At 45.7% G+C, this 121,698-nt stretch overlaps 2 protein-coding genes across 2 annotated transcripts; both read left to right on the top strand.

The window, feature by feature from the left end:
* Positions 1–13,000: 13,000 nt before the first annotated feature.
* Positions 13,001–19,059, top strand: TCF15 (transcription factor 15). The gene is made up of 2 exons (XM_025876368.2): positions 13,001–13,583; positions 18,570–19,059. The coding sequence occupies exons 1-2, from the start codon at positions 13,056–13,058 to the stop codon at positions 18,642–18,644; spliced, it is 603 nt and encodes a 200-aa protein (XP_025732153.2). The 5' UTR covers positions 13,001–13,055; the 3' UTR covers positions 18,645–19,059.
* A 44,223-nt stretch (positions 19,060–63,282) lies between these two features.
* Positions 63,283–114,195, top strand: LOC112827614 (casein kinase II subunit alpha). The gene is made up of 12 exons (XM_073880609.1): positions 63,283–63,408; positions 93,097–93,208; positions 97,550–97,651; positions 98,166–98,216; positions 99,534–99,593; positions 101,066–101,149; positions 105,639–105,749; positions 106,707–106,808; positions 108,393–108,493; positions 109,313–109,461; positions 110,650–110,736; positions 112,819–114,195. The coding sequence occupies exons 5-12, from the start codon at positions 99,576–99,578 to the stop codon at positions 112,932–112,934; spliced, it is 768 nt and encodes a 255-aa protein (XP_073736710.1). The 5' UTR covers positions 63,283–63,408; positions 93,097–93,208; positions 97,550–97,651; positions 98,166–98,216; positions 99,534–99,575; the 3' UTR covers positions 112,935–114,195.
* The last annotated feature ends 7,503 nt before the right edge of the window (positions 114,196–121,698 follow it).

Below are 121,698 nucleotides of genomic sequence, written 5' to 3'. Positions count from 1 at the left end.
CAAACAATGAATCATGGAACACTACATCAAAAACTAATGATGTAATGTATGGTGATTAACATAACAATAAAAAATTATTTAAAAAAAAAAGAGTGAGGGATCAACCAAGAGAAACGGGAGAGGGCACCCGAGGCCAAGGAGAATTGGGGTCACTCATATTGGGAGGCAGAAGGATGGACACTTGAGAGGTGGGTTCTGGCACCAACTGTCTGGGTTTGAACCAGGCCCTGCCCCTTCGAGTGGGCGACATTGGGCTGGCCACCTCACCTCGCCGAGTCTCAGTTTACTGTAAAATCAGAGTGATAATAATTGTACCGCCTTCCGGGGAGGAAATGCACACAAGGTGCCTGCTAGATAGAAAAAAGCCTCAAATTGTCAGCTCTGACTAGGAAATTACAGGCGGTGTTCATCTCGCTCAGGATCCCTGGGATCTCAGAGGAGGAAACGGGAAGAGACGTGGCCAACCCCACCAAGTTTAGAAGGGGAGGACCTGAATCATACCCCACTGACCTGCCACAGCCGGACCCCTCCCTGCCTGTGCTCACTCCTCACCCCCCAAGTTCACTTAGGGGAAAGGGTGTCCTGCTTCCTCGGAATCCTTTGAGGCCTCCAGAGGGGATCCCCTGACCTAGAGGTGGAGCCTTGAAGATGGAGCGGTCTCTGCCCCTGATAAGGTCTTTCCCCCCCCCGCCCCCCCGCCTGCATTCTCCATGTCCCGTTCAGCAGGAATTCCTCAGTTCAGCATGGAGTTCCGGTAGATTTTATGGGCCAGCCACAGCAGACAAATGGAGAAGAAAAACATCCCTCTGGAGCTCTGCTCAGCTCTCAAAATCTGATTTCCGCTCAGCCGGAAGGAGGCTGGGCTGCTTTAACCCTCTGTGGGAGGGGACCACGGGGTCTGATTCAAAATCCTAGCTCCCTGCTCTGCCTTCCCCCCACACAGGCTCTTTCCTTCCCCATGGCTCCTACTCTGCCCCCCAACCCTGCCCGGGGCTCAGTCTCCCCTCTCCCTTTACAGAACTGCCCCAAAGGCCCCAGATCCCAGTTTAGGGTCATCCCCAAAGCGTCCGCTTACTGTGAACACACTCTATGCCAGACGTCTTATAAACAGGGGTTCTGGAGCAGTCTGGAGCAGCATGGGAGAGGACATGCATGTGGGACTCAGACAGAAATGGGATCCAGCTTTGTCTCGTTTATGTGGGGCAAAGTCCCTTAACCTGGCTGGGGTTGAGTTTCCACATCTATAAAATGGACTTAATAACAGGACCTGTCTCATAAGGATTGTGGAGAGGAGTTAATGAAAAGAGGCATGTCAAGTGTTCAGCATGTAGCTCTCCATGAATAATACTTGATGTTATTGTTATCACTCCCTCCCTCCATAAACCAGATGGGGTAGGCATCATCACCCACACTTCACAAATGACAAAAACAAGGCTCTTGGGATGCCCCTTTATCTGCTCCGTGCCTCTCACTTCCTCCGGTTATTAACCAGGATTGCAAGTCCTGAATGTATTAAATGATACTGTCAACCCTTATTATTCAAAGACTCCGTATTAACAAATCTACCTACTCGCTGAAATGTATTTGTAACCCCCAAACAAAGACTCCCCAGGGCTCTCATTCTCGCCCTGAGTCTCTGGACACACGTTCCCAGCTGAGGTGGATCCAGCTGTCGTTCTGCCTTCTTGCGTCCACTCTCATACTGTAAATGGGTGTCCATTTCTGTGGTCTATTTAGTGCCACACTTGACACATCCGTGTGCTTTTTGTTGGTGATTTCACTGTCTAAAATGGCCCCGAGCATCGTGCTGAGACGCTGCCTAGTTTTCGTAAGCTCAAGAAAACTGTGATGTGCCTTAGGGTGAAAAGACACGTGTTAGATAAGCTTTGTTCAGGCACGAGTTACACGTTGTCCAGGATTCAGGGTTAGTGAATCAACAGTATAGATTAAATAAGGTGTCCTTCAACAGAAACACACATAAACCAGGGGAGGTGTTGACCAGTTGATGGGGAAAATATTATGACCTGAGGCTCAAAGGATCCTCACCCTGTATTTTCCCCCTAGGAGCTATCATTCAGTTACCTACTAATTCAGTGTTTGCGGTGACTTTACAGAATATAATTACAGCGAATAATCAAAACTCAACTGTACTTTCAGGCTTTGGGTACTTTCAGGTGTGAAGATATTTGGGAGGCACTGCCGTGAGCTACAGTTACAATTAGTATTGCTGTGGGACAAATTACCCCACAACTTGGTGTCTTCACAACCATTTTCTTATGCTTACAGATTCTGGAATTCAGGATTGGTAATAATGGGCACAGCAGGAAAGGCTTCTCTCTGCTTCCTGATGTCTGAGGCTTCAACTGGGAGGATTCGCCAACTGAGGCTGGCATCATATGAAGGCGGCTTTCCTCACGTATCTCTCCCCTGGGACTGGGAGGAGTGGAAGAATAGTACAACCCATCAGCGGCACCTTCGTGCGGCCCCTCCACGTGGCTTGGGCTTCCTCACAGCATGGTGATCTCAGGGCATTTGAACTTGTCACACGGCAACTCTGAGTTCCACGCAAGAGGGGGTTCCAGTGAACCAGGCGGAAGCTGCATCCAGCTTGCATGACCCAGCTTCAGAAGTCCCGGGTCACTTCAAAAGTCACTTCTGCCAAATTCAAATGGTCAAAGTAGCCACAAGCCTGCCCAGACTCAAGGAGAAGAGGACATGGACCCCAGCTCTTGATGGGAAGAGTGGAGGTTATGTTTTTAAACCACTATAGCTATTAACACAGAATTCAGAAAATTAGAGACTCGGGTCCAAATCTTGACCCTGCTGCTCTCCTAGCTGGGCCATCTTGGGCAAGTTTCTTAATTCCTCAGAGCCCTAATGTCCCTTCCTGTAACATGTTCTCAATTATAGCCCCCAGTTTGTAGGATGGGTGAGGATGCAACGAGACAAGGGGTATGGAGCAGTTTGTTCAGTGCCTGGCACACAGTGCACTGTAGATGGTAGTGTTATGGACATTATTCGTTATGAGACCTGGATGTGTTGATTATGTATTTGGCTGCATGTAACAGAAACCCAACATATAGGGGCTTCACCAAATAAGAGGGTTTTTTTTTTTTTCTCAACTTCTCAAGAGATTAGGGACTAGTGTAGCTTCTCAAAGAAATCATCAAGGACTCAGCCACTCTGGATATCCATTCTGCCATCCTTAGCATGTGACTCTTGTCCTCATGGCACCAAGTTGGCTGCTATACCTCCAGGGGTTGCATCTCCATTCCAGGCAGGTGGAGGCTGACGGTAAAGGGCAAACCTTCTCGGGAGACTCTGTAATTTCATTTAGGGCAATAGGCCTTTCCCTAGGAACTTCTCTCTTTATCTCATTGACCAGAATGAGCTGTATGGCTGCCCCAGCTGCAAGGAAGGCTGGGAAGGGAAATATTTATAGCTAGACCCACTGCTTTCCTGGACAAATCAGGGTTCTGTTGATGGAGGGAGGGAAGGGTTGGATATTGTTTAGCAGATAGCAGTGTCTGCATGTCAGCCTAGGAGAGCATCCTGCAAATGCACCTGCTGTGGGAGCATCACCATTGACCTCTGAGGATGGACCAAAACACATCTTCATCATGGGATCTCCATTTAAGGTAGCTGAGACCCCCTAGACTTGATCGAGGAAGCCTTTCCTGACTGCTCTAGGTCTCTGATCTTATTCTTCTCTGAGATCCTATTGTCTGGGCTGAGCTACCAAACCTGGAGTGGGGGTAATATGATCTGCCAGAGTCAGAGTTCTCCGGGGGCCACTCCCCAACCTGTCCCTCCCCCACTATCTAGCTTGCAGAAGGGAGGAGAATTACCAAGGGCACAGTCAGCAGCTGTGTTCAGGATGAGACCCCCTGCCTGCAACACCTGGCCTTGAGGATCTTCAACAGGCCTCCTTGAATTTTCGAAGACTCCTTAAATGGTGGTTTCTGTCAGCATCATCCTGCTCTTTGACATCATCTTGGTGACTGTCACCTGGCACAGGTATGAGGCAAACCTGAGCTGGTAGGGACCGGGGGAAGCTAAATTATTCAGCATCTCCTTCAACCTCATGGTCTTCGAGCATCCAGCCAACATTTCTTTGGAGGAACGGAGCTGAAGGAGGGCACCCATGCTGCATCAAGTTCCCTTCAATTATTGAACAACTCCACTCTGGCCCCAAGCTTGCATCCCCTACTCAACAGAATCAGAGTACGTCAGCTAGCAGGCCCTTTCTCCCTAGAGCAGAGTTTTGTGAGCATTTGGGCTTAAACTACCCTGAAGTGGGACTCTTCCCTCCTCATCCTCACCACAAGCAACTTATCAAAAAATTCTTGTCCACCCCCTAGTTGTGTGACCTTAGGCAAATTCCTTAACCTCTCTGTTCCTTAGTCAACTCCACTGTAAAATGGGAACATTCATAGTATTTTGCCCATGAGACTGTTCTGAAGGTTAAATGAGAAAATGTGGAGCACCTGGGTGGTTCAGCTGGTCAGGTGTCTGACTCTTGATTTTGGCTCAGGTCGTGATCTCAGGGTCTTGAGATCGAGCCCCACGTTGGGCTCTGCACTGGGCATGGAGTCTGCTTGAGATTCTCTCTCCCTCTGCCCCTGCCCCTGTGCCCCTGTGCTGTCTCTCTCTCTTTCCCTCTCTAAAAAAAAAAAAAAAAAAAAAAAAATGGAGAAAAAAAATGCATGCGAGTGCTTAGAAGAATGTGCCTGGCATATAGTAATCCAATAACAATAATAATAATAACAACAAAAATGATAATAATGTTTCAATTTTCATTGCACTTCCCTTCACAGAAGTGCCGGGAAACACATTTTTTTCTCCCCAACATGTTACATTTCCAATGTCATTTTAGTGTCCCTTAGAGAGTAGGGCTCCAGGAAAATGCCTAGAAGTCCCCCTGTTAACCCTGCTCTGCCTCATAACCAGGGCCCCCTACTCACTCCCCCCTCACTCCTAGCAGACATGATCTCAAGAAAGAGGAGGAAACCCACTCACATCGAGGTGCACATCACTGATAACAGCCTGGAGAAATGTCCGCTGAACTGTATTCTCTATTAGGTGTCTGGTGTGGGGTGGGGGTAGGGGGCTGGGTAGGAGGGTCTGTGGTCAAATAAGTCTGGAAAATGCAGATTGGAATGAAGCCTGATGATTTGATTCGCTGCAGGATTTCTCAGAGTCTTTACCATGTGAAAGTGCTATAACTCTCTAGAAGGGGGATGCCAAATGCAGCTTCCCAGACTTTTAAATCAGGGAACACTGGGCACCTTCCAGAACAATAGCTCCCAGGAATTCCCTCTTGAAAATGATGGCCTGGAGGGTCCTTGAGGGACTGAGCTCTAGTGGTGGAATCAAAGAAACCAGCCAGAGGAACTCCATGACCGAGGTCAATGGAGCTTTCTCACTAGCCTGAACAGAACAACAGAACAAAACAAAACCTGGACTCTCTATGTAAGGGCAGTCTAAATGTTTAACACACTCATGCAACAGATATTTCTGAATGCTTATTACATGCCGGGTACTGACCTGGGTCTGGGGGGCAATTGCTATCACGCCAAATTCTGCTTCCTTCACTTAGTGACCACATGACCTTGAGAAAACACCTTATAAAGATGAACTAATGATAACAGTTAGCACGTACACAGCACCCACCGTGTGCCAGGACCGCTCCGCTTCCTCCTCACAGGCGGGCTCTAGGGGGATCCGTTTTACAGAGAAGAAAACTGAGTCAAGGAGAAACTCAGTCAAATGTTCAGGGTCATACAGCTTTGGTAAGCGGCAGAGATAAGCCCAGGCAGTCAGGCTCCACGTGACACTGTACTATCTCCAGAGATAGCACCTATGCGTGGACATTACTAGTTGTTTCCTGGTATCCAGTCTTCCCCTCTTCTCTCCTAATAGAAACCCAGTATTCGGTGGGTGTGCATGTCCCAGCCTCCTTTTCGTAGGGTGTGGGCAAATAACAAGGTCTGGTCAAAGGGACAAAAGCAGCAGTGAGGTTATAACTCCCAGACAAGTGTCCTCAATGGGTGAAGTGTGCCCTTCCTTCTTCTGCTTCTTTCTCCTTTCCGTTGGTCAGAAAGCAGACAGAAGGGCCCCTGCAACCATTTTGGTCCAGGAGAAAACTTAGAGGGTGGAGGCCACATACGATGGAGCCAAAAGATAGACAGAGCCTGGATCCCTGACACCATCCGCTTTAGTTGTCTAAGGTTGCACAACAGAAGACACTAAACTTAGGGGCTTACGATACCAATCATTATTTATTATCTTTATCTGTCTCTGCCTTTCTTTATTATCTTTGTTCTTCTTTACAGTTCCTTTGGGCCGGGAATTCAGGATCCACACCCAAAGAGCTTACTCACATGGCTGGCCAACTGGTGCTGTCTGTAGGATGGGGACCTCTTTAAAAGGTCCTCTCCACAGGACAACTGGAATATCCTCATCACAGGGTGGCTGCCATCCCCAGAGTAGGTGATTCAAGAAATCAAGGCAGAAGTTCAATGCTTTTATCAGCTAGGTTCAGAAGGCACATACTATCACTTCTGCCAGATTCTTTTGGTCACACAAGTCAGAAGTGATTCAGTTGGGGTAGGGTCTACACAAGGGAGTGAGTGAATACAGGGAGACAAGGATCACTGGGGGCCATCTTTGAGGCCAGATACAGAGTGCCAGACCCACAAACGCTTTGAATGTGACAGAGAAATATATTTTCATCTTGCCTGACCGAACTCAAGATGGCGAGTAATATATCTATGAGTTCTTGACACAAAATATGCCCTCAATAAATACTATCATTAGTCTTCTCAAAGTAGACCGATGTATAGGACTTTGTCCTTCTGGTCTGTCCCTCATCTATACACAAGCATATATACATGTGGTACCACCATCTAGGTACAAAGTAGGTGTGGGAGGTTGGGTATCAGCCCTTTCATGCCTTCATGCATTCAACAAGCATTCATTATTGCCCACAGTGTGCCAAGCTCTGGCCTAGGATACTAGGATACATCCTGTGCCCTGGAGAACTCACAGTCTAGTGGAGGAGGCAAGCACACTGAGGGAAAACAACCCATTTCTCTGTCATCAGAGAAATGCAGATTAAAACAAGAAATCAGATAATTTCAAGTGCCAGGGATAATGTGGGGATGATGGACCCTCAAGCCTACTGGGCATGTGGACTGCAGCAGCCATCCTTGAGGGCAGTCAGACAGTGCTTATGCTAACTATGTGTACTCTCTCGGCCCCAGGAATCCTGCCCTTGGGTGTATATCCCAGAGAAACACACAGGAGCCCATGAGAGTCATGCACCAGAGGTCCATCACAGCTTTGCTTAGAGAGGCGGAAGTTGGAGGTAGCCATAGGACCCATCACTAAGGCAGTGGAAAAGGAGGCATGGTAGGTGCACGCATACCATACATACTACGCAGTGGTTAGAAGCAGTGCACTCAAGTTAGATTCAGCGCACAAAGCACAGTGTCGAGTAAATAAAACAACCCAACAAGCAGATCTATAGAAACTACCATTTGCGTTCATTAATAACCTGCTCACACAAATCAGCACCAAATATTTTATGAGGATATAGGCATATTCAAAGACACGCATCAACAATATTAGCGGACCCAGAGTAGCCAACACGATACTGAAGGAGAAGAACAAAGCTGGAGACTGATTCTACCCAACCTCAAGACTTGCGATAAAACTACAGTAATCGACACAGCATTGTAATGACAGCATAATAGACAAAAAATATCAACGGAACAGAATACAGAGCCCAGAAATAGACCCTCATAAATATAGTCAACTGACCTTTGACAAGGAGCAAAGGTAATACAATGGAGCAAAGACAGTCCCTTCAACAAATGTTGCTGGAGCAACCGGATTCTGGACATCCACACGCAAAAACATGAATCTAGACACAGACCTTACACCTTTCACAAAATTTAACTCAAAATGGATCACAGACCTAAATGTAAAACACAAAACAATAAAATACCTAGAGGACAGCATAGGAGAAAACCTAGATGACCCTGGGTGTGGTGATGACTTTTTAGATGCAACCCCAAAGACATGATCCATCAAAGAAATAACTGATAAGCTGGACTTCATTAAAATCAAAAGCTTCTTCTCTGTAGAAGACATTGTCAAGAGAATGACAAGACAAGCCACAGACTGGAAGAAAAGATTTGCAAAAGACACATCCAATTAAGGACTATTATCCAAATATACAAAGAACTCTTAAAATTCAACAATAAGAAAACAAATGCAGTTTAAAAATGGGCCAAAGACCTGACCAGACACCTCACCAAAGAAGATACACAGATGGTAAATGAGCATATAAAAAGACGCTCCACATCATATGTCATCAGGAAAATGCCAATTAAACCAATAAGATACCACTACACACCTATCCGAAGGGCGAAAATCCAGAACATTGACAACACCAAATGCTGATAAGGATATGGAGCAACAGGAAATCTCTCATCTATTGGGGTGGAATGAAAGAATACACAGACACTTTGGAAGATAGTTTGATGGTTTCTTATAATACTAAACATACGCTTATCATACGATCCAGCAATCATGCTCCAAAGGAGTTGAAACTTAGGTTTACACAAAAACCTGCACACAATGCTTATAGCAGCCTTATTCATAATAGCCAAACTTTGGAAGCAACCAAGATGTCTTCAGTAGGTAGATGTACAAATAAGTGTGATACATCCAGACAATGGACTATTATTCAATGCTTTTTAAAAAAGATTTTATTTATTTATTTGGCACACAGAGAGATAGCGAGAGAGGGAACACAAGCAGGAGGAGTGGGAGAGGGAGAAGCAGGCTTCCCGCGGAGCAAGGAGCCCGATGTGGGGCTCGATCCCAGGACCCCGGGATCATGACCTGAGCCGAAGGCAGACGCTTAACGACTGAGCCACCCAGGCGCCCCTAGGCAATGCTTTAAAAATGCATTTTCAAGCCACAAAAAGACATAGAAGAAACTTAAGCGCATATTTCTAACAGAAAGAAGTCAATCTGAAATAGCCATGTACTGTATGATTCCAACCACATGACATTCTGGAAAGGGCAAAACTACGGAGACAATTAAAAGATCAGCAGTTGCAGGGATGGGATGTAGATGAACAGGCAGGGTACAGAGGATTTTTAGGGCAGTGAAAATAGCCAGTATAATACCGTAATGATGGTACGATAATGATGCCATTATAAACGTTCGTCCAAACCCACAGAATATAAAACACCAGGAGTGAATCCTAAAGTCACCTGCGGAATCCGGGTGATAATGATGTGTCAATGTAGGTTCATCAGTTGTACCAGATGTACCACTCTGGTGAGTGGCATTGATAACGGGAAGGCTATCTGTGGTGGGGCAAAGGGAATATGGAAACCTCTGTGTCTTCTCAATTCTGTTTGAAACCCTAATACTGCTCTAAACAAACAAACAAACAAACAAACAAATGAAGTCTTTAAAAAAAAATGTATTAGAGTGGGTGCCCTGTGCCGGGAGGAAAAAGAGAGTGGGGAATGAGGGACAATGGGAGAGAAGTCAAAATACAAAACACAGTGTGATCAACACGCCAGACTGTACCAAGGCGGAAGAGGAGCAACAAAGTGGGCTTCGCCAAGAAGCTGCACCTAATTGTGGCAGATGGGCAGCGCTGTTGGTAAGATCCAAAGGGATGAGCACTCCAGGCAGGGAGGACAGCTAGGGCAAAGGCTCAGAGAGGTACAGAGCTGGTGGCTCGGAGGAACTCCAACTCCAAGTGTTTCAAGGGGACAGATGCCCAAGGTGCCCTGGTCAGGAAGGCAGGGGCCACTGGCTGTTCTCTCAACCTGTAAGACTCTCTTCCTCTTACCTGACGGACTCCTACTCAGCCCTCCCACACCTCTGGGCTGCCAGAGAGGCCATGCGGCTGGGGAAGGAGTGTGACTAACCTGAGCTCCCCTCCTGCCCACGGTGCGACCTCAGGCAAATCACTCCCTGCTCTTAGGACCTCGGGTTCTTCATCTGTAACTGGGAATAATAACAACGCCTACCGTGGAAGGTTGTGATAGAGAGGAAATGAGATGAGCAAAATACAGTGTCCTTGCCCCATGACGCGTATATTCTAGTGGAGGAAGACAACTAATTATGTAGCATGTTCACTGCTGTATTCCCCAGACCCAGAACTGTGCCTGGCACATAGTAGGTGCTCAGTTAATATTTGCAGATGAATGAAGAAAAGCAGTAGCAAATGCTACGGAAAGAAGGAAAGCAGGGTGAGACGGAAAGGGAGAGCCGTGGGGGTGCTGGTGGGGATGAATGCGTAGGGGCAGTGGAGGGGGAAGGCCTCCCTGAGGAGGTGGGATTTAAGGGAAGATCAGAAGGAAATGACGGGGATATCTAGGCAGGTGCATACCAGGCAGAGGTGGGTTCCCCAGGCAGCGTGGCTGAAGCAGAGAGACAGAGGACAGGGGGTGGGAGAAGCTGAGCCCCTCATGTGGGTGGACTGAGAACGTGGCAAGAGCCCCATCCTCACTCCCAGGGATGGGACCGAGAACAGAGTCAAAGCTGCTCAGCCCTTGCAGGCCACGGGTCACTCCTCCACCTGCGGCCAGCCCCTAAGAAATTCAGCACAAACTCCTCTTACATGTTGAGTGCTCAGTAGGTGCCAGGCCCTGGCTTTACCGGCATGCACTCTTGGAACCATCACCAGCCCTGGGAAGGAGTGCTATCATTATCCCCAGTTTTCAGAGCCAGAAACGGAGACTCCACGGGGCAGCTACTCTGGGGCTGGACCCCGGCTCTGGGATGCAGGCGCAAGGCTCTGGGATGCAGGCCCACGGCTGGCTCCTACCACATTGTCCTGGAGTTCTTTGTTTACAGCTTGCCTTCCCCTTGGGAGGCAGAAGGCCCGACTCAGTCTCATTCATGGTTTTATTTTACTCCCAGGCTCCTGTGTGTCAAAGCCTGCCTGAGGAGAGAGCAAATGAATGAGCCTACCACGTAAGCCCTCCCCGGCTTCCGGGCCCAGTTCATGCCCTGCTTGGCTTCTCAACCCGGAGCTGCAATGGGGAGGGGGCCGGACAGAGGAATTTCAAGCTGCCTGAGGACGGAGAGCAGAAGAGAGGGGGAGAAGGGGGGAGAAAGCGAAAGTGAAGGGAGCCAGGAGCCCCTGTGAGGAGGCGTAGACAGGGAAGGAAATCTCCCGGTAATAACTCATCAGCTCAGGAAGCAGCAGTCCGGCCTGGGGCTGCGTGTGGGACTAGCCCTGTGGGGAGGGGCCCGCGCAGGCCCCTTCTCCTCTCCCCCAAAGCCCAGCCTGGCTGGGGTCATGGTCAAATGAGGAGGGGTGGCGGAGCCAGGTGTGGGAACAGAACTTCCCATAGACCCTGGGGCCTGAAGACATCAGGGGCTGCTCTCCCGGCAGCCAAGGGAGACCCTCCAGCTCCCCTCCCCCATTCTGGCCTGGGTGGGGGAAGCCAGGAAAGGAGTGTGGCAGAACTGGGAGGCATCTTCAAGAAAACTGAGGCCCAGAAAGGAAAACAAGCCAAAAACACATCTAGAAACCCTTCACCTTCACTCCCTGTGCCCTCTCTACCACATAGATGCGTTCAGATTGAAGAGAAATTTATTTTCAAAGCCTAGGGATACAGGTTGGGCCAGTCCCCAGGATGGATCTGGGAAGAGGGCACAATGTGGGAACCCCAGCTGCCTTCAACAGCTCAGCAATTCTTCCCAGGGTCCCTGAGAAGGAGAACATGTCAGACTCAACAATCTAAGGTTTCCCGAAGGAAGGAAGGAAGGAAGGAAGGAAGAAGGAAGGAAGGAAGGAGAGGTAGGAAGGAAGGCAAGCAATGGGGAAAGACAGTCACACCTCTCTCCCTCTCTCTGTGGTGGCATTCCGAGGAGGGAGGCGGGGCATGGATTTGGAGCCAGGGTGGAATTGTGGAGAGTACAGGAAAGCAATTTGTGTTTTATTGGTGGTGGAGGTTAGTGGGACAGAGTGATAGTGAAGTCAAACAGGCTGGGGCTAATGCCTCCACTCACCCCTTGTAAGACTGAAGGCTAGAGCTCTCTCATCTGTAAATCGGGGATAGTCCCCCACAACTTCAGCAGGGAGCAGTAAAGATCAGTAAAGTACCCAGCACGGTGGCTGGCACACAGTAGGACCTCAACCAAAATGTCAATTCCATGAGGGCAAAGGGTCTGTCACCTTCCTGTTCTCAGACCTAAAACCATTCCTGACATAACAGGGACCCAAGAAATATTTGTTACATGAATAGATGAATGATTGAAGTACTGGTTTGTGTGTGTTGTTTTTGTTTGCCTTTTTTTTTTTTTAAGTTTGCTGTGAGGATGTGACACTGTGGAATCCTTATTTGGAAAGATTAGTGTTTCTCTAAGTGTTCTCCATGGACACCAACCTAATGCAGATTCCTGGGCCCCGTTCCAGACCTGCTGAATCAGAACGGGAGGAACCCGGGAATCTGTCATGCCAACAGCCCCCTTCCCTAATTCTTACACACAAGAAAGCTGCAGAACCACAGTATCAGAACGTGGCGGCGGGAAAACCCCGAGCTGGTTTCTCTGCAATCCTCTTTCCGAACGAGGAAACTGAAGCCATGAGAGTCTCCCTGCTGGTCTAGACCGAAGATAAAGAGTCCAGATCTGGGGACACACACACACACACACACACGCACACACACACACACACGCACGCACACGCCCCCAGCCACCCAGACCCCCCAGACACTTGCCCCGCTCGCCAGCGCGCACTGGAGCCTTCAGGGCGGGCCCCCTAGCTCCCGGGCTGCTTTCAACCTGGGGAACGGGGGCGGCGGGCGCTTCGCCATTGGCCGGGGCGCGAGGGGCGCCTCCCCATTGGCCAGAGCGGCGGCCTCCGCCCCCACCGGGGCGGCCTCGTGATTGGCCCCTCCCCGGCTATAAGGCTGCGGCCTGCGGGGCCGTGGGAGCGCGCGGGAGCGCACGGCGGGGCGCGGCAGACGCTGGGACGCGGCGCACCGAGGGACGCTGCCGGGCGCCCATGGCGTTCGCGCTGCTGCGCCCCGTCGGCGCGCACGTGCTGTACCCGGACGTGCGGCTGCTGAGCGAGGATGAGGAGAACCGCAGCGAGAGCGACGCGTCCGACCAGTCGTTCGGCTGCTGTGAGGGCCTGGAGGCGGCGCGGCGCGGCCCGGGCCCCGGGGGCGGGCGGCGGGCGGGCGGCGGCGGCGGCGGCGCGGGCCCCGTGGTGGTGGTGCGACAGCGGCAGGCGGCCAACGCGCGGGAGCGGGACCGCACGCAGAGCGTAAACACGGCCTTCACGGCGCTGCGCACGCTCATCCCCACCGAGCCGGTGGACCGCAAGCTGTCCAAGATCGAGACGCTACGCCTGGCGTCCAGCTACATCGCGCACCTGGCCAACGTGCTGCTGCTGGGCGACGCGGCCGACGACGGGCAGCCGTGCTTCCGTGCTGCCGGCAGTGCCAAGAGCGCGGTCCCCGCCGCCCCCGACGGCGGCCGCCAGCCGCGCTCCATCTGCACCTTCTGCCTCAGCAACCAGCGCAAAGGGGTGAGTGCGCGGAGCCCCAGGACTGTAGCCGCGGGTCAGGGGTTGGCGGGGGACGGGGCCTCCTAGGGAAGCAGAAGAAGAGCAGAGACCCCAGTGAAGAGAGGGGAAAGCGACAGGAAGTTCGTCGGTGGCTGCGGCGCTCCAAGCCCAGGATTTGTGTGGAACAGAACCACTCACCCAAAGTCCCCTAAACAGAAGTGGTACGGGAAAGCCCAGAGAACGGAGATTGCTCATTGAAGGACACCCCTTTAAGTGAAGGTGTGCTGGGGAAAGAGCGTGAGAAAATAGTTAGGCCATCATTTTATTAAGTTCATCCCATGCGCGAGGTGCGTTCCTCCTCCTCTTTTACCCTCACAAGAACCCCCAGGCAGGTAGTTATTCTGCCCGTTTTATCACTGATGAGGATCTGAGGCTCGGGGGGTTGTGATCGCATGCCCACATTTGCTCACCTGGGAAGCCACAACGCAGGTTCTGTTGCTTGCTGGTCCGCGTTGCCATGAACTACCCCTACCAGTAAAATAATTGTCCGCCATCCTAAGACTTGGCAGGAGATTGAGAAGAAAAGGAGACACCTATCCCCAACTAAAAGTCTGAGGTAGCCAGCTAATGAGCAGTAGGAGTGAGGAAGGGGGTCTCCCCAAAAGGGATAGAGTGTGGGGGCGAGGTCACTGTTGAGTCAGCTGGATGGAGCTGGAGCTGAGCTCCTGTGGTGTTCCAGATAAGGATGAGAACCAGCCCGGTATGGGGCAGATGGGGTTGAGTAGCTGCCGAGGTTGAAAGGGACGCCTAGGTGGCTCAGTCGTTAAGCGTCTGCCTTCGGCTCAGGTCATGATCCCAGCGTCCTGGGATCGAGCCCCCACATCGGGCTCCCTGCTCCGCGGGAAGTCTGCTTCTCTCCCACTGGCCCTGCTTGTGTTCCCTCTCTTGCTGTCTCTCTTTCTCTGTCAAATAAATAAATCTTTAAAATAAAAAAAAAAAAAAAGGAAAGGGGGCTCTCCTGGTTGGAAGCGGGTTCTTCTCCCGCTTAGGCCCCAAGGAGTCGGCTTCATCCCCCACATTTCTCTCTCTTGTCCTGGCCTTCTCTTACAGTAGGGAAGCTGGTCTGCGTGACACCTTTGGATTCCAGCAGCTAGCATTTACATCTGGAGATACTGAGACCGGGGGAGTCCCTGACTGGCCCACAGTCTTTTGGAAAGTGAAAGGACATGGGGGATTGGAGTCAGGTCTCTAAGTCCCCATTCTTTGGTTCTTACAGCTGCTCTGGGTCCCCTGCTTTACTCTGTCCTGGGGAAGCATCTGCGTCCTGGCCCCAGACCATCGTCTTCTGACTCATCAGACTCCCAGCCTGGCCTCTCACCCCCATGGCTGCTTCAGATTCCCTGAGTCAGTCGTCTTAGGCTCTGTCTGACTTGTACCCTGCTGCTCCCAGCTGTAGGCCCCGGCCCATGTTCCAGGCCACGTGGGGAAGCCAGGTGGGCCTTCATGCATCCAACCTGGGTTGTAAAGGGCTGGCGGGGCCCTCAGTGATAACCCTCTGACTGCCCTTCACCTGTTCCTTCAGTTCAGCCAACCTTATTTACCCAATAGTTGCCTTGTGTTGGCTCTGAGAACATTTCCAGAGAAGCAGGTTGTGGGGCCCCACCCACCACAGTCAGGAACTCCCAGGGCCAGGGTAAGGGGATGGGGATGAAGACAGGGATGCCACAGTCTCATGGTGGGGAGGCAGAGCACCAAGGGACTGTGGGAGCCCAGAGGAAGCCCCCAGCCAGGGGCTGAATTCCTGACACATGCTTAGCAACAGAGGCAGGCAGATGAGTGGATAGGGAAAGGTGTTTTAGGAACGGGTACCCCAAGAGTTGGCATCAGGAAAATGATATAGAGAAGGAAAGGGGAAGACATTGAAGGTGGCAGAGCACAGAGGGGAGGCAGTCTTGATGGGCACTGATTTCCTATGCTAAGCACTCTTCACACATTCTGGTTAAAACCCCTCAGGGGCAATGAGGGAAAGAGGTGCTCTGGTGACCCCCACCTGCTTAGAGATGCTGTCGCTGGTTCAGAGATGCTGCCCGTGATGAAGTGAGGGTTTGAACTCAGGCCTGCCCGATTGGGAAGTGGGAAAGGTTATTGGCGGGGGGAGAGAGGGTGGGGAACTGGGGAGCTATACGTGCAGGCGTGGGGGAGAAGGTGTGTCTGCCATGTGCCCACACCGACAGCAGGGCAGGGTGGGGGGCCTTCTCTGCCGGTTTCAGCCCGTTCCATGGCTCACAGGGACTCACTCGCCTGCATCTGGCTGTTTCCCCACAATCCATCTACAGGACCAAGAACCTAGCCAAATTTGGCTGCAGAAGCCATGCTCACCCCCACAGGCTCCTCTGGGAGTAGGCGAGAGGGGCGATCCTGGCCAGCTCTGGCCCCTTGAAGACTCAACTGAGAGAAAACTGACTCTCTCACGGAGCCACGGCGGGGGCTTCCTTCTGAGCTTTGGGGGCCAGAGAGCTCCAAGGCCCAGACTCTGTTGCTTTACTCTGAGCCACCCCCCCCCACATGGCTGGTCTGAGGACGGGGTCACTAGGGACCACCATGCTCTCTGTAGTATCTTTCTGTCTAAGGAGGGGTTAAGTGTGGTCCTCTGTGGCAGAAATAGCAAGTGGGAGATAGAAGGGGGGTTGTCTCTACCATTTCCCCCTTTGTCACCTGGGGGTGGAGTTGGGTAGGATCATCTTGTAAGGCCCCCTCCCCAGTTGGTGTACACAGCTCAAGAGCGGACATGGCACAGAGGATTGGGGGGGAGCAAGGAGGCCCCATTACCGGATGATGCTGATAATAATCTTGTGAACATCTATTGAACACTTACTACGTGCCTGACACTGTGCTACAGGCTTTACCTAGGTGAGCACGGATAATCCTCACAGTAACTCCACTTTACTGTGTGGGGAGACGGGCTCAGTGGGGTGAAGTCACCTGCCCGAGGTCCGACGGGTAGTCCGTGGCAAAGCAGCGATCGAAGCCCAGATCTGTTTCACTCAAGCCCGACTAATCCTAATCACGGTCCTTCCCAGAGCCCTGGGCGCTGAGTTCCTAGGGGACGGAGAAGCTGGGGCCTAGTCAGGGCCCCGTCTAAGTGCTTTTGGCAGTCTGCAAACCTCTTTCACAGCTGCATTTGCAATAGCCTGCACCCTGGGGTGGCAGTAGACTCATTTTGTCCCCATTTCATAGATGAGGACACTGAAGCTCAGAGAGATGAACAGTCCTAGCATTAGTCTGAGACCGGGGTCTCCCAATGACTGCAGACTTGGCGGAGAGGTGGCTCCCCCTGCCCCTGAGGTCATCCAGTGAAAGAGTGGGAGGCGGATTTTATTATCCCCCAACATTACACCCCCTCCCCCGCACGCCTGTCCCCCCTTCCCAGCCATTCCTGCCAGATTTGTCTGAGAAGCCTAAGCCCCAGGCTCTGCTGGGACTGTGGCCTCAGCCCTCAAAATAGCCCTGCCTGTGAATGAACACGTTGTCCCTGGGCCCGGAGAGCCTCGAGGGAGGTTGGGCTCACATCTGGATGGATCTGCCCCAACCTGGGCCCAGGGCGGAGGGGGCAGGGGGCAGAGCTCCCAGATGCTTGGCTCTTTCTCTAGATGGCTGAGAAAGACGCCTGTCCTATCATCTCCTAGCCGGGCTCGGTGGGGCGAGCGTTGACAGTGGGATTTCAGACACCAGTAGGGTCCTGGAAGCAGGACAGACTGTTGGACAACACAGATTTCTTTTTTTTTTTTAATATTTTATTTATTTGAGAGAGAGAGAGAATGAGAGATAGAAAGCACGAGAGGGAAGAGGGTCAGAGGGAGAAGCAGACTCCCTGCTGAGCAGGGAGCCCGATGTGGGACTCGATCCCAGGACTCCAGGATCATGACCTGAGCCGAAGGCAGTCGCTTAACCAACTGAGCCACCCAGGTGCCCGACAACACAGATTTCTAGCCCAGCTTTTTTACCAACAACATTCCACGGTTGGAGGCCTCAACAGAGGGGTGCTCTAATGTCTGTGACCTCGCTGGGTTACAGTGAGGACAATACCCCCACGTCAGACCTCAGACCACTGGGTAGGGATGGGCCCTGCGGGCTGAGGGATGGGTGGCTTCAGGGGTGCCACCGTGAGCTCATCTTCCAGTGGGCACCACAGATTGAAGCCACAGTAGTCCACACCTGCTCATGTCGGGCTCAGGGCTGCAACTTGGGGCTACGGAGTGGACAACTTTCGCCTACCCCTCTCTCAGCCCCCAGCCTGATGGGGGAACAAAAAGAGACTCTGTCTTCCCCTCCTAAGTTTTCTCCTGGTGATATGTACCCAGAAGTGCTGGGTAATGGCAGGAATAGAGAAACCTTCCCGGGGAGACGGGACCAGAGTGCATATTCCTGGCAGAGAGGACACCCTGAATGAAGGCAGGGAGGCCAGAAAGCCAGAGTCTGCTTTTGAAGGTTGGTGGGTAAGCCACTGGGCATACCGTCAGGCCATGGGGAGGACCACTGTGGGCTTCGTTTGTTTTGCCCTTTAATATAAAATACCATGATTTAAAATGTAGTGGATTTTTTTTTTAAAAAAGCAACAAATTATGTGAAATGAAATTACAAGAAATGAAAAGGGTAAAAAAGTACATAGCATTAAAAAAAAGAAAAAAAGAGCCTCCCTCCCACCCGTCATGCCTCCTCCTCGTGATATCCCTCTCCTCCGGGGAAGCCCGTTAGCAACTTCCCACGTGCCCTTCTCTCTAGACATCTCAGCACACAGGAACGTTCACTCAGTTCTTGCTTTTGTCCTTCAATGCAGCTATCTCTCCATCATTCTCTGTCAGTCCTGGAGAGTCTCTTTGGCCTTCTGAGGTGGAGAACCATATTGTGTGGCTGTGATTTATTTATCAAGTCCCCTATTGCTGGACACAGAGGTTAGTTCCAGTGTGCATGGGGACCTGATCGAACTTTCTTTCTTCCCTCTTGCAGGGTGGCCGTCGTGACCTGGGGGGCAGCTGCTTGAAGGTGAGGGGGGTGGCCCCCCTCCGAGTGCCGCGGAGATGAGCCTAGACCCCTTGGCATTTGTTCCAAGCAGGACCCTGGAGAAGGAGGCCAGAGGCCAGCCACTGGTTAAATAGGGGAGAAGACCCCAGGAGCCCAACCCACACCTCTTTCATGTTGGGAACAGGGGACAATGGTCTGGGCCCATGACCCTGTGGGCAGGCTCCCTGGGACATCTCCACCGCACCCCCAGAGAGCTATGAGGACCCAGCCAGCCAGCCCCAGACCTGGCCAGTCAGAGACAAGGCTGAACTTTTGGAAAAACAAAGACTGTTGGTGACAGAGGATGTGTGCGTATCTGTGAATGAGTGTGGGTGTGTGTGTGTGTATGTGAGAGAGAGAGAGAATTGGTGGGTTTAAAATAAAAAAGTATTTTTAAATAAAAGATGTTCCCAGCTAAAGACCGGGGAGGGGGGCGGTAACTAGGGACATCAGAGGTCAGAGGTGGCCCCTCTCCTAGACTGTGCAGAGGCCCAGATGTCACAGGTGCTGCCCTCTACCCTGGAGGAGGTAGGGCTGGGGGGAGGGCAGGAGGACCCATCTCCAGAAGTCAAGATAACCAGACTTCACAACAGTCTTCTTGAACAGCCCTTAGCTGTCTGATGTGGTTGGTCAAGAAATCTTAATTTTATTTATTTTTGAATAAGGAATATATTTATCCACATGGTTCAAACTTCAAGAGGTACAAGAGGAAATATGGTAAAGCTTCCATTCCTCGTGCCCTCCAGCCGCCAGCTCTCCCTGCAGGCAGCCTCAGTCACCAGATTTTGTGATCTGTCCCATTCCCAGATTTTGTCCCATTCCCTATGAATAACCAAGCAAGGACAGAAACATAGGTATATGCTAACTTTCTCCCACTCTTTACACAAACAGTAGCGCATTGTCCATGCTTCCTGCCCCTTGCAGTCTCTCCCTGACCTAAGTCAATTGTCATCCCAAGTCGGCACACAAAGGTAAAGAGTGGCCTTGTCCCTTTAGTGGCTGTGTGTTCCACTTGATGAATGTTCTCTACCGTAACCCGTCCCTTCTCCGTGTTTTCACAGACAGGGCTGTGTAGGCATGCAGTTCCCAAACGTGCAAGCGAATGCACTAACGGGATGTTCTTACCCCTGTTTTAGCTGAGATGATTTGGAGGAGCAGTGACCCCCCCCCAAAGGCATGTGGCAGGATGATGAGGTGAGGTCTGTCCACCCCCAAAGCCTTCCCTTACCCCGGAGATGCCCCACTGGGGTGCCAGCCTCCCAAGGCCCCAGTTCTTCTCCAGCAGGCCTGCAAGGTGAGGGCTGGTGTCTCCCCATCTCACAGATTCAGCCACATTGGTGACGGGGACAGCTGGGCAGTGCAGCCAAGTGCCCTTGGCTCTCCAGCTGGGACAGTCCCTGTGAGGCCAGCATCAGAGGCTCAGGAGGCTGGGGGGAAGGAAGGCAGGGCAGACAGTGGGGCCAGGTGAGACGACAGAGCCCTTGCCTCTGGGTATACTCATGCCTCTTTGAAAAATGAATTTAACAAACACTTTTAATTAGTGTTTACTGACGGACGCCTGGCCAGAGTCCACGCTTGTATCCACTCTGCTCTGCATTTGACCTTTTGACTGAGCCTGAAGTGGGGCTGCCCGTTTTGCAGATCAACAGATTACTGAGCACACTCTCCATGCCAGGCGCTGCGCCAGACACCACAGTGGGGAGCCAGACCCACCCCCGTCTGCCTCACAGACAAAACCCGAGGCCCCAGGAGAGTAAGGGGGTCAGCCCAGGTTGGAGTGGCCGCGAAACCACCACATTTAACCTCTTTGGTATGAGAAGTGCAGGAAGGAGGGCCCTGAGGGGCTGAGGTCCAGCCTGGGAGAGCTTTCCCTGCACCCTCCACGCCTGTCCCCGGTGTTTCAGGGACACGGGGCTTGCCTATCCTGCCCCCGTGTAGTCGTGCGTCCCCCGGGGGGAGCTAATTAGGAAAGCACATTGTACTCCCTGTGTCTCCCTAGGGCCAGGCAGCCCCTGGCAAAGCCATAGGAAAGGACTGTGACTTGTCAATGGCAGGAAACCCGGGAGTGGGGACAGAGCAGGCCCTTGGGTGCTCGTGGCTGGAGGCCCACTTCTGCCACCAGCTTTGCTGGGTGACCCCAGAGAAATCGCTCAACCTCCACCCCGGGCCTCCCTGGGCCCGTCTCTAACCAGCAAGAATAGCTGGGACAGAATGAGAATTATCTGTGTGCCTTGTTAAATAGTTTCTAATAGACCATTTCTGCTCCGGGTAAGTAATCTCTTCCCCAAAGGCAGCGGCTGCTAGCACTTTCCTGTGTGTCCTTCCAAAAGTGCTCTGTCCTGATTTCTAGTTCTGAAAAAGCATCTATCGGTTTCTCTGCTTCTGTTTTCATTGTAAAACATTTAAACGCTGCAAGACCCTAGAAATAGCACCCATCCCAAAGACAGCCACAGTCGACACTGTAATCCTACAGAGTTTTTGTAAAACGGACACTGAAACAAGCATTTACAGCATACTAAGTTACAGCTTTTCCCCGAAGTATAACTCACGCACAGGACAGCGCACCTGCACAGTGCACAGCTCAATGAGTTCTCACAAGCCGCACACACTCGTGTACCCGGCGTGCAGACCAGGAAGTGCCGTGAGCACGGCCGGGAGTCCCTCTTGCACTCCTCCTCATGCCAGGTTCTTCCTCTCCTAGTTCCTGTGAAATGGATACACTTACAGAGTCCCTAGCTCAGGAGATACAAAAGAGAATAAAGCAACAGTACGTCTCCTTCCTTCCCAGCCGCTCAGTTGCAGATCTCCGAGACAATTACAGTTCATCAGGGTCTTAGGAATTCCTGCAGGAACCGGCTTTGCATATATAGGCAAGCCACATAAGGCATTGTTTTTCCACGCAAGCAGCAGCCTTGCACACACACTGTTCTGCACACACAAAAAAGCCCTCCGTGTACGGAGCCACTTCGGACTTGTTCACAGCTGCTTAGTACTCCATCTCGTGCACTTTGCTGCTTACAGGCTTCCCTGAGCTTCACTCCCGGGTAGCACACAGTTACCATCTGAGCGTTGATGAGCTGCCCGGCCAGCCCAACACATGAGACTTGGGAGAGGCATAGCCACAGACCGGTCCCTCTGGGGGGCATTTGCCCAACATCCCTGCCCCCAACACCTATGCTTCCCACCTTCAGGATGGGCCAGCCCAGCCAGGGTCCCCAAGGCTCCCTAAGCGAGGGCCACCTTGGAGCCAGAGGAGTAACAGGAGCTCAGGGAGGAGAAACCCAGGGCTGAGGGGGTGACCAACTTCAGCCAGACCACCTGGGACCCTGAAGGGGAGGCTTAAATTTCAGGTTGCGCTCTCTACCCAAAACTTCTTAGACACTAGGAGCATCGGCGCAAAAATGATCTCCGAGGCCGCCACTTCACAATGAGGGAACTGAGCCAATCCAGAGGAAGCAGCCTCCCTCAGGTCTCCCAGGGAGTCCCTGGCCTTCCTGGGTCCCTAGGAACCCAGGTATCCCCCCGTGCCACACAGGGCTCTCTTCCCTAATTTTGCAATTGCAGGTGGAAGACTTCAAGACGTTGCCCATGGCAATGAGGGACACCAAATCCCAGAGAAGAACAGCAGTGGGCCACGGTTGCGCAGTTTTGGGATCTGAGCAGGACTGAGAATGTAGCACCCCTTCCTCCAGGCAGGGCTCCTCCACTGCATAAGCTCCCCTCGTTGGTCTAACCGCTTCTATTTTATGAGGCTCCTGTTAGATTAAGAAACACCACAAAACAGAATTCCAAAAATGTGTGGTATATTTAGCAGGTTAACTCTTAAGCACCCACACACGGTCACAAATAAAATGCATTATCGTGAGAACATTAAATAGAGGGTTTACAGGGGCGCCTGGGTGGCTCAGTCAGTGAAGCATCTGCCTACGGCTCAGGTCATGATCTGGGGCCCTAGGATCAAATCCCACATCGGGCTCCCTGCTCAGTGGGGAGTCTGCTTCCCCTCTGCCCCTCCCCCTGCTCATGTCCTCTCTTTCTCGCTCTCTCAAATAAATAAAATCTTTTTAAAAAAATATAAATAAATAGAGGATTTACAAAACTATCAGTTTGGGCGCCTGGATGGCTTAGTGTTAAGCGTCCGCCTTTGGCTCAGGTCATGATCCCAGGGTTCTGGGATCGAGTCCCACGTCGGGCTCCCTGCTCCGCGGGAAGCCTGCTTCTCCCTCTCCTGCTCCCCCTGCTTGTGTTCCCTCTCTCGCTGTGTCTCTCTCTGTCAAATAAATAAAATCTTAAAAAAAAAAACTATCAATTTATGGGACATACATGTAAAGTTGAATGTCTGCATCTCCTGCTGTGGATAGGATATCCAAAGTTGAGACCTGGACAACAAAATGCAGGACATGACCCCGAACTGAAGCCCGTACTGTGGAGGGATATGCTAGAGAAGACAGGTGACAAAATCGGAATAAGAACAATAGATTGGATAAAAGTACTGTAGCAATGTTCCATTTTCCGAATTTGCTAACAGTATGGTTATGTAAGAGGATATCCTTGTGCTTAAGAAATACACCCCGAAGTATCACTGAGGGATAGAGGAACATGACGTAGAGACCACACTCTGGGATGATTCAGGAAAAACGTGTGTGAGCAAGGGAAAGATCCTGCCAATGTGGCAAACAGCTCAAACTTGGTGAGTCCAGGTAAAGGGTATATTGGAGTTCTCTGCACCACTATTCACTTCCCTGGATGTTTGGAAATGATTGCAGAATGAAAAGTTAGAACAAAGTCGACACTTCAGCCCGCGAGGATATGAGGTCTGCCAGATGGTCTCCTGGCCCCCTCTGACTCGCCCTCACTTCAGCTTCTCCAACTGAGGATAGAGAATACCCCTGGTGGACCCAGGTGTCCCTGCCCGTGACTCCCAGGCCCCCATGCCCTTTGGGAGGCTAGGGTGGTCCCAGTGCCCGAGCCTCCTGCCACCATGATTTATGTCCCTGTGAGCCTCAGCAGCTGTAAGCACGGGTCCCGCCCGGCAGCCTGCTGGGGGACCAGGTTTGCTTCTCAGCGTATCTAATCCAGACCAGACTTGGAGAGCCCACGGGCCTGGGATCAGGCTCCCAGGGGGCCAGGGTCAGAGGGCAGGCCAACAGGGCCTGGAAACCGGGGCGGTGCTGAGGGTGAGCTGGCTGGAAAGCAGGAGCCCTGGCCTGGGTTAGCCCAGCGGCTGTTCCTGTGTGACCTGGGCTCGGTATCTTCCCCTCTCTGGGCCTTGGTTTTCCTCATCTCGGCAGTCCGCTCATGGTGGACCAGAAGGGCTTTCTAGATGGGGACAGACTAGCCTTGGAGGAGAGAAAGCTGATAGAATTTAGGAGTTGTCGTTTCTTAATGCCCAGAGCCTCTAAACTTGGAAAAATGCCTAATTTTTTTTGAAAGCCTGCTATGTGTCAGTCCTTGGTCTGTGCGCTTTCCATTAAGTTAATCCATATAGCCTACTCGACAAGTCTGTACTATTATTGCACCATTTTTTTAATAAAGATTTTATTTATTTGTCGGAGACAGAGAAAGCACAAGCAGGGGGAGTGGCACGTAGAGTGAGAGAGAGAAGTAGACTCCGTGCGGAGCAGGGAGCCCGATGCGGGGCTCGATCCCAGGACCCTGGGGTCATGACCTGAGCCGAAGGCAGACGCTTCAGCTCAGACCCGACTGAGCCACCCAGATGTCCCTATTGCCCCATTTGGTAGTTAAGAAACTGAGGTACAGGGAAGTTAAAGAATCTGCTCAAGGTCACAGGGAAGCTGGTAAGCAAATGCATTTGAACCAGGGGTCCGGACTGCCCCACACAGCCTCGTCAGGTGTGCATCTGGTCCCATAGGACCCAAGTGAACCCGGGCTTCCAGAGCAAGACAGAAAAGGGCATCGCACAGCCCAGGTTGCACCCCTGCTTCAGTGTACCCAAAGGAGCCTGGGGCCCAGCCTGCACTGAGGAAGTCAAAGTCGGGGGGGCGGTCCCAGAGCCTGCATCTTCCATGGGCTCCGTGGCATTGCCAATGCTCTCAGACCTGGAGAGGCTCAAACACAGACTCCTGGAGGTTCTCAGTGGAATGGCCTCTGGAGCTGATCTCCTTGGAGCCCTTCAGGTCACCAATGGGGAAACTGAGGCCCAGAGCAGGCAAGGCACATCCCCAATGTCCTAGTGAGTCAGAGATGAGCCAGAACCAGATTCCATGTGTCCCAGTCACTGTTTTCATTGCCTGGTGACACATTCCAGAGCAGAGATAAACATGAGAGGGAGTGACCTTGATGGGGCTCACCAGTCAGAGGCACTGCTCCGAGAGCCTTACACACACGGCCTCACTTAATCTAGGCCCCAGCCTGCCTAGCTAGGTTCTCTCATCATCCTCATTTCACAGTCTAGAAAGCCAAGTCCAAGGCCATCCAGCTAGGTGATGGCATAGCCGTGATGTGAATCCAGGGGGTCTGGCTCCAGCTCCCATGGCCTGAGCCACAAAGAGGAGGTAAAACTCATCAGGAGGCATAGGATAGAATTTAACATCATAGACCAGCTGCAGGTAGGTGGCTTGGCCAGTCAGTCAGTCAGTCAGTCAACAAACATGTGTTGAACTGCTCTCTGGACCACACAAGGCTCTAGGGATGATCAGAGAATAAGACAGATGTGGTACCCGCCCTCGTGGAGGCCACAGTCTATCAAAAAAGCAGACTCTGAGCAAATAAAAATGTGACAGGTGCTTCCAAGGCATGGGGGGGTGTCTGGGAGAGAGTACTGGAAACAGGGGTGATGCTCTGAGGCCAGAGAAGGCTTTGTCGGGTGTGAAAGGCTCTGCAAGGTTGTCTAGCTCACCCTGCACCAGATAAACGATGGGGCACCTGTGGGTCCCAGGGCCCCCCCCTGAAGTAACCCGATAATCCCTGACACATCTCGCTGAGCACCCAGACCAGCTCTGTGAAGTAGCCAAACACAGTGGTGAGCTATGGTGGGCAGAGGAGAACGATGAGAGGTAAGCGCCGGGTGGTCTGAGCCCTGTAACCCATTTACTGCTCCCCGCCCCAGCCAGGCAGGGACTGTTAGCGTCCTCACGGCTCCCCCAGGTCACACAGAGTCCAGAGCCCACCCTCTTCGCCTTCTTCCTTTCCTGCCCAGGCGCTAACTAACAGCTGAGGTTTTGAGGCAGAAAGCAGCTCCCCCTAGGCCACAGAGCCGGCCGGAGTCTCTGCCCGCACCCCCTCGGGCGGCCACCTGCCACCGTCGTGCAGCATCCCCAGTGCAGGGCAGGACGCAGTGCCAGCACAAAGGGGGTGCCCAGCAGATACCTGCCGAAGGACCCAGAGGCATCCCACTGTCTCACTCAGTCTGCACACCACACTGCAAGGTCCATTTTACCATGTCACAGATGGTGCTCATAGAGAAGCAGTGGCTGGCCTGAGGTCCCCCAGCTAGGAGTGCAGTTATGCCTCGAACCCAGATCTGTGGTTCATCCCATCTGCAGAAAACCCACGTGGCCTGGAAGCTCAGAAGATACTGGCAACAAGCCTTGAACCAAAGCAGAGAGCGGGATGGGCTCAGAGCTTAGGGAGGAGGAAAGGCGCCGACCAGCTGGGAACTCCGTGGGAACGTCTCTTGCCCCCCAACCCCACCCCACCCCAGTTGGTCCCCCAGGCAGCAGCCAGGGCAGGGGGAGGATGGGGTCAGGAAGGCGGGCCTTGGATTCCCAAGGAGCACACCCCCTCCCGGCCCCTGTGTGATGGGTAAGGAGCCACTGAGCTGGGCCTGCCTTCTGCTCTCACTACTCACTTGGCTCCTGGAGGCAGCTTCCCCCCACCCTATCCCCCCCTCCCTCTGCCCCTCCATCCCCTTCAGCCCAGGCCCACCGCCCCCCCACCACCACCCCCCAGCCCTGACTCTCAGAAAGCCCTGGAAAGGCTGCTTTCTTTGAGACAGGAAGGTGTCCTCAAGTCTCAGGAAGGAAAAACAGTCAAGCTGAACCCACCAAGACCGTCTCCAAGGGGCCAGGGCTGGCGCCTGGCCAGGGCTGACATCACCTGGGAACTGCCGAGGCCCAGGCCCGCAGCTGCAACACGCCTCCTGGGGGGACGTGCTTTGGCTATTTAAAAAATAATAATAATAATAAAAAAAAAAAAACGTTTCCAGTCTGGTGTTTTTAAATGTGCTTTTTATAGTGGGCCCTGGGGCGTGGGTGTTTTGGTGTCCCCCCTCCCCTTTTTCCTCCCGTCCTGATTTTCACACCACACAACGTAGCCTTTGACCAATTCCAGCTAATTCCCGGGGATTCTGGGCCGGACCTCCTTCCAGTCTCCTACCCCCTCAGATTATCTTTTCTCTATCCAGATATATTTAATTTTAACTAAAATATATATATATATATTGCAATGTTTGCCTGTGGTACCAAATTCAAAAGATGCCTAAGAGCATTGGGTGAAAAGTAAGTGCCTTCCCAATCCCGAGCCACTTCTTCTGTCCCCTGAAGCAGCCCCTCTCTTATTTTATCCAACAAAATCTCCTCTAGTGCGTATTATGTACCAGGCACTCTTTGGAGCAATTATATAATATTAATTCATTTCATCTTCATAAAACCCATATGAGGTAAGGTTTCCATTGGCTATTTTCTTGTGAATGTTGCCAAAGACTCTGTGCATGTAGAAGCAAACCTAGATCTATAATCTTGCCCCCTCCCTTTAAAAAAAAACACAAATAGAAGTTTATTATGCAGCCTGGTCTGCACTTGCTTCATTTACTTAAAAATATATCTTGGACTCATTCCATATTGGTGCATAAAGAGATCCCTCTTTCATCTTTACGGCTATATCATATTCCCTTCTATAGACGGATGTGCGGCAATATAATTAATGGGGCCACTCATGGTGAACATTAAGGACGCTTCCAATATTTTCTCGTATGAATAATGTTGCAACGAATAGCCAAAGTAATTTTTCTAAAAGCATAGCTTGGACCTCATCAGTCCAATATTCAAAAATTCTCCATTTTTCTCCTTTGTACGCACAAAGGCACCTTCAATATAGGATGATTAAGAACCCCTCTGGGACTATGATGAAAGCAATGAACCCGCTCGCCCCCCAAAAACACTCATGGACAACCAAGCTTCGTGTGGGGTTCAGAGACTCCCCAAACCCCCCCCCATGGATGCAATAATGCCAAGACACCTCTTCCGGCTGTGGTGTGCCCAGGGCTTGGGACTGGACCTTGCGGACAGCCAGCTCTGCTGCTTCTGATTCGCAGGGCCGGGAAAAATCTCATCCCTCCCCTGCCCAACCCTGCACCAGTTTCCCACCACCCTTACAACCCAACCCAAAGTTCTCTCTGGTGTGCAGGCTTCCGCCACCCACCCCTGCAGCTCAGCTCCCTCCCTCTCCCAGCTTGCTCTCTCCAGGCACACCAGGCTCCTTTCAGCCCTTGGAACACACTCCAGCCTCATGGCCTTTGCTTGTGCTTCCTTCCACCTGGAATGCTTTCCCCACCATATTCTCGAGGCTTGCTAATTCCCTCCATTTGGATCTCTTCTCAAATGCCTCCTCCTCCAGGAGGCCTGCCTTGACCACGCTAGCTACAGTAGCATGCCTCCACCACTCTTTTTCATTTTTATTGTGGTAAAATATACATAACATAAAAATTTACCATTTTCATCATGTTTAAATGTACAATTCAGTAGTATTAAGTACATTCACAACGTTGTGCATCACCACCAGAAACATTCTGAACTTTCTCATCACCCCGAACAACTCTTTACCAATCTTTATCCCCTTTACTTCTCTTAGTTTTTCTTCACAAGTTATTGCTACCCGACACTATGATATTTGTTTATGTATGCATCATGTTTATTGCCCACCTCCTTCGACTAGAATGGAAGCTACCAAGAGGGCAGGGACTTGGCCCGTGTTGTCCCCTGCTATCTCACCAGCCCTTCAAGAGTGATAGGGACAGGGACGCCTGGGTGGCTCAGTCGGTTGAGCGTCTGCCTTTGGCTCAGATCATAGGTCTGGGATCGGCTCACATCATCCCAGGGTCCTGGGATCGAGTCCCGCATCAGGCTCCCTGCTCCACAGGAGCCTGCTTCTCCCTCTGCCACTCCCCCTGCTTATGCTCTCTCTCTCTCTTTCTCTGACAAATAAATAAAATCTTTTTTTTTATTTTTTTTAAAGATTTTTTATTTATTCATTTGAGAGAGCGAGAATGAGAGAGAGAGAGAGAGAGAGAGAGCACATGAGAGGGGGGAGGGTCAGAGGGAGAAGCAGACTCCCTGCTGAGCAGGGAGCCCGATGTGGGACTCGATCCCGGGACTCCAGGATCATGACCTGAGCCGAAGGCAGTCGCTTAACCAACTGAGCCACCCAGGCGCCCCAAAATCTTTTTTTTTTTTAAAGAGTGGTAGGGACATAGTAAGTACTCAGGAAATGGTTATGGATAAATGAACTGATGAAGGGCACTCCTGTAGAAAAAGAGAATGCAGGAAGAGACTGACTCTGCACAATTCGGGCCACCCTCACTTCCCCCCCCCCCCCCGCCTTGTCTACCCCTTCTTCTTCCTCCAGCCACACTGATTGTGCTGTTCCCTGCGGTGTTCCCCCGCCAAGCCTCTGCCCAAGCTGCTTCCCTCACTGGAAATAATGTTTTTTCTTCATTTAAAAAGCCTCTTCATTGTTCAAAGCCCTGCTCCAATCTCAACTCCACAGGAAAGGATTCCCCAACAGAGCCATCACCCCAACGGCTCTCCCTTTCCAATTTGCCCAGGACGCTGTTTTTGCCTGGAATTGGCCAGGTCTTTTGTGGTTGTAGGTAACAGAACTCAGCCAGCTCAAAGTGGCTAATGGGGAAGGAAGAAAGAAAAAAAAAAAAAAAGGCTTCCAGAACTGAGTTCAGGGCACTGATCTCATGGCTGAATGCAGGTTATCCTAAGATATCATTAGAACGCTCTCTCTCCATCCCTCATCCCTGCTTTCCTCAATGTCAGCTTTATTCCTGGGGACCCTCTCCTCTTGTGATGGCAAAGATGATTCTGGATCAGGACTCGCCCTTTAAGAAACCCCTTTGGAGTGGGCCCTTTCTCTAGCAGTTCCAGCCAAAGGTCCTGGGGAAGGCCCCCATTGGCTTGTCTTGGGTCACTCGGCCCAGCTGGTGCCAGTCCCTGTGGCCAGAGGGATGAAGCATTCTGACTGGCCAGGCCTGGTCATGTGCTCCCCTCTGAAGTGGGTGTGGCTTTGCCCGGCCTGAGCTACAAGAACCAAGAGTGGAGGAGGGGTGGTTTCCCAAAAGAAAATGGGGAAATGGCCGTTCGGCAGGCAAGAGCCTCAGAGGTCGCGAGCAATGCCTCGGTTGGAGCATTTGCCCCACTGCCGCCAGGAACTTGAGTTATTTTTTAGGATGTGTCTTCCCTCAGAATCTGTGAGTTCCTTTGAGGCAAAGTCCAGCCACGAGTGCGTAGTCTAGCGCATGGACGGCACTTGATGAACACGTCCGTGCTTCCCTCCTCTCCTTCAGGATACAGAGGCTTTTGTGCGCTCAGTCTGAGACATGGCCAGCTTGGGAGGACCCTGACTCTGGCCAGTCTAACCCCTGCCCTACCACTCTGGCACATCCGGTCCCCACCACCAGGGGATCAGGAGATCTAGTTCTCGGTGCGTGTCATTGGTGTGACCTTGAGAAAGTCTGGATGGTTCCCCGCCCCCCAATCCCGCTAAGCCTCAGTGGTCCCTTCCACTAAATAGGAGCTGGGAGAGGCATCTGACCTGAGAGGCATATTCTCCTTTTCAGCCCATCATGTCCCTCTTTATAATTTTTTCCATGTCTGGGTACCACCTGTGCTGCCAGTTACATAATATTTTTTTTTCTTTAAATGGATCCTCTTTTAAATACATAAATATATTCATTTCAAAAGGGAACTTTAGATCCCTCCATAAATGGAAAACCAGTATCTTGTGCCATAAATAGAAGGTAACCATAAAAATAAGTACAATGAAAACAAAACAATGTCATTAAATTCTTGCCAGATCCGGCTGCCTGCCGAAGGCTTGGAGGTGGAGGCTTGCTCTCTGTTAAAAAGGGAAGTAAGTGTTAAGAGAGGTGTTAAAAACACACCAGCATTCAACAGAGACTTTCTCCTTAATAACAAGTTGAAGGAAAGCTGGAAAGGGAGGAAGGTTCTTGCTCTGGGCTTTGGTGGCTCTTTAGTGAGTTGTGACTCCAGTGAGCAGCAGCTCAGGTGGGACCTGTCGCTCGGGACCCACTCTCAGGAAGCAGTGGACCTGGCTGTCCCATCCCATGGAGGGGGATACAGTATGTGTTTTCATTTGCATACATTTGCATGAAGAGCCTCTGAAAAAATCAGAAATGAATAAACATGGTGGGAACCAAACAGATAGGAAATACAGTGGAATACAGTGGGAATGAGGCTCTTCACCCTTTTTGTATTTTTGGAAACTTATTAATATTACTTACTCAAATTTGAAACAATGAAAGCAAATATTTATTAGCACCTGTTTTGTAAGCAGACTTGATGCCAGGCATCGTGAGTTCATTCATTCATTCACTTATTTATTTATTTATTTATTTATTTATTTATTTATTTATTATTTTTTGAGAGAGTGAGCAAGAGCGCAAGCAGGGGGAGGGGCTGAAGGAGAGGGAGAAAGAGAATCTCAAGCAGACTCCGTGCTGAGCACAGAGCCTGAGGTGGGGCTCCATCCCACGACCCTGAGATCATGACCTGAACCAAAATCAAGAGTCGGATGCTTAACCGACTGAGCCACCCAGGCACCCCATTTACGCTTTTATAAATCAATCAGTTCAGTGAGCATCGGCACAAACCATGGCTCGAGAGCCCTATGCTAGGCACCGTGGGTTTATTTGTTCATTCAGTCAGCTAATGTTCATCAGGACTCTGTGACTTTGTTCGCTCACGTGACCATGGATCAGTGGTAAGTCCCGCCCTCAAAGAGATCACGGTTTAGAGGGGGAAGCAGGTGTCCTGACAGACAAGCAGACTGCCAAGAGACCAGACGGTAAGCACAACTTGTGCAAGGGTGGGAGACAACAGATTGTCGGGGCTCCACTGCAGAACCTTGCATGTTCTCCTGGGCGGGGTGGGGGAAAGGGAGCCTAAGGCAGGAGCAGGGAGAATGAGGCCAGAGGGGTTATGGGGGCCCCCTCATTAAGGTCCAGCCACCAGGAGAGGAGCTCGGGCATTAGGCAGCAGGAAATGGGAGGAGAGGCTGTCTTTGATGCTGAGATGAATCCCTGCCACCCTAAAAAAATACCAGAATCCATTCTCTCCATTTCCAGTACCATCTTTGCCTTCTGCTTTCTTCTCTTGCCCGAATGGCTACTATAGCCTCCTTGCTTGTCTCGCCCCTCCGTCTTGTCCCAGCCCCTGCCAACATCACTGACCTCATCTTCTACCACGCTCTCCCTCTGTCACTGCACTCCGGCCACTGGCCCCTTCACTGTTCCTCAGATACACCAGTCTTTTCTACCTCAGGACCTTTGTGCCTCCTGTCCTCTCTGCTTAGAATGCCAGCTTCTTATACTTCAGGTTTCATCTTAAATCTCATCTTCCCAGGAAAGCCTTACATGACCTCATTATTTAAAGCAGGGATCAGCAAACAATGGCCCACATTCCAAATCTGGCCCACCACCTGTTGTTTGGAGTAAAGTTTTATTGGAACACAACCATGTGCATTCACATACACATGGTCTATGGTTGCTTTCCCAGTACAATGGCAGAGCAGAGGGCTCTGACAGAGACCGGATGCCCCTCAAAGCCTAAAATATTTACTATTTGCGTCCTTACAGAAAAAGTTTGCTGACCCCTGATCCAAAGCAATCCTTCCCTCTTCCCAAGGGCATCTCTGTTGTGTCGCTCCACTTACTTACTTCACATTGCTTACAACAATCTATAATTACCTTAGTTGTTGTGTGTTTGTGCTCAATTGTTGTTATCCCAAGAAAAGTCAGAGATAACAGCATGTAGAACTCAAACAAAAATTTCCCTGAAAAGAAGTTTTACAAGAAGTTCCAGCTTTTAGAACCATAAATCACCAAATAACAAATACAACAGATTTTTTGAGGGGAAACAAATTGCCAAGGGTCAGTCTGTCCAAAGTAGACAAAAGAGCAATTTTCTCCTCTGATTATTATATCTGCAAAGGTAATCACATATTTTCAGACATAGTTTTGCAGAAGTCAGAAATAAAGTTGTTTTGTTAAGGAGGCCGCAACTTACAGGAAAGGCTCAGGCTTCGGTTATTTGGGGATTTAGAACTAGACAGAGGGGCCCTGGTTGTTCTCAGCCTACAAAGTGCTTGTATAATCTGACTGTTAGACAAAAATGGGAAAGACCCAGTTTGGCTTCCGGCTGCTGTCTGTTCCACAGCCCTCCAGCCCCGCTATTAGAACAGAAGGGAATAGTATAACCCCTGAGGGAGATTCTGGGTGTGTATGGCTTACCTCTGTATTACCAGTACCCAGCACAGGTCTGACTCACATCAGGGAAAATTATAAAAGAGTCTGAAATGGGGGAAAAAAAAAAAAGATTACCGGGTGTCCCATGGAATGCTATGCATTGTCTTCACCTCATTTCGGGTTAACTGATTCTATGGTGCTCCCTGCCTGTCACTGTCTTGGAGCTATGGTATGACAGGACTGACACTAATACAGAGAATTCTTGTCCAAATGTCCAAAGAGGGCTAAATAGATTTTATCTGCTCGAGGTACAATTGACCTGCGTCCCTCCCAGCCCTCTTGGAAGAAAATAGTTTTACATCTTTGGCAAATTAATTTCAACCTCCTTCATTTACGTGTGTGTGTGTGTCTTCTCTTTGGATTCTCCTTTGAACTAGTTCTTAACACTGGTTCCCTCATAAATTAACGATTTAAATCAAAACTTTGAAACATGTTCATATTATATCTGAATAAGAGGCATAATTTTATTCTTTTGTAAAAATGATCTTTAACACATATCATCTCTTTTGTTAAATATTTGTATAATGGACGCTGGGATTATAACTGAGTGTGCTTTCATAGCATTCTGAACTCCCTGTAGCACTAATTTAATAATTATTTGTGTATTATTTGTCTCACCGTAAGCTCCATGAGGGCAAGGACCTTGTCTGAATTGCTCGCCACTGTGTTCCCCAGAGACCAGCATGGTACCTCCCAGCACATAGCAGGTCGTTATACATACATGTATGCTTGTATGTTTATGTGTACACACACACACACAGAATGGGTTGTGTTCTGACTAGGTTAGAAAAGACCTGGACACCTCTTTGAAGCTCCCGATATACAATGGAATCCTTTCTGGAAGAAGGATTCAAATTTCTGGGGCGACTTTAATAAACAAAGGAGGAGAGAAAGAAAGGGAGAGAGAGGGAGGGAGAAAGGAACGAAGGAAAGGAAGAAGGAAACTGGCATTGAAGCTGCACCCCATCCCCCCCCACCCCCAGCTTCAGGCACCACCTGTCCTCACCAATGAGGTAACAGAGGCCAACATGCCGGGCAGACTGCTGAGCATTCTACTGGGGAAGAGTTGTGATTACTGAGCCATCCCTTCCTCTGGCCACACTGCCTCTTCCTTTCCAGACTCCTCTCTGCCCCTTCGCCCAATCCAGCCTTCTTGCAAGTCACCTTCCTGTGTTGTTCCACGGTTGCTGGCTGCCTCTCAGACGCCCAGCCTGACCTTTAGTCCTCTCCACCTTGATCATCACCAGGCAAAAACCCTCTAACCGACTTGTTCTGATGCCATCAGATCATCAAATCTCCATCCAGGATCTGAGAGGTCATCTTCCTTAAGTGTGTGCTAGAAGCTGCCAGAAACATCAGGGTGATTAAAATAGCCCCCTAAGGGCCTAGTGGGAGAGATGATGTCTGTCCCTGTGGAGTCTTCACACAATGGAGGATACTGGTGCCCACACATCTTCTCCTCATCTGTGGCAGAGACCACCAGTTGCCCCTCACGTCCATTCTCCCCTTCTCCTATAGAAATAAGACGTCTGATTTTTGGCTGGGCTTTTAGCCCCACAGAATAAGGACTACATTTCCCAGCTTTCCCCTTGCAACTGTTATAGACATGTGACCAAACTCTAACCAATGGTATGCAAACAGAAGTGCGCATCTTCTAAGTCATGGCTGCTCCTTGCCTTTCCCTGTGCCCACTGGCTGTGTGTAGATATGGGGGAGCCATCTGAGACCATGAGATCAGGGCAATACCCTAGGCATGGCAGAGCTACAAGATAGAAGAAGCCTGGGACCCCATCGCCATTGAGCTAGTCCTGGATTATTTATACCCAGGCCTGAGAGAAATAAAATTCTATTTTCTTTATGCTAGTACTCCTTTGGATTTGTGTTAGAGCAGATGAACCTATATACTCTGTAATCTCATTGTTCATCCATTTTCTTTGCAATAGAATTCAAGCAAGAACAAATACTTATTAAGTGCCGAGTATGTGCCAGGTACTGTTTGAAAGTCTGGGGATAAAGAGAGAATCTCCAATATGATGGAGCATACATTTTAGTAAATGCATAATTGCATCTGAATCACGTTTGATTCTCCTCTTTCTACTGCTCCTCCTCCCTCACCACCCATCTCCCATCCTCAGTGACAAGCATAACCATATCCCATACCCAAAGAATGATGAAAGAGAGGCTGTGAAAAGAAGTGGAAAAGATATGGAACTTGTAGCCACATGGACTATATTTAAGTCCTAGCTTAACCTCTCAGGACTTTTCCCTCATCTGTAAAATGGGAATAAAAGTAATAACTATGTCTTATGGTTTCTGGGGGTGGGAGACAAAATGAGCTAATAAGTGGAAAGCTTATGGTACAGTGTTTAACACATAGCCTGTGCTCAATCAAACGTGACTGCTAGAATAATAATAATAATAATAATAATAATAATAATAATAATAATTACCTGAGTAAAGGTAACAAAGAAATACTGGGGTCTCTTTTCTGATCCAACTTTACCTGAGAAGCTAACATCTAAGCGTTCCTCACCTCACCCCTCCCCATCTCCCTTTCTCCCTCCCAAGGCCATCCTTTTCTTCCCTTTGTCAAATCCATGCCAGTTCTTGGGGCTTCTGCTGTCACCTCTTCCTGAATGGAGGGCTGAGGTCTAAGGAAATCCTCTTCTCCACCCAGACTACAACCAGATCCTGAAACTGCAACTTCTCTCACTGTTCTGAGGTGGGCTTTCCTCACTTACTTGCTGTCCCAGATTGGGAGAGTGGAAATGACTAGTTTAGAAAGCTAAACCTGGTTATAAGTCTCTGCCCATCGCTAACGCTCAGTATGGTTGTGCGTAGTCGCTTCGCCACTTTAGGACTCAATTTTTCCCCCCACAAAACTTACCTAACTTCTACTCATCCTTCAAGACCCAGTTCAACTGCCACCCCCTTTGTGAGTCCTCCCCTCAACCCCTCGGACAGAGTTTGTGAATCTGTCCTCTGTGTCTCTCCCATGGTATGATCAATCCTCTACTATAGCAGCCATCATGTTATGTATGACTACTTCCTGGCCTGTCTTTCTCTACTAGACACGGGGCCCCTTGAGGACAGATTGTAGCTTATCTAGTCTCTATCCCTAGTGCAGATTACCTGGCAGGTGATACAGAAAATGAAACATAAATGGATGTGTGACTGGATGAGTAGATACAGGTGGATGATGAAATGATTAGATGAATTATATGTGGTTATATAGACGCCAGATGCATAGATGATGATAGATGTGGCTAATAAATAGTAGATATTGAGTGAAAGAAGGATGGATGGTAAATGAAAGAGGAAAGGATGAAGAATAAATTGATGAGTTCATGATTGGCTTGTGAATGATAGGTAGATACAAAGAAATGGATGAGGAACATATGTTCGATGGATACTCGATGCATGAGAAACAGTGGGTGGATAAATGATGAATGGAATAATGGGTAGATAGATGAGGAATAAATATATGAATAGATGCATAAATAATGGATGGATGAGGAGCTGATGAATGCATGAGAGATGGTGGATGGCTATTAGTGGCTGGTGAATGGTGGACAGATGAGTGATACATGGTAAGTGGACAGACAGATGGAATAACAATGGCTGGCTGGCTGGTGGAATGGATGGATGGAGGATAAATAGATTGATGAGGGATGGGTATGGAATGGAGGAGAGGTAGATGGATAGTGGGTTGGTGATGAATTTATGATGATGGATAAGAAATAGATGGTGAGTGAAGGATGAATGGACATCTGGCTAGATGGATGGTGAATGAATTGTTGGCATTTGAATGGATGTATGAGAAATAGATAAATGATAGTTGGATAGATTGATGGATGATGTGTGAACAGTTCATGAATAGCTATGTTACCACAGATATTCGTTGAGCCCTGATATTTTGTGAGTCCTTCTAGGCTTGATATTTCATGAGTCCTCTCTCTTGGGAAAAAAAAAGTGAAACTGATATTTGATAAGCTTCCATGAGCCAGGCATCTTCATGGGTGCTTGACTTATGTCATTTCCAGTAATCATTGTGACAACATTGCAAGGCAGGTATTGTTATGCTCGCTTTACTAATGAGGAAAACAAGGCTCAGGGGAGGAAGCTTGGCTCCACCTTGCTTCTGTATCTGTCGTCTTCTCCTTCCAGTGGTACCACATCCCCTGGGCTAACCATTTCACACATCCCTGCACTATTCACGGCTTGCCTCCTCCAACAGCCTCCCCACACCCTGACCCTCAGGGATCCCTCTCTTCCACGCTCTAGACCTCCTACCTCTGCCCTTCTCTACCTATCATTCGGTTCCCACCATGATTCACAATCCTCATCACAACAACCATTTATTGAACATCCACCATGTGCTCGGCACTGATCTTGAAGCTCCACACATATTACCTCATTTTACTTCCATGAGAGCCCTAAAGGTAGGTATCGTTAATCTCATTTTAATGTGACACAGCCAAGACTCAGAGAAGTGCAGTGATTTGCCCAAGGTCACTAGCTAGTTAGTGATGAATATAAACGTGTAACTCTGGTCAGTTCGATGCCAAAGCCTCTGTCTTAAACCTTAATGCTATATTTCCTCTTGGCTACTGTCGTGTGTGACTATCCACGTCTATTTGTGTGTGTGTGTGTGTGTTTGTGTCTTATCTCTCCAGAGATTGGAACAGAGACACTTCATCACACATTTCCTGAAACTCCTTCAGTGTCAGACACAGAGAAGAACCACAGAACCTCATTGCAGAAAGAGCCATCTTGATAAAGAAGATGTGGTATATATACACAATGGAATATTATGCAGCCATCAAAAGGAATGAGATCTTGCCATTTGCAATGACGTGGATGGAACTGGAGGGTGTTATGCTGAGTGAAATAAGTCAATCAGAGAAAGACATGTATCCTATGACCTCACTGAGATGAGGAATTCTTAATCTCAGGAAACAAACTGAGGGTTGCTGGAGTGGTGGGGGGTGGGAGGGATGGGGTGGCTGGGTGATAGACATTGGGGAGGGTATGTGCTATGGTGAACACTGTGAATTGTGCAAGACTGTTGAATCACAGATCTGTACTTCTGAAACAAATAATGCAATATATGTTAAGAAAAAAAAAAGAAGAAGATAGCAGGAGGGGAAGAATGAAGGGGAGTAAGTCAGAGGGGGAGACGAACCATGAGACAGGACGCATTTGGTAAACCTGACGGTGGGGTCTAGAGGGGAGGGGGGTGGGGGGATGGGTTAGCCTGGTGATGGGTATTAAGGAGGGTACATTCTGCATGGAGCACTGGGTGTTATGCACAAACAATGAATCATGGAACACTACATCAAGAACTAATGATGTAATGTATGGTGATTAACATAACAATAAAAATTTTAAAAAACTAATGATGTAATGTATGGTGATTAACATAACAATAAAATTTTTTTTTTAAAAGTTCTAGAAAGTAACATCCCCTCCCAATATTTTGAAAGTCTTCCCTTGGAAGCAGCATTCTTCAAATACCTTGATATTAAAAAGTTAACTACAGAAAAAAAAAAAGAAAGAGCCATCTTGGACGTTCTGAAGTTCAACTCCCTTATGTTCCCAGTGAGATCACCTGGGCTTGGAGAAGTGATAACAACATGCTCAAGGCCACCCAGCGAGTTGGTGGCTGGTCTGGGACCTGACCAGGGCCTTGGTGCTCAGCAAAAATTTATCGATGAACCTCAGACTTCTGGAACTGCTGAACTGGGTTCTAGGAATAACAACAACAACAACAACAATAAAATGTGAAGCAGGTACAACTCTCAGTCCATACCTCCCTTTCCACTGGGTAGTAGAAACTTAATCTTGGTCAGTTCTGGGTATCTTCTTCCACTTTTTCTCTCCTCAGGTCACCTATTCCCCCAATTCCTTCGTGTGTGCAGAAAGGGTGCTGGTCCAGGGGGCCTACACACCCACTCAGACATCTGGGTGTGTGACTTCCTGAGGTCGACTCAGGAGTGAGGCCCTGGGTCTTGCCCTCCAGTTCCTCAAGATTACCCAAGGTCTCTGTGTTCTTTTTACAGGGTCACACACCAGCATCTCCACTCACCTGGCTTCCTCTATCTGACCCTCCGTATTAACTGAGGATACTAATTCGACTATTGTAACACAGGCCAAACTGTGTCCTAAGATTGAAGTTGATTTCTCCATCAGCAGTCCAGGCTGATGTGGAGTCCCATGGCATCAGAGACCCTGGCTCCTTCCACTTTATTGCTCTGACCTCCTTCACATGGAGCTTCCATCTTGTGACCTAAGATGGCTGCTCCAGCTGCTACCACTGCGTCAGATTCTAGTGGCAGGGGTGGGAGAAGAGGAGGGCCAAGAGAAAGTCCCTTTGTTCTTTAAATACATGACACAGAAGTTGCACATGCACACAGCACTGGGCTTACAGACCCTGTCGGAGCCCCGTCATGTGGCCACACCTGCCTACAAAGGAGAATGGGAAATGTAGTCTCCAGCTGTGTGGCCATCTGAAGCACCAGGAGAAAAAGTCAGATCACTGCATCACAACTAAATATCTCTGCTACACTTCCTCCCCCACCCCACCTCCCAGATAAGCTTTATCTCATTTTCTAAACAGGAAAACCAATTTTGACTCATCTATTCTTCTCACCTTTTTAGTTATGAAGTTATGACATAAATTGTATACCCTCAAATTACTCAGGGTTTTGACTAAATGTCCATGACTCTTGCAAACCAAAAGCTTTGGCCTTTGAGACTCAGAAATAAAATGTCTTCCATTTCTGCCTCATTATCCCTTCTCTAAGGCAATGGAGGCTGCTAACAAAATGGTAGTGTACAAAAAAATGCAGGAGATGCTGTCAGAGTTAGACAATGTTTTTCAGCTATGGATACAACTCAGACCGCTCCCTTTCCTGCTCAGTCTTTTGGTAGCTTCCCCTGATCCTAGACTCTTAGTCTTAGCTTAAATGACAACTCTTCAAAGAGGCATTTTTGGCCCACCCTGTTTGTTTCCTTTATACCAGACATCATAATATGTAAGCTATAAATCTATACACTTTATTTGGCTTGTGAATGACATGAGGGAAGGGACCATATCTGTCCTTTCATCTTTGTATCCCCAGTGCCTGGCACAATGCCCAACACAGTAAGATGCTCAGCAAATACAGTCGATTGAATGACGAGACTGTGTACCAGTGTCCCATGGGGTGCAGAAAATTTTCACGTCTTTTCCCAGGTGATTGAAAATAGAGTGGATGTGACTCGACTTACAGTTAGTGGCCTAGAACTATGCTTCTTTGACCCTAGAAGTTAAATTATCAATGCAGGTGGAGCTTTTCCCACTGGATCCCAATGGGGGAGGCATACTGGCGGGCCAGATGTGCTACTACATCTTGGGAAATACCCCCGACCTCCCTCAACTCCCAACCTATGTCAAGACACCCACACCCATCCAGGACTTAAATCAACCTAGGAAAAAAAGGAGGAAGCGGGGAGGAAGCTTGACTCAATTGTGTTCAAATGTGAAATGACTGGGTTTTGTCTAGATTTGATTGACATCTGCATTTTCTGGCATCAGGAAAAATAGGCACTCAGGTGAAGCAAAATTCAGTTATAGGAAATAGGGTGTTGGGGGGGCTGGCTGGCTCAGTCAGTAGAGCATCTGACTCTTGATCTCGGGGTCATGAGTTTGAGCCTCATGTTGGGTGTAGAGATTACTTACTTACTAAATAAATAAATAAATAAATAAACAAACAAAAGTTTAGAAATGGGGTGTTACGTTACTTGCCTAACTGAGTACATGGTTGATAGGTGTGATTTGGCCATATTAGAATGATATTGTTCTGGCATCACAGATGGCTTAACTTATGAAAACTTACATCACAGAGTTAAAGTCATTCCATCTTAGAATCACAAAAGATTAGAATCATAAACTGTGTTCAGAAAGAGCATTAAAGATTGTCTTGGTTTGGACTGCCCTAAAAGCAGAGCCTGAGGCAAGGATTTGGATACCACTAGTCCAGGAAGCCCAGAGGGATCTGAGAGTGAGACAGAGAAGGGAGGAAAGGCAATAGAAGGTGAGCTATCACGCTAGTTTCCAGTATAGGCAACTAGTACCAGATCTCACTGCAGACCTTTGAGCAACCAAGGAAAATTGCCTCCAATGGATATGAGGCTGAGACATTTACCCACCAAGGCCCATTCCCCCAGTGATTGGTGTTTGCCACCGAGAGCATCAAACTCTTCCCATGTCCTGGTTGAGAGAGGTTCCAAGTCTTCAGAGAAACCAAATAACGGGCCCTTGAAATGGGATGCTGTCAGTGTGCTAGGAAGGGCCACTGCCACTATGGCTAAAGTTGGTGGTAGGCTGAGGCAATGAGGTATGGGACACCAATAACAACTAATGATCCAATTGTACCCCAACAAGAATTCCCTTCTAAAGGTCTGGCCTGGGAGTCTACGAGCTACATGAGTCTGGGGGATTCATTTCAACAACACTTTTTAAAATGAAGTTGGAATCTAAAGGCCTGTAGGAGACTCATGCTGTCTTTATTTTGCCATATGCCCCACCACTCCCCATTGTTCACATGCCTTCAGATTTCTGTCACTTGCCTGGTTCCCAGAGGCACTTGACTTGGAGGGCTCTGCATCAGCTACAGGATCCTTAAGATCTTTGTTTCACATCTGCATCTCTAGGTCCCTGACACACAGCCTGGCCCATGATAGGACCTAATAAATTTTGCCAGTAAATGTAGCCTCTGCTTGCATTTTTCTCTGCCTGGGAGCTCACCCCTTTCAAGGCTGCCTGTTGTATTGTCTACTAGCCTCCCCCGCCCCCTCCTGCCAGGCCCCCAGGCATTCCCAGTGGGGACTGGGGGGTGCAACTCCCCCTTGGGGTGAGCAGCAGGTTAATTTCCTCCTGGAGCTTCCCTCAGCAAACAATGAGACAATGGCCAGCCGGAGGTGGCCTGCGTAAGACAGCAGAGGAGGGGAAGTTGTAATCTGTGCGTGAAGCCAGAGGGCGGGCAAAGGGGCGAGAAAAGCAACCCAGCCAGACCGGGCCCTCCACCCAGCTGGCCCCTGGGACTGCTGCAGGCCCCAACCTGAAGGTCACCTGAGTCGCTCTTGAGGAAAACAGCCACAAACCACCATCATCGAGGAGAAAACACGGATGGGTGGGGCTCCGCTTCCCTGTCTAGATGGTCCCAGCTCCTCTCTGCACCACCCCATCTGCCCACCTTCTGGGCTCCACTGGCAGGGAGACATCCCCAGACAGACACCATCTGATTCTGGCTCTGTTCTGGCTGTGTGACCTCAGGGCATGTTACTTAACCTCTCTGTGCCTTTGATTCTTTATCAAGAGGATTCCATCCCTCCATTCATCCATCAGGCATTTACTGGGCACTGTGCTGGATGCTGGGGATACAGCTGGAAAGGAGACATTGTTCCTGCCCTCATGGAACACACAGTCTTAACATGGAGAGAGCCCATAACCAGGTGAGCGCACCAGGACATGACATTCCAACAGTGGTGGGCGTTGCCGGGAGAGGAGGCAGCACCATTAAGACTGTGGAACACTGGGGGCCCCTGGGTGGCTCAGTTGGTTGAGCATCTGACTCTTGGTTTTGGCTCAGGTCATGATCTCCGGGTCATGAGATCAAGCCCTGCGTTGGGCTCCTTGCTCAGCGAGGAGTCTGCTTCAGATTTTCTCTCTCCCTCTCCCTCTGGCCCTGCCCCCCCCAAATAAATAAATAAAATCTATTTAAAAAAAAATAAAAACAAAGACTGTGCAACACTGGACTCCGGCTGGTCTACGGGTCAGGGTGGGCTTCCTCTAGAGAGAGGCAGTTACACTGAGCTGAACAGGGAGTGGACATTTACTAGGCCAAGGGGAAGGTGTGCAGGGAGCCGTGCAAAGGCCCGATGCCAGAACAGACTGGCATTAGGAACCAGGAGGCCTGCACACCTGGAACAGGAGTTTGCTCTTTATCTGGAGAGCAAAAGGGAAGCCACTGCGGGTGTCAGTGGAGGGACATGAGCCCATCGGCTTGCAGCTAATGCATGAAAGTGCTTAGCACTGTGCCTGGCAGGTGGGATCCCTCCTTCTCAACAGTGGGGTCCTGTCCAAGCATCTGCTTTCCCAAACCTCCTCATCACTGTCAGAGTTGGGACTTGCTGTGCCCATCTCACGGATGATGAAACGGAGGCTCGGGGCAGGGGAGAGAGGAAAGTAGACAGAGCACACCAGATGGGTGCCCACCCCCTCTAGGAGGAGTAGCAGTTGGAAGGGCACCTGAGACTGAGAGAAACTCAGGCGGACCCCTGGCCTCCCCTTCCCCCATGCGTCTCAGGGTGGTTCCTTGCCCCTCTCCTCTCACCCCAGAGGCTCCCCTAAATCCAGCTCTATACCCAGAAGAGAAAAAGAGCCACAGATGACTCAGGGACATCCCCATCCCAGGTCATGACCCCATATGTCCCGAAGAGCTGAGCAGCTTCCTTTAAAGCCGCACCCACACGTGGGTTCGAAGCTAGCCTTTGGCTCTGCACTGGCACCTGCCTCCAAGCGAGTGGCTCCACTCTTTGGAGACCCAAGAAAGATCAGCACCCATCGTGGACTTTTGTGGTCCTTCCTCTTAACCATTTAAATCCTAAGAGTTCCACTTTACTGAGGAGGAAACTGAGGCTTGAGGAGGAGAAGCATCTTGCCCACGCTTGCAGAGCCCAGAGGGAGCCGTGGCCGGGTTCCCAGCTGGTCGGCCACCAAGCCCAGGCTCCACATAGGCATCTCCGGTAGGACCCCCAGGTGGGTCATTTCACGGACGGCGTCACTGCTCACTCAGAGCCCGGCGGCTTCCCGTGAATGGAGCCTTAGCCCTTGCCTCTCCCAGCTCCCACCTCAGAGCCTTGGGCACCCACTGGGCAAGGCGTCCTGCTTCACTCCTGCTCTGCTCACATGGGGCCTGGCAGAGGCCCCCCCAAAGCCCTGCACCTGCATCACTCTTCCTCATGGTCATCACCTCCGCCTGAGCACATAGGGGACATTCCTTTGTGTGTGAGCCTGAGGAGAGCAACTCGCACTTGGTCCTTTCTGTTCACCACTGAGCCCCAGTGCTCGGCACAACGGTAAGTGCTCAGGAAACACTGGTCACATAACGAATGACGAATGATGGAAGGACGAAAGATCTCCAGTACCCTGCCCCCCAGCCCCAGTGGCATCCCCCAAACACCTCACTTGCTGGTGCTGGGCTTTCAGGTATGGGAGGGCCCCCACCCAGCCATCGCCTCCCTGGACTGTCCACCAGCCTTGGCGGGTCCTCACCACAGACCCCACTCTCAGAAGCAAGGAAATCAGAGCTCAGCAAAGTCACAGAGCCTCGAGGGTCACAGAGCCCCGATTCCCTGGGGCGGGGGGTGCGTCTCACTCCTAGCAGCCCATCACTGCTATGGGAGCGTCTTTGCTCCGAGGGCGCAGTGGCACGGGACTACTGGGGCCCCAGCTCACCCCCTTGCTCGGGAGAACCCAGCTATGCGGGCTGCAGGGGTGTTGCTCTGTCCCCAGCACCTCCCCTCCTCCCAGTGCTGGAACTCCAGCTCCGCGTGTTCCAGGAAATCCAGGCCACATTTCCCTCCAGGAGCCGCCGCCCAAAGGGACCCTCTGGGGAGAGACAGAGCATTTTTGAGGAAAAGGGGGGTGAGGGTGCGGGGTGTGGGAGAAAGAATCACCAAAAAAAAAAAAAAAAAAAAATAGCGGCTGGGCCAGGAATGTGCCTGGGTGAACGGGAGCCAAGCCTCCTGTCCATCCACAGCTGGGCTGGCCAGGGCAGGGTGCAGGGCGCAGGCAGGGCCGGGTCACTCTCGGGACAGGACACCAGCTGCCAACCTGCTCCTGGCGGGCGGATGGGCTCCCTGCCACCAGTCTGTTTGGGGAAGAGCTGGGCAAGAGCCTGGGCCAGGAGTCAGGACACTGGGCTCGGCCACCCCAGCCCATTCTCCAGCTGGGGCCTCAGTGTCCCCATCTGTGTAATGGCAAGATTTCAAGAAATGCTGACTTGTGGTGACTTTTCATTAAGACACTGGTTGAATGAAGTGAGGGACAGTCACACTTTTTAGTTCTTAGTTTGGGGCCCAGGACTCAGGGATTCTGTGAAGTCGAATGGGAAAAAATTCACAACTTTATATTCACTAGTCTCTGTCTGCAATGCAACCTTTCCTCCAAGTGTGAATGTGGACCACAAGCTATGGCAGGGTTAGAAGTGACCTTGTGACAATAAGGAGGCGAAGACATTTTGGTCTGACAAAGCAGTGGCTGCAGACAGCCTCACAAATGGCTTACTCTCATCGTGACCTGAGGCCAGCATCCACATCTTTCATTTACTGTGCTAATAAAGAAACCCATGTACTACTGTATCCCAGACCCTTGTGACTACTGTGGTAAAAGCGTCTCAGGGTAACTGGGTTCCTTTGTGATCCTATGTACTTTATTTTATGCGCTTAAAAAAAACATGATTATGAAAATTGATCCATTGCCTCCCCAGATACCAAAGCAGTCCATGGTACAAAAAGTGAAAAATCCCTGCCTTATATGAGGCCATTTTTATTTTTAAATGGGGAAGTCCTCTGTATACTGACTTGGAACACTGTCAAAACACAGTGCTGAGTGCAGTGTGAAAAGCAGGATACACCAGTGTCTGCGTCCGAACCAGGCTGGGCATTTGCATTTGCTCGATGGCCCTCAAATGCCTGCAAGGGGCCCCAAACAGGGGTCATGTGTGGTGTCTGAGGGAGACCTGTCACTCAACACTTCGAGTCCTTTTTTTTTTTTTTTCATATCATGTATATTCAGAAAGAGCTCAGATTCTGGAAAGATGGCCGTGGCTCTGGTGGCAACACAGTTTTTGAAAGTTTGAACTATCTCATGGTTAAAAAAAGGAAGAAGAAAGAGGGAGAGAGAGAGCTCGGTAGGCAGACGCCGGTAAACCCCTTCGCAGTCCCAGCTCTGTGGCCCTGGGTGCATCTGAGGGCAGCTGTCCACCCACTCAGGCTCAAGGGGAACTCCCCAGCCCCCAGCTCAGGCCTCAACACCCACTGCTCAGCATCTTCCTTCTGGATGAATCATGTGTTTGTGGACTGCAAGGCAGGGTTATCCCAGCCAGGAAGTGCTGAGAGTCATCAGCATGGAGGCAGCCCCTTAAAGCGGAAAAAACATAGCCCTCAGAGGCTGGAGATAGGGGTTCAAGTCCCAGCCTGGCCACTCAATTCACAGCGTGGGCTCTCAATGATCTCAGACAAAAAGAACCTACCAGGTCTCGATCAGTAGACCTGCAGATGCTTCTGGAATTCCAGGTGGGCTCTTCCAGCCCAGAAGCTCCTCTGCTTGGGGAACATGGGGAACCCTTGGCAGCCACTAAAGGTAGGAGTGAGGATGAATGGGCTGTGTTCTGCCGTGGCTTAGGGTGGGAGATTTTCTCCCCCTCCGCATCCCGGCACTGCCAGCCACCACCGACCCAACTCTGGGTGATGCCTCCTCTCTATGCCCCTTGCCCCTGGCCCTGCAGCTACTTAGGCAGAACCAATAGGCAGGCAGGACAAAAACAGAACACTAGAACTGTTGATTCCCTGGAGCAACGCCAGAAGGTAGGTGTCTTTTTCCCTATTTTACAGATGAGGAAACCGAGGCTCAGAGAGGGGGAGAAGGCCACCTGAGGTCACACCGTCCTTATGTGCTTTTTCCCCCCAGGTCACTTGGTAGGGCTACCTTAGCCCCTGGGGACAGCCCTGTCCTGGCAACCCCAACCTCACACCCAGCCTAGAGGCCCGCTCAGGGGTGCGGCCCGTCTCAATGTGAACAGGACTATTTTTAGTGTCCACAGCAGGGGCTAGGGGCCAAAGTCAGGAGTGACAATGGGGGGAAGGGGGTGGGGCTCCTGGCGGCCGCCCCCGCACCCAGCAGCCGCCCCATTTCCTCGAGGAACCAGGCCGTGCACAATACAAGGAAAGCCTAGTGGGGAGTGGCTGGGGGCTCCCGTGGGGGGGCTAACCTGGCCCATCAGGGCAGCTGGGGGCCCAGAGGAGGCCTCCAGACCAGGGGGAAATGGACCATTAGCCCAGCTGCCCGGTCCCAGGCAGAAGTGATCGTTCATGCTTTACGCTGGCACACGCATCCACTCACACAAATGCACGTCCATGCACACACACACACACACACACACACACACACACACACACAGGGGTCTCTTGTTAACTCCTAAGCAGGGCAGGCCCTCTGCCCAGAGGCAGACAACTGGGTCCTGGGGACTCAACAAGGAAAGATTCCCCCACCCCCCAAGGCCAAGCAGGAATTAATTTGGGGGTTCAGGTGAGAAATGCTGTCATGAGCACCCCAGACACTCTGCCAGGGTCCTGGCCTGTTGGGGAGGTGGGTCCTTGTTGGGGAGGGTCCCAGCCAAAGCCTGGGGCTCCCAGTCAAGAGCAGCTATGTGACAGGAGCAGGTGGTGCCCCCCCAGACGAGCAGGGATGGCTCCTTTCTTGCCTCTGTACAAAAGGGGTTCCTGCTCTTCTGGGCAAGATGAACTGAATTTGATGTCTGAGGTTCACACGTGTTCTGCCGTGGCTTAGGGTAGGAGACTTTCTCCCCCTCCCCATCCCTGCACTGCCAGCCACCACCGACCCAACTCTGGGTGATGCCTCCTCTCCACACCCATGTTTAGGCCACGGCCCCGCCAGCGAAGCCCTCCTCCGTCTCCCCATTCTCCTGCCATTGTTGAGGCTCTGACAGCAAGGACAGTGACATTCTTGTTTGCCATCACATCTGCCAGAACCAAGCACAGTGCCTGACACGTAGGAAGTGCTCAATAAATACCTATGGAGTAAAATCCTTGCCTCCTGCTGGAGGCCTCTCCTCCCCTCACCATGGACAAAGTTATCTCCTGGGAGCTTCTCAACTGCCCAGTGAGGCAGACACACTCATCCCACTGGAGGGAGAAGGAAGCAGACGAGGGAAGGACCCAAGATCGCTGACTGAAGACCACACAGTGAGGAGCAGCCTGGGCGGCACTCCTGTCTAGACCTGGGTCTAGACTGGGTCCCCCAGTCACAAGCCCACATCTGCTCCCTTCCCCTCCCCAGCCACAAGCTCTCAAGTCTGAAACTGGTGTCTCCATGCCATAGCAGTCCAGCGGAAAGATGAAGATGACAGAGGGGTTGTGGAGATGGGTTGTCCTTCACGTGGGGTGGAGCTGCACCCAAGGATCCGGAGGGGAAAGCAGATGGTTTCTGGACCTGCATGAGGGCAGGCTCTGCACAGAATGAAAAGTGACCCACTGGAGATGTTCAAGCACTGGTTGGTGGGACACTACTCAGCAATGAAAAGAAAGGGACGGCGGATCTGTGCAACAATATAGAGGAATCCGAGAGACATCAAGAAGAGGGAAAGAAGCCAGGCACAAAGAGTACGTGCTGTCTGATTCCACTTACGAGAAATTCTAGGAGAGGCAAAACTAAGCCAGAGTGACAGAAACCCGATTAGTGGTGGCTGAGGGCCAGGAGGTGGGATTGATGGGTGAGGGACCCAAGAGAGCTTTTTGGAGGTGATGGAAATGTTCTGCATCTTAATTAGGTGGTGGTTACACAGGATATATATACATTTGTCAAAACTCATGGAAAGATCCACTTAAAATGGATAACCTTGGGCACCTCGGATTTTATGTTAATTACATCCCGATACATTTGATTTAAAAAAAAAATTGGCACCATCCTGTCAACCTTGAGAATTTATGATTGCTTACGAGTCAGACTGCATTCTTTCTGGTCCTAGAGGGCGCCTCCTCCCAGATGGTTCAAAGACCTACCGCTGAGGTTGCCTGTAGGTATCTGTCTGGCTGGTTTCCGGGAGCAGAAGGCGCTGCAAAGCGAAGGCAGGCTGCTGGGTGCTGAGCACCTACTGTGGGCAGCGCTGAGCTCTCCACGTGGGTAACTCACCGTCCCCTAAACACCCAGTGACGGGGGTGCTCTTATCCCCACTTCCCAGAACAGAGAACGCTGAGGAGGAGGGTTCTTGCTCCAGAGTGCTTCGCTGGCAAGTGGGAGTCTGCCCTGTGAGACAGGGTGCTGGAGCCCCTGGTCAGCCTTCCCAGCGGTCCCCTCTTTCCTGGCCTCAAAGTTTCCCCACCCTTTCTATGAAACAAAAGCCCAGCAGAGGCACAGGCACACCCTCCTTAGAAGGCAGTTCAGTGCTATTACCTTGAGGAGCCGGAAGAGGTTTGAGTCCTTCCAGGGAGTTTATGGAGGCATTCCTCCCAACACCCGCAGGCTGCTTGTTCCATTTCCTGGCTGTGTGACCTGGGCCAGGTGCCTCTGCCCGCCTGTGTCTCCGCGTGCTTATCTGTAAAGTGAGGATTAAATATACTGGTTACCCCATGGGGCGCCTGGGTGGCTGGGGTGGTAGCGCATGGGACTCTTGACCTTGGGGTCATGAGTTCAAGCCCCACATTGGATGTGAAGCCTACTAAAAAGAAAAAATACTGGTTACCCTTAATGGGTACGGGGTTTTCGTTCGCTGATTAAAATGTTTTGGAACCAGGGAAGAGGTGGTGGTTGTGTCACAATATGAATGAGCTAAACGCCACGGAAAGGTGCATTTTAAATGGTTAATGTTATGTTATGCGAATTTCACCTCAATAACAAAGAAAAAGGAGGAAAAGGAGATCATGCATTAAGGAAAAGGCTATCTACCTAGAAGGTGTAGTGAGGATTTAAAAAGCAGTAAATGTCAAGCACTTAGAAGAGCGCTTGACCCATCGTAAGCATGCAATACATTTTTATTTCTGTTGCTAGTTAGTGCCTCTGATTGTTGGCCAAGCTGCCACCTTCCATGAGTAGCCAGCCAGCTGCATCAGCCTCCTCCTGGGACCCCTGCTCCAGCCCTTGCCAGCCCCAACTCCTCTTTTCCCCCGTGGCAGCCAGAGGGATGGGGAATCCTATTAAAACCCAAGACACATCAGGCACTCCTCTGCTCAAAGCTCTCCAACATCTCCCCATGTTATGGGAGAAATAGCTGAGGCCCTGCATGCCCTGTCCCCTGACATCCCCTGTCTGCTCTCATCTTCCATCACTCCTTTCACTCAACCAGTCTCCAGCCACACTGGCCTCCTTGCCTTTCACCCTTCCCCCTATGCCGGGCACGCTCCTGCCCCAGGGCCTTTGCACTGGCTATTCCTTTTGCCTACAGTGCTCTTCCCCCAGATTCCCACAGATGCTGCTCCACCTCGTTCGGGTCTTTGTCCAAATGTCAGCTCCTCTGAGAGGCCCTCCCTGACCATCCTCATAGAATGCTCTGCTCCAACCGCTCATCACATCCTCACTCACCGTACAGCCTGATGTGACATTGTACACTGACTGGTTTTCCATGTGTTGTCCACCTCCCCATGAGCTAGGAGCCCTCCTCTCTCTTCACAGGGACTTTGTTTCCTGCTGGGAGCCCAGCCTGGCACACGGTAAGCCTTCCCTAAATCTTTGTCGAATGAATGAGTGAATGCATGAATTCACTCATTTGGCCATTCAGCTGGGCCCGGCATGTGTGAGTCCTGAGGGGCAGGGACCCTGGACTCCCCCAGTGGCCCCAGTACCACCTGGCATGGGAATGATGGGGGCATCTGTGGAGGGGAGACCTCTCCCTGGTTCAGGATCGTGCTACCTGAGGAGTCTGGAGTGGCAGGAGGGCCTGGGACAAGAACCCTGGGCCAAGGGCCTGGCCTGCTCCCACCCCATCCCTAGCTCTCTCCCCTGGGACTCCAGACTCCGCTTCCTCCCCCTGCAGCTGTTCCAGCTTCTTCCTCTCCTCTCCCTCTGGCCTGAGCCTCCTCTGGACTTCATCTTCCCCCTCAGCTGCTCTGGGGGGTGGGAGGAACTCCCTGCATCCTACCCTTCCCCGCCCTCCTGGCCTGGGCCCAAAAGCCTCCCCTTCAGGCTCAGCACCCCACCACCGCCCTCCCCTCCCCTCCAGCCACCTCCAGCGGGCAGGTCTGGGGAACAGGGACCAGGCAGGAGTCCTGGGTCCCTCGACAGGCCTCTCAGCCCCTGCCTTGCTGGGGTGACCCATCTCTCCACTCAGAGGCAGCTGGGGAACTAGGCGCCCTGTGCTCCAGTCTCAGCTGGGCTGCTTGCTAGCTGTGTAGCCTTAGGCAAGTCACTAACCCCTCCGTGTGTCAGAATTGGTCTTAACGCAAGGATGCACCGCAATCCTTTGTAAATTGCAGCAGCTTTGTAAATTGCAAAGTCCTAAAGCACCCTTGGCTGTGTATTTGTGCCGGGTTTCTGGCCCAACGAACCCAGAACTCTGAGGGAGAACCTCACAGTGACCCCTAATCTATCCCAGATGTTATCTACCATCATTATCTTTATCGTTACAGCATCGATAACATCCTCAGGTTTGAGAAAGGCCGTAGTCAAAGTCCATCTCCTTTGAGACAGGGGTAAGGTGCCAGAGAACATTCTAGAATAGCACCCCTCCAGCTAAGCCCACTATCCCCCAGGGAACCTCCCAGTTATGCAAAACAGGGAAGAGTCATTATTATTCCAGTTTACAGATTCAAAAGTTGGAACCCAGAGAGCTTTAGGTGGCCTGACCCCGAAGCCCATACTCCATTGCTGTCCCTGGGTGACAGACCGGGGTCCCTGTCCAGCCCTCCATACCTGTGCCCACCTGAGTACCCCAGGAACTTCTGCTCAGCAACTCCTCTCCCTCATTCTCCCCAGGCATTTGCTTACCCTTCCAGGGTCCTTCTGATTCCATCCAGGCCGGGAGCGGCCAATGCCAGATCCCTTTCCCTCCTGATTCCAGAACAAGAGAGGCATTGAGAGCCTTGGGGGCCCCAGGCCTAGATTAGTTCATAAACATCGTCAACTGCTACCACACGGGATGGGCTCTTATTCCCATCTTAAAGTAAGACTCAGAGCAATTAGGTGAGCAACTCACTCAAGGTCACATAGCTAGGGGGAGTGCAAACCAGAGATGAAACTCAAGTCTGTCTGACCAGAATGCCTTCAAAGAGCTCTGACATTGGGTGACTTCATTCCCAGCCCTACTCCCTCAGTCTCCTCATCTCTAAAATGGAAAGAGCAACACTTCATGAGATTTGTTGAGCTGTGAGAATTATGTTGCAAGTTTATAAAATGCCCAGAACAACAGTGGGCACACAGATGAGGCATCACTGAGGGATTAGGGGCTCTGAGGTCAGGCCGACCTAGGGCTAAGAGCCAATTTTGTCTCTGCTCAGGGAGACATCGCTCTATATCTCTCTGAGCCTCCTGAAACTCTTCTGGAAAATAGGAAGGATCAGCCCCTCTCACAAAGATGGTGCAGGTCCCCAAAGCTTAATTTTTTAAAAGTTAAAACCATGGCTCGCATCCAAATAAAAAAATGAGCACTTGCCCAAATCATATGTAATCCATTAGTATTAACTCATCAGCAGAACGGTGAGGCTGGTTCAAAACCTTTAAGGGAGGCTGAAATGTCGATAGCCCATGGAAGGCAAAACATGGAGATAAGATCGTGAAACTGGTTGGGGCGCCTGGGTGCCACAGCCAGTTAAGCGTCCAACTCATGGTTTCAGCTGGGGTCATGATCTCATGGTCCCGATCTCAGGGTCATGAGATTGAGGCCCGTATCGGGCTCCACACTCAGCGGGGAGTCTGCTTGAGATTCTCTCTCCCTCTCTCTCTGCCCCTCCTGCTCATATTCTCTCTCTCTCTCAAATAAATAAATAAATCTTAAAAAAAGAAAAGCAAAGATTATGAAACTGGTTAATGCAGGACAAAACAACTGTAACCTTTGGAAGGGTCTTTCCTACCGGAGGAAAATGATTTGCAACTTACATCTACAAGGGGAACATACAACTTCCCCAAGTGTGGGCCCTAAAACTTAGTGTGTGACAGGTGAAACCAAGATCTCTTCCCCCGGAGAGTTAGGTACCCCTTGGGCCGGCCTGTTGGACCATGCTCCAGCATGTCAGCTTCCTTGCCCCAGAGGAAAGCCTCCCTAAAGAGGGGACATTCAAGCTCAGGCATGAGGAATGAGAGCAGGCCAGCCAATGGAAAAGTGGCGGGAAAGGCATCCCAGGTAGGAGGTACAGCATGTGCAAAGGCCCTGGTGCAGGAACAGGCTTCAGGGAACAGAGAGAAACAGTGTGACCGTTATTTAGAGAGTAGAAGGAGATGGTGTGCGGGAAGTCAGCAGGACCTGAATCGTGGTGAGGGTGGTGCGGGTAGAGGGAGATCTGGCAAGAGACCTAGACTTAATCTAAATATAATAGGAAGATATGGAATGTTTTGGTCAGACACCTCCATTACCCCCACCCGGTTTCTGCCTCAGAGCTCCAACCAGGGGTTTTCACAGTGTGGTCCCCAAATCAGCAGCAGCAGCATCGCCTGGAACGCGTTAGAATCGCAGATTCTTGGGCCCCACCCCAGAACTGCAGATCAGACACTCTGAGGGTGGGGCTCAGCAATCTGTGTTCTATCAAGCCCTCCAGGTGATGCGGAGGATGCCCACGTTTGGGAACCACTGCTCTGGAATCAATCAACCCACAAGTTAGAAACGCGACCCAGAGTTGCCACCTGGTGGTATTTCTTGGGAACTACAACCTAGACACCACTTCCACCACTAGCCTTTTTGGATGCCAGCAGGACACTTTCCACTGAAAGGACCCAGACCACGGTCATGGACAGGAGGGTGGCTTTAGAGTGTGCCTGTCCGCTTTTCTCACATGCAAGGACACACAACATAGGAGGGATTCCCCGGTGATTAACTTCAGGTTTTCTTCCTGCTACACTTGGGATAAAACGAGATTTCTTGCAGTCTGTTCTCCCTGCCGGCCACACTGGTTTCCTTGCTGTTTCTGATCCCAGGGCTTTGGCATCTGCTGTTTCCTCTGCCTGTGATGTTCTTCCCCTCAGATTTGCATGGCTAGCTTCTTCAGTTCATTCAGATCTCTGTTCAAATGCCACCTCCTCTGGGAAGCCTTCCATGACTACTCTCACCAAGGAGCTCCAGCCCTACTCCCTGACTATGACCCTGTCTTCTTTCTCCTCATCCCTGACATTAGTTCATATATTTGTTTGATTTTTCCCTATCTTCCTTATGAGACTGGGAGTTCCAATGAGGCAAGGATGATAGTTTGTTCTGTTCACCCAGCACAAACAGTGGGTGCTCAGTAGATATATACTGAATGAATATACTCTCTGAGGCAGGGATTATCACCCTCTTTCCCACCAATGGGGAAACTGAGGCTCAGCAAAGCAATGTGACTCCCTCAAGTTCATGCAACGAGGAAGTGACTGGGATCTAGATTTGAAGTGGGAGTTTTGGAAGCTGAGGTGTGAACTATGTCCACCGTGGCAGGTTGTGGTTTCTGAGGCTGGGAAGACTTTTCGATCAGGCTGCCATGTCTCCATCACCCAAGATCAGCAAGCAGGCGGGTTGTGAGGTCTGAAGGATGTTCTTCAAGGTAAAGAAACAGGGCGGGAACCCAGTGCTGAGATCCTAAGTGGGATGGCACCACCAGGAGCATGGGGCAGTCCCCAGTGAAGAGGGGGTACCCGGGTATACAGCAGGAGGGGAGCATGCATGCAGACATCGTGCAATGGGTCTTAAGTCCTATGAGGTATTCAGATCTCTCTCTGGTAATTAGTGAAGATGAAAATCCTGTTTTTAATGATCTCAGCCTGTGACCAAATTCTATTTCGTATGCAAACACGATGGGTAGGGGGTTTGTTTTGTTTTTACTAATTTTTAATGGACTCAATTTTTTTAGAGCAGTTTTAGGCTTGAAGAAAATTTGTGCAGAAATTACACGGTACCCTTATACTTCCTCTCCCCAACACCCACAGTTTCTCCTGTGATAAACACTTTGCATTAGTGTGATGCATTCACTACAACTGATGAGCCAATATCAATTCATTATTTTTTTAAGATTTCATTTATTTATGTATTTATTTTAGAGAGCGAGAGAGTGAGTGGGGGCGGTGGGGGGGGGGAAGGGGGGCAGAGGGAGAGAAATAGAATCCCCAGCAGACTCCTTGCTGAGCATGGAGCCCAACACAGGGCTCAATCTCACGACCCTGAGATCATGACCTGAGCCAAAACCAAGAGTCAGACGCTCAATCAACTGAGCCACCCAGACGCCTCGAGCGCAGTGTGTATTTGCTTGGTTTTAACATACAGTGAACCTGCCAGGAAAGCGACCTCCACGTAAGTTGGGAACAGGCCAAGCTGTGTTTGGTTCTGAACTTTCCCTCGAACTGCTAAACGTTTGAGACTGTCGTGCAGTCACGGTGTTTGAGTTGCCAGAGCTCCTGATTCAGGCCCCAGATTCAAGGTGATTCCACCCTCGGCCATGTGATGTGTTTTTTTATGTATTGTGCCTGAATATTTACATATTAATTTGTTCTAAATTATTTTCATTTTATTTTCTTTTGTATTACAGTTAGGGTCTTATTTGTTTAAGATTAGGTGTCAGTAGGTTATGTCATTTATGAATGTCATTTGAGAAAAGAAAAGAAGCATTGCACCTGTTAAGAGGATCACTGGCTCCCACAGGGGTCAGCCCAGGGTTCCTCCTCAAGACAGTCACAGGGGGAGGAGCGTCAGCCCCTCAAAAGGCACCGTGCTGGCTAAGCGACTTACCCACTTGCCCGAGAGTCAGTATCTCTGCACAATTTCCCTGCCGGGTCCCACCCAATGTGTGTGGCTACCCCACTTTACAGAGGGGGAACCTGAGGTTCAGACAGAATAAGTCCCCTGGATGGAGCTAGAAATTGAATCCAAACCCATGCTCCCAACCACCCCGCATACAGCCCTGGATTTCCTGGGCCTCCTGGAAAGACCATGTTGGGTGCGCTGAGCATCCCCAGGCCTGAAGGCCCCAGGAAGGGGTGGAGAGCAACAAAGGGGAGCAGAGAGGTCAATGGCGCAAGTTCTGGCCGGGGTTCCAATCTGGGCTGTGTCACGTGTGACCCTGGGACAGACACTCCCCCTCTCTGAGGCTCGGTGGTCTCCTCTGTAAAATGGGTCACCAAAGTGTGGGAGGTACTGTCCCTTTCCATGTTACCAGTGTGGAAACTATGGCTCATAGAAGGGAAGTGACATACCCCATGTGAAATAGGGGGAGAGGTATGGGGTGGTCCTTTAAGGTAAGGACACACTCCATTGCCCAGTAAGTCCCCCGAGGCTCCTTCAAAGCCCAATTTGAGACTCACAGGTCAGTAGGCAAAGGTTAGGCGTCACTTGCCATTCCTCAATCCATCCACCCTCATGTGACTCCCAGAGAACAGAAGTATCTGAAAGCCCCCAGTGGGCCAGCGGGGCTGGGGGATGCTGTCCTCAGAAGCACTGCCTCAGTTTCCCTGTGCTGGACTGCAGCTCCGAAACAGATCCCAGATCAATCCATTCTTCTCCGTCTCTCCTACCGCTACCACCCGAGTCTAGGCCATAATCACCTCCTGCCTCCCCCCTCCTCACTCCCCGCCCAGCAGCCAAGGAGATCTTTTATAAATGTAAAATCGTATGAAGTTACTCCGTTGCTTAAACCTTCCACGGCTCTCTATTGTTCCTAAGCCAAATGCTTCTACATAGTGCCTAGAACCCTGCCCACCTCTCTCATCTCATTGCCCACATTTCCCACCCTCACTTTCCCACCGGCCTCGTGTATGTTCAGGCCACAGTGGCCTCCTCCACGTGCCTTTAATGCACCTGCCATGTTCCTATCTTAGGACGTGCGCCCATGCACTTCCTCCTCCGTGATCAACCCGTACATAGCCCTGTCCTTGCCTTCCCTGGGCAAACCCTTCCTCCCTTCTTCCCTCCCTCCAGCAAGACAGCTTTTCCTTTCCATGCCCCCTCCTTGCCTTCCCTCTCGTCTCCCCCTGGCAAGAATCCCAGTTTGCAATGGTAGATTTGTCTGATTATCTTCTCCCCACTTGATTGAGCTCCGCCTGGCCAGGGACACTGACTTGTTTCCTGCTGTGAACTGAGAACCTAGAAGTATCTTGCCCCAGAGGAGGTGCTCAGGAAAGCCTGCTGAATGGCAGACTGCAGGCATGAAAGGCCACTCACAGGAGAGGGAATGGCTCATCTCCACCACGTGGACGAAGACATCCAAGAAGGCAGAGGGAATCCCAGGCACAATTCAATTCCCTGTTCAGCATGAGCCTACATGTTCCAGACACCGTGTTATGCACTGGGGACAGCATAGCACAGAACAAAGCTCTGAGCCACACCGCCTAGCTGTGCAAGTGGAGGCAAGTCACTAAACCTCCCCGAACCTTCCTGTCCCCAGCTACCAAACGGGAGAGGTGGAGAAGTGACCTCATTACAGAAAACCCAAACCTTAGGACATTAGGACGCAATACGCTGTTGAAACTCCAGTGGAACTGGCAATTCTGTCCCGTTTCTATTGCTGCAGCACGAATCACTCCAGGATTTAGCGGCTTCACACAACTATTTTTTCCCCCTCGCTGTTGTGAGGCAGGAATTTGGGAAAGGAACAGCTGAGCACTTCCTGCTTTGTTGCAGGCAGATGTTGGCCAGGCCTGTGGTTATTTGAAGGTCCAATGGCTGCCTGTTGGCCAAGGACACCAACATGTGGCCTTTCCACCATGGCGGTCCAGGGCAGTCGGCCTGTTATGCTTGTTACCTGTACCCCTTCCAGTATCTCAATTTCAAGCAATCTGCTGGACGACGATTGCCTCCTATCCTTCCAGCTCGTTCTCTCCGGTACTCTAAACCCTGTAATCCTTCGGTCCCAGTGGGACCTCTGATCCATGGAGCCTACCACCTTTTCCCTCATGTCCCCACTTCCCTCCTCACCGGTTAAAGGCCATGGGCATCATTATTCCCATGCACTGCACCGCCCCCCAGGTACCCCCGCCCCTCTCTGGCTAAATACCCACCGGTTGACGCCAACGCTCTGTCCCTCTGTGCTTGTTCCCCTGCAGTGGAATGTGGCTGGACAATGTAGCATAGAAGCCGCCACGCACTGGGCTCCCCTTACGTACATGATGGCACCTGGCTGGCTCAGTTGGTAGAGCATGCAACTCTTGATCTTGGGGTTGTGTTTGAGGCCCACGTTGGGTGCAGAGATTACTTAAAAATAAAATCTTTTTTTTTTTAAGAGTTTTCCCTCCCTCCCTTCCTTTCTTTCTATCTTTCTCTCTTCCTGTATGTATGCATTTAAATTTTCTTCTGCTCTCTCTAAATCCCACTCCCTTGGGCTCCCACCATTCTACCTAAACTCTTTCCTGTCAAAGTCACGATGCCCTCTACTTTGCTAAATCTGCTCTCAGTTCTCGGGTCTCGTCTTCCTTGACCTCTCAGCAGCATTTGAGACACACCAACAATTCTCCCTGCCTTGAAGTGTTTTCCTGACTTGGCTCTCAGGACGTCTGCCCCTGGCTGCTCCCTCTGAAGCTCCTTTGTTGGTTCCTTTCCCCCTAATGCCAAATGCCCCAAGGTTCAGTCCTCCATCTTCTTCTCTTCTCTCCGTTCACTTCCTTGGAGATCTCACCCAGTCTTATGGCTTTCAAAGCTATTTCTACAATGAGGACTCCTGTATTAGTCTACTTGGGCTGCCAGAACGAGAAACCACAGGCTGAGTGGCTTAACAATAGAAATTTATTTTGTATTTCTCCTGGTTCTGGAAGCTCAAGGTGCCAGTAGAGTTGGTTTCTGGTGAGAACTCTCTTGCTGGCTGGCTGCCTTCTCCTCATGTCCTCACATGGCCTTTCCTCTGTGCACACTCAGAGACAGAGAGAGAGCTAGGGAGAGGGAGAGAGGGAATGAGAAAGAGAGAGAGAGAGAGGGAATGCGCTCTGAGGTTTCTTCCTCTCCTTACAAGGACACCGGTCCTACCGGATTAGGGCCCCACCCTTATGGCCTCATTTAACCTTAACTACCTTCCTAAAGGTTTTATTTACAAATACAGTACATTGGGGGTTAGGGCTTCAACATAGGAATTTTGGGGAGATGTAATTCAGTCCATAACATGACAAAAGTACATCTCCTGCCTAGACTTCTCTCCTGGACTCAGATTCATGCAGGCAACTTCTAACTAGGCATCCCCACTTGGAGGTCTGATGGGTACCTCAAACTGAACAAGCCTCAAATGGAACTGCTAATTCCTTCCTCCTTTCCCCACCTGAAAAAGTTCTCCCATAGCCTTCCTCACCTCAGTTAGTGGCAAATGCCTTCTTTCAATTCCTCTGACCCAAAGCCTTGGAATCACCCTCAATTCCTTTCTATCTCAAAACCCCATCCCCAACCTGTTCTTCTGGGTTTACTTTCAGAATAAGCCCAGAGCCTAACTTTGATTCAAACCATAGCCATCTTTTGTCTGGATTGTGGCCGTGGCCTCTGACCTGATCTCCCTGCTTCAGCCCTCCCTCCCGTTCCATTTATTCTATACCCCGCTGCCCATGAAATCCTGTAGAAATGCAAAGCTGGGCCTGTCCTCTGGTCAAAACCCTTCAACATCCCCCACCTCACTCAGAGCAAAAGCCAGAGTCCTGATCATGATGCACAAGGCTGTGCATGGCCCAGCCCCAGGGGCGTCTCCCTGACACCATCTTCCCTTTGCTTGCTCAGCTCAGCCACCCTATCCATAGGCTATCCCTTCCACCCATCAGACAGCAGTCCTGTCCACAGCCTTTGCCCACCCGGTTGCCTCTGCCCTTACGCCTTCCTGCCCCACCTCTTCCCGCTGTTTGCTCAAGAACCACCTTCCCGGTGAGGCTTCCCTTGACCACCTCTACAAAGCAGTACCACAGCACTCCTCTCTCCCTTCCCTGCCTGATTTTCTCCGCAGAGCTCATCACCATCTGACGTGCCATACATCTCTCCATGGAACATGAGGTCGTGAAAGCGAGGACTTCCTTTTGTTCACAGGTACACCCCAGTCATAACCACTCATGTTGACTGCACCCTAGGGTGTCAGCATATTTTTAAGGGCTTTACTGTATTCAGTCGTTTAATCCTGACAAGAGCCCAGTGAACTGGGTCTATCAGTTAGCTATTACTATAATAATGTTGCATAACAAACCATCCCCGAAGTCTGTGGCTTACAGCAACAAATATTGATTTCTCCCTCTCTCATCTGCAGTCTTTGAGGTTTGGCTGATCTCGGCTGGGCTCTGTGGGGCTTGGCTCCACGTTACATTCTGTTGTGTGTTTCTTCCACTGTTCCACACCAGCCTGTTTGATGCTGGGGCTTTGGATAGAAGCTCTAGGTTCCCTAAACAGCACAGAACATTCTCCTCCTAGCTGTTTAGCTGTCACTCAAAAGGGATAGAGGTCATGAAAACATACAATTTAAAGTTTAAGACAAACTCAACATCAAAACACAAAGTCAGGTGCTAAACTGACTGAGCCACCCAGGCGCCCCTCTTTCTTTCTTTTTAAACAGATGAGGAAACTAGGGCTCAGAGAGATCAAATAAGTTGTCCAAGGTTATAGTACTAGTAAATGACAGAGCTGGAATCCAACCAAGTTAGAGTCAAGTTTACAAATGTCATGGATGCCAGGCCAAGGGATTTGGACTTTGCCTGAAGGCAATGAAATGCCACTGAAAACTCTTGAGCAAGAAAGGAACATAGTGGTTAATAAACTTTCTTTCAGTGGCAGTGTGTGTGTGCAGGACATGTGGGAGAGGGAGGGGCTCCCCGAGGTAGTTACAAAACTTCAGGCCAGAACTGATAAGGGACCCGGCTGGAGCAGTGTTAAGAAAAGGGGTGAGAAACAGTAAACGTAAAAACCAAATAGAAGAAGACAGAGGTGAGAGACAAACTGAAGGACATTTTAAAAACGCTTTTTCTTGGGGCGCCTGGGTGGCTCAGTCATTAAACGTCTGCCTTCAGCTCAGGTCATGACCCCAGGGTCCTGGGATCGAGCCCCACATCAAGCCCCACATCGAGCCCCACATCGAGCCTCACATCGAGCCCCACATCGAGCCCCACATCAGGCTCCCTGCTCAGCGGGAAGCCTGCTTCTCCCTCTCCCACTCCCCCTGCTTGTGTTCCCTCTCTCGCTGTCTCTCTCTCTCTCTCTCTCTCTATCAAATGAATGAATAAAATCTTTAAAATAAATAAATAAATAATAAATAAAAACGCTTTTTCTTTATAGAATTTCTGAACCACTCAAGCTAAAGTGCTCCCCCTTTTAGTCTTTTCCATAGCTATTTATCTTTTTCCTTCATAGCACTTACTGCTACCTGAAACTATGTTGTTTATTTATTTGTTTACCCACGTATTATTTGTCTCTCACTTTAGAAAGTGAGTTCCACAAGGAATTGGTGTCGGTCTTGCTCATACCCCAACCCCAGCACTTAGCACTGTGTCCAGCTCATAGCAACTGATTAATAGCTGTGAACTGGATAAATGTGAACAAAGGAGCCATGACAGCTGGCTCAACAAACAAACAAACAAGATCCAAGAGCCAAGCGAAAGGCCAGTCATTTCCTTAAAAAGGTCTTCATGAAAACCTTGGGATCATCTTGTCGAACCTCCTCAGTCCACAGGTGGGGAAACAGGCCCAGAGAAGAGGGTTGACCCACCTTCGAGCACCCAGAAAGCCATTACTGTAGATTCCCAGCCCCTGGGGTCAAATGCTGCAGACCTGTCTGGCAGATAAGCCCAGAAAACTCAAGGCCACCTCCTTGCGGTCATTGCTGTCTGTCTGCAGTTGCGGGGCCACCCCCATCATATAGGGAAGGAAATTGCCCCTTTGGGAGCAGAGATGCCAGTAAGCTGACAAACTGTGAAAGGGGGGCTGGAGAGGGTGGGAAGGCCCATTCCTGGGCCAGGCAGCTATTCTGAGGCAGCTCAGGGATAATAGCTGGTACCAAAATAACCCAACCTCCTCACCCTTGTTCCAGCCCTCACACCTCTGCCCCACTAGAGGTGAGGCTAACACTTGAATTCCTCTCAGTAACACACCAGTTTTTAGCAGGGCCTGCGGAGAGGACAGTGATCATCAGACCCAGCCCTGTCCACTGGGGGCTCACAGTCTGATGGGGGAGGCGGACTAGGGGCCAGTCAAGGCTGCTGAATGACGGTGCCTATGTCTGGGAAAGCTCAAAGGAAGGAAGAGCCCCAGAAGAAAGGACCCCCGAATTAATTCAATGGACATACGAAGTTAGCCAGTTCAGGGGGTGACAGTAACAGAAGTAACCGCCAGCGCGAAGGCAGGGAGGCAACACAAATAAGCTCCAGGAATAGTTGGCAGTTTTAGTAGGTCGAAGCATCAGAAATATGAGAGGGGAGGGGCACAATAGGAGGCTAGAAATGGGGGTGAGCGGGCTGTCCAATTTATCTAAGAATTTGGATGTCAAGAGAAGGACTAAGGCTATCTTCGGTGCACAAAGGAGAGCCCTGGAAGATTTTTATCCATAAGGACGCCACCATCAGGTTGGCAAGATATAAAGTGCCCTGTGGCTGCTCTGGGGAGGTTGTCTGGGCCGGGGGAGGGGGAGGAGGGGCAGACCGAAGGAAGAAAACACTTTATTCTAGATGGGCAGTTCTAAATAGGACTCCCGTAGGAGACAAGAATTGAGTCTCAGTCTCTACAGGGCTTGGATCATTACTTCCTCGACTCCGGCGCCACACCACTCCGAGGGTTCAACTTTCGTTCGTTTGTTGCGAACTCAAAGTTTGAGCAGAGCAAATGTGCTGCTGGAACCCTAACCCTAGTCGAGGGGTTCGAGCAAGAGACTCCATCTCCCAAAATGCTTCGCTTTACAGCCCTGCGGGTCGCGCATGCTTCAAGAAAGGCCGGCCGGACCGGTCAGCTGGGTGAAGTGCAGGAAACATGGGGACCGCCATCTTAGCTTGGGGCAAACCAATTGTAAACCTATGGGAGGTTCTTCTCTACCTCGTCAGTTCTTAACAGGTACTAAAATAAAATGCCCTTAATAATTGCAAATCTCTTTATTATGCTTTACATTGAGAATTTCTTCCATTTTGCCCCCCAGTTCGCAACTGCACCTGCAGGGATACAATAGCACATCCCAGCATGGCCGCACTCAGCCAGATCCCGCTGGGGGTGGAATCGGAAGCGGTCCCGCCCCGCCTCCTGGTAGGAAGGGGGTTTCCGCTTCCGGCAGTGGCGGCTGCAGCCTCGCTCTGGTCCCTGCGGCTGGCGGCCGAGCCGTGTGTCTCCTCCTCCGCCGCCGCCATATTGTCTGTGTGAGGAGAGGGGAGAGCGGCCACCGCCGCTGCCGCTTCCACCACAGGTACGGTGGGAGCCACCAGGCGAGGTCGTTGGGTGTGGAGGTGGGCCCAGGATGGGACAACGGGGCGCGGTCTCCCCCCGCACTCCCAGAGGAGTCCGGAGCGGCCCGTCGCCTTCCCCTGCCCCCCCCCACACACACACCAGCCGAGGCCCCTGCAGCCCATCGGGGAGGCCTGGGGCCACCCTTCAGGACGGGGAGTGAGGCTTCGTGGGCAGAGGCTGATGTGAGGGTGGGAAGTGGCTTTCGGGCGTCCCGCTTATTGCGGGGGAGAGGGCTGGACTGGGGCGGGGACTAAGGGGGCAACTTGGAGGAAGGGGTCGCCGGAGGGGGAAGGGAGCTTGAGGGGTGGGGCCACTAGGGGATGCTGGGGGAGGGTGCCTAGGGGAGTGGTGCCTGCTGGGTAGGGTGGGGTGAACCTTCCCGCGGAGCGGAGCAGCTGGAGTGGGGGCCTTCTAAGGGTCCCTCTGGGCCAGGCGGGCTTCCCACCTGCAGACTGGGGTGCAAGGGAGAGGGAACCCCGGGCGAGGTCGCTGGGGAGAAAGGGGGAGGGGACCACGAAGTGGGGCAGAATGGGTGGAGTTGGAGTTAAGGGTTAGTTGGGAGCCTGGGTGGAAGAGAAGTATGTAGAATGAAAGCTTGGCCAACAGTATACATGTTAAGTTTGTGACCTTTTGAAAGAGTACGAGTTTTATTTTGGTTTTGGTGTTTTTGTTGTTTGTTATTTTGTAGCGCTGGAACATTTCTAGTCTAGGCAGGTGATGGGTGGAGCTTCAGTAGTTTGTTTTTTGGAAAGCCAAGTCAGGGTCGGAAGAAGTTGCTTCTTGACTGTTGCCATGGTGGGAAAGGAAGAGTTCTGAAAAGAAGGTGGTAAATTAATTTGGGAAGATTTGATTACCTTTCAGCTGCTGAGTCCTATTAGAAGGGGGCGTGGGGAGAGGACATGAAAAGAAAACTGGAAAGGGAAGATTTTTCTAGGAGTTGGGAGACTGCATTACATCTAAGGAGTGGCAATACAGGCTAGTGGTAAAGAACCAGAGTGCTTGGGTTCTCAAATATCATGCCATTACTGCTTAGCTGTGTGTCCTAATCTTTGTAAACCTTGGTTTTCCTATCTGTAGAGTGGGGGCAGTATTTCCTAGATTATACAATATGGTGAGCAGTAAATAAGATAATTTGTGTCAAGTGCTTACCGCAGTGCCTGACAGGTAGTAAGCGCTTGATAGATTAAAGGGACTAGCTGGTATATTTGGGCTTCCTGTGTTCTCCGTAGAATTTGTGGTCAAGAATCTAACAGTAGGCAAGACTGTAGAATATTACCTTTGTAGTAATTGTTGCAGTTTCTTGTTTGTTGTAAGTCAATTGACTTAATTGGCTTGGTGGACCTTTGGCTGAAAGGCCAGGACCAATAACTTGATCTTCCTCAAGTCATTTTAAAAACTTCACCTGCTGTTTTATCTGGGCAGGTTTATCCTTGTGTGACTTTGAAATACTTGACTTTCATGTGCCATTGGGGGAGGGTACATGACTTCAAGAAAGAATGAAAAGATTTGAAATTTGTTTAGATTGACTTGTCAACTGCTTACAAAGTTAGGTCACCCTGGGGTGACTTTTGTTTTAAAAAAAAAAAAAGAAAAAAAAAACAGACATGCCCAGTTATGTTCTCTTGTATGGAATAAAACAGAGAAGAGAAGCACACATTTAAGGGGAAATTGGGTTACTTCTATGTAATGGGTTTATTGCCTTGCTGTTTGGGGATAAAATAAGTGGCAGCTTCTTTCCCACAGTGTATTTTTAGTTATCTTGTTGCCTAGCCACTGTTACAGGGTGAGTCTTTGATTTTACTATGAACAGACACCTTTACTTCACATACTCCTTTGGAGAAAGGGGAAATTTTCTTTAGGAACTGAGTTTAAAGCCCTACATAGGGTTTGGGTTTGTAGTCGACCGAATGCCACCCCTCCCAAAAAAGATGTCTGTACTTTAATTCCCAGAATCTGTAAATATGTTACATGGTAAAAGGCACTTTACAGATCTTGTTAGGGTTAAGAATCTTAAAATAGGAAGACTATTCTGCATTTGGTGGGTAGGCCCAACCTAATCACACGTGCCCTTGAAAGCAGAGAGCTTTCTCCACTTTGGAGTCAAGAGAAGGGGAGAAGGGTGAAATCAGAGATTCCAGTCATGAGAGGGACTCCATTTGCTGTTGCTAAAGGGGCCACATAGAAAGCATGAGAAGGAATACGGGCAGCCTCTAGTAGCAGAGACCAGTCCCAGCTGACAACCAGCAAGGAAATGGAGACCTCAGTCCTACAACCACAAGAAACTGAGTTTGACCAACAACCTGAATGAGCTTGGAAGTGGATTCTTCCCCCAGAGTTTCCAGCAAGGAATATTCCTTTATTTTGGCCTTGTGAGACCCTAAGCAGAAGACATAGCCACGCCCACCTAACATCATCTGACCCACAGAAACTGAGATAATGAATTTCTGTTGTTTAAAGCACTCCTGTTTGTTGTAATTTGTTACGGCAGCCGTAAAACACTAGTATAGATTTTTGGTACCTGGAGTGGGATACTGTTACCCAAAAAACGTGGAAGTGGATGAAAGCCAGAAAAAAATTGAGGAGTATGATAGAAAAGGCCTGGAACAGTTTGGAGAAATACGGATGTTGACTGCAAGTTAGGGCCAGGTGGCAATGACATAGGCACTGGAAACTGGAGGAAAGAGAATCTTCGTTACATAGTGGCAAATAAGTTTAGAATTGTATCCTGTGGTTATGTGGAAAAGAGAACTGGTAAGTGATGAACCTGGCTATCCAACAGAGGTGATTTCCAAGCAAAGTGTTGAAGGTGCAGTCTGGTGTATTTGTGGATATGAATCTGACTAATGGAGTGAACCCCTGTGAGATTTATGGTAAGTCCATGAGGTCCTTGAGGATTTTATACTATCAGAAACAATGCTAGCTTGGATTGAAAAAGACAGTAGAAAGTTAAAGAGGGCTATTAAAATACCCCCAAATTCTAGGCAGGAAACAGGCTGGTAAAACTCAGGTGTGAGTATGCTGCTTTTCATTAAAAAAAGGTGGGTGACTCAGAGGGTGGAACCAAGAGCACAGAGAGGTGGGCCTGAAAGCTACAGAGGATTTTGCCCTTACTTTGAAATGGAACAGAGTTTGCCCAGATTTTGAAACTGCTTTGGACCAATGGATCTGTTTTCTTTTCCATTTTTTTTTGTTGGAACTGGAATGTCTTTAACTGCTGCCCTGTGCCTATCCCACCATTGTGCATTAGGAGCAGATAACTTTTGTTTTCAGGAATTGTGCCCCATGAGTTGTACTTACTGTATTATGCTGAGAGCCTCATCTACACCTGATTTAGAAGATGAGATCTGGGACTTTTTAATTGATGAGCTTTAGGTGAGATTTTTGGACTTGAGTTGATGCTATAATGGAATGAGACCTTAGGATGTGGGATGGATGCATTTTGCATTTGGGAGAGATATGAATCTCTGGAGGTCAGACGGTGGGCTGTGGTAGATAAAATGATACCCTGCCCCCCCCATCTCTGGAATCCGAATATTAACACTATGTGGCAAAAGGGACTTTGCAAATGTAATTATGGTTTAAGTATTTTAAGATAGGAAGATTATCCTGGATTTTCTGAATGGGTCCAATCTAACATGAAGGCAGAGAACTTTCTCCAGCTGGAGTCAGAGAGATGGGCAGAACAAGTCAGATTTGAAACATGAGAGGCACTCAACCTGCCATTGCTGGAGGGGGGCTTCATGGAAAGCATGTGGGCAGCCCTGCCTGACAGCCAGCAAGGAAATGGAGGCATCAGTCATACAACCCAAGAAACTAAACTTGGCCAATGATCTAAATGAGCCTGGAAGCAGATTTCTCCCTGGAGTTTCCAACAAGGAAGAGAGCAGGGTGGACACCTTGATTTTTGGTCTTGCAGGACCCTAAGCAGAAGACCCAGCCAAGCCCACCTGAATTCTGGCCTATAGAAACTGTGAGATAATAAGTTTGTGTTGTTTTATATTTGTGGTAGTTTGTTATAGCAACTAATAGAGGGGGTTTGGGTGATTTTATTTACGAAATTTGGGGAGATTATTTTCTAGAGAACAAAAGTAGCAAAGATTATTTTGCAAAGTGATTTGGTCCTAGAAGACTTCACAGAGTAATTGTGTTGAGTGGAACCTATGCCTTTTTTCCTTGGAGTTTAAATATCCTGTTACTGTCAGTTGTGGATATGAATCTGACTAATGGAGTGAACCCCTGTGAAATTTATGGTAAGTCCATGCAATGGACTTAAGTGCAATTTGAATTGGCTAGATGACTAGCTTGGTAAAATGTAGATTCTAGAGTTCTAAGCCATTTTGGTAGGATTTATCCTATAAATTGGTGATTTTCCCATGCCTATAATAAATGTCTTGGATTAATGACATAATTTCTTCATTACTTTTTATTGGTTGAATGAAGCAGTGAGTTTATATGAGAGCCCTTTAAAGACTTATTTCCAACTTTTTAGAGGAGATGGAAATGGGTGCTCTTTTTTTGTGAATTGATAACCACCTGTGTACAGTAGTCTGTTCTTTTTACACCTCCTACCCCAATCCAGAGTTGTAAGGTCTTTTCTCCCTGTCATTATCATTTGAGGTTAAGAGTCAGATTTGGGAATTATAATTGCGGAATGGAGTTCTAGCTTTTAAGAAATGCTGTTTGTTTTTGTTCTGCAATAGTATCCTATTGATTAGATTAATAAAATGTGGACTCTCAACTTTAGTGAGGACTTCAGAGGTTGGAGGAAAGAAGTCCAATTCTTTTTGAGTTAGTTACCTGAATAGAAAGATGATTATAAAATTAGAACATTTCAGGGTATGAAGGACTTCAAGACTGTATTTTTGACTTTAGGGTTTAGAATAAAGGAAATTGGGCCACACGAAGGTTAAGTGGCTCAACCAAGAATCAGCCCTAGAGCTGGCCTAGAATGCTGGTCCAGGCAATGGAGATTCATGGCCTGTGAACCATATTCCCTGTGCACCCTTGCCTTGCCCTTTTTCTAGGTTTTACCTTGGACGGATTCTCTCTCTGTGCCTCACTTTCCTCATGGAGTCATTGTGAGGATCGCCATAGTGGATGTAACAGATTTAGCACAGTACCTACCATATGAAGGGCCCCAGAGATAGATGTTAACTGTTACAACATTTACGATAGTTGTTTTGGCAACTGTATGACAACCTCTGCATAATACAGTCAATTTGTGTAAGTTTAGAAACTGACAAATGATATGACTTGTTGGATTAGGTGTAAGGTAAGGTCTTAGCACTTTAAGGTAATAATGTTTGTGATATTTGATTGATTTTTGTAAAGATTTTATTTATTTATTTATTTATTTATTTATTTGACAGCGAGAGAGGGAACACTCTCTGGGAGTGGGAGGGGGAGTGGGAGAGGGAGAAGCAGGCTTCCTGCTGAGCAGGGAGCCCAATGCGGGGCTTAATCCCAGGACCCTGGGATCATGACCTGAGCCAAAGGCAGATGCCCAACTACTGAGCCACCCAGGCGCCCTGTGATACTTGATTTAGAATGAAAAACTGATTGGGGCGCCTGGCTGGCTTAGTCAGTGGAGCATGCAACTCTTAATCTCGGGGTTGTGAGTTCGAGCCCCAGGTTGGGTATAGAGATTGCTTAAAAATAAAATATTTTTAAAAAAATGAGAAATGGATTTGATCCTTGGTCTATCACAATTCATTGGATGACCTGGGCCAAGTTTGTTTCCCAAGAGAATTAGTGTATGTGTACACCTACATGTCTTTGAACTCCTAAAATGAGTAATTTCAAAAGTAGTAGATCATTTAGTTGTTTCTTAATAGAAATCTGGGCCAGCTAGCTTTTCAAATAAAGAAATTCCTCCAGGATTAAGGAAAAGGAACTGCTGTCATTTTAACAAAGGATATATTTACATTGGGTTATAGATAATTGGTAGTTTTTCTTAAATATTTAGTATTCTCTGGGGTAGATTTCAGCAGACCTAGTTGTTGACCAACACACATTTTTCCCCCCACATAGAAATATTGAGTCTTTTCAAAAGTTTAAGGTGAAAGAATTCACAGTATCATGCTAGGAGTGGTATTTCATTGGTTTCTACAAATCCTGTGTCTTTCAGCTTTAGATATGAGAAGCCTCCTTAGCAACAGTTGCTATGGTGGGCAGGCTTTTTTTACATTAGTGGTGATAATGTTTTCTTTTTTTTTTATTTTTTTTTAAAGATTTTATTTATTTATTCATGAGAGACAGAGAGAGAGAGAGAGAGAGAGAGAGAGAGAGAGAGAGAGGCAGAGGGAGAAGCAGGCTCCCAAGGAGCAGGGAGCCCGATGCGGGACTTGATCCCAGGACTCCGGGATCATGACCTGAGCCGAAGGCAGACGCTTAACCATCTGAGCCACCCAGGCGCCCAGTGGTGATAATGTTTTCTTGCATAGAAAATATTGGGTTATCTGATGTGAGGGTTTTAGGGTTAAATACCAGGGTACGTTTAAAATAATCTTTTATAATTTATATGTGTCACATTTTAAATGCCTTTATTTTGGCCACTTTTTTCTTTTTATACTTTTTGGTCTCATGGATTTTTCTGACAGGTTTTTATTAGCTGAAACATTTTAATCTGCTTGGAAAAGTGAACACTTGGAATTTTTCTGAAGTTATGACTAATGCGCTAATGGCCATTTCTCAATTTAGCTATCTCATTAATGTGCTGTAAATTTTAAGAAAGCAACCCTGTTAAAAATGAATGGATAAATTATTTTCCTTTAAAAATTGAATTTCTAACCAATCAAAAGATGTTACTTGTTCAACAGACCCTGAGTGCCTACTACATACCTGGTAGGTGCTGTGCTAAGGATCTCTTAGATAGTCCCTGTCCCCAAGCTTATAATTAAATGACATTTTATAATCATGTATCATTCCACAACTTAGTAGCTTTCTGAGATGTTTTCTTATGAAAACTCCTATTGGCTTTGTATCTTTTGGGGGCAGGGAGGCTTTGTATCTTAGGTATGGTTTCTGAAACAGCTCAGAAATCTGTAGGGGAGGGACTGGGAATTTCTCATTTTTAATGGAATTCTTTAACTGAGATTGCAGGGGGTGGGCAAACAGGATAGTTGGAAAGAACTCCGGCTTTGGAGCGAAGTGACCAAATATGGAGGTTACTTAACCCTCTTAAGCCTGGATTTTGCCATCTTTCCAATTGGGATAGCAGCTACCACGGACAATTTATTTTTATTTTATTTATTTATTTGACAGAGAGAGACACAGCAAGAGAGGGAACACAAGCAGGGGGAGTGGGAGAGGGAGAAGCAGGCTTCCTGCTGAGCAGGGACCGAGCTCCGTCCCAGGACCCTGGCTGGGATCATGACCTGAGCCGAAGGCAGACACTTAACGACTGAGCCACCCAGGTGCCCCCCATGGACAGTTTATTAACCTTCAGTTTCTTCATCTGTAAAATGAGAATAGTAGTAGTACTTGCCTCAGAGTGTTCTTGTGAGGATTAATAACTAAAGCACCAGCTAATGTTTTCTCAGGGTTACTGTGAGGATGAAAATTTCATTTTATAAAATGCTGGGTACCTGACTAACATGAATTCTTTCTCTTTGCTGTAGTGGAGACAATGTGTTCTTTGCAGTGCTGCTACTCTTTATTTTCATTTTCTGCTGCCAGGAGTTCTTATTTTTTAATGAGGCCTTTTGACCTGTACTTCCTGTTTCTGGTGTGTCCTGCTGGGTGAGTGTGAGCTACTGAATTGGTGCTCGTTAGGGGTGGGTCAGTATAAGTTACACCCAATGTAGATTGCCTCAGTTGCTCAAGTACAGTGTACCTTGCCAGAGTGGTTATCTAGTCTTGGTGAATCTAAGGTTCTCTTCTAGATAGAGAAGTGAATCTTCCCGTCTCAGACACAGGGAAAGTTCGTTTGCTCACCTAGAGCTGTGTGGACCTGGATTAGAGGTCTTATTCCCAGTGGTTCTTTGATCATAGTTTACTGGTGCTTGGTTATTATGTGTTAGGAATATGTTTGAAGAAGTTTTTCCTGTATTAACATCTTTATGTCCTGTTTTCTCAGGTAATCCACTAACTTTCTTGTTTGCTCTGTATTCTTAAATCAGACACCCTGTAGGTGGAGCATGAACCTATCTTTATCAGTACTTTATTTTTTTTTAAAGATTTTATTTATTTATTCATGAGAGACAGAGAGAGAGAGAGAGAGGCAGAGGGAGAAGCAGGCTCCCAAGGAGCAGGGAGCCTGATGCGGGACTCGATCCGAGGACCCTGGGCTCATGACCTGAGCCGAAGGCAGACGCTTAACCATCTGAGCCACCCAGGCACCCTATCAGTACTTTAAAATGATAAAGCATTCTGTGTATTTGTGACTATATAGACTGAATACAAATAATCATCTGCTTTGAAATCGGTCTTTTTTTTTTTTTTTAATCTTATTTACTTGTTTGAGGGAGAGAGAGCACAAGCCGGTTTGGGGGGTGGTGCTGAGGGAGAGGTAGAAGCAGACTCCCCGCTGAGCAGGGAGCCCACACGGGGCTCTATCTCCAGACCCTGAGATCATGACCTAGAGCTGAAGGCAGATGCTTATGCAACTGAGCCACCCAGTTGCCCTGGTCTTCCATCTTTTAAAACCCAATTTTTATATCATTGTGGCCTGTAGCCAGCCCATTCAGATAAGAGACTGATGAAGACTCCTGATTGTTGAAACTCACATCCCCACCCTTCATCTTGCCTCCACATTTAAAGCAACCCATTTCGTTGTAATATTAATGGTAGGCTGTTAATTGAATTAGTGTGCAGAATTAGGGAAATACTGTTGAAATAGTGAAAATAACCTGTTTAGGCTTTGAATCCTAAACAGACTAGTATTCAAGTCTGGCCTCCATCATTTAGTAATCCTTTGATCTTTGGCAGGTCATTTAACCTCTGGACCTCTTTCTTTCTCTTCCTCCCTTTCTTGTCCGTTCGTTCGTTCGTTCTTTCTCTCTCTCCCCCTCTCTCTCACACACACAGTGCTAGGTGTGGGGTGGTGGGAGGGGGAGAGGGAGAATGTTAAGCAGGTTCCATGCCCAACGTGGGGCTCAGTTTCACAACCCTGAGATCATGACCTGAATCGAAATCAAGAGTCGGGCACTTAACCAGCTGAGTCACCCAGGTACCTCTGAACCTGTTTATTATTATTTTTTATAAAGACTTATTTTAGAGAGGGAGAAAGAGAGAGTGTGTCTATGCATGTGGGGGAGGGGCAGAGGGAGAAGGAGAGAATCTCAAGCAGCTGGATGCAGGGCTCGATCTCACAACCTGAGCTGAAATCAAGAGTCCAAGGCTGAATGGACTGAGCCACCCAGGCGCCCCTGCACCTGTTTATTTCCAAAATGGGAGTTTATGGGGCGCCTAGGTGGCTCAGTCGTTAAGTGTCTGCCTTCAGCTCAGGTGATGATCCCAGGGTCCTGGGATCGAGCCCCGTATCTGGTTATCTGCTCAGCGGGAAGCCTGCTTCTCCCTCTCCCACTCCCTCTGCTTGTGTTCCCTCTCTTGCTGTGTCTCTCTGTCAAATAAGTAAATAAAAACTTTTTTACAATAAAAAATAAATAAATAAAATGGGAGTTTACATTTCCTCCCATGCCTGGTTTATAAGAGGCATTCAAATGGAAAGCAGTAGTTATTACATACATAAATGCTAGATTACACTTTAGATTACTCTAGATCTCAAATGAAGTTTTCTGTCTTTGTGTTCCAGAGGGTCGTGGCCATTGGAATTAAGTTTTAGATTATGACTTTATTTTGATTGTGTTGCCTGATAAAATGATACACAGATGAAGACCCATGATTTATTATATTCTGTATTATTGGAGACAGTACTAGACTTCAATCTTCTGTCAGGTGTTTGAGGTAGAGCTGTGTTATTTCAGGTCAAACTGCTTGGCTTTCCTTATCATACTTCCCTTCATTGGAAGATCTCCAACTGTTGCCGTTATTTACATAACATTGACACTTTGATTCCTTTTCTGGCTTAAAGGTAGAGAAATGAAATTCACACAAAGAGCCCAAATGCTAATGTTTTTTGTTATTCCATATTCCTTTGTTTTATGGTAAAGCTTGAGTGTATTGCCTTTTAAAACAGGACTGTTGTAAATTTTGTAGATGGCAGTAAAGACAGGAGGCCCAGTAATGTGTTTGGGTTGTAATGTCTTAAATATTCTGCAGGTTTATGTAAGCAATAACTTTGTGAGTTAATCAGGTTTATTGTGAATATGTATATTGCAAATTTGGACCCTTAACAGGACCAGAAGAAACTGAACACTGTTGGCTTTAAACGGGTAGTTTTCTTGCTTATTCAGAGTGTACTTGGAGTCTTGGGATTGGAAGGTCAGAGTTGGTTAAGGGGTCAAGGAGCTAATTGTTAACCTTTTAACCTGTATATTTTTTCCCCAATTTAAAAATAAAACACCACGACTTACATGGCATTAGTTTGATAGGTGAGAGAGAATATTGTTCATGACCTTGAGACAAGAAAGTAGAATCATTATAGAGTGGAGGGAGAAAGGTAATCTCATTTAATATTACATTCATGTTTTTCCATTAACCTGTTTTCTTTTGGCTTATTCTTCCACGTTAGGGTTGCGAGGTTTAGTTTGTATTTGTTGTTTTGTGTTTTGTTTTTTTGTGCCAATTACCTCCATCCAAATAGATGGTCTCTCAGAAGAAATCATTGTTCATTAATGGTGTATCTGGACTAGAAAGCTCAAAAGATGATTACATGCATATCCCTTGAAACAAGGGGAGTTATGAAATAGGTTTTTCAATCTGCACGGATTTTAGCAATTTCAGCTTGTGATTTCTGTATATTTAAACCAGGATTTTTCAGCCAATGTACTACATCAGCGGGAGTTACAGATGGGCTAAGGTACTGGTCCCCTCAACCCTCTAGCCGTTTGTGCAGGCTACAGGGCATCCAAGCCAATGACCTTGGGTCCAAAAGTCTTGATCACTCATCCCAGTATACCATACAAATACTATTTTCTCTTGGTGTTTTGACTTTTAAAAAGGCAGTAAGCACTGATTTAGAAAGTTTGGTAACTTTTTTTTTTTAACAGTTTTAAGATGCAAAAGGCCACAAATCTTAAAATAATCTTGGCTTTAAATTTAGAAAAGACCATTTTAAAGTCTCTCTCAGACCCTCAAGTAATTCTCTTTCCCCATATAATTTGAGAGATATATTTTAGGGGTGTGTGGCTGGCTTAGTCGGTAGAGCATGTGACTCTTAGGATTATAAGTTTGAGTCCCATGTTGGATATGGAGATTGCTTGAAAATAAAATCCTTTAAGAAAAAGAGAGAGATACTTTAAAAAGTAAGACTATAGGGGCATGTGGGTGGCTCGGTCCTTTAAGTGTCTAGCTCTTGATTTCAACTCAGGTCATGATCTCAGGGTCGTGAGATGGAGCTCTGGGCTCAGCGTGGAGTCCGCTTAAGATTATCTCTCCTTCCCCCATCTCCCTGCCCACTTGCACACGCTCACTCTCTTTCAATAAATAAAATCTTAAAAAAAAATAAGACTATGAATGATTCAAGTTTAGACACTTGTGAAGAAATTCAGGTTATTTTTTTATACAGTGAAGCAAAAACTAAAGTACCCATGCTTAAAACAGTTGTCTTCACCTGAGTGACTCTGAATGCCACTGTATCTTTTCTGAAGCTGACATTTTGTTAATCATATGTCAAGCTTCCTTCTCATGCTAGAACATAAATTGAAGCCTAGGATACATTGTCTTCCTCTATCCCTTCAGGAAAGAGAAATTTAACTGTTTAATATTTGTTTGAGAAACAAATTGTTTAATATTGTTTGAGAGCGTGCCTGGGTGGCTCAGTTGGTTAAGCAACTGCCTTCAGCTCAGGTCATGATCCCAGAGTCCTGGGATCAAGTCCCACATCGGGCTCCCTGCTTCGTGGGAAGCCTGCTTCTCCCTCTGACCCTACCCCCTCTTGTGCTCTCTCTCTCTCAAATAAACAAAAAAAAATTTTTTTAAGATTTTATTTATTTATTTGACAGAGAGAGACAGCGAGAGAGGGAACACAAGCCAGGGGGAGTGGGAGAGGGAGAAGCAGGCTTCCCACCAAGCAGGGAGCCTGATGCGGGGTTTGATCCCAAGACCCTAGGATCAGGACCTGAGCCAAAGGTAGACGCCCAACAACTGAGCCACCCAGGTACCCCAACAAATAAAATCTTTTAAAAAAAATATCGTTTGAGAAATTTAATTGTTTAATATTTATGTAAATTATCAAGTTAACCTTTTAAGATGGATATTTTACAATGTTAAAAATGGAATTTTTAATTCAGCTGGGGTTTACAGATTCCTCTGGGTCTGTAGCAGAAGCTACAGACCTTTTCTTCGAAAAATGTACCTGCACAGGCCATTCTGTATATATTTACAGGGACATTTCATAGACATCTGATCTCTTTGATGGACTCCATTTTTAATGCTATAATTTATGTACACCAAATAATAATTTCCCCTTTTCATTATTTTTAGCGCTGTAAACATTTGCCTGATTTATCGTTTGTCACAGTATTATTCTTTCAACAAACAATTCTGGACCATATGCATCTTCTGTGATAGACTCCTGAGGGTACAGAGGCACTGTTCTCTACCCTTGGAATTTTGTCTAGCTAGAGAGACGGATGTGTGACAGTACAGTGACCATGCTAGATGGAAGGAGTAAACAAAGAGTGCTGTTGGAGTGCAGAGGAAGGGTCTTGACCATTAGAATTTTTCTGTAAATCCATGTTTGATTCTGCATTTCTTAACTGGCAAAAGGTATATTGTGAATTCTAAATGGTCTTAAATTGAGAACTTAAATGTGCTTGCCACTGCATGTAATGCTGGATATTTTCTTTGCCCACATTTCCCCCATTTACCTTTGTAAGATAGGTAGTATTAATTAATTTACTTTCTAATCTTACATATGTATTTAGTATAGAGCAGGGATGCTAACCCAAATACCTACAGGAGTCAGACCAGTAAGATAAATGAATAGCCAGGTTTACCTATGGCATCTCCAGTGGGTGGGTTCTAGAGCCCCATTGTTGGATAACACAGGTTAGCCGATTCAAATGATTTTTATCAGTGTAGGAATACAGAATTGTTATCTGACAGACCTACCTACTTTTTCTTCTTTTGAGAAATTGAAGGTTAATTTTTTTTGTTTTTAGTGTTGGCAGCTAAGTCACACTTAAATATTTATAATGAAAAATTTTAATATATAATTCAGCTTGATAGCTGATTCACTTTAAGCTTTATTTACTTATTTTAGAGCAAGAGCAAGTGTGCAACGTGTGAGTTGGGGGAGAGGGAGAAGGGGAAGCGGACTCCATGCTGAGTGGGGAGTCCAGCTCGGGCTTGATCTTACAGCCCTGAGATTGTGACCTGAGCCAAAACCAAGAGTTAGATACTGAACCGACTGTGCAACTCAGAGGCCCCATAGCTGATTCACTTTTTAAAAACACTGTGTGAAAAACTTGTACATGAATGTTCATAGCAGCATTGTTCATAGTGGCCAAAGAGAGGAAACAGCGAAAATGTTTTATCAGCTGATGGATAAACAAAATGTAGTACAACCATCCAGTGGATTTAGCTGTATAAAGGCATGAACTGCTATGACAGAAACCACAACATGGATGAACCTTGAAAACATACTAAATGAAGGAAACCAGACACACAAGGTCACACTGTGTGATTGATTCCATTTATATGAAATGTCCAGGATAGGCAAATCCATAGATAGAAAACACATTGGCAGGGAGACGTGGAGCATTAGGAATGGCTGCTATGGAGTATTGGGTTTCTTTTCGATGTGATAGAAATGTTCTAGAATCAGTGGTGATGGTTGCACGTTGGGAATATACTAAAAACCACTGAGTTGTGCTCTTGAAAAGAGTGAGTTTTAGGTCATATGGATTTTATATGAGTTTTTAAAATTGAAAAAAAAAATACTGTTGTGAGCCAAATGGGACAGTGTTTGCTATAGAACAGAATGAGTAGGCTGTGAATCTAGACAGTAAATCACCACATCTCTGTGACCTTATAGAGATTACTCCAATTTGCCTTCTGTAAAATGGGGAAGATAATACCTATGTCTTGGACTTGTTAGGTTTAAAAGTGGTAAATATAAATCCTAAGAAGCAGTCATTGACCCTCCATGGACTTTCACATATCATTAGAGTTGGAATCCAGCCAGTGTTTGCTGCCCTAAGTTCCAGCCTGTTTTCTATTGTTGGCAAGTTTAGAACAACCTACCCTTTTGTTTACTGCTTATTGGTCACCTACAGGAAGTATGGTTGTCCCCTGTGTAACCTCCATGATAGTAAAGAGTAGGAGTGGGTATTAATCCTTATATTCTGCAGTTTCCTCACTATAATCTAGTAAGTTAAATGACAGAGCCAAGGTCATATTTTGTCTCAGGGGTTCCAGTGTTCCCATTCTTTCTATAACCTCATGGTGCATTATAAATCCAGACTTTATGTCTTTCAGTAATAACTTTCTGTGGCTCTATCATGGATTGTCAGGCCCTGTGCTGTACACATGGGTAAATCACATAGCCTCATAAAAGCTTGTAGCTCCAGGGGGCACCTGGGTGGCTCAGTCAGGTAAGTGTCTGCCTTCAGCTCAGGTTCATGGTCTCTGGGTCATGGATGGAGCCCCATGTTGGGCTCCCTGCTCAGTGGGGAGTCTGCTTCTCCCTTTCCCTCTGCACTCCCACTCATGCTCTTCGTCTCTCTCTCAAATAAAAAAATAAAAATAAAAAGCTTGTGGCTCCAAAGAAATATCTCTCACACATATTGACTGGTTTCATATCTCATTGGGAAATAATAGTATGACTGTTTTACCTCTTGTGTTGGTGATGGATGCGCTTTACATGTAAGACCAAAGAACATCTTTAAAATTAGCTGCAGATCAAAAATATCCATCATACAGCCAAAGTGCTTTTCTCGATTTTGAACATGAGCAGGTCCATATGCAAGCCAGATTGATTTTTACCAAAATATTGTATATTATTACCTTAAGAGTCTGTCAAACATTTATGGAACACATCCCTGTGCTAGGCACTGTGATAAATACAGGGCATATACCAAGAGAAATAAATTACAGTTTAGGTCCTTGGGTTTATAATCTATTGAGGAGAGAGAATGGCATAAACAAAACAATTGATAATGTAATGAGTATATGGGAGTGCTTTGGTCCCATAGAGGAGCACTTGGCTCATCTTGGAGAGGTATAGAAAGGCTTTATCATGGATGCAAAACTGGGCTAATTCTTGAAGGGTGAGTAAAGTTTCCCCTAGCAAGCATTATTGGAGGTCATAAAATTAAAGTCACAGAGAAGGAAAGGCATGGTCAATACTCATTTGCTTAATGTTTTAAAAGTTTAAAACTTTTTAAAAGTGTTAGAAATGTTAATCTGTACAGTAGAAAGACATTAGAATAGAGCAGAGGTTGTACACTGATACCCAGTTATAGTACTGATTGAACTGGTTATGGGACTACTCAGGTTTTCATTTCTTCTTATGTTAGTTTTGGTTAAGTTTTTCCTCTAGGAATGTCAGATTTACTGGCATGAAGTTAATTGTGTTATCCTATGTTTAATTATCCTATGTTTTAGGATAGAGCATATGATAATTTCCCCCTTAAAATTTTTATTTTTAAAATTAATGTAAGTAATATTGGTTCCTTTTTGTGTGCACAGTTCAGTGGATTTTAACACACACAAGAGATTCAGGTAGCCACCATCACAACCAAGACAGAGCAATTGTATCATCTCCTTCATGTACCCTCAGTAGTCACACCCAGCCTCCCACCCCTATTCTCTGGCAGCCACTGTTCTGTTCTCAGTTACTATAGTTTTATCTTTTCAGAAATGTTATATAAGTGGAATCAAACAATATATATTATTTTGAAACTGGCTTTTTTTAAACAGCATGTTGCTTTTGAGATTCATTGAAATTGAATCAATGGTTAGTTCCTTTTTATTGCTGAGTAGTATGGATGGACCACAGTTTATCCATTTACTTAATAACATTCTTTGGTGATTATGAATAGAGCTGCTGTAAATATACATGTATGGGCTTTTATGAACATCTATGAGTGGGATTGCTCGTTCATGTGAAAAATGTAACTTTGTAAGAAACTGCCGAATTGTTTTCCAGAACAGCTATACCATGTTGCATTCCCATCAGCATGTGTGAGAGTGTTCAGTTGTTCCACATCCTCTCTAGCACCAAGTATTTTCAGTATTTAACTTTTAATTTTTAAGTAATTTTAGATTTACAGAAGAGTTGTGTAGAGTCCTCATATGCTCTTCACCCAGTTTCCCCTAGTGTTAACACTTCACATAACCATGACACTTGATTAAAACTAAGAAATAAACACTAATACAATACTGTTAACTAAACTAAAATGGACTTTATTTGGATTTCACCAGTTACGTGCTTTTTCTGTTCCAGGATCCAATCCAGGAAATATACCACATTACATTAGCCACCATGTCTCCTTAGTCTCCTCCAGTCTGTGATAATTTTTCAGTCTTTCCTTGATTTTCAAGAAAGACTGACACTTTTGGAGAAGACTGGTGAGATTATCGAATGCCCTTCAATTTAGATTTGACTGATGTTTTCTCATGACTAGATTGTGGTTATGAATTTTTGAGAATACCACAGGTGGCATGTCTTTCTCATCAGATTGCATCAAGGGTATATGATGTCAATGTAATTTATCTTTAGTGATGTTTAGGTTGTGTTTGCCAGGTTTCTCCACTCTAAAATTATTATTTCTCCCTTTACATACTTATTCATTAGAAGGGCTTTCCTAAGTCCAACCCGATTTCAAGGGGAAGAACATTAAGTTCCACCTCCTCGAGGGAGGCATACCAAATAATTTGTGGACTGTGTTTTTTTTTTTTTTTAAGATTTTTTGTTTATTCATTTGACAGAGAGAGACACAGCGAGAGAGGAAACACAAGCAGGGGGAGTGGGAGAGAGAGAAGCAGGCTTCCTGCGGAGCAGGGAGCTCGATGCGGGGCTCGATCCCAGGACTCTGGGATCACGACCCGAGCCGAAGGCAGACACCCAAAGACTGAGCCACCCAGGTGCCCCATTTGTGGACTATGTTAAACCACCAGAGTAATTAATGAGGATTGGAGGAGATTCTTAGAGGCTATGCAGATAATCCTGTTTCTCCTAAAAGTTTTACTCACCAAGTTTAGCATCTGTCAGTGGATCTTGGCTATAGCAATTACTGTTGCTGGTCTAATGGAAATTTTCTATTTCTTTTTGCATGTATTAGTGTAAGTTGGAATTCTTATGTAGGGAAGATTTTCAGAATTATTTAGTGTGGACTCACTGATATTTATTTTACCTTTAGGGTCACAATCTCATTCCATCGTTATTACTCGGATTGTTCAAGCTTTGGCAGTTGATGCTCTTTCCAGTTGGCTCCCATGTCCTTTTGACTACAAGATTTGCCAGGCTATCTTGTATTTTTCCTGCCCCATTCTAGAATCAGCCATTTCTCCAAGGAGCTGTCATTCCTTTTATTGGAGAAAATTACTGAGAAGCCAGGATGTGGGCACTGGTTATTGTCGTTGCTACTCTTTGACACCGTTTCTGGGTGCTGTCAGTGGACAGAGCTAGGAATTTTCATTCAGTAATATTCACTCTTCGTTGTGTACAGTTCTATGGGTTTTGACAATGCTTAGAGTAACAAATCCACCTCTACAGTATTACACAGAACATTTCATTGCCATGGGGCAATCACTCATCTGTTCTCTGTCTTTATGGTTTGCCTTTTCTAGAATGTCCTATAAATGGAAGTATACAATACGTAGCTTGTCGTTGTTTTTAAAGGTTTTATTTTTAAGAAATCTCTACATCCAATGTGGGGCTTGAACTTAAAACCCCAAGATCAAGAGTCATGGGTTACCAACTGAGCCAGCCATACACACATACAGCCCAGTATGTAGCTTTTTGGATCTGTCTTCTTCACTCAAAAGAAATATATTTAAGATTGATCCATGTTGTTCAAATCAGTTGTTTGTTTTCCATTGTGTGCTTGTACCACCATTTGTGTATCCATTCACCTGTTGTACATCTTGGTTGTATCAATTTTTTCTGCAATTACGAATAAAGCTGCTATCAACATTCACATACAGGTTTTTGTGTGAACATTGGTTTTCAGTTCACTTGAAAAAAATACCTAAGAGTGCGATGCTGGTTTGATTGGTAAGTGTATGTTTAACTTTATAAGAAACAGCCACACTCTTCCAAGATGGCTATATATACATCATGTTGCATTCCCATCAGGATTGAGTTTCTGTTACTCTGCATCCTCGGTATTCTGAGTTTTTATTTTTTAATTTTAACCATTTTAGTAGATCTGTAGTGTATCTCATTTTTATTTTAAGATTTTATTTATTTATGAGAAAGAGCCAGCGTGCACGCGCGCGCATACACACACAAGCAGTGGGGGCGGCAGGCAGAGGGAGAAGCAGGCTCCCCGCTGAGCAAGGAGCCCAGGGCTCAATCCCAGGACCCTGGGATCATGACCTGAGCCGAAAGCAGATGCTTAACCAACTGAGCCACCCAGGCATCCCATCATGTTTGTTTTAATTTGACTTTCCCTAATGACTAACAATGTTGTGCATCTTTTCATAGGCTTCTCCATAGATCTTCTTTTGCAAAGTGTCTGTTCAGATCTCTTGCCTGTTAATTAATTGGGTTTTCTTATTGTTGAGTTCTTTCTTACACATTTAAGTCTTTTATCATATATGTGATTTACAAATATATTTTCCCTATCTGTGGTTTATTTTTCATTCTCTTAACTGTTTTTCACAGAGAAGAAATACTTTAACACTTTATGATGAAGTCCAGTTTATCAATTTTTATTTTTATTCTATTTTATTTATTATGCTTTTGGCATTATGTTTTACGACCTCTGCCTAATCCTAATTCCAGGTCCCCAGATCACAAGATTTTCTTCTAAAGGTTTGAAAATGTTATATTTTATATTTAGATCCACCATTCGTCCATTATTGTTTCTTTTTTAGGTGTGTGAGGTTTAGGGTGAAGTACATGATTTTGCATATGGATGTGCAAATGTTCCACAACCTTTTTCAGAAAAGATTACCCTTTCTCCATTGAACTGCCTTTGTACTGTTGTCAGAAATCAATAGGCCATGTTTCTAAGGATCTCTTTATTCCCCATTTTGTTCCACTGATCTATGTTTTATCCCTTTGCCAGTACCACACTGTTTTAATAACTGTGGCTTTGTAATAAATAACTTAAAATTAGTGTGATTCCTCCAGCTTTATTTTTCTTTTTCAAAACTGTTTTGATTATTCTAGTTCATTTGGATCTTTTTTTAAATTTAGTCTGACAGACTTTATCTTTACCTAGATAATTTATTTCATTGATATTGAATATGGTTAGCCATTATGTTTTTTTTTTTTTTTTTTTAAAGAGTTTATTTATTTGACACAGCAAGAGCAGGAACACAAGCAGGGGGAGTAGGAGAGGGAGAAGCAGGCTTCCTGCTGAGCAGGGAGCCCCATGTGGGGCTCGATCCCAGGAGCCCGGGATCATGACCTGACTGAGCCACCCATGTGCCCCTAGCCATTATATTCTTATGTTCTGGGGTTTTTTTCTTTTTTCTTTTTTCTTACCTTTTTTGGGGTTCTTTTTATCATTCCATTTTCCCCCTCTTTCTAGTTTTGAAATACATGGTATTTTTGCTTTATAAGTAGATACCATCATAGATGATATAAGTTGGAGCCACAATTTTACCAAAGTCTAATATTAATGGTCAATGTTTGCTTAAACTTTTCCATACATTTTTCTTATTTTGCTCTTTTTTTCCTCTTTCAACACAAACCTTCCAAATGGGATTATTGTTCTTTATCATCTTTATTTAGAGATATTTGCTAGATGTAGAATTATAATTTGGCAAATTTTTTTCCTTAGCACACTGCAGGTATTAAGCTGTCTTCAAGCTTCATTGTTGCTTTTGGAAAATCAGCTGTTCTGAGTTGCTTCTTTGAATGTAGTCTGACTTTTCTCTGCTTTGATTTTTCTGCTGTTTTATTATTGCATGTTGTGGATTTCTTTTTATTTATCTTCTTTGGAATTTGTTGGGCTTCTGGAATCTGGTTGTGTTTGATTGCTTCTGGGAAATTTTCAGCTGTTATACCTCTTTCAAATACTGCCTTTGCCCTGTCCCATTTTCTCCTTTTCTTGTAGTCCTGGTCAAAAGTATATCAAACCATTTCACAATTTCTTTTTAAAAGTTCTATTTTGTTCTTTTTACTTTTTGAAATCTAGAGTATCCTGTACCTACATATGTTCTAAAGCTTATCTCTCACTTCTATAAGCACAGTCAGCATGGTTGTTTGGAGTTTTGAGTTTGATAAGATCAGAAGTCTCTGTAGGACTTTTCTTTTCCTGCCAGTTCTCAGTCTTGTAGTCTTTTCCTGCAGTACCTAGTTGTCTTTGATTACAGGTTGCGTATTATATTTGAAAAATTATTTGTAGGAATCATTTGAGGCCCATAATAACAAGGTACTTTTTTTCCACAGAGAGCTTACTCATGTTCGTTATCTGGACATTACAGGTCCAGGGACCACATTAAAACAAGCTTCATATCTGATACTCCCTCCATAGGGATGTAATTCTTTCCTGGCTCTTCCACTTCCTATTCACTCTCACCCTAAGGTTGTAACCCTCTGAAGTCAGCTTATTATGAAGGTCTCCTTTTAGGCTTCTCCCCTTGTGAGGGCCCTGTGCTTTGATTTCCATCAGGACAAAATTCTAATTTTCAGGGATCAACAAATACCCTTTGGGCTTCCTTCTTTGCTTCCTTCCTTCTTTGGGTTCTCATTTTCTCTTTGCTGTAGGCTATAATTGTTTATCTGTTTTAAGACAGAAAATGAGAATGTGTATATGTGTGTGAGAGTGAGTGAGTGTATGTGTGTTTAATATGTTCTGTAGCTGTTCTTGGTGGGAAGATTGACCCAAATAAGATTGACCCTAGCCCACCATTACTGAAAACAGGAAAATTACCTGCTAAAATCTTGGTTTCTTACTTTGAAAACTGAGAAGCTCCAGTACACTTTCATGGATCTACACCCCCTAGCTCTTTGTCCTTTCTAGGCATTTTGCTTTGTGACCTCTGTAGTAGAACTTGTCTGTATGAGTGGAGAAAGGAAGAGAAGGAGATCTAAATTGCAATGGTTATGAGTTAATAATTTTTTTTAAGGCACACATTAGTAACAGTCGAGTAGAGTGTACTAGTATTATCCAAATCCGATATAAAAGGGTTTTGCTGATCTGATGTACTTCTTAAAGAGGATGACGAGTTGTGCCAGCCTTTGGTAATTTTAGGGTATAATGTTACAGGTCTTTAAAATTCTTAACTGGTTTAAAGCCTTGTGCTTTACAATTTCTTGTTTTACTGTTTTTCATCTGAATAGTTCCTATGCATCCTTCAAAATTAAGCTTTGATGTTATTTTTTTCCTGGCAGCTTTCCCCAAACATTGGGGTACTCCATTAATATTTATTGAATGAATGATGGTGGGTGGGTGACTTAAATACCCTTCAGTGCCTGCAGAGCACCCTGACTTAATTCTTTCAAGCACTGATCACTTGAGATTGTGATGGACTGTTTTCTTTGTCAAGGGCAGAGATGGTTTCTCTTTATTCTCCAGGGCCTAGAGAAAGAATCTCTTCCTGGCAATCGGCACACATTTCCTGGTACATAATAATTGTTTAGTAAATGCTTACTGAGTGAACATTCTGCTTTTGATTTGAAAGGAAGAAAGAATGAGGGATTAAGGGCAACTATGGACACATGAAACAAGTAATTCAGATAGTATTTATTACTGTTTTTTTGTGTTCATTTGGCCTTCTAGGCAGTGCCACTTTGAAAGGGGGAAAGGTGGGGCACCTGGCTGGCTCAGTCTGTGGAGCGTGTGAGTCTCGGTCTCGGTCTCGGGGCTGTGGCTTCAAGCCCCACATTGGGTGTAGAGTTTTAAAAGAGAAAGAAAGGGGAAAAGGCAAGTTTCTATGATTTGTCTTTGCTTTCACAAGGTGCAAGTATCGCTACGTTCTCTCTGAGTTTGTTCGATAAATCCTGTTTCTCTTGCCAGTTTATGCTGCCTGATTGCTAGAGGAGGAAGAATTCATTCTCTGCAGCAGTGCTGAGAAGGTGTTGTTTTCCTTATACAACTGCTTTTCCTCTGAACAAGCAGTCTTAAATCATGCAGTCCATGCAATGTAAGCAAATTCCTCATTCTTTAGAAATCTTTGCCCTCTCTGGATGATTATGAGATGCTGTTCATTCACTGTGGTTGATCGAGGGATGGGAGAGTTTTGTGGGTTTTTTTTTTTTTTTAAGATAGAGACCCTAATAAACATTAGGGTGAAAAGAACTAATATAACCGTATTAATGTTTGAAATTGGACTTAACTTTTTAAATTTAAAGTTTGAGAATAATCTTTTCTGGTTCCACTAGGGAATTCATCTATAAAAATACATTGGCACAAATGATTAATCGGACATGCGGTTTTCTGGTATTGGACCATTTACTAAGCCTCTAATTTTCTTTTGAGTTGCTAGATTGAAAAACAGAAATACGGAGTAGAAGAGATTAGAGGGGGAGATTTGTTGAGGGCAAGAGGAGTTTTTATTGAAATTAATTAGTTCTGTATTCCATTTATGTTGATAAATATGATTTTGGCAGTATACATTTTAACCTTATGGTTAGATGGAGTTTTCATTCCCTTGCATTTTATTAAAGAATAGGTCAAACAGACCTGTATAACTGGCTTTAGTTGTAGGTGTGGTCTGACTTTAGTAGGGAAAATTTTATTGACAAAATTTTTGATTAATTGGCTTCTGTTAGGCTGAGCATTGAAGAAACAAAATATAGCCATGTCTTCAGAGTCAGTCTGAAGGCTTTTTAGGTAGAGGTAGTCATATGAAATCATTAACCTCCTTTTATGCAATTACATGAGAGCAGTAAGGATGAAGTTAGGTCACTTAAAGTGGGAATTATTGGGAAAGTTAATACTTTTTCTGTAAGTCAGATTTTCTTAAGGTATCCTTGTATTATAAACACTGGATAGGAAAATTGACCTTCAGGATATCTAGGACTCAGACACTTTACCTAATTTCTAAATAAGCTGTTTATAAAAATTGCTAAAATAAGGTTTCTCCAGTATTCTCTTAGTTTTAACTCTTGTGGGGAGAAAAAGACAAATCTTAACTGTGGCCCTGTTATTTAACAGAGGAAGCTATAATGCTGGGAGAGAATGTGTGTGCAAAGGGGACAGCTACTCCAGAACCCTTCAGTTGGTCTTCTGGTTTTCCTAGCTGCGTACCACATGGCCAGAATAGGAGCCCTTACCTTTTGGAGGCAAACTTGATTTTCATTTTATTTTTTGAAAATAAACAAACCTTGATTTGATCAACAAATAATATTTAGTGAACACTCTGCAAGATGCAGAGCCTTGAACTGGGTACTGTAAAGGCAAAAGATAAATCAGACATGCATCGTGACCTCAGAGAGCTAAGAAATAAGGAAATTAAGATTTGAAGACTGCTGTATATGAGATACAAAGTGATAAGTTCAATAGCAGTGAAAACACTTGAACCTTGTAGGCCATCCACCTTGGCTTTGAATCCCAAATCTCTCCTGGATATTCATGGCCAAGCTACTGAACTTATTTAGGGTTTTTCTTATTTGTAGATGAAGGAAAGAAATGTCTACCTCATAGAACTGGAAGGTTAGACATTTAAAGCTGAGAGCCTCTTTTAGCTCCAGACTTGCAATATCTAATTGCTTATTCAGTATCCATTTTAATGTCTCATCCATTTTAACCTAAGTCCAAAACCTGACCTATGAGCTCTCTTCCAGAAGTTTTCTATCCCCATGAGTGGTATCAAAAGCCCTTCTGGGGCACCCTGGGTGTCTCAGTTGGTTAAGTGTCCAACTCTTGATTTTGGTTCAAGTCATGATCTCAGGGACATGGGATCGAGCCCTGAATGGGGCAGTCTGCTTCTCTCCTCCCTCTACCCGCCCACCCCCGCTTTCATGTTCGCACGCTCTCGCATGCATGCGCTCTCTAAAATAAAATAAATATTTTTTTTTTAATCTCTCTAGTCAGAAATCTGAAAGTCATCTCCCACTTCTTACCCCATTATCCAGTCCACCTGGAGCTATTGATTTTATACCATAAATTTTGTTCCTCAAATTTGTGCACTTATCTCCATTGCTACCACCGTAGGTCAGGCTTTCATCATCGCTCTTGCATATGCTACTGTTAACAGCCTTCTTCCTCCCTAAATCTATTCTTCTGCTTGTCCCACACCCAGCCAGAGTGAACTTTCCTGCTTAAAACTCCTCATTGAGTTTCCATTATCCTTAACTGCAGATAAAACCTTAAAGGCATATTTGTCTCACGTTTGTTCTGCCTTTTATTCCCAAGACCTAGCATAGTATTTTTTCATAGTAGATGCTCATGTATTTAAGGGATGGACAAAGGAAGTAATGTATGAGAGAACCAGCCAATAATTGAGAAATCTAGACCATTCCTTTCTTTCATGTTAGGCTGTATATGAATATACATACACATTTACAGAGGTTGCAAGTGAAATTCTATTTCTGAATAAAATAATGTTTATGATGATTTCCCTTTCTTGTCTTTTTGCATCCCCCTCTTTATCCCCAGCCTATCACTCTCCCCCATCCCTCTTTGCCCCATTTTACTTATCTGAGATTACTGAAGTACAGTTTAAAGAACTCTCCCATTTCTTCTCCCTATGTACTGAAGGCCAGCCATTTGACATTCATGTCAACAACTCTCTTACTATAAACAGATTGTTTGATATGCATGTTAGTAAAGTGAAGCACCTCTTCAGGTGCTGCAAAACTGCTAGTAGTCCTCCCAGTGGGGAATCAAGTCCACCAGTTCATAAATTAGGTCCCAGCTGATGAGGCACAAAGCTGCAAGGGTCAGTCAAACAAGTACTTGAGAATCTCAGGAGTTTCATTAGTGAATAGTCTTGCTCTGCTCTTCACAGAGAATGCCAAGGCCTTAAGAAAGCACGTTGGGTGATAGCTTGATAGATACACAAACTGGTAAATAGGAGTTGGGGAATGTTTTCCATTGACTCTGGTGATTTCCAGGAAAAAATGAGGTCTCAGTTTATGATGTCATATCCACCCATGATTTGGCCCTCCAAGGCTGGGTGTTACATCTCCTTTAATTTTTTGTATTTGTTTAAAGAAAATATGGTTAAATTGGTAAATTTTATGTTTTACCACAGTTTTTAAGAATAACACGTTTCAGCAAAAATGAGAGTGGTACAAAGAACATCTGTATCCCCTTTACTCAGATTTACCTATTATGATTTTTTTTTAAGATTTTATTCATTCATTTGAGACAGAGAGCAGGAACTGGGGGGAGGGACAGGGGAGAGGGAGAAGCAGAGTCCCCAATGAGCCGGGATCCCAATGGGGCTCAGTCTCAGGATCCCTGAAATCATGACCTGAGCAGAGGGCAGATGCTTAACCGACTGAGCCACCCAGGCGCCCCAACTATTTTAATATTTTATATTTTACCCCATTTGCTTGTGAGTGTACTCTTGTGTACACCTAATCTACCATCTAAATGTCCTGTCATTTGATCTGATAGTATTTGTGTGTGGGTGTGCATGGTGTTTTGTGTTTTGGTTTTTAAAGGCAATAGAAGGTTTTTTTGTTTTGTTGTTTTTTAAAGATTTTATTTGCGAGAGCGTGTGCGTGCTCATGCACCAGCTGGTGGGGGCAGCAGAGGGAGAGGGAGAAGCACGCTCCCCGCTGAGCAGGGATTCCCGACACGGGGACACGGGGCTCGATCCCAGGATGGTGGGACCGTGACCTGAGCCGAAGGCAGCCGCTCGACCCCCTGGACCCCCCAGGCGCCCCCTAAAGGAGGTAGAAGTTGATTGAATACACTGCAAAGTAGCAGCAGGCAGGACAGCAGAGGAGAGGCTGTCTGCCGCAGAGCAGTGGGTGTGGTAGTGCTGCTGCTTATATCCTTTTTTTTTTTAATATTTTATTTATTTATTGGAGAGAATGAGATAGAGCATGAGAGGGGGGAGGGTCAGAGGGAGAAGCAGACTCCCCGCTCAGCAGGGAACCTGATGCGGGACTCAATCCCTCAGGACCTGAGCCGAAGGCAGTCGCTTAACCAACTGAGCCACCCAGGCGCCCTGCTGCTTATGTCCTTTACCCCGCTCCAGTACAGGGTATAGCCTACGAATAGGACAGGGTATATAGTCGTGTGTCTTCTGTCCTGCTTTCCTTTTTTGTTTTCTAATATTGACATTTTTGAGTACAGTGTATCCCTCCTCCCCTTTTTTTTATAGAGGCGTCCTCGTTTTCTGTTTGTCCAGTGTTTCCTTGTAATTAAGTTGAGGTTACACAATCTAGGCCAGAAAACTGCATAGGTGATGTGTTCTCAGGTTATGAAATCTGGAGACTCAATACATTTTTAATTAAATGCAGAGTAAAGGGAATCAACAAATGCTATAGGAATCGTTGAAAGGAGATAAATAGATTGGAATGGTCAGGAAGACATCACAGTTTACCAATTAGGTAGACTTAGTTTACCGATTTGGTAGAATTGTTTCTAAAATTCATCACTTTTCCTTCTATGTCAAATTTTGCATTAGGTCAGGCAATATGTATTACTGTCTTCTACCAGTTTTTATTAAGCTTACTCCTGTATTCATTCAAGAGGAAATTATTTGTTTTTAAATTTAATGAAATTGTCTTTCAAATGGTAATTAAGGATCTGCTGATTATTATGCAAGCTTCCCCAAATGATTTGGATCAATATAAAAAGACAGTGAACTTTGATGTATGAGAACAAGTCTTTATTCCCTTCCTGGTTTCATCAACCATTAGAGTCAGCCTGATGGTTTGCCGCTATTCTAGAACCTTTTAACACTCCTACTTGAGCTGTAGAAAGCTGTTCTTGCCAGTAATTTGTGTAGATTGTGTAAATGGTAGTAATGTTGATGGGTCTATCCTTGATGCCATTTTTCCCTTCCAGGCTATCTTATAAAGAACATCCAGACTTTAGATGGGGAGGTAACAAGCTACTTTGCAGAGTACAATTAGGGCCAATTTAATTTTAAGTAAGTGTCTTGGGTTTATTATTATTATTATATTCTTTCCAAGTTATAGGAAACACTGTGGTTAACACATTTGGGACCTAGTCATTGGTTAACAGGTAGAAGAGCCAGAGGTATATTTGAGGCCATTATTGTAAGATGGTTTTTTCTTCTTCTCATATGCTTTTAAAAAATAATTCCTTGGCCTTTATGCACTTTGTGTTCGCAGTTTAAAGAAAAGAGGTCTGAAACAAGGTCTTACCCCCAGCTGCTTCTGAACACAGTGACCACCAGATCTCCAAACATCAAGTCCACCTTCGTTCGCCAACCTGTCTGACATGTCGGGACCCGTGCCAAGCAGGGCCAGAGTTTACACAGATGTTAATACACACAGACCCCGAGAGTACTGGGATTATGAGTCACACGTGGTGGAGTGGGGGTAATTGTTTCCTTTTACTTCACTGTCCTCACTCAAAGGGCTGACTCTTGTGGATTTGTTGAGTAATTTGTATCAGGAATCCTTCCTGACTGTGCATTTATAAACTTCAAGATTGAAACCTGATTTGTGTTTACTTCTGCAGTGGAGAAGCAAGGTATTGCTTTGGCAAATTAAGAGTTTTGATGGGTTTACCATGTAAAAATTATTTCCGTCTCTTATTCTTTCCTTGGACTTACATATTCTGGATAAAAGGCTGATAACAAAGAGTTACCTGTCAGCTCATCTCAGCTAAGGGCTTCACAGTTAGGTGAGAATTAATACTTGAGAGACTTTAAAAACACCAAACTCTTCCATAAAATATTTTTGAGGTCAGAGAATGTTGTCCCATGATGATACTGAAGGATGAAACAGATCTCACAAAGACGTCCTCTTTATGATAGAAGGAAAATTAAACCCTTATCAGCATTTGCCCTTATCACGAGGCTAGCCATGTGTAACATGGAATTCAGCCCAAATTCCATTTTGAACAGTTGCAGTCTACCTGAACAACTGTGTTTGCCCCTCATTCTCTGTGCAGTCTCTTTTGGATGTTTGCATCTGTTGTCCCAGCATGTATGTAGTTAATTGATCAGGTCATACTTATTGTGATAAAAGCCTTTTGACATGAAATACAAAGAAAGCATTTGAAAACACATAAAGCTACAGCTCCCATATGCTATGTTTTATGTCTGTTCACATGTACATAACCTGTAAGTGGTTAAAGGTAGTCTCCCAAAATTGGCATAAGGATGTATTGTCAGCTTGATGGGACCAGGATTTTTAACAGTAAGTGCATTGCCTCTGCACAGAGAGGCAGTTTGCTTCAAAGATACCATCAAGAACCATTGGTATCAATAAATGTCATAATTGATATTCTAACAATTCCCCTCATATCACAGGCTTTGGACTCTAGGAATACCTGTGTTTTGCTAAGGAAATTTCAACCACTCTCTTCAGATTGAGTGCTTTGCACTTAGTTGTGCTTAAATAACACTCAACAACCCTTTTGAGTTTTTGGCATGGTGCAATTTGCTTGCTTGCATTTGTTTTCTGTGCCCACCCCACAGGAGAATTCAACCACAACTAAGAGCTTCCTTCCCCTTGACCTGCCTTAATACATTGTCCATTGTCCTTACCACCTTTTGCCTTATCTGTTCATTCACTTTCTTTTTAGCTGCTTGAGGAAAATGGATGGCTAATTTGTTATTTGGATTTTCAGTGTCTCCAGCAGGAGTAAATAGAATTTAGACCTTATGAAAAGGACCATGTTTGTCATTCTTTAAAGCAACATTATCTAAGTTGTAATCAGAGGCAGGGAGAAAATGTTGACATTTCCCTTATTTTTTACCTCTGATGATGCTAGTAGTCCTGGAATATGGGTAAAAGTGAGGAAGGGACACCTTATTATGGTTCATGATCTGTGGTGTGATTTGCAAACTCCACTACATGGACTGTTCTCAGGGCTTGCCTTGGAGGGCAAGTGGGAGGTTAAGCCTATATGTTGAAAGCCACTTATCTGCAAAAAGGCCCATTAAAAATTAGCTGCTTCCAAAGTGCGCCCGAATTGAAATATTCTTACAATACATATTGACTTTCTGCTGGGCCAGGCATGAGAGGACAGGAATATATAAAAATTATTCTCTAAGGGAAAGCTGTTTGTTGTTGGACACAAACACAACAAACCCTAATATAAGCTAGGTATGTGTGCTATGCCAGTAGAAATATAAACAATTTGGTATTTGAAAGAATAAATGAAAGGCTTAAGTTTTTGTAATTCTAGGACTTGGAACACACATTTTTAATCAATGGCCCAATTTTTAAAGTACAGAGATTATTTGAAGTACCTTTCATTTCTTTTACTCCTCCTGGTAGTAGAGTTTTTAAAGTTAATTAGTGCCCTATAGTTTGAACTTTTAAAATCATTGTGACTTTGAGTCTTTCTGTTTACAGTAATCAAGATGACTACCAGCTGGTGCGAAAATTAGGCCGGGGTAAATACAGTGAAGTGTTTGAAGCTATCAACATCACAAATAATGAAAAAGTTGTTGTTAAAATTCTCAAGGTGAGTATAAGAGAGTATAATTTCAGAGATATTTGGAATTCAGATTTTTTTAAGTAATAGTACTTAAAAATTTTTTTAAAATACCTTTTTAAAAGTAGCATTTGAAAGGGTTTTTGGAGTGCTTTAACATCTTTATTGTATCCTGTGAAATTGTTAGAAGAGGTTCTCTTTATTTGACACATCAGGAAACTGAAGCAAGATAAGTGATTTGACTCAAGTCATACAGCTAGATTGTGATAGAGGAAGGGAGTAAAGGTTCAATCTTCTCTCTTCTAGGTCTTGCCTAATACTGATTTCCTAGATTTTTAGTTACAGTCCATCCTTTTGTTTTCAAGAAGTTGTTACTTCTTCTGTGTAAGGATAAGGAGTCAGAAATGAAAGCCTTTAAATGGCAGGCAGATGCCGTCAATGCAGCTAGTCTGATGTAAGTGCCCATATTGGGGGATGTGAGTGATGGGTATTGCGGTGTGTGCTCCGGCTAATTGCTTTGCAGTAGTGAAGTCTAGTGTTACTTGATACTCTTTGCAAAAAGAAAGTAGAAATTTATATTTATATATAAATTACTCTGATTGTTAAATGTTGCCTCAAGAGTTTTTAAAAATGCTCCACAGGCCAGGTTTGCCCAAAAGGCTACCAATATGCAACTTGTAAGTTAGTTATAACTGTACTGTGCAATATCAGATGCTAGGAACTTAGCATATAGTTCCTTGCCATGGGAACTTTTATACATTTGACACTGAGAAGTAGAGGTTCCCAGACTTCCTCAATTGATAGCCACCCATATTGTTTCAGTAACTTTTTTTTTTAAAAGATTTTATTTATTCATGAGAGACAGAGAGACAGAGGGAGAAGCAGGCTCCCAAGGAGCAGGGAGCCCGATGTGGGACCCGATCCCAGGACTCTGGGATCATGACCTGAGCGGAAGGCAGACGCTTAACCATCTGAGCCACCCAGGCGCCTTGTTTAAGTAACTTTTAAGTAGCTAAGTCCAAATAACAAAGTGTTTATTTTAGCTTGGGTGCCATTTAAAATGTTACATACATAGATTGAAAGAAAGATATAATTTTATTCTTATATAACCATAATTAATTAGTATTGGGATATGTACATACACCTGTCAATCACTGCACAGTTTCTCAAATGTTGGAATAAGTTGGACACCAAAGCTTCATTTCCTTTTCAACATTGATTTTTGTACAGTGTTTGCTTTTTATCACAGCAGCGGCTAAAAACCCAGCTTCACAAAAATACGTCATCAAAAGGAATGTAGTGCAATCTAATGTTGAAACTATGAACTATCTCAAGTTGGTAGTATACTCTGTATCTGGCAGATACTGGGTATTGATCGATTTTTCCCTCAAAAATTAAAAATTTCACAGAGCCCCCGTGAATTTGCTGTGGTGCCATGGCACACCTGTATGGGAAACAGAAAGTTTAAGTATTTCTATCTGTCTTATCACACGTAGAAAGAGAAGTAGGCTGGATATCACAACATGTGGATTCTAATCCAAACTCTAAAAGTAATTAACCTTGGTAGTCCTTTTAACTATCTAAGATGTTTGCTCATTTGTGCAAATGAGATAATCTTGCCTTCCCTGTCTTTCTCAGAGTTGATATGAGGATCAAATAAAAAATTATATATAGAAATAACACTTTGGAGGCTGAACTTCTGTGTAACTGTAGGATGATACTTACATGGAAAGGGATATGATAAAGTGATAGGTTATCTAGAGTCATAAAAGGCACAAACAGTAGGTTTCACAGTTCGGAAGAAGGTGGTGGTCAGGAAAAGGTCCCAGGAGCTGTTTTCAGTCCCTGAAGGGAAGGAGGATGTGAATAGGTGTGGGTGGGAGTGGAGAAGAGGGGAGTGTGATTTAGAATGCACAAGATAAGAAAAGAGGAAGAAACAAGTGAGAACTGTTTCATGTGGAAGATGTCAAGTGACCATACAGGGGAGGTGAACTTGGAAAGGGAGATTAAATTGGTGGTCACCTAGAAAATATCTCTGCACTTCCTTCCAGTCTTAAAAGTTACGTGATTTTTATCTCTTCTAGGTTGTTGGGAGTAATTGTATTTTGAGTGGGGGCTGGGAGTTGAAAAGACTTTTTTCAGCTCAGTCTTTTCCTAACTGTACTGTAATTTTATAGATGGTTATAAGTATAGATGAAGTTCATTCATAAACTGTATTTAAAGTTCTTAATCTCTCCCACCTATGTATTAAAACAGAATAGTTGTGTTGATCACATTAAATTAGGGTTTAAGTCACCTGTCTGGTCTATCACAAACCAGCTTTGTAAGTTTATAGATTTTAAGGAGGAAAGTTTCATAAACCAGTAGCTTTTCACCAAAAAACTGGCAGTTGGGAAATAGTGATTTAGTAGAAAACAGGCTAGATTGATGGGTTAGTCCCTGGAAGGTAGAAAGATCTCCCAGATACTCTAGCAGATGTTAAAGATCTGATAGTTGAAGCAAAAAGAGAAAACTTCCAATTAGCCTGCTTCCCAGTCAGAGTGTATTGAGTTCTGATAGCAAGGCTAAGAGCTGTGGATTGAATCAAATGTGGACTGTGGGAGTCTCTATTAGTAACAGTTTCTATTTATTGTCTAATTTGAATTGGCCCCTGTTCTGACTGTGGTGTTTACAACAGTTCTTCAAGGCAAGTGTAAATTCAGAAACATTTAAGTGCTTTTCCCAAAGCTGCATAGCTACAAAGCCAGATTTTGAGGATGGTCTGTATCCAAGACTTGCTTGCTTGTGTCTGTACCACGTGCTTAGGACTTAAGACGAGGTTACAAGAGTTTACAATTCGTTTTGGTAGTTCCTAGACCTGGAGTATCAACCTAGGAAGTATCTAAGAATTGCTCTCTAGCTCCAATCTCAAGATTCTGATTCAGCAGTTCTAGGTGGGACCTAGGAAACTGTCTATTTAAAAATCCAAGTGACTGTTGATCATGAAGTTTAGTAACCACTAATGTTGATGAAGAGATGATACATACTTAAAACAATTTCTAAGAATCATACGCAGTGTATCAGTAGTCTGAGGTGACTGACACCCTAGGAAAGACCTACATACATGGGCCACATGGGGCTACTGAGCATTTGAAATGTGGCTAGTGCAAATTGACATGCTGAGGATAAAATATACTCAATTTCAAAGGCTTAGTACAAAATTGCTTATTAGTAATTTTTTTATATTTACATGTTGAAATGGTAAGATTTGGGATACGTTTTTGTTAAATATATTGAAATTTGTCTGTTTCTTTTCACTTTTTTTAATGTGGTTACTAGAACATTTAAAATACACATGTGGCTTGCATTGTATCTCTTTTAGACTAGCAGTACCCTAGCTACTTAGAAGGAAGGCTTTGTGGAGGAAGTGCAGTTGGACCAAAGCCCTCCTCAGAAAAATGAAAAGGATGTCTGTATGCGAATAGATGTAAAAATGATGGATGAGGACAAAGGCACATGGAAAATATACTCAAGGGGCTCTGCAGAGTGGTCTTTTTAAAATGGAGGGAGGGGGGTTCATTTATAGGAATATTGGCAATAAAGCTAGACAGATATTATGGGGTATATCCCAGCCATATTCAGATATATGTACTCCTGTTGATCATTTTTACCCATAATGAAAGGCTTAGGGAACTTATGTAATTTGCTGTTGGCACACAGCCAGCATGTAGTGACAGTGTGATTCACCTTACACAGTCTGACTCCACAGCCAGCATTTAACCCACAAAGTTATGCTGCACAAAGATGGTTTGGCCATCCTTGCTGTTGGTCCTGACTTCTTTTAAGATTTTATTTATTTATTATATTTTGGAGGGGGAGAGAGAGAATCCCAGCAGACTCTACGGTTTGCACGGAGCCCAACGTGGGGCTCAGTCTCACAGCTCAGATCATGACCTGAGTCAAAACCAAGAGTCAGAGGTTCAACCAGCTGAGCCACCCAGGCGCCCCTAGGGTGTTTATAGACTTAGAGGAAGGAATGGGAAGAGCCCATTCTTCATCCTGATTGACAAAGAGATTTTTATAAGCTAGATCTTAGTGTTACCATTTACATTCCTAGTTTGTATAGTTTTAAAAAGTTAACGTGCTAAGATTGACAACTGGAATTAAATGCTAGTTCTGCAGAGGTCTGGTCTTTGGGGTGAAGATTTTCCTTTCAATTCTACATGTGCTAAGTACCGCAGAATAGCTGGCACAGGGCTAGGAGAAGGGGATTCAGAGATGAGACTGACACATGTCCTTCCTTCAGAGAGTTCATAAGTAAGCCATTTATGTATTACATTACGTATTGAAATACTCTGAAATAATTTCACTAATATACTTTTATCCTTTTAGCCAGTAAAGAAGAAGAAAATCAAGCGTGAAATAAAGATTTTGGAGAATTTACGAGGCGGTCCCAATATCATCACACTGGCAGACATTGTAAAAGACCCTGTGGTGAGTATAGTAGGCGCTGGCAAGGCCCACCAGGGCTGAGCTGGTGTTTGACCCAGAGCACAACTGCCCTCTTTATTTTCCCCCCTCGACCGTTAAGTCCTGCTTTAAAAGTGCTTAATCAGTTATACCATTTAACTAGCTTGGGTCTTTCTTTCAAAGAGACCTCCACCCACAGACTATTTCTTATTCTTCTAGGCTAAGAGACTGATAGCACTGGAAACTGAAATGTGTTAATCCATTTTGCAAACTCAGGTCCGATGCCGATGGGCGATGGGCGCATTGTCGGGCTGCCTACAGCCTGGTGAGACTTCAGCTCCATGTCTTCTGTTTGAAATCCATCCCAAAAATGACCTAAGTGTGGTGATGATCAGAGTGGGGAGGGCTTGTAGCAGTAGAGGGTTTCCTACTACTGAGGCAAGGACTACCAAATTCACCACGTAGTATCCGCAAACATTGTGCCCACTAAAGCTGCCAGGGTTGTTGCTAATGTGTGTTTTCTTTTTCTTTCCCCTAGTCACGAACCCCTGCCTTGGTTTTTGAACACGTAAACAACACAGACTTCAAGGTATAATACATAACCATTTCAAGGTGTTGGGTTTTTAGACCACATAGAAAGCCTTTTAGTGATGTTACTGTTAGAAGAGCTTCCTTCTGACTTGCTTAAAAAGAGCTTTTCATCCTTACAGTGCTAAATTTTAAGGTAGAGAAACTCCTGTACAAGCAGTGTCCACTTCCCACATCTTGATATATTTTGCTCTTTCGTTTGTTTTTGTGCTCTTTTTAATTACCAATACATTTACTTCTCACCACCTTTACCATTCGTTTGACAGTTTCTACAGACATCAAACCTAATAAAAGGCCACAGCACATGTTCAGTCAGGATCTGGCTGTAGGGCATTTCACTTTAAAACAACTATTCAAGAAGGAAGGTATTTTGTATGTACAAACAAGGACTGCTTATACCTTGGGATTCCTCAGAAACTCTGGGCTATAGATCTTAAAAGGGGGTGGGTAGAGAAGGGTGGTGTAAATTCTGGTATAATACAAACCTCTACAATAGATCTCTGACATCCATCCCATCCAGTGGCCTACTTATTTCAAATAGTTCTTAACACCAAACAGGTATACAGCACAGGAATATGGACACTTTCTTGTGTTACAAGCTGTAAAGGTATTTAACTTGGCCTCTGCACCAGTCCAGTATTAAGAATGTTACATATCAATAAATGGGTGAATCCTTTACTGAGAGAAGGAAAAAGAACTATTTTAGAATCAGAACAATAACTTCAAGGAAAACTGTCAGAGGATATCACTAACCATTTAATGACACATAGATGTAAAAAAAATCTGCAACTTTTTGGAACCAGGAAAGGATACGTGACAGTTGTTTGGAGTTTACTTTCAAATTGGGACAGGAATAGTTCTGTTAAATTGACTGATTTGTCAGCAAGCCATCTTGCATACCCACTGCTGTTCCACAGTGCCTATAACTATGTAAGCCAAAAATGGGTTAGTTCCCTACTAAGGAGGAGGTTGTATATTTGCCAAAATGCCTTGTATGAGAAGGTCTGGAGATAAGTGAAAAGCAGACTGTAGCAAGTGTATAACACCAATGCATGTTGCATATATAAATTGAAATCCAGAAGTGAATTATAGCTTGAGCGATACAAGTCTAAGTAAGTCTTCATTTCTACATATAAAGACCCAGAGTATCTCCTTTAAAAAGCAAATTTTCTGTTGGAGAAGTAGAGACCAGTGAACAGACAGATCTTGGAACAGTGGCAAATGAGCCAAGCCTTGGTTTGAATTACTACAAAGATGAGAAATTGCCTTCCTATCAGCATTATTTTCATGGCTCAAATGTTGCATTTGTCTTTAACAGCAATTGTACCAGACGTTAACAGACTATGATATTCGATTTTACATGTATGAGATTCTGAAGGTAAGGGAACCTGGAATACTAAATATCTTTAGTTTGATCTTCCTTCTTTTAAATAGTCCAATTAACTGTGGAAAAGCCAGTGAGTTACCTTTGAAAAGTATGTTGAAAGAAGGGGGCCTCCTCATAAAAGGTTTTAGTAAGTTAATAGCATCAGAGCCCGTGTGGTAATGTAAACATTATGGAATAGGGTCCAATAGGAATGTAATTTAGAATGCTTTGGAAACGGCATTTAGAAGTGATCTGGGACCCCTTTAAAAAATATTTGTTCTCTCTGTCATCCTCCTTTGAAAGTTAACAATTAAATTGTCAAAACTTACAAAAATAACTTCTGATATGCTAGCTTCTTGTATACTTAAAATTCAACAAGTGAAACAGTAAACTAACTCAACCCTCAAAGGGTCATTATCCTAAGGATTATGTAAATCTCTTCTTAAGAGATTGCTGACTGAGAGTGGACTTTGATTTCTAAAGTGGGATCACCAATTATCTTGCTCCTAATAAGCATTAAGATCAGCTTTATAGATGAGAAAATTGCTACGAGGTGGCTAAAGTTTCTTACCAAATGACGGTTGCCATAAAGCCTGCATTTGAACCTTAGTAGTGCCCTAAAGAGACCATGCCAGCAGAGATATTTGATCTTTCCGTTGGCTCATGCAGTATTGTGGCAAGTAGGACCTCACAAAGTTAAGGATACACTTGTCTAACCCTGGGAACCATAAGAACCCAAGTTGCCCTTCAGGAAGGACAAGAACTTGGCCAGTGACATCAGCTGGCTTGAAGGCTGGGATTAGCAAACCCCAAAGGTTATGCCGCTCAGTTCACCCTAGTTTCAGATTGGACATGGTTTTCAAATCAGATTTGATGTCATAAATAAGGTACAGGGGACAAACAGTAAAATTTTTGTCTTTGTGGGCCATAGGGTCTTTCTCACACTACTCATATCTGCTGTGGTAACAGAGAAGCAGCCAGAGATGATATGTAAACAAATAGGTATGGCTGTGTTAACAATAAAACATTATTCACAAAAACAGGCAGCAGGCCATATTTGGCCCATGGGCTGTGGTTTGCCAGCCTCTGTTGTGGACTTTTAGTTGCTAGAGAATTACTGTTCTTCAAATGAGAGGTTTATAGGACAGACCAGTTTTCTTCTGAGGGGCCTATGTTTGTGAAAATAATCCAGCCTTTGGGTAAGGGGGGAGAGATTGGAAGTAATGCAGTTGGTATACACCTTGGGTGTTTTTGAACAGAAAGGAAGTTGAAACAACAGTGTAGGAACAGAACTTGAAGTTCAGAGGCTGTGAGTTTGCTTGACTATGGGATCTTGAACAGGTGTCTGAAGAATAGGGTGGGAATGATTGTCCTAACCTTGACTCCCAGGGGTGAGGCTAGAAGGAAAACTGTGGAGGAAAAAGATGACTTTAAGAAAATCACTTTTCAGCAAGCTCTTTCTTTCTCACCTGTTCCTCCTACAGGCCCTGGATTATTGTCACAGCATGGGAATTATGCACAGAGATGTGAAGCCCCATAATGTCATGATTGATCATGAGCACAGAAAGGTAAAGTGATAGACTGCCAAGTGTTATTTATTTGTATGATAGAGTTATCAGCCCATCTTCAACATCTATCACAGTCGCTGTTACCTGTTAAGCACTTGATAAATGTTTGGTAAGTGAATGAACTCATTAATGAATCAGAATGTTGAAGTCAATATTCATATTCCTAAGAATACTATCAAGAAGGAAACATTTGGGGCCCCTGGGTGACTCAGTTGGTAGAGCATGCAGCTGTTGATCTCGGGGTTATGAGTTCAAACCCCACGTTGGGCATAGAGCTTACTTTGGGAAAAAAAGGGGGGAAGGAAACCGATTAGTGGGCAAAACATTAGCTTTGGGCAAGAGAGCTGGCTTCTGGTTTCATTTATTAAATAACTAGTCTCTTGAGGAAACTCCTTTCTCATTTGCTTCCTTTTTCTTAACTTGTAAAATGTAAATAGACTTGTGTGCCACTAGGTTATTGTGAGAATTGACTATACACAGTTGTAATACAGATAAAATATTCAGAAAATGCTGCTGCTTAGTTGCAGGTGTCATGAGGTCCCTGAACTCTACAGATGCTTTTAATAGAGCTGCACTGACCACATGGCTTTATAGTCCGTTTTTTAAGGTGACCAAGCCCACCTTTTGTAGGCAGAGATGGCTATCCATTGTAGACTTTGGAGACATAGTTGATTTATTCATCAGCTAATAATTCTTTTAGATTCACACTATGTAATAGGTATTGTTCTAGAGGCTGGAGATGTAGTAGGTGTGAGACAAATAGACAAAAAAAATTCTTGTCCATAGGAAACTTGCATTTGTGGGAAGCTGGTGGGATAGAAAGTTAAAAGTGTTGTGGTGGAAGAGGGGCGCCTGGGTGGCTCAGTTGGTTAAGCGTCTGCCTTCATCCCAGGTCATGATCCCAGAGTCCTGAGATCAAACCCATTTCGGGCTCCGTGCTCAGTGGGGAGTCCCCTCTCCCTCTGCCCCTCTCCAACTCATGCACATGTGCGTGCTTTTTTGCACACTCTCAAATAAATAAAATCTTTTTTTTAAAAAAGTGATGTGGAAGAGAAATAAATCATGAATAGGGAACGGTGGAGGGTACTGTGGTTTTAAACAAGGTTGTAAAGGGAAGGTTTCATTGGGAAGGTGACGTTTTAACAACACTTGGAAGGAGCCAGCCATGTAATCACAAAAACAAATGTGTCCCAGATGGAAGAAATTGCAGGTGCAAAGGCCCTGAGGCAAGAATGTGCCTGGCATGTTGGAACAGATAGAGCTGGAAAGCATGAACAGGTGGGAGAGGAACAAAATGAAATCAAAGAGGTAAAGAGAACCAGATCATGTAAAACCTTAAAGATCATTGTTCAGGCCTTTTCTCTGAGGATGCAGAGCTTTTTTGCAGGGTTTGAGCAGAAAATTGACATATTCTCACATTTTAAAAAATTCATTAATTGTTAGAACAATTAAAATAAAAAGTGGCCATACCACATACTGGCAAGGATGCAGAGAAACTTGATCTCATGCATTGCTGGTGGGAACATCGAGTGGCACAGGCATTTTGAAAAATGCCAGATTGGGGCCCCTGGGTGGCTCAGTCGGTTAGGTGTCTGCTTTCGGTCCCGGTCATGATCTCAGGGTCCTCGGATCAAGCCCCACATTGGGAGCCCTGCTCAGCGGGGAGTCTGCTTCTCCTCTACCCTTTCCCCCACTCGCAAGCGTGCTCTCTCTCTCTCATAAATCTTTAAAGAGAAAAAAGAATGAACTAGTGATAATGCACAGCTTGTTGGATTTCATGCTGAGGGGAAAAAAGCAGTCATAAAAAGTTACACTGAGGGGCGCCTGGGTGGCTCAGTTGGTTAAGCGACTGCCTTCGGCTCAGGTCATGATCCTGGAGTCCCGGGATCGAGTCCCACATCACGCTCCCTGCTCAGCAGGGAGTCTGCTTCTCCCTCTGACCCTCTTCCCTCTCGTGCTCTCTATCTCTCATTCTCTCTCTCTCAAATAAATAAATAAAATCTTTAAAAAAAAATAAAAAAGTTACACTGAGTCCATTTTCAAAATGACAAAATTGGAGGTTGACAACAGAGGGGTTGCCCCAGGGGTTAGGAAGTGAAGGGGAAGGGATAGCACAAGGGACATCTGTGGTGATGAAACAGTTGTGTATCTTCTGGAAGTTCTGTGAGTCTACGCATTGATAAAGTTGCACAGAACTGCATGCCTTCATGCATGTAAAACTGGAAAATAAGGTCTGTCTGAATTGTGCCAATATCGATTACCTGGTTTTAATGTACTGTAGTTATGCAACATGTTACCATTAGGGGAAATTGGGTGAAGGATATACAGAACATCTCCAACTTTGTGTGAATTTATAATCGTTTTTAAATGAAAGCTTTTGCTCTGTAGAGAACAGCGGTAGAGGACAGGGGTGAATGCAAGGAGACCAGTTAGGAAAAACGGCTATTGCAGTAAGTCAGACAGGAGGTGGTGATGGCAGAGTGTGGTAGAGCCAATTGACAGATTTGCAGTACAGTGTATGGGAAACAAGAATCCAGGGGGAAAATGTTTTACCTGAATGACAGCATGAATAGAATTACCTTTAACTGGGAAGGGAGAGGCTGAGTGAAGCAGGTTTGCAGGGAATAATCAAAGGTTTGGTTTTGGAGAGCCTCGGTGGCTCAGTCGGTTAAGCAACTGACTTCAGCTCAGGTCATGATCTCGGGGTCCTGAGGTTAAGCCCCTAGTCGGCTCCCAGCTCTATGGGGAGTATGCGTCTCCCTCTCCCTCTGCGCCTCCCTCTGCCTGTTCTCTCTCTCTCTCTCTCTCTCAAATGAATAAAAATTAAAAAAAAATGAGTTTTGATGTGTCTGTTAGGTGATTGCAAGAGTCAGGGGACAGGAGGCATGGGCCAGAGAGTATAAGTGGGAAAGGCTGTGAGGTGCTGTGAAGCCACAGACCAGAAATGGTCATCTGGAGTACTTGCTGATAATAAGAAAAGAAAGTCAAAGGGAGCTCTGGGGCACTAATGTTAAGGGGGTAAAAAGAAAAAGCGTAACAAAGGTTATGCTTTCTTTTGTACCTTTTGTTACATCTCCCTTCATTACTGAAACAGGGAAAACACTGTATGTACCTAGTTAACAGTGAACTTAGAGTTGGTGCCAGAGTGTCAGGCGCTGCTCAGGCCCTACGGCTCATACTTCAGATCATTGTTGTGCTTTGCACAGTGGGCAGATAAGGTTGCCTCTTGGGCTTGCCTACTTCTTTTTTGATTTTGTGGATACATTTTGATAGGAGTTGTTTGTGTGGCTTTTCCCTTCATTCACTCAGCAAATTCTTCTTAGGATTTTATTCATTCATTCATTCATTCATTCATTCATTTATGAGAGAGAGCTGGGGGAGGAGCTGAAGGAGAAGCTGAAGGAGAGGGACAAGCAGACTCCGTTCTGAGCATGGAGCCTGATGCAGGGCTCAATCCTACAACCCTGAGACTATGATCCAAGCCAAAATCAAGAGTTGAATGCCCAGCAGGCTGAGCTACCCAGGCACCCCACAAATATTTTTCTTCTGCATACTGGGCATTTTGTTGAATTGTAAAAATTGCATAAGTGAATTACACAGTCTTTTCCCTCAAGGAGCTTACAGTGCATAATAGAAAAAAAAGGTGGAAAACAAATACACAATAAAGAGTTGTAGATTCTATTAAATATATTTGAGGTTCAGGGGGCTAAAGGAAAGGATTAGTTCTACTTGGTTAATTTAGAAAAGACTTCATTGAAGGGCTAACCTGAATATCTCAAAAGATGGGGATATGTTCAGTTAGGGGTCTAGCTTAGACAATGGACGACATTCTAGTCAGAGGAACAGAATTACAGAAATGGGATGTAGAATTACAAAATGGGATTTTTTTTTTTTAAGATTATTTATTTGAGAGAGCGAGAATACATGAGACGGGGAGGATTAGAGGGAGAAGCAGGCTCCTCGCTGAGCAGGGAGCCCGATGCGGGACTCGATCCTGGGACTCCAGGATCATGACCTGAGCCGATGGCAGTCGCTTAACCAACTGAGCCACCTGGGCGCCCCTGGGATGGTGTTTTTTAGGAACTATAAGTCTTGCTGGAGCACAGGAACTAGATCATGGAGAACCCTGTATGCCAAGCCAAGAAGTTTGATTTTTTTTTTTTTAAGATTTTATTTGAGAGAGATCACGAGCATAAGTGGGGGGAGACAGAGGGAGAAGCAGGCTCCCCACTGAGCAGGGAGCCCAGTGTGGGGCTCAATCCCAGGACCCTGGGGTCATGACCTGAGCTGAAGGCAGACGCTTAACCCACGGAGCCACCCAGGCGCCCCAAGAAGTTTGATTTTCATCCTAAATGCACTAGGTAGTCACTGGAAATGTTTAAGAGAGTGACATGGCTGGTATTTTTAAGAGTACTCTGATGACAGTGTGAGGGGTAGCTTGAAAGATAAAATTACTCATGATTTATTCTTTCTTTTTTTTTTCTTTCAGCTACGACTAATAGACTGGGGTTTGGCTGAGTTTTACCATCCTGGCCAAGAATATAATGTCAGAGTTGCTTCCCGATACTTCAAAGGTCCTGAGCTACTTGTAGACTATCAGGTGAGAAAAGAAGGGCAGATAAAATTTCAGTCCTGTGTTTTTCACTTAATTTTCACTGTGAAAAATGTCATTTCGTGCCTTTGAGTAGGCTATTTATGCACATACATGGCTGTCCCTTTCATGAGTGTAAAATATGAATCACTTCAGTTCATCCATCATAACTTATGTTATTTTTATTGTCATAATGTCAGGAGAGTAAGACTAGATCTGCATTTGATCTAACTGAAGAAAAGAAACGCCAAAGATACTTTTTCTAATCAGAAATTCCAGAGCTAGTTTGAGAATTGTGAGCTAGGTTTAACCAACATTAAGGTAAACTCAAAAATGTTCTCTTATGATTTTCCTAAATTGTATTCTAAAGAGACCTTCTGCTTACCAAAAAAAAGGAAAAAAACCCTCTTCCTCCTCACAAAAACAAAGTCCTTGGGACTACCTTTCATGACTGGTCCTCCCAGGTGTTATTATCAGATACCTTACAAAGCTCAGACTCTGTCCTAGAAATTGCTTTTCTGGAATCCTGAGACTATAAGCCTGAATTCAAAAAACATTCTGTGCATAAAAATATTCTATACAACATTATTTATAATGGTGATGAAAAACAAAACACAGTCTTATAGGATAAAGATTAAATTTTGGAACATTTATGCATTATTAATGCTACGTATTAAAAGTTTTACATGGGCTCTAACAATTGGGGACCTTAGGTAAGTGGAAAAGCAATTCCAAATAGTATACAGATTGTTTTGAAACAGGGTGGGGGCATAGAAAAAAAGACTGAAAATACATGAGGGTGTTACTGGTTTTTGGATTTTGAGTCAGTGGAGTAGTGTGTGTGTGTGTGTGTGTGTGTGTGTATATATATATATATTTTTTTAAGCATAAAGAGCAATTTTTATTTTGAAAAGATACTTCACTCTTATTTTATATATGATAACTGACTTTTTTACTTTAATGCAGATGTACGATTATAGTTTGGATATGTGGAGTTTGGGTTGTATGCTGGCAAGTATGATCTTCCGGAAGGAGCCATTTTTCCACGGACATGATAATTATGATCAGGTGATAATGTTGTTCCCATTAGGGAACGTACTGGGCTAACTTAGTGATGGCCAGATCTGCCTACCCATTACAAACTACTATGGATCTTGTTAAAATACAGATGACCAGCCCCCACTTGAGACCCCTTGATTCAGAATCTCTTAGGGTGGGCCCCTAGAATAATTTTCAGTTTATCACTTCTTCAGCCAAGCTGACACTGATTTTCAGAGTGGTATTTTGGGAGCTACCAGTTTAGCCTTTTGAAATCAGAGTTTTTCCTCCTATTCTTCTTAATGTGCGGTGCTTGCTTTATTGTGAATACACATGTAAATTGTTTCATAAAACATATATACAAATAAAAGAACAGTAGTTTAAGAAATGGAACATTACCTTAGAATCTCCTAGTGGTGAGCTTTCATTATTTTCCCCAACATGTTGGGAATGTTTCCTCCAATATACTGGTTTATATGTGGTGTTTCTATGATCCTTTTGTCTTTTTTTATGGATTAAGTTGATGTTTGTCAGTAGAAATATAGATGGTGTTTTTTTATACTAGCTCCACTTCCCCTTGAAGATCAAGGGGCCATTTCATTCAAGAGAACCTGGAATGATTCTAAGACCTTGTGGAAGGTACTGTTGCCTTGTTCGAGCACAATGCCCATTTTTAATGAGTCAAAGAATACCACCTGAATCAGTAACTCTATTGTCAGGACCATGCAGGATTGAGGAACACAGGGAAAAAAGAAAAGAATAGTCCCTTCTCTCAAATGGTTCATAGTCTATCCAGTAAGGGAGAGAACATGTAAGGAGATAAGTTGCAGTCATAAATGTCAGAGTAGAGGTGTAGACAGGTACAAAAGGCAGTTAGTGGGAGTAAGTGGTCTGAATGTACAAGAGCATATTCCCAAAAGAAGTGACATCTTCGGTTGGGTTGTGAGGTGGGGGAAATAAAGCTTGACCAGGAAGACATTTCAAGGGGGAAGGAACAAAGTTATAAGACCATTTGCTTTTTTCCTGCACCTTCATATTGGGTAATAATTAGGGAATTTTATATGGAAATCCCTTCTTGCCATGCACAATTTTTTTTTAAAGATTTTATTTATTTATTTGACAGAGAGTGAGCGAGAGAGGGAACACAAGCAGGGGGTGTGTGAGAAGGAGAAGCAGACTTCCTGCTAACCAGGGAGCCCGATGTGGGGCTTGATCCCAGGACACTGGGATCATGACCTGAGCTGAAGGCCCCCACTTAACGACTGAGCCACCCAGGCTCCCCACAAAAATTTTTTTTTTAAGATTTTATTTATTTGAGAGAGAGAGAGAGATCACAAGCAGTGGGGAGAGGGGTAGAGGAAGAATTAGACTCCCCGCCGAGCAGGGATCCTGATGCGGGACTCAATCCCAGGACTCTGGGACCATGACCTGAGCCAAAAGCAGATGCTTAACCAACTGAGCCACTCAGGCACCCAGAAATTTTAAATAAGTTGGGACAAGTTCACATTCATACCTTTAACCATGGCTACCCTTTTCTGTTAATTCACTTATGGCTGGTTGACTTAATTATGTAATGTGTTTGTGGTGTGTGTTTTTGTCTCTTTTTGATCCTAGTTGGTGAGGATAGCCAAGGTTCTGGGGACAGAAGATTTATATGACTATATTGACAAATACAACATTGAATTAGATCCACGTTTCAATGATATCTTGGGCAGGTAAGTCATAAAATCTGTGCTTCTGTGCCTTAAGCACTTGGCTGTAAACAGATACTTCGGATCCTCAAAATAGATTACATTCTCTTTGCCAACACTGCAAGTGTGTCATTGGTCTGGTGATGCAGGGTGTTGCATGGGTAGGCCTGTGGTACAAGCATTGAACTGAATGGCCCATTTCCCAGATTCACTTACCAGGAGTCTGAGTGTAGAGATTATGGTTGGCAGATTCTGTCAGTGAACAAATTGTAGGTTTCAGGAGAAGGGTTACAATTGAGTCAAAAATCAAAATCTATTGATTTAGCTTGTTTCTCCAAATGACAAAACCCTAAGAGTAATAGAAAAAGGAAATGCATTCTTCAAGACTGATTTGCAGACAGTCGACTCTGACAATAGGAACTAGACAAAATACAAATTCATTAACCACTTAACTGGAGGAGGTGGACTTGCCTGATGAAAAGGCTTTTGCTGACCAAGTGGTAGAGATGTCAGGAATTTGTGTGGGGGTGGGAAAGAGGCCTGATTAACCCAGCACCTGACCTCTTTGCTACACAGGAGCACTTAATCCTGTAAAGTAACCTGAATTACGTTTTGTAGTATCATGAGGACCCAGATTTCTCTTTTCTGCAACACTGCTATTTCCAGTCTCTCCAATTAGTTTTGTTGTCTCCCTAGTGGCAGAGTGGTACAAGACCTACTCTCTTGAGCTTTGATCTTTCTTTGCTAGTGGCTGGGCGGCTAGCCACTAAAGAAAATGTAGAAGTGAAATGTTGGGCTTCTGTGGCCCTCGGTCCATTTCTCATTCCCCCTTTGGCTCTACAGACACTCCCGTAAGCGATGGGAACGCTTTGTCCACAGTGAAAACCAGCACCTTGTCAGTCCTGAGGCCTTGGATTTCTTGGACAAGCTGCTGCGATATGACCACCAGTCACGGCTTACCGCAAGAGAGGCCATGGAGCACCCCTATTTCTGTGAGTCCAACTGTCCAGTCCACAAAGCTTGTACAGGCCCACCCAGCCGACTCTACAAGGCGGGGGAGAATATGTGTTGTGAAGTAAGCTCTGGGCCCAACAATTGAAATCCCAGCTGCCCTTAGTGATGGCATCTGTCTTGCAGAATTGTTGGGAGGCTTCTGGTTCTCTAACAAGAGTATCTGCCACATGATCACTCCCAAGTAAACTGCTTTTCTTCCCGTGTGGGTGACACTTTTTGAGTCTGGAGTGGTTGGATTAGAACAGCAGCCCTTTGTCTGACCTTGTCTGGCACTCATTCATTGGAGAAGGCCAAGGAGGCTTGAACATATTATCATATGAACACCATGACCTAGGTTTGTGAGCATAGCTAACTGTGCTGTCCTGGGTGAAAATGCCACTTAGTCCCACACCATCCTCACTGTGATGTTAGCCTCAATGTTGGATCGCTCCTTGGGGGGTGGTGAGATGGTTTTGTAGTGAATTGATTACAATCTTGCCCAGTCTTCTGTACCTGAAGCAAACTGACAGGGTGATTGAAGTGGAGAATGAAGTCTGGTCATAGCATCAACCTGCACAAACCTGTAGCTTTGGCCAGTTTTGCACCATGCTTGACAGCTAAGCTGTGAACGGCAATAAAAGCAGTTCAGTCTGATAATATATTATTGTCTTGGCCAGGATAGATTGTACTGTCTCATTAAAACCTAACAAGATAGGGGCATCTGGGTGGCTCAGTCGTTGGGCATCTGCCTTCAGCTCAGGTCATGATCCCAGGGTCCTGGGATCGAGCCCCGCATCGGGCTCTGCTTGGCAGGAGGCCTGCTTCTCCCTCTCCCACTCCCCCTGCTTGTGTTCCCTCTCTCACTGTATCTCTCTGTCAAATAAATAAAATCTTAAAAAAAAAAAAAACCTAACAAGATCATTTTTGTTTTAAATTAGCTCTGCTGTGGATAATTACCACATCTTCCAACAATTTGGTTTAAGAGTTGGCTTCTGTCACAGTTTGACAGGAAGGATAGTTCTATTTTATATTACTTGTCTAATTCATGGTGAAGGCTCTTGCCACCTTCTGTTCCTCTGGAATAACATAGACTATAAATAAAGTAACAAAGATTGAGGATGGCTGCTTTAAGGCCCCAGACCATTACCTTCAAGTGTCATGAACCTAACCCTTTTTGTCTTTTCCAGATACTGTTGTGAAGGACCAGGCTCGAATGGGCTCATCTAGCATGCCGGGGGGCAGTACGCCTGTCAGCAGCGCCAATATGATGTCAGGTTAGTTCACTGGTAACTTTCCTGGGGGACAAAAGTAGAAGTCAGTTGTTATTCTTAGGTTTGCTCCCTGTTTGTGGCCTAGTTTCTTGTGGCCCTTCTCTTTTCCATAATGATTATCTTCCTGACTGCTGACCTGTGTGGTCTCCTCACCAGGCTTCAGCATGCTTTTTGACACCTGGTATACTTTAGTGACACTGCGTATGGTATCAGCAGTCTCTTCTAGGCCAGAGTCCCAAAAATTTTTCACAGAGGGACTTGAAAGTCCCAACAAACCATGAAGAGTAAAAAGAGATCCTTTCATCTCATAGTTTAGAGTGACAGTAGTTGCATGAACCTCACAAACAAGATTAAGAAATTAGGGGTGGGGGTAAAGGTGGGGTTTATACATAGGCATAAGAATCGTTCTCCAGAGCATCTGTAATGTGCCTAGTAAATTGTAAAGGCTTATATGAAATTATTCATTATTGTTGAGTCATCGTGAATTAAGAGCGAGTTTTTGTACAGAGTACACAATTTTGTAAAGGAAGCCAACATAGGCTCAACCCCTAAGAATTACACATGTAGGCAACATCCATGTGGGTGTACTTGTGGTAGTGAGTATATTTACTCAGACACCCTCAGAGAATTGTCACAATTGTTTTTTGTTGTTTTGTTTTGTTTTTGTTTTTTTAAGAACTGGCTACCTTCTAGAACTTATCCTCTAGGTATCTTGCCTATGGGCAAAATGATACATATCCAGGGCTTATTTGTAATAGCAAAGCATTGAAAACAGCTCCCAGTGGGAAACTGGTTAAATCAATTATGGGACATCCATTCAGTGGAAAGCTGTATAGCCAAAGAAAAGAATGAGCGTTTCATGTTCTTTTTTAGCTCCAACTCCAAAATAATAATGTGAAATGAAAAGAGCAAAATGCAGAACCATGTCCAAGACCAGGGCAAGAATATATAATTATATAATCACATTCTTATATATGACTTTTATATGCACATTCTTATACAGTTACATAATATATAATTATATAATCACATTCTTATATATGACTTTTATATGCACATTCTTATACAGTTACATAATATATAATTATATAATCATATTCTTATATATGACTTTTATATGCACATTCTTACACAGTTATATTCATGTATATGCATAAAATATTTCTGGAAGGATACACCCCAAAAATGGTACCATAAGTTGGCCAAGCAAAAGTGCAAGAGAAATTTTTTTACTATACACTCTTCTGAACCTTTGGTATTTTGTACCATGTGAATATTTACCTGTTTAAAAAAATACATATATAACAATTTGAAAATTAACTGGATAATTGAGGGGGACAGATTGAGGGTAATTCTGGTCATTAGATGAGTAGAAAAAAATAAATGGCAATAAATTCTAAAACACTATTTTAGCATTTCCTCACTGAAAATGACTTGATAATTTTGAAAGCTGCCAGCTTAACTAGGCAGCATGATATAAGAATGCATGAGCTTTGGCTCCCGCCTTGTGCTCTTCAGTAGGGCCATGACTAGCCATATGTGACTATTTAAATTAATTAAAATAGAATAAAATTTAAAACACGACTCCTTGGTTGCACTAGCCATATTGCAAGTTCTCAGTAGCCACATATGGGTAGTGACCACTGTATTAACAGAGGTTACAGGGCAGAAAGTTTGGTTGGATAGTTCTGCCCTAGACAGGCGTCAGTTTTAATTCAAGCATAGTTGCCACTTACTCGCTGTGTCCTTTGTACAGACTTCTTAAATTCTCCAAGCTTGGATTTCTTTACCTGTCTCCTAAATCGATTAGAAATTAATTTTAATTTGAAATTAGATTTAATGTGTAAAAATCTGGGCGAGTAGAGGCCTTCAGAAAAAGCACTCGTGGAGTTCCTGGCTTGTCTCAGTCAGAAGAGCCTGCAACTCTTGATGTTTGGGGTTGTAAGTTTGAGCCCCATGTTGGGTGTAGAGATTACAGAGAGAGAAAAAATAACTTGTGTCACTTTTGAAATAGGTATTATGTAAAACTGGTGACTAAGATTTCCATGGTTGATATCTGGCTCACTATTAGCTGTTTTCTTTTAGGGATTTCTTCAGTGCCAACCCCTTCACCCCTTGGACCTCTGGCAGGCTCACCAGTGATTGCTGCGGCCAACCCCCTTGGGATGCCTGTTCCAGCTGCCGCAGGCGCTCAACAGTAATGGCCCCTTCTGTCTCCTGATGCCTGAGCAGAGGTGGGGGAGTCCGCGCTCTCCTTGATGCAGCTTGCGCCTGGCGGGGAGGGGTGAAATACTTCAGAAGCACCGTGTCTGAACCGTTGCTTGTGGATTTATAGTAGTTCAGTCATAAAAAAAAAAATTATAATAGGCTGATTTTCTTTTTTTTTTTTTCCTTCTTTTTTTTAACTCGAACTTTTCATAACTCAGGGGATTCCCTGAAAAATTACCTGCAGGTGGAATATTTCACGGACAAAATTTTCCCCCCCTTTCAAATTCAGTTTCTCATCACTAAAGAACAAAGATGAACCAGCCTCAATCCCGGCTGCTGCATTTGGGTGGAGATATCTTCCCATGTCCACCATTGCTCCCCCACCATCCCACACTATGGGGGGTTTATATCTCATGCTCTTCTCCAGAGATTACAAAAATGTTTTAGCTTCTTCAAGGGAGGTGGGAAGGAAGGAGGAAGGGAGGGCCCAAGCTACAAGAGCAGTGTACTGCTGGTCACTTTTCTCACACTACTCCAAGTGCTTCAGTGGGGTTGTCCTGGTGAATCTCGTGGAAATATGTCTTAGTTTCATTGAGATGCTGAAAATCTACCCAAAGTGCAGACAGGTCCTGAAAACGTCTGTTCAGTATGAATCATGTCTTATTGACCTAACCCTAAATCCAGCTCACTTCTACTTTTAATTCCAGTTCAGTTTAAGATTATAATACCTTCCCTCCTGGGCTCCTTACCTTGGCCCTCTCCCCTGTCGTCTCCCTATGTGCTCTATAGCTGGGGGGAGGGAGAGGAAAATTCTTTTTCAGTTTTCTTTGACTTGGCCATTTTGAATTCAGTTAGTTACTGGGCTTAACTTATTGCTTTTTACAAAAGAAAAACATTGTCTATATAGGTTTCATGCTAGCAACTCTTTAAGAGCTAATGGAAGATGTGGCCACGCCGAGTTTCATCTTAAGCTTTCTACCTTCTTTTCTTCCTTTCTTCCCCTTCCTTCACATGCCATCCAGTGAGAAGACCTGCCCCTCAGTCTTGTAAATGTATCTGAGAGGTAGGAGCAGAGCCACTATCTCCAGTGAAACTGAAATGGTAGACCTGTAATTGTGGGAAAACTATAAACTCTCTTGTTACAGCCCTGCCACCCCTTGCTGTGTGTATATATATAATACTTTGTCCTTCATATGTGAAAGATCCAGTGTTGGAATTCTTTGGTGTAAATAAACGTTTGGTTTTATTTATCAAGGTTAGATTTAAGTTCCCTGTGTAAAGGTCTCGCTGGGTGGGTGTCTCACGTTCACATCTGAGGGGCCTGCAACCCTGTACCGTGGAGGCTTCCCAAGGCCCCCATTTTTATACATCCCCTCATTCGACCCATGGTACCGGGCAGGGCAGAGAGGCCTTAAAAAAGCACCACAAGCCAAAGCGTCTCTGGGGATTAAGGATCCTTTGCCATAAAACTCATTTTGTGTCTCAGCAGTGCAGGGATTGGGGATGGAAAAGTCGCCAGTTTTTGTGTGTTTGTGTGTGTGTAAAGTGGATTTTCCACTGTAATCCAACCACCTAAGTTTATCAGGTGCTTCACTGAGGAAGCCTAGTTTTTTAAGCACAATAGCAAAACCATCAGCTCTGTATTTCTCCTGTTTCATTACAGTAGCTGCTTGTGGGAACTAGGAAAAATTCTTCCAACATATTTGAAGGCCTAAAGTCTTAGTTCCCCTTTCTCCTACCTTTATAGATCATAAGCCTTTCTCGCCTGGGCGCCATAGACAAGCATAATTGTTTCACGAGTTGAATTTAATGAACTTATCTAACTTTATAACCCATCTTGGCTCTAGTAACTTGATCAAGGTGGTGGCTTTCGTGAATATAACGGTAAACTTTAGAGGAAGCTAAAGCCTCCTTTTATAATGCTTCTCAACCATAGGGAAAACATGCCACACACACCCTGTGTGGCAGGGTGATTTTCTTTCTTGTGGCCACTTAACAGTGGATATTTATTGTTCTTGACCCTTTTATGCCCTAGAATGCTGTGGGGGTTACCATGTTGAATTTGTGCAGAAGCTAAAAGCACCGGATGTGCCAGAGATGCAATTTGTGATTACGTTTGCACTGGATTGTGATTTGAACAGGACACTTACGACTAATGAATTCTTTCTTTTGAGGTGGGGAGGAGGGTTGTAAATCGAGACTTCACATCCCACCCTTAGAGCTCAGAGAATGTTGTGGCTGAGGTTGATGTGGGGAGCTGCAGACAGCTGGACCTCCTAAAAACACATCAGACCTTGCAAGAGACGGAAGGTGAATGCAGAGGACTCTGAAATGCCACCCAAGAACCTTTTAAAATAAATAGAAGTTTTTAAAATGCTACTTAAGGAGTCACTGCAGAAGCATGAAAAAAAGAAGACCCAGTTGGGTGGGTGGGTGGGGGGCAAGGGTTTACAGAGTAACAACTTCTGTGTTGTTGTAAATTACCTCATCTGTATACCTTGTATTGGGACACTTTATTTCTCAGCACTACCTGTGTCTGCATTGATTAGATGGCAGGAAATGGAATGCCAATATAAGACAGTTGTGTTGGCAATTACTCTGAAAGGTTTTTTAAGTATTTTTTTAACTTTGTTTGAAGTGGCTCCCCCCCTTTTTTTTTAAGTTTGAAGTCAGAAGTTCCCCCTCGCCCCCTTGATTTATTGGTTGTAATTGTATTGTAATTGGTATAACTAAAACATAACTGTGCTGGGAAGAAGTTGTGCCATGAAGGTCTTTAATTTTTTTTAAATAAAAACATTTAAACAAATGAAATGTCCCTGCAGCCTGAGCAGTATGCTTCTCCAACCGACACCGTGTGTGATAGATGGCTTAGCTTTCGTGTGCTTTGAATTTAATTTTGGGTTGATGGAGATGTGAAATGGGATGGATTAAGATTGGTTGAGGAGCACTGAAGTCTGGAAGTTTTTGACCTGAAGAGTCAGTGAAGAGAGCATGGTGTTGTTGCTAAACAGGATTGGTTTCATTCCTGCCCTTGTCACTTACTGGGCTACTTGGCAAGTTACGTAACTTGTGAATCTGTTTCATCATCTATAAAATGGGGCCACTGCCTTCTTGGGATTGAATGAGAGTAAATTTCAAGTATCTGGCACCTGCTACGCTCTTGATAAACCTAATTGCCCTGGTATGGAGGATTGGTTCTGGGTCCTGACTTTGCAAGTGATTCACGATACAATCCATTCTCTGGACCTCCTCGTCCTCTGCTCGGTCAGGGTGAGGTTGGGTGAGGTGTCTTCTGAGTTCCTTTTCAGCTCTAACACTGATTTTAGAAAGTTTGGTGCTTAAATAAAAAGGTCCACAGAGACGGCTTTGTTCAATTGCAGAAAAGATCGGTGTCGAGTGAATGGTAGTAAGCCCTGTGGACGGTCAGCCTTGGAGATACCTTAGCCCTGGAGGCAACTTGCAGAGTCCTGACTTCAAGATGTTCTGGAGAGCTTATAGGAACATATTTGGTAGCTTAAACAAACTGTTCAAAGGGCTGGTAAAAGAGGTGAAAAAGTTTACTTCTCAGTGCCAAATGAGCCAATTCTGCAAGATTATATACTTGAGTTGCCATTTGATCATTCTCATTTAACCACAGTTTTTAAAAATTGAAATCAGGAAATGCTGTTATCTCAGACTTCTAGTTTCCTTTAAATGTTCACTGCGTACTGTTTTATGACATCCACTTGTTATTAATATTGGGAGTTGAGACATGGTTTAAGAGGAACTGTTGTGTAATCTCTAACCCTAACTTTTCATGAACTTTAATTTTATTTCCATTTTATACATGAGACAGGAAGACTAAATTGCTAGAGTGGGCCTGTTAGAGACAGAGGAATCTATTTTGTAAAATTGTCTTCGGGGTACGGCTAATTACCATAGTCCTAAAATAGTCGAGAAAATTGGAGATTGGTTGACAGATTGGGGAATTTTCATTTCCTCTCAGTCTTTAAATTTCATCTTGCCTCACCTGTTGTCAAGTGTGGTTATAATTAGAACTGACCATTTGAACATCTCCTGAAGAATCTAGTTTTTTTACCACTGCCTACAGACTCCCACCAGCAGATTCTCTCCCAAGATTAGGGTTGGGTTGAATATTTGCTCAGCCATCAGTCCTTGCCTGCCCCCAGCTGGTGATCTCCTCCTCCCTTGTGCCTCAGCTCCAGGGACTGTGGCTGATTTTCCTCATGGGACATGCTTGCTAGAGAGGCTGTCTTCCCCAGGGCCTTTTCCTGCTTGAGGAAAAAGTTAACCAAAAGGTCTTTGAAGTAAAGTAGTCCCTGGTTCCCTCCTCAAAAAACAAGTCTAAAAACCTTGATCCAAGCAGATATTCACCCAATCTCAAGTCCCCTCAGCCTCCTTCCCCCTACTGCCATCACTACTCCCATTCCCCTCTGTCTTGTAACACCTGAGCTTTGTATTGTATTATTGTCTCTCCCCGCCTACATGTAAGCTCCCTGCTGACCTTATATATCTTACTAATCTGTGCATCCTCATAAAAACTCTTTTTTTTTTTTTTAAAGTGCACCAATATCCCTCAGGATTGAATAGAGTAGCACATGGAAAATGCCTAGCACCATACCAGGTGCATAACAGATGCTCAGTCAAAGGTAATTCCAGCTCCACTCCCACTTCCACCTTCCCACACCCCCCCACAGTAAGTAATGGAAGTACGTATTATTGCATAAAGAGCATCTCAAGGTCAGAAGACTCTTGCCCTTAAGTTTGCAGCTGTAATTATAAGTCATGGGTCAGACTGAAAATGTTTATTTAATCAGCCCTTGGTGAAATAAAAGTGGCTGAAGACTAAGCAATGATCCTGATCAATTTCGTAGACTTTGATGCTAACAGCCCTGCTTTCCACCACTTGTGTATAATAATATGAAATTCAGACTATTCTCACAGTAAAATAGATGTATAGAGAGTGTCACAAGATAGTCTGGCTCTGGAGTCAATGTATTCAAGTACTATTTCTAGATTTTGTACCCTACTATGATTCTGTGCTAAATTGAACCACTTCAGAGAAGTAACCTAGAAGAACTGCAGATGTCCTGGTTCTAAACAGAATTCTGTCTGGGTGTGTGGTTTGGGGTCAGTTACTTAACCTCTCTGAGGCTATATAACACACCTGTGAGCCTACTGCCCAGGTTAAGCTCCCTTTGCCCTTTATTTCCTGATCATGTCCTCTTCTCTTCCTCCCTGCCCCAGATGTTCTAATACTTTCTTCATCTGTAAAATTGGGGTCTAAATACCTGTTTTCATAGGGTGGTGGTTCACATTCAATGATAAGTGTTTGGAAAGTGCCTGGCACACACTATAGTTGGACTAAATGCTCATTTCCATTGTACAGTTGTGCAGATTCATGTGCAGAAAGCGAACATCACGTGTATAGGGATGCCATAGGTTGGTGCATTCATTCCCTCAATTTCACAGTAGATGATGGTAACGTGTTTTCTTTAAGAAAAAAAAAATCCATCCATTAAATGTGACCGATTTTCAACGATGAAAGTCGTTTGTAATTTGCATGAACGCCAACATTGCCTTGTCTGTTCCCACCCCATTTCACTAATTCCCTCTAAGATTATCACTCTATCTCCTTTGAATTTTTAATTTGTCTACTGAAAACTAAATATTCTTGCAGTGTAGCAAATTACAGTGTGGATTTGCCTCCCTGTGGCCGTAATCACCAGGGATTCTTAGTGGTCTCAATGTAATGCCTCCAGATGGGAGCTAATAAAATGGCCAATCCTTTTCTTGGAGAAGTTCCTGAGGGGATTGAGTATTTCTGAGTCAGCTTCATTCTTGCATCATCTGCTTTGACAGTTTTCTTGCCTTCTCTAAAGAAGAAAAAGGAAAAGCAGCAACTGGTAAGTGGTTTCCTGATCCCACCCTGTGAGTCAGTCTCAGCTATAGATAAACATTTGTAGACTTATCTAGAAAGGAAAGAGGACGACATTGCTTTTTTCTGTGTGAAAAGTTCTCGGAACTCCACAGTGAATTTCCTGTGAAGAAGCTTACATACACACAGTTCTCCACACTCTGATGCACACCTTCTTCTGTTCCCCGCTCACCCACTCTGCTCCATCCCCCTCAGCCCAGGGTTCCTTACACACTCACCTTATTGACTGGTCTTTCCAGAGTTCATTTGTTTATGTCAGATGCCCTTCAACAAACATTAGTTGGTGTTCATGAGCCCAGCCCTGTGCTAAACAGTGGAGATTGGAAGAGATGAGACATAAACCCAAGGGGAAATGTGTTCTTGTCAAATAGAAAAGTGAGAAACAAAACTATATGTATGGGCAACTGTTTCTAAAAAGAGTTCCTGGAAAAATCAGATTGCCAGTCAACATGGTAGACTAAGCAGGTAGCCACCTAACCTCCTGCTCTAAATACATAAGGATGCTGGCTAAAATAACAATTTATTTTAAATAGCCAATTTCAAAGAAAGAAATGGAAGTTCCCAGGTGACAGAAGAATTCATTCTGAAGGTAATTGGATATCAAAGTCACAGTGACCCCCACCCAAGACACTGGGCATAGATACAGATGGGCCATAGAGGCTAGGGGCTAGGGTTTGAATGCCCCCAGAGAGATGGGAGATAGCCTCAGGATCTTTCAAGGTAGAAACTGAAATAGGCTGTCTCCAAGAAAAAAAAATTGGAAGAAAACTACATGTTAACTGTAGTAGCCGCTGGGAGGTGAGGTTAAGATAAATGTCACAGGGGCGCCTGGGTGGCTCAGAGTGTCTGCCTTTGGCTCGGGTCATGATCCCACAGTCCTGGGATCAATCCCCAGCGTCGGGCTCCCTGCTCAATGGGGAGCCTGCTTCTCTGCTCCCTCTGCCGCTCCCCCTGCTTCTGCTCTCTCATTCTCTCTCTCTCAAATAAGATCTTGAAAGAAAAAAGATAAATGTCATAAAAACTCAGTCTGCGGGAAGGAATCCTAAGCTCTTGGGGCAGAGAGAATGGTCAAGGAAGCCTTCCCAGAGGAAGGGCTGCTAGAGCCGGTTAGGGAAGAGGCCCAGCCTTAGCACAGTTGAGCCACCAGGGCCTGCACCTGGGTCAGAACCCATGTCTCCTGGCTCAGTTCTGCTTCCTGCCTTTGCATAGCTGTGCTGTCCAGTTTTCTAGCCAGTCATTATAAATTTTTCCTTTCTCTCTTTGGCTCTCTGAACCTTTGACCAAAAACACTTCTGCCTCACACAAATCTCTAGGTCAACTGTAACTGTAGTTCAACTGTCTAAACTGGATTCAGCCAAACAGTTCTGCTTTAGGTTGAGGCTGGGCTGGGCTCCTGTGTTGATCGGACTCCCGTTTGTTCCCTGTGGTTCCTTCTGAGACCCGTGCTGAAGTTGGAGCAGCTGCCCAGGGTTGTTGGAGCACAAGAGGCCAAATGAAATCACACAAGCAAAGAAATAGTTGAAGAAATAAAGGTTGGGAATTTTCTAAAATTAAGGACAGACAGCCATAGATCCAAGACGCTCAAAGAACACCAAACAAAATATACGTATACACATACTAGGCCTATCCAAAATGCTAAAACAACAAAAAAATGCTAAAACAGAATCTTAAAAGACCAGCCCAGAGAAAAAAATGACCTACAGAGGAAGCAAAAAATTATCAAATGATGCAAGCCAGAAGACAGCGGAGTGACCAGCACTGAAAGAAGAAAACCTGTCAACCCAGAATCCCACACCCAGTGAAAATATCTTTGAAAATGGAGGGGAAATAAAGTCTTTAGAAGAAAAAAACTGAGGGAATACATTGCCAGAAGACCTCTGTTTCAACTAGAAATATCAATGGAAGTTCTTTAGGCAGAAGGAATGTGAAACCAGACAGAAATGTGGGTCTACAACGAAATTAAGAGTGCTGGAAATGGAATAAATGGAAGTAGAATTTAAAACTTAACTGCTTAAAATAAGTCTACAGAGGTCAGCAAATCTTCTGTAAAGGGGCAGGTAAATTTAAGTTTTGCATGTCCTATGATCTCTGTTGTAAGCACTCAACTGCTGTGGAACGAAATCAGTCTTAGGCAATAGGTGTGTCAGCATGGCTGTGTCCAATAAAACTTTATGGACTCTTAAGATTTGAATTTCACATAATTTTTATGTGCTACAAGTTACTCTTTTGGCCTTCCCCCCCCCCCAATCATTTAAAATTGTTAAAGCCATTCTTGGCTCAGGAGCCATCCTTTAGATTGTGTAATTATAGCATATGTAAAAATAAAAAATATGTATACAGGGAATGGTGGTATATCTGTACAATGAAATACTGAGCAATAAAAGGAATACACTTGTACATGCATTAACGTGGATTAATTTTAAAATAATTATGCTGAGTGAAAGCCAGACAAAAAGCCTGCATACTGTTTGAGTCCGTCCATATAAAATTCTAGAAAATGCAAACTAATCGCTGGTGACAGAATGTAGTTAAGTTGTTCTCTACAAGTGCAGGGTAGGGATTGGGGGTGGGAGAAGAGAAGGGATTTAAGAATAAAGTGTAATAGGGACACCGGCGTGGCTCAGTCGTTGGGTGTCCAACTTCGGCTCAGGTCATGATCCCGGGGTCTTGGGATCAAGCCCCGCATAGGGCTTTCTGCTCAGCGGGAAGCCTGCTTCTCCCTCTCCCACTCCCCCTGCTTGTGTTCCCTCTCTCACTGTCTCTCTCTGTGTCAAATGAATAAAATCTAAAAAAAAAAAAAAAAGTGTATGACAACCGCA

The sequence above is a fragment of the Callorhinus ursinus genome, unplaced genomic scaffold (genome assembly GCF_003265705.2).
Source record: "Callorhinus ursinus isolate GAN/ISIS: 27379988/994484 unplaced genomic scaffold, GSC_fseal_2.0 scaffold38, whole genome shotgun sequence".
NCBI classification, from domain to species: domain Eukaryota; kingdom Metazoa; phylum Chordata; class Mammalia; order Carnivora; family Otariidae; genus Callorhinus; species Callorhinus ursinus.
The sequence above is the reverse complement of the archived record's forward strand: the minus strand, read 5'-3'. Positions and strand labels throughout refer to the sequence as shown.

Excerpts from the sequence above, each read along its gene's own strand:
- TCF15 (XM_025876368.2), top strand. The coding sequence starts at position 13,056 with ATGGCGTTCGCGCTGCTGCGCCCCGTCGGCGCGCACGTGCTGTACCCG. Across the intron at positions 13,584-18,569 it reads TCAGCAACCAGCGCAAAGGG|GGTGGCCGTCGTGACCTGGG; the intron begins GTGAGTGCGCGG and ends TCCCTCTTGCAG.
- LOC112827614 (XM_073880609.1), top strand. Across the intron at positions 101,150-105,638 it reads TTGATCATGAGCACAGAAAG|CTACGACTAATAGACTGGGG; the intron begins GTAAAGTGATAG and ends TTTTTCTTTCAG. Across the intron at positions 108,494-109,312 it reads TTCAATGATATCTTGGGCAG|ACACTCCCGTAAGCGATGGG; the intron begins GTAAGTCATAAA and ends TTGGCTCTACAG.